General features: G+C 45.0%; 1 protein-coding gene across 5 annotated transcripts; it reads left to right on the top strand.

Annotated features, from left to right (window-relative positions):
- The first annotated feature begins 324 nt into the window (after positions 1-324).
- On the top strand, positions 325-112,044 carry PSD3 (pleckstrin and Sec7 domain containing 3). 5 transcript variants are annotated; one of them, XM_051641976.1, is made up of 16 exons: positions 325-507; positions 12,931-13,039; positions 26,187-27,255; positions 28,065-28,457; positions 41,403-41,609; positions 41,698-41,778; positions 45,388-45,500; positions 48,724-48,782; positions 52,499-52,588; positions 73,835-73,878; positions 83,711-83,904; positions 86,348-86,418; positions 92,451-92,608; positions 93,466-93,610; positions 96,800-96,943; positions 102,309-112,044. In XM_051641976.1, exons 1-16 carry the CDS (start codon positions 487-489, stop codon positions 102,519-102,521), a joined length of 3,111 nt encoding a protein of 1,036 aa, XP_051497936.1. In that variant the 5' UTR covers positions 325-486; the 3' UTR covers positions 102,522-112,044. The 5 variants fall into 5 exon arrangements, with proteins under 5 accessions (XP_051497936.1, XP_051497937.1, XP_051497939.1 ...); XM_051641977.1 differs by lacking the exon at positions 325-507 and adding an exon at positions 6,445-6,660; XM_051641979.1 differs by lacking the exons at positions 325-507; positions 12,931-13,039; positions 26,187-27,255; positions 28,065-28,457 and adding an exon at positions 31,682-31,748.
- The last annotated feature ends 9,852 nt before the right edge of the window (positions 112,045-121,896 follow it).

The raw sequence follows: 121,896 nt of genomic DNA, 5'->3' as shown, positions 1-121,896 counted from the left end.
GTGTCCCTTTCCAGTGCGTTTTGCTGCGGGCACGCAGCCTGGGTTGTGTTTTTCACTCTGCTGCTTTCGCTAGTCTTGAAACAATTCCTCTTTTTTTTTTTTTTTTTCCTAAAAAAACAAAACCAAAACGAACCAAAAACCAACAACAACACCCAAATGGAGTATCTTTTTCTTCAGGGGCACGTGCCGCACCCCCTCCTCCCCTTTTCGCTGCCCCAGCTCCCGCCTCCCGTGGCCGCCCCCCTCCCCTCCCGGGCACCCCCCCCGCCCCCCGCCCCGCCCCCGCCCCGCCCCCGCCGCTCCCGCCGCTCCCGCCCCGCTGGGCCCGCCCGCCGCCGCTGCCCGGCTCTGCCGCCGGCGCTGCGGGCCGGCCCGGCCCGGCGCGGCTCGGAACGGCTCGGCTCGGCACGGCACGGCTCGGCTCGGCACGGGCCGGCGCGGCGCGGCGGGAGGGCGGCTGCGATCCGCGGCGGCCGGCGATGGGAGATGGACGGAGCCGGCGGTGCGGTAAGGGGCGGTGTGTGCCCGTGCGGGGGTGCGCTCAGCCGGGGGCACTTCTTTGCATTTACTTTTACCTTCTTTGCACTTTTTGTTGTTGTTGTTGTTTTTCTTGCACCTTTTTCTTTCTTTTCCCCCTTTATCTTTCTTTTCTCTTTCTTCTTCCTTATTTCCATTTCTTTTTTTTTTTTTTTAATTTTCTTTCCCCTGTTCTTTCTTCCCTTTTCCTGTTTCCTTTTTCCTTCTCTTTTTTTTTTTTTTCTTTCCCCTTTTCGTCTTTTATTTCTTCCTATTTTCCCTGTCTTCCCCCCTTTCTTTCCTGTTCTTCCGTTTTTTCTCCTTCTTTTCACACTTCCTTGAGGAAAAAAAAAAAAAAGAGAAAGAAAAAGGCTGCACGCATTGCTGCTGGATCCCCAGAGACACCAGCTGCACCAGGGAGGCTGCACTCAGACCCCCACCCCAGGGCTAGGACCCCTGACCTGCATCCTGGAGTGTTGGCTTTGCTTCTGTCTCTACGTAACTTGGCTGTGTAACAAATCAGCAGTGTTGCTGCACTGAAAAGCTCTCTTAATCAAAACAAATTCTCCAATTAAACGAGTCGTGAAAAAGCCGGCGTCTTTTGGCAGAGTAGTAAGGCTGTGCTTTCTGGGCAGTGGTGGATTTGAGATTTAATTCACCGAAGGTGTAAAGTTTTAGAACATGACGTGTGTATAGGGACACTCCAGTGCAATCGTGGTGTTACCTTTATCCTTGCCCCTGGAGACCAGAGCTACGCTTGGCGATGGAAACATTAAAACACCGAGTTGCAGTGAGCTTGAACTTCACACAAGCTAACCGAAGATGCTGACTTCCCATATAGATGCAGTATTTCCGTGCCATAAACAACAATTACCAGGCTCCCACAGGGTTCCATTTAGTAATTTGTCAGGCAGAGCACATCTGTGTGTTACTGAAGTGATTTTGGGTGGGGGTGTAATAGGCGACTGCAATTACTACTGCTTTGCAGCTCCAGTCACACTTTAATTCTGTCTGTGCATAGGGCCATTAAAACAGAAAGTCAAATGCAGTATTTCTAATGAAACTGGTGGTTGCACACCCAGTTTTTGAAGCTATTGTAATAGGCTGCTGAGAACTATGCAAGCCTTTCTGATTTAGTTAGAAAGAAACCTGTTTCTGCTCCAAATGCTTTTTCATCAGTCATATCCTTAGTTGATATGTGTCAGCAGGTGTTACTAGTTTTAATGATAGCAGTGAATCTGACCTAGCTCTGTTGATTTACACAGGCCAGGAGTTTGGCTCGAGAAATGTTAGTTTTGGAGTTGGTGGGAGAGAAGGTGAAGTTAAGCTATGTAGAAGGCCTTCTGCAAATGCTCCCCTTCAGTTACAGCCTTGGCTTGTTGCAGGAAAGAGCACAAGAAAATCCTTTGCGGTAGTGGTGGTGATTCAAACAAAACAATTCCAAGAAACTTATACCCTGCTCTCTTCAAAACTTGATACACATTAACTCTTGCACAAGTTACCTGTGTGAAAGGGATCCTCTTGTACTATTGGTACTTGAGTAGATTATCTGATTTAGTGTTGTGAGGATCCTAATGAACGCAGTTGTTTTTTTTCCCCAGCAAGAATTGCTTTGCTGTTGTCAGGCTGCCTAGCTGAAAGACCTGGATGTCATTCAGAGTATTTTCCTTCCCTGACTCACCCCCCAAAAAAACCAGTCCTTTCTATTCTTGCCCATCTTGCCAGGAAAGTTTGGTGTTTGGTTTTGCATCTTTAAGAGAGGTTTGAAGTTTGACTCCTGTGGGATGAAGAGGCAGCCTGTCTGCGGGTGTACCATGGATCAGTGCCACAGAGCATCTCTGCAAGTGGTTGTTTCCATGGACATGCTCCGAGCCAAGTGCTGGGAACTTCAGTTTTCGGGCTGGTGGTTGAGGCAGCACAAGTCACACCCTGCACACAGCTGTTGGTAATACTTTGACCATGGCTGTTAGGTTGTCCTTGCAGCACAGCTGATTACTTGGATCCCTCTGTGCTCCATGGAGAGATGGCCTGGCAGACCTGAGAGCTGGGGTGTGTTTTTCTGTGGTGTCGCATGTGTTTCTTTTTGGAGTTCCTCTGTTTACTTGCAAGGGTCCTGAATGACAGCAAGAGCCTGGGATACTGCTGGATGCTGATTTGAAGATAATTTAGAGGCTGCACAATGTTGTGGCTTAGGGAAAGGAACACATGAGAAGGAGGGAATAGTGTCTGTAGAGTAAAGTTAGGCAGGCCCCCAAGGTACTGGAGAGGCATCTGCCAAGCTGCTGTGCTCCAGCTGAGATTGGGCAAACCTGTGTAATGCTGCCAAAACTCAAAGGTCAGGGAAGTCAGCCACCAGCCAGAGTATCCTGCTCCATGCCAGCTCTGCGATACGGGTGCTGGGGATCTCTGGGGTGTAGCTGCTCATAGAGTTGATGAGTGTGAGGTTTGTGGGCTCAGTCAGAAGAGGTGGGAGCAGTGTCCCTGGGCTTAGTGACACGTTCCACCCTTTCTCCATGAGGAGATATTTCCTTGCAGCTGGTTCTTGATGGAAAGCAGTGTCTGGGTTCTGGTGGAACAGGGATTTCACAGACTGGCTCTCTCACCCAGAACTGCTCCATGGCCTGGATGTTTGTTGCATCTTGGTGTTTTGTAAAGCTGTGTGTGGGTTCTCCATTTTGGAAGTATGGCTCAGAGGGTGGGGATGTGTGATAAGAGAGCTCCTTCAGAGAAGTGGGCCCAGATGGACAAACTTAGGTCTTGAAGAATTTGTGTCTTAAACATAAATATTGGAATCTCTTCCTGAAGGGATTCCTGTCCTCAAACACCCATGGTAACAGAGGCTGTTTCCAGTCCTTTTTTCCTGTTTGCACTGAAATGAGGGTGGAGGGTATGCTTCCGTGGGATGAAAAAGCTCTTTGAGACCAGCTCTAAGTGTCTGCCTGACACTTTCAATCTGGCTCTAAGTGTCCTGTTCCTCTTGGAATGGCGCTGTTTGAAGTATATGCTTCTGCAGTATATTTCCAGGTGCTTTTTCTGAGCACAGCCCCTCCTTGTTCTGAGATGCCTCTTGATGCCTTGCTGCCTCTCCTGTTGGAGACCAAAGGCTCCTGGGATGCTAATGCATTTATTCTCTGCATTACAGAGACAAGCAAGGCGGGTTGTGGATAGGTCTTAAAAGCAGGGTGAGGTGCTTGCTAGCCCTCTGGGTGTGGGCTAGGTTGCTACAGGGTTGAAACAGGAGTCAGAGGAGCTCAGGTATTATGTAGCCCTTGAAGCTTGAATTGCCCAGAACTGACTGTACTTTCTGGATGCTATAACTAAATAAATCTGCCGAGGCACCCTATCAAGCTGTCCAGCAGAGATGAAGCTGTCCATCAGAGCAGAAGATCTGCATTTCAACCTCCAGTGTCTCAGCCACCAGCTTTGGCTGCAGGAAGTACCATGGTGTTTGCCATGTCTTGCTTTGCTAACTGTACAAACGGATTTTCAGAGCTGTGACTACTAGGCTAGTCCTAAGGAGCCTAGGCCAGAGCTGGCTTTTGAGGATGGTCTGCGAAGGCAGAAGCACACTAAGTCACTGTCGCTCTTGCAGAGGACTTCAGCTTGCAACTGCAGCAATTTTTTGGACACCTGGTGAAAAAAAACAAGAAGATATCATCTTGAGTCTGTGTTGGTAGTTCGGAGCAGTAAGTAAACAACCCAAAAAGCACAGATTACGCAGATTACATCACTTTTTGCCAAAGGGATGAATGGGGCTTGCATTCTCTTTGTAGCATAGAATGGCATAGTGGAAGAGGTGGCTTATCTCCAGAGTGTACTCATTAATTTTTACAACAGTTTTCAAACAGGAAGTGTCATTGGGGTAATAACCACATCTCCCAGGCTGAACAAATGCCAAGTGTGATGGCAAGATTTGCTTAAGCCTCGGATGTGGCTGCATTTCAGCATTAACAGAAGAACCCTTACCAGAAAAGCCCTTTTCTCAAAATATAACAAATTCTGGTACTAGCGAGTTCTAGTTTTCATCAGCTTTCCCGTCTGTGGACTCTGTGGCCTAATGAGACAAAAAGAGGAAGTATACACTTCTTCACGGGTGGGACAGTAGTGCCAGCTGGCCTACACTGTGCTGCTTGTGGGAATGTGCCACCTCTGGTGTCTTCTGCTGCTGCCACAGCTGAAACTGCCTGGTGGCTCCTGACTGCGGGGCCACACACCTGCCAGAGAATGCTGGTGCTGCCACTTCTTAACTTGCTCTTTCTTAGCAAGGAAATAGTCTGGTTGTGTGACAACGTCTTTTCAGTCCCCCAATGCTTGCACAGCAGGAGGCTCCTGTGAAATTTCTTGGTGTGACTTCTAGCTTTTTCCTCAACTATGCCACGGAGAGGACAGCTCAGATCAAACTTCAGTCAAATATCTGATCTGAAAAAATTCTGTTAGAACTAGTTAAGACTCAGAAATAACAATTTAGGTTAAAGGTGGAAAAATATTTTAAATACATTACATGAAATAATCATGCAGGGTCAGTAAGCTATTTCAAGTTAGACTTTTTTGTGTACCCTTTTTTGTGTGCTCTGCTGCTGTGTTGAAGCTGTAGGTTGCTCTTGCCACAGAGGAAATGCAGGTTTTTACACCTTTGCAAATGTAAATTCTTCCAGTTGCTCATGTGTAGAGGGGCTTGAGTTTTGGGTATGGGGTGTTTGTTTTCTCTTTTTGTACTGTTCACTGAAACTGAAGTGCAAAGACTATTTTAATCACTTTGGCATACTACCTTAAACCATGTTTGTAATACTGATCTGAAAAAGAAATATAAGCTCTCCTGATATTCTGTCCTTCTTTACTTGCAGCCACAAAACCAGCACTTACTTAGCTGGACATAAAGAATGTGCATACAGCACATGGGAAAGGATGCACCCTACAAGTTCTCAAGGCTTGGCAGATGTTGACTTGGGTTTTGGAAAAAAATTAGTTGCTTAAAGGCTAACTTCTGGTAGGCTCATGAGGCACTTAAGAATATCAAAATTTTAGCTTCCATGTATTTGAAGTCCATGTGGGGCAGACCTGTAGCTTGTTTAAACATTGTTCTTCCATCAGAGATACCTAAGGATGATGGGAGCACACTACCTGCTGCAAAGAAGCAGTCTGTCAGTTTGCTAAATATACTCAGAACAGATTGTACCAAAAAAGTAAATGCAAGATGTCTCGTACATCTGCCACTGAATTATCTGAAGAAAAGATGCTCTTTGTGTAGTTTTTTGTAAATCAGGCCCCCATCCCAATGCTGTTTAGAATAGCTCAGGAAAAATGCTTGCCCTATGGCTTTATTAAAAGTTTTGGATCTTTGTTAAAATTTCTACACTTTATATCTAAGAATGTGGTGGTTTGTGCAGTCAGCTGAAGCCTACCTCTCAACAGACTTGCTTTGATTCTTGCACGTGTCTTGGAAATAATGCATAGACATTCAGAGATCTATACAGCACACAGGAAAACTCACTGACTTGGCAAATAGAAAGTGCTGAGTGACCTTTAATGGTAAAGTGTAATCATACAGGCTTTGAATTAATATGCTGTTCACATTTATGCATTTACAGCTCAGACAGTGTCAGGCTTTGCATAATAAAAAGCATCTAATTCAGTATAACAGCTGACTGCTTCCTAAGAACTTCAACCAAACAACAAATAAAACATTTAAGGGGAGAAAATATTAAGTGCAGGTGAAAAACAAATGGAAAACAAATTTTACCTGCAACTGCTTAATACTGCTGCTAAGGCATCCCTTTTTTGTCACTGTTCCCATGCCTTTTTCTAAGCAGGGACTGTTTTGCTTTGTTTCTGAATTGAGCCTCTCATCAGACACTGAACTTTTGTGGAGTCTGCCTTTGAGCGGGGAGAGCAGCTCTGATGGTATCTCTGCCCTTTCAGTTTTGATCTTTCCAGCCTGCCTGCCTCCCTGGAGGCTGCTCCTGGTAAACACATCCCGCAGAGCTGGGAGCAGCACAACGAGTCTCACTTTGGCACCTTTTGGCAACGCCCTTGGGTGAAAGTGTGGGGAAGATTGCAGTGACGGGCTGAGAAGTGGGGCTGGCTGGATGGTACTGAGCCTGAGGGCTGCCCCGTCCAGCACCATGCCAAAGACCTGGTGAGCAGGTAAGAGTGGCTGGCTGCACCAATTTGGACACAGGGTTGGTTTAGCTCAGAACATGGTTGTGGATGTCAGCAGATTCCTGGGAACAGTTCAACTTGGAGCTTCATGGGAAGGATGCGATTTCTACATATGTTGTGGATTTGTATCCCTTGAGCTTATTCACCTTCCTTTTCAGCTCCCATAGGATTTTGGTTTCCATGGCATTGCTTTGCACAGAGGTCTGTGGTTTTGACTATGAACTGGGCAAGAAACCATCTCTGTTTAGTGTTGAGTCCTCATGTGTACTTTTGGTGTCCTTTGGCTGTTGTATTAAAGAGGTGGCAAATCACCAATTCCTCTTTGCCTTTTTCGGAGTCCTTGTGACTTCCTGAATCTCAGCTGCCCCTTTTCTTCAGCTGAAAAATCCTAGCTGACTTTGGTTCTCCCTTTCTATGATCCAAACATTTTGCTGGTCAGTGGCTATAGGCAGTGCCCTCACACAAGCCCTTTTTTTCCTCCCCTACCTTCTGCCTCTCTGCACATCCGCCTGCAACTCCTCATACTTTGGACTCCTTTTCATCCAAAACCTGTGCTAGCTCTAACTTTTGGCAGCTCCAGCTGAGATATAGCCATGCAAAACTCCTATTCTTTTGAGTCTTAATCTGTTTTACTAATGATTTAAGTTATGGATTGCAAACTTGTATATTAGCATGTGTGGGTGAGGAAGACATAAACATGGTGTCACATAGGTCACATAGAATTAAAACCTACAAACCCTGCTAATTGTCTTTTTGTGAACATTAGCACTCTCTGTGCTTTCTCTGTGCTGTCCATGCATTGGCTTTCACCGGCTAGCAAGTTTATTTTAACTCCAGTTTTCTGCACTTCATCCTGTTGCTTTGCAAAGTGACTTAGAGAAAGCTGAACAGAAATAGTATTTCCAGAACAATTAGGAGGACCTGTCAAAAGCAGTGAGGCTTGTTAAGCTCAATTCCACCCACGAATTAAAACAGTGCTTAAAAGCAAGGTCTGGCCACTACTTGTCCCAGGCTGTTGAGGGGCTTCTCCATCTGTGACAACAGAGGCAGAGGTCTCAATGCATGACCCCGTAAAGAGTTGACTCTGGTGGTGCAGCTTGACTCACAAGATACTTTTGCTCTCCTGGGAACCTGCTGGTGAAGGTTATAAATCTGTGGAAGCCTTCCGTCCATCATCCTGCATTTCTTTTCTTTCTTTATTTTTAAGCTAGCTCCATTGCCAGTTACTGTATTTCTGTCAGTCTTGGGAAGCTCCTGGAACACAGAAGACACAATTAAGGCAGATGTTTAAACTCCTCCTGAGAGTGTAAACTCATTTTATCAGGATATATTGACTTTTTTCGCTGCTGGAGATGTTAGTGAAGCAATGAAAATGGAACAAACACAGCCTGGGATTAGAAGTGGCCCATGTGTAGCTCTGAATCCTCCAAAGTTAGTTGTGCTTCACAGGCATGTAGGGGCTTTTTCCTCCTCCCTTGTAGCAGCACTGATGGTTCCACTGTGGCACCTACATGTCAGCTGCTGTGACACCTCCAGAAGGTGCTGTGCCACCAGTGCAGGGGCTGTCACCTGCCAGTGCCCATCAGCTGCGTGGCCAAGGGAGAACAAGGTCAGCTCTGGGAAAAGGAGCTGTACGCCTGCAGATGTGTGAAACACCAGGGCTCTCTTCAGGCTGCCTCATGGCACGGCTTAGCTGTGGAAGCTATGTTCCCAACTAGCCAGTTCCCTCCAGGTTTTTCAGGAAGCCTAGAAGAATTGGAGAATATTTCTTTCTTGGGGTAGAGTGTCTGGGTTTTATTAAGAAAGTTTTGGGTGTCCCCCTGAGAATGTCTTGACCTCTCTGTCCCAGATCACAGCCCTTCATGAAAGATCCTTAGACACTTTCCTGCTGATGTTTTCCTTTAACATGACTGATCTCTTGCTGTCCAGCTTTTCAGCTGACTCTTGCTTTCTGACAGCTCAAGCTTGGGCACCCATCTCATTCTGCTTTTTCCCAAGCACTGTTTCCCAGGTCTCCTGTGAGGAGTCATTCTAACAGCATCCGTCCTCTCAGGGAGTCTGAGAAACTCAGACTGACATGTACCAGTTAATTTTCTGCTCCTTTGAGAGACACTGTCTCCTTATTAGATGTTTTCAAAGAAAACATATGCATGACCTTAAGTGTGAATGCTTCAGGAGGCATGGTTATATGCTGGCTCTTCATGCTCAGGCTTGAAGACCCATTCCCTGTCACAGCAGCCACGGACTATGTCCTCTCCTTCAACTGAAAGCCTGAGATGATGATGGATCCCAGCTCTTATGTTGGCTCAGCTGCAAATGGTGGTAAGAGGGTAAGACTTTGGTATTTCTCAGTTCATGCTGTCTGGGATGTAGGTGTTAAAAAACCAAAACAAAACCAAAAGCTAAGAAAAAACAGTGTGTCCCCAAAAAGGCCCCAACCAAAACCTCAGTGAAGTTTAAAAGAGGATGCTTTGATGCTCTCCTTAGAGAAAGGATGGAGAAAGGAGAAGTGTTTTCTTCAGGCTTGGATGAGTCACCATGCCTATCTAAAAACCACTGGAATTTTGAGGGGGGCAGTTTAAAGGGAGTTCCCAACTGGAGTCGAAATCAAACTTGTCCAGAGAGAGACATTGTCCTTCAGGAATGGTACCAGCCAACTCTCATTGCTGGGGAGAGGCTGCCTAAACCCACCTCTCAGGTGAACAGTGGCAATGGTTTCTCCTGGCAGCTACTGACCCATTGCTGCTGTTCACATGATCAGAGCAGAGCTGAGGCAGCACGCATGCTTCATGCTGTGCTCATTTACCTGTCCCTGGCAGCTTTTGCTGGAGGAGCAGCATCTCTGAGATCTTAGCATCCTACTGCCATTCAGTTCAGTGCTGAGAGATGGATTCAGCAGCTTTGCTTCCCATGCTAGCCTGAAACTACCACAAGCACTGCAGGCATATCCTAACCAATCTCTGCTCCATCAGCAAGGTGGGACCTTTGTTGACCCATGTCAATGCTTTGTGCAAGGTCAACAGAAACTGGTCCAATGTGTTGGCTGGAGATCTGAAGGGTGAGGACTGCCATGTCCAAGTTAATGCAGCCTCACAAATGTCATACAAAATTCGCTCAAGGCAAATCCAGCCTCCCCAGCTCCTGACCAAGAATCGTGATCCAGAGAAGTAGCGTGGATCAAATGTGTTCAAACAGGCAGAAAGCACTTCTAGAGTGGTGAACCAATGGGCAGGAACTTGCTTCTGCTCTGCCCAGAGAAAGATCAGACTGAAAGACTATGTACGTGGCTCATAAGAAATGTATGTACAGCTGGGCTGATTTAAGAGGATTGATGCCTTGAGCGAGCGTCACCCTCTCTGGCAGTGACAAACACCAGATGCATCAAAGTAGTGGTTAGAGCCCTCTGAGGGAAGCAATTATGAAATGAGCTGACCCGGATGCAGATTTCTTCGCCCTTGAGCTGAGGGAGAAAGCTTAAGGCAGGAGTTTTATATCCCTTCCAGTCTTGCTTGTATTTAATCCTGGCTAATGCATCTTGGAAAGCACCATGAACATTTGTCCAGCCTTTCTCTGTGCTGCTGGTTTAGGGGCATGATGACTTCAGCAAGGTTTGGGTCAGTGGCAGATTGAAAGAAGAAAAGGAGAGCGCGTGTTTTTTTCTTGACTTTCTGAGGCTGTTGTTTTTGTTTTTCCTCTGTCTCTAAGGAAGGACAACTGCAAAGCAATAGTTTTAAAAGCCAGGTCTGACCTCATAGCATCCTCATTCTCTCCCCCTCTTGCTTTCTCTTTTTAATATCTCTTGTTTGGAAGAAACATCATTAACTTATCCTTAAGCCAGGATCTGAAAGCTCTAAAATGCTTTACCTTTACATGTCCTTACAGTGCTCTGACAACCTAAATAGATACTAGGTTCAGCTGTTTCCACACACAAGCAAGTAACTGTAATTCTCATCAGCAGTGCTGAGCACTTCTGAAAATCAAGTTATCCTTTTCAGATGCCAAGACAAAGGTCTTGCAGCCTCTGCTTAGGCACCTAACTCAGTTAACTGCTGCCCTGTGCACTGAAAAAACATTAATTTAACCATTAATTTCTGACTGTTATTGGATGATGCGGAGAGTGTTGTGAACCATACTGTTCTTCATTGCTTTGCAGTAAGGTACAGACAAATACAGACCCTTGCAAGATGTGTTTGCTGGCAGGGAAGCTCAGTGGAGCAGATGTCTCTGAAGCCTTGAAGAACAGGGCTGAGGGACGGAGATGCTGTGTCCCAGAGGTGTATAGATCCTGACTGCTCAGGAACTGGACTGCTCCATCCATTTAATTTTCCATTTCAGTCATCTGTGAGTCGTATTTGGCACCAGAAAGTTTATCTGTCCTTTCCTTTAGCGTTATCTGGATAGGCTAAATTTTTGTCTGGCTCCCTAAGATAGTCCAGTCCAGGCTATTTGCAGACCAAGAGTCTCCTCCTGTGTGCTCTGGGTCCAGGTGTTATTTTTCTAGCCCTTCTTGCTTCCCTTCCAAATGAAGGCAGCCCAGCCCAGGGAGACATGGAGGCCTCTTCAAGCTTGTTTCATCATGCTTTTGATAGTTATTTTTGTGCTAGAAAGCCCTTCATCTATTTCATTTTTTTTCCCAAAGTATTCTGTAAGCTAGTGTTAGAAGGTCCATCAAAGTACCAGTTGGAGCCCTAGTGATGAGCAGTTGGACCAGTGAATGGTAAATAAATAAACCCAAGACCCTTGCATAAGGTCTACTGCCCACTTATTATAGAGGTGTGTTGGACTAAATCCTGGAGAACTGGTGCAATGCAGACAGGTAGGAGAATGGAAGTAAAAGGCCAGGAAAATGTGGAGAAAACAGTTCTAGGGCATGGGGCAAGATAGTTATTTTGTCAGTATGCTCTTGGAAGAAAACGTAATGGTTGGAGAGATGGCCTTGTAGGAGTGTATGGATTTGTGATTCCATCCATCTCTGATTAAAAAGCCTTGACTGTGTGTTTCTGTGAATTACGTGTCTCCTGTACTTTGAATTTCTGTACGTAGCTGATGCATATCCTAAGGTATTTGGTGGAAGTGCATAAAAGTTATTATTGTCCTGGGGAGCACAATGTTCCCATCTGAGTTCTTTTATTTTTTTAAAGATTATTTTTGTAAGCTAAGGCCTTTGCTAATGTGAACCACGCAATAACTTGCTGTGCTGTTAACAATTGGCTGCCTCAAGCATAGGGTATGAATATAAAGGTTACTGAAGAATTTATAGAGTTAATGGTTTATTTCATCTGTCACTTCAGATGGAAGAATTATGGGCTCCGTCTTGCCCAGCTGGGAAGAAACTTAAAGCCGATTGCGAGCAGTTTTTGCACTACAGTTTATTGCTTGTGTGTGCTTTATCTTGGAGATTTGATTTGTCCCCACCTGTTCAGAAAACTAATTTTAATCTTAGTCCAGCAGCCTTTCCCTCCTCTGAGAGACAGGAGCTTTACTATGCCAAATTGCTTCTGACAAGTAGGAAGCAGTGGGAATGTGCTGGTGGCACCAGGCCAGAGTGGCACTGGGATGCTTGATCTGTCCATCCAATGCCCCCAGCTGCCCCCCTCCTACTTGGGGAGAGCAGCCCATGTCCCTCTCCCCACCTCCTAGCCAGGGAAGCAGGTTTGACTTGTGCGGTATGGTCAAAAAACAGTTTGGGCTATAGTTCTGATCTCGATGGCATTGGTCAGGCCCAACAGGGACTCTCAGACAGCACTTAATACACATTTACATACCTTATTATCCTTTCCCCCAATTTTTATGATCCTTGTTTTAGTCCTTGCTCCTCCCTTTCTCTGCCCTAGTCTTCTCCCAAAGAAATAGCCTGCCCCATTTATGGCTTCCCCATGTGTCCCAGTTTTGCAACCTCCATACACAAATTTGCTATTTTTGATACCATTCCCTAGGCGTTTTTAACCCTAACTGGTATTGCTGGGGTGTTTACCCACTGCTGCTGGCCTTTCAGTGGGTAAGCTGGCTAAAGATATGATGGGTTGGGTGCTCTAACATCACTGCCTAATTCTCAAATGCTTGGGTTCAAAGGCAAGAAAGGTGAGCTCTTCAGAAGTACTCTGGGTTGGCCCATGTCTGCTTTGGTTGATCTTGGTAGTGATAAATGAACACTTTGAAAATTTTACCTCATGGCTCACCTGAAGGGATTTCATGTTCCTGCTGCTGTTTTTTTCATGGAAAGACAGATAAGCTGTGTTTATTTTGACTCTACAGGCAGAAGCACTTATGTGGGATAATGATGTATCAGCTCATGCCCAGACTGTTGCCAAGGCCAAATATGAATTTTTATTTGGCTTGGAAGAAGAGAAGCCGTCAGAAATGGGTAAGTGCCATTTATTACTATTGTGTGCAAAAAAACCCCTCAAAAACCAACTAAAAAAATATCTTAAGCCACTCAGGAAGTTTTGCAGAAGCTGCTCACTAATGACCCCATGAGGGCTCACTCACTGTGCTGTGCTGCCCTTTGCCAAACCACAGTGCAAGTACCAGACAAAGCAAAAGAGCCTGCTGGTTTGGCCCCAGAAAATGACAACAGTAACCTGTCTTATGCCCCTTCTTTTCTTTTTGGCTTGCCTGGGCCACCTCGATGTGACAGTGGAGACTCATAAGCCGGAGACATGGTGGTGGAGGGAGTCCCAGCACTTCTCTGCAGCAGAGTAATTTCTGCCACGTGTTCTGCAATTGCACTTGCTGAAACATGGCCATCTTTGCCTGGGGGTCCTTCCAGGAATGCCCTTTGTGGTCTGCACACAGCTCTTCCTCCAGCAAGAGGCAGATAAAATTTTAATTTAGATACTGGAGGTGGCACCTGAACTGCTCCATCCTCTGTAGTTAGTAATTCAAAAAATTCAGGTGCAGTATTATGCCTAAGGATCAATCTTGTTTCTGTTCTTTTCATGAAAATACAGGGCATTTTCTACCTTTTCGCAGCCCAAGCTTAGAAGAAAATAAATGTAGTTACTATATACCTATTTCTCTTGCCTTGTTGTAATTATAAAAAGTCCCTGCCCTCTTTGCAAAAGTATTTCTTTAGGCTGTTTTCTTTGCACCTTGATCCTTTCTAATTGCAAACTTTCTGGAATGTCGCTTTTAATTGAAGAAGACTCCCGTCTTGCCAGAGAAAGGCAGCACTTTGTAAAGAAATAAGCTGTGTAGGCTCTTCCACTTCAGTAATGAAAGAAAAAAAAAAAAAAGCAAGCAAAAAAAAAAGCAGAACTGAAGTCTGAGAAATGAATAAACAGTTTGTCCCTGAATTTTTGAAAGTTTGGTCTTCCCCTTGGGAAATCCTTATTGAAGAGTGGAGTGGAAAAAACCCGAAACAACCAGAATGTCCTCATTTTTGAATTTAAAAAACTTTTACAACTTGCCACAAAATGTGTACCAGATTATTACATGAATCATGGTGACCTCATTTCTTGTTTGGAGAGACACAGAGTGAGAGCACTGTCAGCAGGCATTAGTACATTTCCGGAGATTGGCATTAAATAAAGTATTCTGTGTCTAATAAATCCAAGTGAATCTATTGTTTTTACTAACCAAAGCACTTATCAAATGGGATGGATATTCTGACTACTGAGCCCTAAAATAAAGGGCAGCAAAGAATAAGCCAGATATACTAGCTTATGTGTGTATTTTCTGTATTTTTCCTGTGCTGCTTCTTGCCTTGTTTCTGGATCTCCTTCTGTATTCTGCAACTACCATTAGGGGCTAACAATTAGTGAAATGGGAGTGACTTCAAGGAAGTCTTTCATGATAGTTAACATGTAACATTTGTGAATTGTACCCAAAACCTGGGTAACATTGTGCTTACCTACTCTGGCTTCATGCTGTCACAGACCAAATGTATCCTCTTCCAGGAAGATGTTTGGCTGTAATGGATAAATAAGGATGGTGCTGCCCTTTCTACTTTTTTTTTTTTTTTTCTTCAAGTGAGCAGGTTTTAGCTGCTTATTAACTGGAGATGAAAGAGAATGGGGTGACTGAGGGCTAAGTAACACAAACCTAGGGCTCTGTGCACTGAATCCTGGCTTCCTTCGATTTGATGTATGTTGAATGTGTCATGATTACATGTTTTGAGAGGAATCAGCTACGCCTGAAAACGCCTCTGTCCTTTTCTGTATTAGATGGGGAGGGGAAAAAACACCACCAAAAGTCCAATCAGACCTACTACTTCCTAAAGTTGCTTTCAAAAGAAAGAAGATGTGCTTTTTGTGGGTCCAAGTATGAAAGATTTCAAGGACATGAGTTACAGGGCAGGGCCAGAAGTACTGGTGTTTAGACTTGATCAAGAGAACAGCTTGCCACTGTGAGAGTAAAACTGAACTTTAATTTATCTAACTCTATGCAGTTTCCTGTGTCTTGGCTGGCCTCAGAAACTGAGAACATAACACATAAGCTGCTGAACAGCTTAGTTACTTCAGCCTCCCAGTTTAGCCTTCCTGGCCACAATCATGTTACTGAAGCACTGCTGGATGCTGTTGAGGGTATACATAGTTTAATTGGATACCAATATTGGTACAAGCCAGTTTGCAAAAAAGGAATAATAATTGGGGGCAACTGAATCAAACACTTCTGTTTGCCTAGATGAGAGACAGCAGAGCTTGTTAATAAGATGCCATTCTTATTTTTACCTTCCAGGTTGAACCTTGTGATCATTTTCACAGCTAAGAGGAGGGGGAAAAAACTTAGTTGCCTGTAAAACTGGTGTTTGATTGATGATATTTAAATGCTAATAAAGCATTAGAAACAATTCCTCTGCATTTCTCTCCTTTGCTGCCCTCAGTCTAGTTTTATTTGGGTGTTTGTGATCCCTACTGTACTCATCTAGTCTGCTGCTCTCCTCTCTTGTCTGTCGACCATCCTCCTGTCCTGGGTGTATCACTTGGAGCAGAAGCAGGTCCAGGATCCCAGGAGCCGGATGACATCATGGGAGGGCTCAGGGCCACACACCTCTCTGCAGACCCCTGCTCATGGGGCTGCTCCTCACCATTGTGGGAGCGGGGAGGTTGCACCACGCGTGGCCACGCGCCGCCTGCCCTCCTTCCTTGGCAAAACCCCAGCCTTCTGCCTTCTAGCAAAAGAAAATGTTTTTTAAAAACTGAATTTGGCTGGGCTGGACAAGGCGGCTTCTCAGCCTCGTTGATATAAAGGGCACTTGTTGTGTATGGAAATAACATCCTTCTCTGGACCCAGCCGTGGAAACAGTGATCTCTATTGAGCGGCCTTATCTTGAGGCTTGGGCACACTACAGAGTGCTGATTTTTATGACTATGCAGTTCATGCATTTAAATATAAAAAAAAAAAAAAAAAAAAAAGAAGTCCTAACAGCATGACTTAGTCCTAGAAAGTGCTTCCTTAGGGAAAAAAGAGGGGGATACTAAAAAATAATTGCTTAAGAAAACATGAAAGCCAAGTACCCTGTAATTCCTCATATATGAGGAAATAAATCTGAGACATTTGTTAGGAAGAAAATAGCTTCTTAAGATGCATAAGCAGTCTTTCATCTGAGACTTCTAGGAGAAAGCTTTCACCCCTCCTGTTTAACAGAGGCTTTAATCTCATCCTTCACAAAAAAGTCCTGTACAAATAGTCCCTGGATTGCTATGCAAATCTGGTCTTTCCCAACAGCTGCTAGAAGAAGCTTGTTTTTTTAATTCCTGGTGAAACAAATAGCTTTTTGGAAAGCCTGTCACTTGCTGTTTTGTGTACAGTGAGGTGTCATGAGGCAACTGAGCTCATTTAGCAGCTTGCTTCTGCCAAAAGAAATGGTCCCAGCTGCATGCTGCTGCTGATTGTCTCATGCTAGTTCTTGTACTCAATGGTTTTCTTAGTAAGCTCAAGCCAGCAAAACCTAAGTAACAAAAAACTCCAGAACAACACCAAAAATCAACTCTAAAATAATAAGGTTTACTTTCTCCTGGCAATGTGTCCTGAATCATCTCTGCAAGGGGTCAAAAAATGCCAGGGCTGACACATAAAAAAAAAAAAGCATATTTTAACCCATGCATCATACCCATTCCTAAACCTGAATAATGGAAATGACTGCTTATGCTGTAGAATTTCTTTAGTTTGTTACAGGAGAAAAGGTAAAACACAATGTTGGTGTTTTTTTGTTGTTTTTGTTTTGTTTTGTTTTGTTTTTTGTACAAGCACAGCTTTTTGTGGTCCTGTGACGCTGATTCAAACGGCCTAAAGTGGCTTTTTGTGAAATGCTTATCACTTACTAGGTTGTCCTTTGTTCTTCTGCCTTGCTTGCTTTCTCTGTGTCACTCCAAGTCATGCATGTCCAGCTGCATCCTCCTTGCATTGCATGGATGTGGCATCTTCCTGATTCTCACTCTAAAAACTGCCCTTAGACCCACAATCACTCACATGTCTCACTGTTCTCACACTAGCAAAGATTGCTGACTGTAATCTAGCCCATTGCTTCATCTGCATCACTTGCCATTTCGATGCACCACCCTTTATCATCTTTCATTGCTTGCTCTTTCCATCTCCAGGCAATCCTGAAAGTCTGGGCTCCCCGATCTGGTATCTTCCTGACTGGAATCTGGAAAGCTCAGACCTGTGGTGCCTCCACATATTTAAATTGTCATCATCCTGTTGCATGTACTTGACTCTTTCAGCTTTCTTATTGTTGTTTCTAGTATCCTGCCGCATTTTCTGACACACTGAACACCTGCAGGAGTTTTTAAATAGTAGTGTGTAATCAGTATGTTTTCTCATACATATCCCTGATGTTTGGTGTTGCTTTTTGGCAGTTGTGCAAAGAGAATGTTAGCTTTTTAAATGTACATCTCCAGAGGTATTGCATTAAAAGCTACTTTTTAGGTTGAGTTCGTGCACTCTATGAAGTTATTACCTCTCCCTCACCAGCATGGTGACCAGCCATGTGCTGAGTGCTACTCTTTCACTCCAGTGCAGAGGAAACCAAGTGATTTTGAACTGCTTGGATGCTCTGAGGAGCAGCAAGCCCTTACAGTGCTGTCAGTTGTCATATGGAAAAATTAATGCTGGTTAAGAAACACAGGTTGCACTGTGCTCTACATCTTCACTGCAGGAGGTGGAGCTGTTATGCTGTCCCTCCCTTCGAATTTCTGAGTCCCACTTCTCTGGGAGGGACAAAGCCAGGGCATGCTCCAGAGCCATCAGGGGTGGTGTGATGGATGTCTGGTTTTCAGGCCCAGGAAGAGGAAAACTGAAGGGGTGTGAGGCGTTATGCTAAGTCCCTTGTTCTGAAGGAGGAAATTGGATGCCTTGTGACCTGCACTTGAAAGCTGAATAGTTCAAGTTATCATAACCTACAGCTGCAGGGAGGAGATCACCACAAACAACAGAGTTGTTTGAAGGCCAAGGGTTTAGTACAAATAATCATTACAACATGGGCTGTTTTTGTTTATTGTTTTTCAAAAGTGCAGGATTAAGCACTCAGAAGTTAGGAAATGCCAGTTAAGGCAGCAATTACTTCCCTGTCTCTGTGCTGTTGGCCAAAGCTGGGAGCTGTGCTGACCGGAGCACAGAAGTACTTGGGGGCCCGGTGATGCTGGCAGCCCATCAGTGGTGCCTGACTGCCTCAGGTGATCTGAGCACACGTGGCACAGGCTGAGCTGGCTGAAGCTGGCAGGGCTCAGAAACACTTTCCTGGAGGCAGTGAGGCCCTTCCCTTCCATCAAGCGGATGGAAAACGATGCATCCAGGTCAGTGGGCACAACAGGAGGGGGTCAATGAGATGACTTGGCCAACTGTAGGCCAACACGGTGGGGCACAGCTGCATTTTTGCTTGTTGTCACAGTGAGCTCCTCTCCTCAGCTGCCACCCCATCACCTGGTGAAAGAGCCAGTGCACCAACACAAGCCCTCCATCATGCTGAAGTCTTGATTAATCTCTGAAGTCTTCTGAAGGAAAAGGTGCCTGTTATCCTGCTGCTGGAAAAGGCTTGATAATTAACACGGAGAACATGTTTAATTAAAATTACCTGGGTAGATGCAGTTCTGGGCTGGTATTGTACTGTAAAAGTGTAGCACAGGGTACAGCAAAAATTTTTCCTGTTTGCAGGTCACTTACTTAACAATTCCCTTCTGCTTTAGACCCCTGTGTTGTTTATTTAACTCTGTCCAGCTTCCTGAGGAAGGGAATCTCATTCACTCTGTAAGCTTGCTGAAAAGTTCCAATGCAGTCTCCAGGGAGACACACCTGTCCCTCTATGCCCTATTCTTGTTTTAGCTGGGTGTGTAAGTTGATATCCAGATCCTGGGGTGCTTTGAGGACTACCTAAAAAGCCCTCTTTTAGCTTGGCTAATTGGTCTGAAACCCTTAAATGCAGTAGAGGACATCCTTTTCAGCAGATGTCCCTAGTTTCTTCAGTGGCTGCTGCAAAGATCCAGAATTCCTGAGACCTGTGAGTAGTTGTGTGGAGTTTTTTAGCCATTGTTGCTTGTGCAAAGTCTGGCAATATATTTTTTATCTGAAGGATAAAATTAAAAAAAAATAATTTATATTTTTGTTTTGTATATCCTTTTTGTTTGAAGGACTTATTGAAGGTTTTAAGAAGATTCTTTAAAAATATAGTATTTTAAATATGTAAGATTAAATACAAGTGGATTCAGAGAGGCTGTAAAGCCTTTGTAGACACTGCAAGTGTCAAAACAGCTGTGGGCTGTCACTGCTCTAGAAGTTTGCTAGTTCAGCTGAAGGCTCTTAGGGAGCTTTTAAAGTAATTCTTGCTATCACTGTGTATCTACACTTACAAAAATCACCTGTTAACTACTTTCTAAAACACAGCAGTGGAAAACCAGAAAATTTCATATTTGTTTTGGATGTCTTTTGAATTTTGGTTTTAAGACTTTCCCAAACATAAGGCTTAAACCAAAACTTGAGATTCTTGCAGCCACATCACTCCAGGGGACTTTAAGGAAGAAAACTGCATTAAATATAGCAAGACTCACCCACACTTTTATGTCAGGATAAGGAGCCCAGATACTCCCTTTGTGTTCCCTCCTGCTTGTGCTAGCAGCTGTTCCGCTCTACCCGTTTGCTTTCCAGGGTAACGACTCTTGGGACTGAGCTATCTCACTGACCATCTGCGGCCCATACAACAATTTGTAGTGGATAATCCCTCACAGTAAATCCTCCCATCACGTGCTGCATGGTAGTTTTGGACTTTGTCCTGTTCTGAGGTCAGTGTAGGCCTGTGAGTTGCTGCAGCAAGGTGCCATCCTTCCTGCAGCCAGGGGAAAGGTGCAGGGCTCCCTGAAGGTTCAGTGAGGCTAGGGCTATGCAAGTGGCTCCAAACCCTCTTTACCACTGGGAAACTGTTAAAATCTGTGGGGAAAAAAATTCTGCAACCGAGTCACAGCATTGCTTACTTAAGGCTTTCCATCAGGAGCAGGGTTAGAAGGTTTGCAATTGTAAAATTGCAAAAAAAAAAACAACCCCATACAAGGACTCAGACAGACAGTGACCTGGGTATTTTACAGGCTGTTTTGGTCACTGCTTTCATAATGGACAGCATTCACATTCTTGAGCTAGCAGCTTTTTTTGCTCTGTGTTTTTCATGCGGTGACAACTTGAGCATCCCATCACCACCCAACTCCAGGCACTGGGACTTGTCTAGCAGAGAAGTTCATGACAAATTTACATAGTGTGGGCATGGCTGTCCTGTGGCAGACTGAAGGTTCACCTAACACAGCCTCTGGTTGCCCTAAGCCCCTGGAATTTAGGGAGCTATGCAAGAGCAGTGATGAGCAGTCCTTCTCTGATAACCTGCCCTAGTGTGCAGCAAGCTGCAGTTGTGGGATTTCCTAAGCGGTGCTTGCAGAGGGATTATTTTCTTCCCTGACCTGGTCAGTTTAATTTCTGGGTAACCCTGAGCCCACTGCCACATGGCTCCCTGGCTTTTGGAGCACAGTGAGTGCAAGGCGCACAGTGTCCATGCATGCTGCTGGGTCTGTGTCAAACCTCCTGCTGACAATAGCAGGGACCCCCTCTGGTCTGGTCTGGAGATGAGGAATCCTGGACAATGCAGTTACTTTTTCTACATGGGCTCTGCCATATCTCAGGTCTCCTCCACCTTTCTTGCATATTTGGTAAGGCAGCAGAGGCGTTTAACCAGGGCTTATTTTTCTAGGCAACTCTCCCCTGCCTCTTCCCCTCTGCTCCTCCCTCACTTTAACTCAGGTTCCTTCTTTCCACCAACTTGTGGTTTTTGCATAACACTGGTGTAACTTCTTGGGGTTGAAGGCCTGGCTCTGCTTCCCTGGGCAAGGAAGCTGCCCAAAACCTTCAAGACTCTGTGCCCAGTCTGGCCTGGAGGTTTGCAGTCCACTTACAAAAGCACAGTGCTTACATTAGGCTGATCTTCTGGCTTCAGCTAATGAAGGACCTCCGCCAGCCTGGACCTATCATGGCAAGGAGAATGACATCATTGGGAAAAAGGGCTGCTGTGCAAGTTCTGCCAGTGATCGTGCAGGATCTCTCCCCTCTCGCGAGGCGGCCACTCTGTCTCGGCATGCGCAGACACTGCTTTATCCATCAGAATAGTTTTAGTTACCACAGAAGTTGTAACGTGAAGGAGTAGAGGATGCGGAGATACGTGTGACCTCCCTCTCTGGCCGGCTGCAATAATGATAGAATGCCATAAATCCTGTGATTTTTTTTCGTTAAGCTCTGTTGCCTAGAGATTCGTCCCCTCTTAATGCACGCATTGTTTTTGCTTGCCCTAGTTTGCCTTTTACAAACAGCAGCAAGAAATACTGGTACCAAGAGCACATAACTGTGTGATGCTGCATGCAGTCTCACCCACGTGCTGCTTCTGCTCGGCACAAGGAGCTGCAGAGAAATAAAACACAAGGTGACTGGGCTGCTTTGTGAGACCTTCCAGCCCAGTAATGCCGAAACGCCGCCAGGCGCCCCGTGCTCTGGGACCAGCACGCGGCTCTCGGCGTTGCCATCCTGCCCATTCCTTCCCTTATGGACGTGGCTATAACACACGGCAGCTAAGCACAGATGTCTCCCTGGCAGACCGTCAGGCTGCCTTGCTGGAGGAGATTTTTTCCCCCCCTGCAAACTGCCAAGGTGGACTCCTTAGCTCCTGCGAAAGACGGAATGAGACTGCAGTTCCCCCATCAGTTTCATAATACTCAGAAAGCATCCATTTACATCATTGTGTGCAGTGAAGGGCAGCAGCTGCCAGGAAATTTGAAACTATTTTGATTCCAGTTGACTAGAACAGCAGCAATTGAATTAGCTGGTATCGCTATAGATAAACTGATGATCTGTGCATTTTATTTCTTTGACCAATGGGTAACTGCTGGAGCTACAGTAACCTCTGTGAGTAAGGAGACTGTTCAAGCAAATATATCTAATTTCTCGAGCTAGCTTATATATATATATATACTGTATAGAGAGAGACACTCACACCATTCTTTTGTAAAATGTACCTTTAAACAAAATGTCTGTCTATGCTTGTAACTTGTGTTTTGCTTCTTAGAGTTTCCTTTTATTATGATGTAGACAAGCTTGCTTCCCATGGAATTGTTATTTATCTATGAAATATCGTATCTATGCCTGATTTAAGACGTGAATTCTTTCAACGTCTAGTCATCAGAAAGGCTGCCAACTGCTGTTAGGTTATATTTGCCCAGCATCAGTTTTCTAGCCACTCACCCCCTTTCTATTTTATATCATATCTCTCCTTTTAATATTTTTTCTTGCTTTGTTGAAAGAAGCCACCTTCAATGCAAAGTAGAAATTGGTGTTACCTGAGAGTGTGTGTCCTTTGTTTGTTTGGTGATGGGCATTTTTTTTCCCTGCTCATCTTCAGTGCAGTCCTTAAATTTTGTTGTTGCCTTTCTAGCCTTGTTTTTAATGCAGTCATATTGGGGGATGGGGCTGGACAGGATATGCTAGTAGCTGCAGCAAGACATGATGCTGTGGTGGTGGATGGGAATAAGGGAGGAGTTTCCCTTAAAGAGCTCAAGCTCCTCAAGGCTCTGCGACCCGATATAGCTCTCTGAGCAAATGGAAAAGCTTTGCACCTTTTAGGAGCCAGGGACAACTGGTGGTGGTTTACTGCTAGGATAGGAGACTTTGGCAGTCCTGTGCATGGTGGTACCTAATGTAATGGGGAGAGACTGCTGCTTTGGTGCCACATATGAGTATTTTAATCAGGCAGTGAATTAGGCAATGTTCCTGCAGTTCTTCCAGAGTGGGTCTGCTGATACCTCACTGTAGAAGAAGCCTTAAATTTCTGCAGTGAAAGTGCATCTCACTTGCCCAGGTGAAACATCCTCCCTCCTCTCTCCATGCCTATATATGCATATATGTGCTTTGTACGTCTGCCTCTTCTGGAGTCTGCTGGGCTTGCCAGAGGGTAAAGTTTGCTTGGGATGAAGTTCAGGAGGAGAAGTAAATCAGAAACTTGCTTGGGTTTGCTTATTGCCGTCGCAACAGTCGTCGTTGGCAGATGGTGAGATGCAGCAGTGCATTTAGCCTTCACTGACAGAAATAAGGCCGCCTCTGTTTCCCTCCCTGTCGGTTCAGAAGCTAAGATAGCAATTAGCTGAGACAAGCCTGGCCTCTTGGCAGGGTCTGTGTGCAGTGCCTTGTCAGGGCTTGGCCTCCAGTGCGTGTTGGCTACATCCCAGCACCATGGGGGGCTGAAGGGGCAATGCTCTGGGCTTCCTTCCAATGAGGTGGGGTATGTGGGTTGGAGGCAACTGGGGGGGGGGCAAGCTCCTCAGTCACTGTGCATTGTCTAACTTCAGGATGTGGCCAGAGTGTGTGGCCGAGGCGGTGGCATGGCCAAGTGCTGCCAGCATGAGCCAGCAATGTGTGCTTGCAGCACAGAAAGCCAACCATATCCTGGGCTGCATCAAAAGAAGTGTGGCCAGCAGGTCAAGGGGGGTGATTCTCCCCCTCTACCTAGCTCTCCTGAGACCCCACCTGGGTATTGTGTTCAGTTCTGGAGCCCGCAACACAAGAAGGACATGAAGCTGTTGGAGTGGGTCCAGAAGAGAGCCATGCTCAAAGGGCTGGAGCACCTCTCCTATGAAGACAGGCTGAGAGTTGGGAGTTACTCAGCTTAGAGAAGAGGAGACTCCAGGGAGACCTTATAGTGGCTTACCAGATCCTGAAGGGGGCCTACAGGAAAGCTGGGGAGGGGATTTTATGAGGGCAAGTAGCAACAGGACAAGGGTTAATGGCGTTAAACTGGAAGAGGGTATATTTAGATTAGACATTTGGAATAAATTCTTCACTGTGAGGGTGGTAAGACACTGGAACAGGTTGCCCAGAGAAGTTACAGATGCCCCCTCCCTGGAAGTATTCAAGGGCAGGTTGGATGGGGCTCTGAGTAACCTAGACCAGTGAGAGGTGTCCCTGCCCATGCCAGTGGGATTGGAACTCGATGATCTTTGAGGTCTCTTCCAGTCCAGACCATGCTATGATTCTGTAAGGCCTTGCCAAGTCTTTTTTTTTTTTTTTACTCAAGAATTTAATTCTATGTGATTAAGTAATTTTCAAGCTCCCACATGCTGAGGGAGCAACAAGCACAAATGCAGCTGCATTAGAGCATACCTGGGCTGCATGGTGGGGAACTGGGGCCCTTTGCTGGCTTGGCTGATCCCAGTGCAGGTGTTGGGACATTGTAGCCACATAACATCATTCTCATTCGTGAGTCTGTCCTGCTGGAAATGTGTTCCCGTGGCAACCTGGCGCCTGTGCCTTGGAATGGCAAGCACTGTATGCATGAGTTGTATGCAAAGGGGACTGTTGGGGGCCTCAGGCACTTAGAAAAAGCACCATGCCTGGAAATCCTCACATGAGGAGAGGGACCTCTCTCTCTTCTTCAGACTCTCTCAGTGCACCCACACCTGTGTGTTGGAAACCCTACTATGAAGGCAGGCTGGTGATGCAGAATTGGACAGGGCATCTATGGTCCTCACAACTCCCTGGGACCCTGCAGCAGAGAAAAGGTCACTATCCTCAACAGCAGCCAAGTCATCTCTGAAAAAACCTGACCCACTGAAGTTTTGCTATGGAGTGATTAAATGAACAGCATGGAGATATCTATGCAAGAGTCCCTGAGGGAAGAGACTGTGTCTTAGCATGGTCCAAATCTGCCACTTTGATCCTGCACCAACAGGGTGTGCAGAATTTACTTACCTTGTGGCTAGATATACTGGGTAGTGAGCTGGCAGGTGTGAGCTGCTGCTCATCTTAAACCACTGGCAGATAGATAGACACAGGAGTGTCATGCTGAGCTCGTGTTAAATTATCCTCTTGTTCACCTTGAACTCAGCCTAGTGTTAACCACAGTCACATGGCTTCCTCCTCAGAAATGGCTTGGGACAAGCCTGCTCAGAGTGGAGATGGGGATTGGTTTGCAACGCAGCATCTAGAGATGCACCTTGAGTGGGGAAAAGTGTCCAACTGCAAGTTGGTGTCTGGTTCCAGAGTTGTCACTCCTGGCATTTTTCAGAGTAGGTGTTTGGATCTGATCTTCATTTTTTCTTTTTAAAGCACTTTTATACTCTGGGCTGTGTTTTTTCAGAGGGGTGCAGTGAATACAACTGTTGCTGGCTTTTTTTTTTTTTTTTTTTCAAAAGCTCAGTTCCTCCTTGGGCCCTAATATAACGTTGCCAAGTATGCATCGTTGTGTCATCTATGAGGTTCCTCTGGGGACAGCTGGTTCCCTGTTACCCCTCAACAATGGGAGCCACTGAGTACTCAGCACTTGGAAAATGGGACCATCTATTTTCGCTCCTGCTTTGTTTACATCAGTTGGAAAACAGCATGAGGAGGGGAGGGTTAGGAAGCTTTTCGTGCAGCAGTGAATTTGCTGCAATAGAAGATGTGAGCTGCTTGGTACACCACTGCAGCAAGACCTTCAGTTACCTAAATTGTTGAAGGAAGAGGGTAGTTTTGGCAGAAAGTTGAATTGCTCATTAATTGCTTGGTAATTTAGCTAATTGCTTTTTTCAAGGCTGTGGAATATATGCGGTGTGGCTGATTATCTTCCCAGTGTTTGACCTCTAGAAGTGAAAATTACCTAAAACCTTTTTTTTTTTTTTTTTTTTTTTTTTTAATAAAACCAACAGGTATGGTACATCCTGCAGATGGGTGTCAGATCTCAGAATATCCTCTTTCTTCAGCCTTTGGAGCTGGCCTGTGACCTCAGACTGTTCATGGGCCACTGGGACCCTTTCTGAAGCGTAGCAGACATTGCTGGCATTCCTTCCTCAGCAGCACACGCTCCCAGAGTAGGGCTGCCCAAAAACTCCTATGTAAAAGGACCAGTGCTGGATATCTGCCGTGTGAGAGCGTGCAGAAGTGAGTTAAACTGAACGGTATTTTCCCTGCAGGGGAGAGAGAGTAGTTACTCTGTTTAGGAGAGGGCTGGGAAGGGTGGCCAAGCCTTCTGCCTATGCAGGGAGGTAGATAAACCCATGTTCTCTTTTTTTAACTTGCAGGTAGTGGCCGTGGAAGCAGCACTTTCCTCCCTCATACCATCATCAATGAATTCCCAGAGTACGGCACTGTAGAGCCAAGCGCAGACGGGCCGCAGGCTGCCCCGCTGCGCTGGGCCGAGCCTGTGACACGCAGTCCGGAAAGGCGGGACAGTCACCACTGGATACCTGCCCGGCCCCTTCCTCAGCACGCAGCTCCTGCAGACAGTTCGAGACCTGACACCGGGGCAGCGCAGCTGTGCACCCCAGAAGAAGGTTTGCAACCTGTGGGTAACCTGCCAGAGATGATGAAAATCTCTCGACAGCTGGAAGCAACAAAGGTGCAAGAGAGCGCAAATACTTCTCTTGATTCAGAGACACAAATGGAAAAAAAGAGCATTACTGGCAGCCAAAATGTGCAGGCAGCCAGAGAACCAGTTCCAGCAGGCCAAGAAAAACCCTCAGACATGCCTCTTCCATCTGAACGAACAGCTGAGGAAAAAATGCATTTGATCGTGGAGAAAGATCTGGCTGCAATATGGACTGGAGAAAAGCAGTCTGAGTCCTTGCAAGCCATCAGTAATAAAGCTGAGGAGGTCCACGTAGTGCAGGAGACAAGCTGTCATAGACCATCTGTGACAAACCTGGAAGCAGCCAGCAGAGTGGAGGGGTGGGCGAATTTTGAGTTTTCAGCTTACAGACAAGGCAAAATGCAAATGGGTCCTGAGAGGAGGCTCTCTAAAGAGGCAGCTGTGAGCAAACATGTAGAATTTCAGGGGGTGGAGATTTTATGGCTGCAAAAAGCCAAGGAGCAAAGAAAGAAGAACTCACTGCTGGAGACTGTGGCTGTGGAGAGGAAGGCGTTCCCCAAAACGTCTGCCCACCCTGTGCCACCGGTGGTCTCCCCAGGCTTGGTCTCCTCTCCAGATAGTGCTTGGAGCGAGGTCCATGAGGACCCAAGGCCAGGACCCACTGCCTCTGGAGCCACTCCTCTGGTGCTGCTAGATGAAAGCGAGGAGGATGAAGTTTTTATGAAGGACAAGGAAGACCACGGTGAGGAGGAGATGGCTGTGCTAGCGGGAGGACAGGGCAGGTAAGATGGTGCTTGGGGGGCTGCAGTGAGATCTGTAGGGTTTCTCTCATCCCAAGCACATGGCTTCTGCCTACCCCTTTCAAAGGTAATGAAAATGAGTGTTTGTCTGCTGCCTGTGGCGTGGTGGCAATGGTAGCAGTTCATGCTTGGTGGTGACTACTGCATGAAGTTGGGACTGAACCCCATCCACACCACCGTGTTGAAGTCTGTCTCAGGTTTAGAAACAAAGATGTCTTTTGCTCTTTGCAGAGTAATGGCTGTTTGATTAAGCATCTGTAGCAGCTGTGGTTTGGATGCAGACATGGCATATAATTACAGGCAGCATGCAGGCCTGGCCCTGTGCGCCTGGCCAGATTTTCTGGTTTTGGGCAGAGTTCATGCAAGAACAGTGTGAACATCACTGAGAGGTCCAATAATGAAGACATTGTACCCAGGGCCTTGTACGTTATGAGAGGGTAAACACTGTGATGTGCTTTCTTTGTTACCTATTAACTGTGTTTATATAATTTTCAGTCTATATTGCAAAAACATGTACAGCTTTTTACAAGAGCATCCTGATTTGCTCACTTCCCCCCCTGCCCCTTTCTTTTACCCAGGAGATTGTTAATTTTAATGTCCCCAGAGAGGGAAACAGTGTCAGTCAAGCACAGAGGTGGTGCAAGGAGAAACTAGGTTTTACCTGCAGTGTCCTCTTCTGCACAGATCCACATTGACCTTTCTGTTCTCAAAGGTGGAAGGCAAGGAAGGTTCACCCAGAGGTCTGAACTTTGCCCCTGAGCTGAAATGAGCAGTTTCTGATTGATTTCTAGGATGATGGAGGAGGGTGAAGCAGCCACAGGAGGATATGAAGATGTCTTTGCGCAGAGGCACTCCGACATCTCCACTGATGTGTACAGCTCACAGTTTGAAAACATCCTAGACAATGCATCTTTATACTACAGTGTGGAGTCGCTGGAGACATTGTACTCAGAGCCTGATAGCTTCTTCAGCTTCGAGATGCCACTCACTCCCATGATCCAGCAGCGCATGAAGGAGGGCGGCCAGTTTTTAGATCGGACGTCAGTCTTGGGGCAGCCAGATGTCCTGCAGCTTCCCCCTGACGGGGAGGTGAAGGGCGGTGGAGAAGGCATTGCCAATGGCTTGGGGGATGTAGGTGAAACACTCTTCAGAGGAGATGTCACAGAAGTCCCTCATCTGGAAAGGTAAAAGCAGTGGGTGAGCTCTCTGTGGGCCTGCTAATTTTTCACCAGTGTCTGTTAACTTTGGTGAACTGTTGCAGAGTGTAGTTTTGCCTCTTTCAACACTGCATTTTTTCTACAGAGTAATTTCCAGTGTAAGAGAGTGAGCTGCTGGAGAGAAGTGAGCCATCCAAACATGCTGTTAATTAGAAAAGTGCAAATTTACAAAGGTTTTGTAGGTGATACTCATGTCGATAAAAGGCAGGCTGGTATTGTTGCATCTCTGGGACCTGTTCTTGAGGAGTTCCCGATTACAGATTAACCTTGGTTCAGCTCCAGATATACCTGGACTTGTTAGCAGCAGTTTTAGGAACAATAACACCCTGTGCACATGGACATGTTGTCCAAATGCAGCTTGTGATGTGGGTGTCAAAGGTGCGTCTGTGGAAGCACCTTTTCCTCTCTCTTGAGGTCAGCAGGAGTTTTGCTGCTTACTTCAGCTGGGATGAAGTTTTGCTCCCACCATGTACACGGGATTGGAGACTGTTAGCTTCTTCCTTTATTTGGGCACTAGTTACTGATTGAGAGAGGAGGGAGCATTGGAAAAATGTTAATAATTTCTGTTACAGTAAAGGGAAACGTATTAAGATAAGAGCCACATAAGAAGCAAAAACTAGGCTAAGTGGTCAGACACTACTGTGTAATTGTAGAAACACCCTCTATGAACAAACTTTCCTCATTGTGTGTTGTCAAAAATATTGGGGAGAGTGAAAGACAACAACAGGGAGTGTGGGGGGTTGAACCAAAAGCAGTAGTCTGTGGAGGAGTAAGGGAACTTGTGAGTGACAGAGATACTTTGGGTCTCCTTCCTCCAGGGATGGGACTAAGTGTTATCTAAGAGTCCTTAGACCGTGGCCTGAGATAGGTCTACTCCAGTCTGATCTTTCCTGCGAGTGGGTGAGAGATCTTTTGTCTTTTTATTCCTTTTGTGCTAGTGTGAAAGAAGTCTTTTGAGCAGTGGTAGTTTTGCTAACTTTGTGGATTAAGGTACACTTTGCCCTTAAAAGAATAGCTAAAAGGATGTAGCAGTTTAGACTAGTCTTTCCATCAATCCTACTGGAAAAAAAAAAGATGTTTAAATATTTTATGACCTTGGTTCCTTGGTGCCAATTGGCAATAAGTGACTTCTAATCTGCTACAACCAGTACAGAGCCAGTGACTGAGGTCAGTCCTGACACTAGCATTTCCTTACTTTTACAGAAATCAGAGATTGTTGTGAGACTGAGCAGTGGAGGACAAGCAGCACATACAGATGCTGATTCTGTTACCTTGTGGTTGCAGTATTTAGTATCTAAAAAGTACTGTCAAGTAAGGCACACATCTGCTTATTAAGGCAGAAGTTACCATGAAGACAAGGTGTACTTAGATCATGCTTAAAGACGTTAGGTGCCTGCCTAGTGTGGATTTTGTTAGGAATTAAGTTAATTTTAGTTTAAATTTGCAGCTAGAGTGATAAAAAAAATGGAGGATTTTTAAATTCTTATTTTATCCCCCTTAATAAAAAAGTAGATAGGAGTGTCCCCGACAGCAGATTTGTTAGGAACTCTGCTGTAGTAGTCTGCATGACTATTAGTGATGAGTACCAAGGGTTTGTTCTGTTAGTCAAGGTGCTGAGACAGAGTACAGCTGCAGCTGCACAGCCAGCCACAGATGTGTCCAACAGGGTAATCCTTGGGACTATAACCTTATTAACCATCCCCTGCCATGATATTCTAATGTCATATTTTATCGCAGCAGGGTACAGGTGACTGGCTGACAGACTTTGTGTGCTGTATTATTAGATACAGCAATGAATCACGGTGTTGCAGAGTGTGGGTGAGGAGCACTGTGTGAATGCTGGAGGCTGCATGGGATTTACTCACAAAGGGGTCAAGGCTGTGTGTCACTGTGATGTTCAGGTAAACCAGAAATAGCTGTCTGAGCTGTGGGTACCATTTCTCAGAGTTTACATGCATGGCTGTGTTGCCTGAAGCAATCCCAGGCTTGTTTTTTCGAGTGAAAGTCCACATGTATGATAGTGAATGGTAGCCACTGTGGCAGCTTTGTGCCTTCTGCTGTATGTTTGTGTTTCCTGTGGTACCATGAGCCTGTGGTTGTGTAGGAGCTGGGGTTTTCTATGCATAGCACCTGCCGGGTGCTGCAGGACATTACGGGGCACCCGCTGAAGTGGTCCAGCTCTCCTGGAAGGCCAGGTGGGCAAGGGAAGTCCACCACCCTGCCAGATCCAGGCAGCATTCTCTGGCCCTGCATCCTGCAGCTCCCTGCTGGAGCTTGCATGCAGCAGGTTGTCTGCGATATATTGTGGAGCCACCGGAGGTCTCTGTGCCCTCTGCGGAGCTGTTGGCTCCCGTTGAAGCCAGGGGCTTCCTCTGCTCCCTCTGCCCACCCCGTGGCCTTGGGGGAGGGGAGGTGGCGGGTGGAGAACCTCATCTTGTGGGGATGAAGGCAGATGTGGGGTCTTTGCACGTGAATAGTGGCAAGTGCAAAGTGAAGTGGGAGAATTAGGTATGCGAGGGGCTTAGAAGCAAGGCGGTGGCACAAGAAGAAGCGTGACCCCCCCACTTCCAGAAACCTTGCTTACCAACACAGGCAAACAAAATCTGAAACCGAAACCTCAGCAGCTCCCTGTTCAGTGGTATTTCAGTGACATAAATAAATGCGTGGGAAACAGTGTGGGGAGCGAGTACAGTTCCCACTAACAGCGCTAATTTATGGGGGAACAGGGTGTGAAATACTGGCAGCTCTTCACGGTCCAGCGCAGAAGGGGAGGGTGGGTGTGAGAGCAAAGAGTTAATGCCTTACACCTGGAAATGGAAAGCTGTGTGCCAACGAGGAAAGGAGGAGCAGGTGCTCCCCATGGCCATGCGCTCCGGATAGCGGGTAGCTGAGCACCACAGCAGCTTTTGCATCCCTCTGGAGGGATCCTGAGCGTAGCTGACATGCCGACCCTAGATGGCGTGAGGTTTTAATACATAACGGCAAGGAAACCTAGTCTGGTAATGAATAAGCGGGAGGGTAACATCCTTCTCTGCTCTTAGGAAATCGCTAGCTCTGGGAGGGGTCAGCTCTGGTATGTGAAGGCCAGTCACATGCTTTCAGAATTGAAAAAAAAAAAAAAAAAAAAAGGAAAAAGAAAAGGAAAAAAAAAAAAAAAAGAGAGAGGCTTGCGGGCTGCAAGTTCCTATGGGCTCCTGGGTGTCTGGATGTTTCGCCCCTGCTGTGCTCCACACCAGCTGCTGGCCGCGGTTAAACGCAGTAAGTCCTGGCGAGGGCTGTGCAACGTGCCCACCCTAACAGCCTCTTGCTCTTCTCTCGGGCAGGGGGACATCAGCTGACCCCTGGCTTTTCCTGCAGGACAGGTGGGCTTGCTTTTGCAAGCAGTCCTTTCCTGGCACAGCTAAGGTGCCCTTCTTGGGCAAGTGGAGGAGGGATGCCTTGGGAGAGTGATGTGCAACTTGCCTTCCCTCGGTAGCAGTTGTAGTTCTTGGTGTCTTTTGGGGGTGTTAATCTCTTTTCTAGGTATGTAATGATTATTCCACTGGGAGAAGAACACATTTCTGCAGCTAACGTAGCCTGAAGTTTCTGCAGGTAAGGGTGGGAGAACTGAGAGAGGAGAGAAAGGGTGTGACTGGAGGGACAGCCTTGCTGTGTATGTAAAGATACGGCATTTGGGCTGTGTTTGGTGCCCTTGTCTCCAGTGTTATCCCTGCCGAGTCGTGCAGTCCCTGCCGTCGCACCCCTGCCCTGGGTACTGCGCTCCTCCCTTTGTGTGCCAGTGGGTTCTGCTGAGATCGAGCGAGGCTCAGCCTTGGTGTGGGAGTTCAGTGCAGAGACAGGAAGGAAAGGTGTTTGCAAGGTGCTACTCAGACGTCCAGCCTGAGTTTGCGTTGCCTGAACTAGGCGTAGTAATTTACACCAAATCAGAGGGGGAGGAAGGGGATGTATTTCTGAAGCAGTAAGATATATCTGAGGGAAAAGTGAGTTATCTTTGCTATGTATGCAGTGAGCAACAGGGCATCAGTGTGTCTAAAAGTAAAGTATGGTGTTCTCTTGGTGATGATCCCTGTTTTTCTTTTCTACTTTCAGACTTCAAAGACTCTTTTTAAAAATCTTTATTTTTTTTATGCATTCTTTGTAGCAGACTTCCGATTCCCTCATCCCATGTATGCTAGTCAGGACAAGAACTTAACAAACTGAAAAACTTCTAGCATTTCTTTTCCTGAGTTATCTTGGAAGGTGTGGTCTCTGCTGGTAGGACATCACTCAAGATTTTTCTAAATCCAGAGATTAAAAAAAATCTGTATTGCAGCTCCTAATCATTAAAAACACTTAAGTATTTGCCACCTGCCATCATCTTCAAAGAATTGCTGGTGCTCAGCAAATTCTGCCCATCCTGTTGTTCTGTGTGTTTGTTTGTTTTTCCCTAGAGATGGCAAAACCAAATTTAGTCACATAGATATTCTTTTGTAATTCAGGATGGGGGGAAGTAAGCAATATCCCTAAAGCAGTCTGGTGGTTCTCAGAATAAATGCACCAGAGTGTAGTATGTAGTTTCCGATGGCTGCCTGGCTGCCAGGTTACTCGTAATGGTTTGTGCCTCTCAAAGTAGTTAAAATAATTGTGTTCTTTTTTCTGTGTGTGGGTCATTTCCAGCAGTTTCCCAGTTGGCACTCTGCTTATTCCTTCTTTGAGAAAATAAACTTTGTTGACAGATAAACTCAGTTTTGTTCCCTGTCTCCAGGTTGATTCTCTGCATCTCCTCCCAGTTTATCAGCATCCTGCATGCTAGTTAAACTTCTGGTTTTCAGTTTGCACTCTGGTATTGTTGTCCAAAGTTGCTTGTGTTTGATTTTCAGTGATATGAGATTCAGTACTTACATATCTAACACATAACCTTTATTAATTCATTTCGTTAGTCTATCCAACAGCAATCTGTTAGAACTATTTTCCCCTTTAAAGACTTGCCTTGTGACCTGGTAGAATATTTTTATTTAGTGTGAAACTACCACTTAGTGAACAACTGCCCTTTTTCCTAAGCACATGTTTTTTGGCCTTCAGATGTGCCTCAGCTCATGACAGACTCTGGGGCCTAGGAGAGCTAGGGCTGCCAGGGGGTGGTACTTCATATTTGCTGCCAGCCATACACACAGGATAAGGAAAGTTATTCAGAGGGGTGACACTTGGTTACTGTCTTAAAACAGCAAATTTGTCAGCTGCATCTGCAGTGATTGAGCAAGCAAACATGCTGGAGCCCATTGGCTGCCTGCACATGGGCTACTGCATCTGTCAGGTTTTGAACCACTAGTAAGCATAATATCCTGGCATGGGCATGTTAAATCTAGGTAAAGATAAAGTGGCACAATCCACAAGGGTCAGTTTCTGAAACAGGTGGCATTTTGGCAGCAGAGGATTCACCCCTTTATCACTCAGCTTAGTAACTTTAATTTCACCATGGTATTCACTGCAGGAAGGTGGCATCACTTATGAAGTCTATGGAAATGCTGTGTGTGAGTTTGCCTTTGCACTGTGTAATGAGGTGCTTGCAACACCAGTTTATTGAAAGTTTGTAGAACTGCTTCTAGTTCCTAAATAAACTGTTGTTTTAGGGAAAAAAGGGCTGCTGAGTTTTTGCCTCTTCAGTTCCCAGCCTCCTCTGAAAATAAAACAAACAAAACAAAAATCCAGGAGCTGACAGAGACAGAAAAGAAAACAAAACAAGAAAGGAACAGCTGATCAGTTCACTGCACAGAGCACCTCAGTATAAAGCTGTCAGCAGCTTGCCTTCTAAGCTGGCATCTGTTGGCATATCTCAATTAAAGTCAAAGCCATTTAGATCAGGGAACCTTCATTCACTGAAACTGAGGCATCTCTGCCAGCTCTGGGTCAAAGTGCTCCCAAAGTGCATCGTGGCATCTCCTCTGTGAGCCACGACTGACTGCCCATCAAGACCCCTTGGCATTATTGCTGGTTAGCTCTTTTCTTTCTCTGTCCATCTGTCTGTTGGGATAGACAGGGGCAGAGCCTGGCAGCTGGCATGGCAGCCTAATACATGTATAGCTTTGGATGTGATGCGGGAGCACCGGTGGAGAAGAACAGGGCATGAAGCATGCAGACTCCTTGCTCGCACTGGATGGGTAAGCTGTGGGTTGGTTGTTTTTTTTCTCTTATTGCAGAACTCTGACTTTTATTGTTAGTATCTGCTCTTCTGAGGAGAGGTGGTTCATTTTGCTGCCTGGTTGCAATGAAAAGCTCCTGTGTGATACGACTGAAATGTTTCAGCTGTGCGTCTGCAGGGAAACCTTAACCAAAAGGCATAAACACTGTATTTTTATGTATCAGGTTTGCTCCCTCCTTGGGAGGACCAACTGGACCAGCTGCCTGTTAACATGTGCTCCCTGGGCTGGTCTCCAAACAGTTAAATTGAGCCCAAGTGAGAGGGGAATTGTACTCTGCTGGCTTCCCAGTTTTGCTTCTGTCCCGGAGGACCCTGCAGGAGCCCCATGGGGAAATGTCAGGGGACAACTCTTGGCAGCCGCAGCATGGGAGGGGTGGGTGGGCTCAGGAGAGAGTCTGAGGGCTCCCAAAACACTTGAGGGCTAAGTTTTTTTCTGAGCAAGGTTACTGGTTGTTCAGTACATTATTTGGGTCTGGTTTTTTCTCACATCTGGGGGCAAGTGGGCTGGATTCTGAGTGTGGTACTATCCTGATATATGCAAAAGACTGATCTACACATTGGTGCATCTGTCAGAAATACCTATTGCAGGGTGAGCCCTTGGATGCCCTCTGTGGCAAATGACAGGTTTTCATTTTCTGGACATGGGGATGTTAATGTGGTGACAATCCCTCTGAGATTGCTAACCCCTGCCATGGACATGTTAGGAGCCTGAGGTTGAAAGGGAATCAAATCTGAAGTATTTTTAGCAAAACATTTGTACTTCAGGTGGCAATGGGCCAGCATATCTGTGTAATAAAGGACATGCTGTCTCTCGGAAGGGCTGCAATCCTGTCCCTGCATGTGGTGGGACTTGTTGTCCTAAAGCTGTGATCCCACAATGATGGTGTTTGCATTTGCTGTAATGCAAGCCTGTCAGAAAGGGCATTTTCTGAACACTTTAGCTGTTAACTCCCTACTTACGAGGTAGGAATTCTTTTAATCAAAGAAAAAGGCAAGTGATTACAGGGATTGAGAGGTTATTTTTAAGCAGTGGCATGCATTTCAGCTCCTGAAATTGACTTTGCATATGCCTCTCCAACAGGAGATTACAGGGTGTCTGTTTATTTTTGCTTTGCTCATCTCTCTGCGAGGTGACAAGGCTGAAGTGGTTTTTAATGAAACCTTGGTGAGTACTCTGGGTTGTAGGAGCCATTCTCGCTTTGTGTGTCCTGACTGATGCTGTGCTTATGAGACACCCACTGAATTGAGTTGCAGAGAAGTGCAGCTGTGTCAGTCCTCAAAGAGGGATCCACTTCAAAGCGTGTCTCTGAAGAGAATCCATATGTAGGACTTCAAAACTGATTAAACCATTTGGAGTAAAACAGCACAGTGAGTCATCTGCTAGGAAAGGGCATTATTTTTATGATTTTTCTCCCCTTCCTAAAGTTGTATCTTGGAAGAACCCTGGACCTGGAAGTAACTGGCGAGGTAAAATGTTGCTTGGTGTGATCTTGTGCTTCCTGTCTTCTGGCCCCAAAGATGCTGGTTCAGAGCTGCTGCAGCAGAGCTGTTCCCAGCCTGTCAGTGTGGTCAGTTATCACAACCCACTGCTGCTGGGATTTCTTGTCTTTCTCTGGTGGGGCTACTCCTTCCAGTCCCAGGCTGTTTTAAGCATGGCTTTGCAGCTTCCTTGAAACAAAATTCAGCCTGTGTCACTAATGGTTTCTGTTCGGCCCTGAATTGTGGAAGGGTATCACAGACTGAGCATCCATGTCTCTCTGAGGGTTGTAGAGCAGGGATTTGTTCCCTCTAGGGCAGGACGTTTTACAGAGGGAAGTCTTTACCCTCCACAGTCCAGGCTGGTGTTGGGGCCATCTGAAGGCTTCTGCCTTTCTCATGTCCCTGCCATGCTCTGAGGGGAGAGCTGCTGCTGAAGGGCTGCTGAATTAGAAACAGAGCACATTTTGACAACCAGAGTTCATGGTTATGATTGAGAGGATGGTGTCCTCCATTTCGGAACCAGGAAGAGAGTAAGGCTTGGAGCGAAGGCATTAAAGCAACAGGGCCAGCACAGTGCTTCAGAGAGTGATTATCAGCCCTGGTGTGGCTCTCTGGTGGATGCTGTATTCCTGCTGAAAACAATATTTGTTCTGGCCCTAGCTTCAGCATGCCAGAATGCATCTCCACCCTTCCTTATTTTTAATCATTGCTGCATTTTGCTCTGATGGACTTTGCTGGCAAATGCCTGACTTAGCCTGCCTTGAAGTAAAGCTGATCTTAAAGGTGTACAGATTTATTTGAGAGATAAAATTGTTTTTCCTCGTCTCTCTCCAAAAAGACCTGGGAAGGTCCCAGTCCTGTCATCCAACTTCCACGAGAAGTTGTGCCTTCAGTGCACTCCCTGGAGACATGCACACTGGATGGATTAGCGTTTCTTACCGAAGGGCCACACCTGCATCCATGGGAAACCATGTGCTACAAAGTGTATGCAGTGGTTCAGTCTGCCAAGAGCTGCAGGCAGTGGCAAACTGGGATCAGGATTGAGGCTGGGCTGAGGACAGCACTTAAGCTGAGTTGTCACACCCTGCCACTCAGTGTCAGCTCCAAACATCTCGATGTTAGCAGCTGGGGCCGTTGCTCGGTGCTGGATCTAAGCTCTTCTTCCATGCTTGTCTTCCTTGAGACAAAATAGAGTTTTTTTACCCATGGATTTGCTAAAAAGTGAAGAGCATTCCAGGTCTTAAGACACCTGAAACTGCAGGTACTCATGCTGAGGATTGTAGTTGCAGCCTAGTAGACTGGGACAGTGGACAAGTGAGATATGAGGTGACTGTATCTCTACCATTATGTTACTGGCCTTGCTCTCTTTTTGTCTGGAAGTTGCAGCCATTCCCCAATCACATGTTGTTGTGGAAAATTTCAATTTTGGTGAAACCTAGGGTGGGGGAAATAACTGAATGTAGAAAATTCTTAAACAGAGCAAGTGTGCTACGTGCTGAGCACGACATGATTGAGATACCTTGGCATTGAGAGCTGAATCATTGTAGACCTGATTGATAATAAGTGAAGAAAACAGTATAAAATGCTTCAGAGACTGCCCACCTGTTATGGGTGTGTTACGGGAAACCAGCTTTACAGATGTTACAGTCTGCCCATGTTTTGTCTGTGAAAGTGGAAGGGCAGCTGCTGCTATTACAAGTTATTGAATTTACCATAGCAGCTGTTTATTGAATTGCACCATATCCACTGGATATGGTGGTCACAGCTTCTGTGCACTCACTGTGAACCTGGGGATGCTTTGAAAGAAGGAGGGAGGCTGCCTCAGGAGTGCATTAGTAGCAACAGAAAGAAGAAGGTTTAAGCACCTGGTTTCTGGCCACAGCTCATGCACTGTGAAACCAAAGGGATTTGTGTCAGTTGTGGGGTTTTATTGGTTGGTTTTTTGTATGTTTGTTTTGGTGGTGTTTTTTTTTGTTGTGTGTTTTTTTTTGTTGTTTTTTTGTTTGTTTTAGTTTTGTAGCTTGTGTTTTCTGATAGAGATTAATGTAGAAGTCTCTGGATGGAATCAGCAGCTGTTGCACTACAGGCAAATACCAGAGGTATCCTTAGAATTCATTTTACACTTGAATCCAGGATTAGGGGAAATATAAGCTAATAAAGTTTCAGTCTGTCTTTGTCAGTGGAGGTTTCTCATTTTTGTGTGATAAAGAGTAATGCTGTGTGAGAAATGCATGTCCAGACCTGCTCTGCATCACAGAGCCGTTCTGGGCTCTGTTTAGCTAGTAATGCTACTGTGGACTCTTTATTCAAAGAAACTGTAGACTGCAGAAGACAGACCTATTTGCAGCCTTGGTCACTCTTAGACCTTGATTGGAGTCCATGATAAGCACCTTGGAGAGGGAGGCAAGTAATGCTATCTGTCTTCAACAGCTGGGGAGACTGAGACATAGGGGGAAAGTGGTAGGCTCAGAGAGATTTGGAAGTAAGAAGAGATGTCAGCTTTTCCCCTGAGTAACACCCCCTGATCCCTGCCAAAGTGACCTGTCCAGAAAGCAGCTTGCAGCAGTCATGTACAGGACGTCTGTATTTCCTAAGCCTTCAGTGACACGGGCACTAAGTCTTCTCACCACTTAAAAAAATTGAAAACTGAAGTCTCACTTTAATGCTAACAACCTGGCATTTTCCCTGAATGAGAAGCTTCTGTTGCAGGCCACCAATACTGCTGATTTGATTGTCTTCTTGTATTTACTATGTAAAGTGAGGTACTCAGCTGAAGGAGTAATCCCTTATTCTTAGACTTGACACATGTGCAGAGACAGCCCCATCAGGATGAAGCTTTAAATCAGGTAGGTTGGAAGATTAAGTGGTAAGGTTTCCTAGGCAGCTCCATTGGCTAGTTTTGGTGAGCAGGGGAAGCAGCATGCTGTCCTTCCTGCTGGGTGTTCCTCCTTCTCATCCCAGCCACTGCTCTGAGAGGCAAAACAGAAGTTGGGAGCTGCCGTACTGTTTATTTCACTAAGTGACAGATGCTGGCACTTCCTTTCTTACTAAACTTAGAGTGGTTTGCAGTAACATTGACTCTCATAGTGCACTGGTTCATAGCAGGGTGCAGATGTTTCTTGTCAGCTTTGGCCATCTTTCAGGGCTATAAATATTGCCTTCAATAAAGAGCAGTGGTGAAACAGGGCTGTGATTTATGAGAGAGGCTCTACAAGTTGGCATGGCTTTCGAAGCATTATTTGTACATGGAGGGCTCTGTAGATGTGTTAACTCACCTGTTTATCCTTTGCTCTTGTCAATTGTTAGAGCTGGGAGTTTGGAACCAGTCATGCCTGATTTGAATCGACAAGGCGTGGTGTAGGCCATGTGCCAGGGAACGCTGGAACTTGCTTTCTTCACAAGTTTGGAGTAGACTGAATTTAGAGAATTTTGGACATTGCCTAGTGCTTTTGGAAAGGGCTGAGGAGACGTTTTCAACAACAATGGTATCAGGAGGGGCTTATTTTGTTTTCTAGGGTAGTTGGTGGTCAGTGATGTTAATGCTGTTGGAATTGTATTTACAGCATTCATCTACTATTAGAGCACTGAGACTGAGCCCCTTTTGTTGTAAAAACTTATCATTTACACTGAAATAAGTGCAAAATCAGATCCTGAGTATTTGTAGGAACAGGTTAGAAGTTTATTTCTCCCTGATACAGGCTAAAAAAAGTTGTACCCACAGTGTGGATGGTACTTTTGATGCTCTTGCAGCACTAGGAGGGTGGGAACAGAGGTGAAATGGGCAATTCTCCTTCCTGTAGGAACAGCGCACACCACCTTCTCTTAAACCACGCATGGGAAGAGAGATAGGGCACAGGTGATGGTTTGTGTGGACAGAGGCATGCAAAATATAAAATATTTTTATTTCAAGCTCACATATGAAAATCTCATGCTTAAAGGGATAATAAGTGGCTAGCAGACATTTCAGTAAATGGCTAGGTAGGTGTTACTGGAATGCAGCAATAGGTTGCTCTAACTGTGGCTTGTCAAGCCCAAAGATTGCTGTAGTGTATGAAAATGTGGTATATTGAATTGTGTTTAAAATCATCTTTAACTCATTCCACTTGGATCTGCCCTGCCCAGGACCCCTGCTGATTGTTCATTAGATGTGGTCAAATGAGGATTTAGTGGAAAGAATTTCAGTACAGTATTTTTTTAATAGAAGTGCTGTCTCACACACACAGAACTGAGATTTTGCAAGACTTTTTGTGCCAGTGTCAGAAAAGCTTTTATAGAGTTAAAAGCCTGCCTGTGTGCAGGGGTGTGTATGTGGGGGTGTGCTTCCTGGTGTGGAGGGCTCTTGCCTGTTTGAGGGGAGAAGCAGAGAAAGCACCCGGCTCCTCCAGAGCTTTCCTACTGTATTGGAGGTGGGAGGAATATATAAATGCATGATTTATGTAAAGTGCTCTGGGACTGCCATGCTGAGCATCCTGACTTTGAGCAACTGGCAAGGGAAATTATTGCCACCACGAGGAAGCAGGAGAAAAGCAACCAGTTCTTCACTTTGGCCTGGGTGGCTTGTGTCTCAGTCCTGTTCTCCAGACGGGGTTCCTTGCTCTGAGTCCTGTTTTTTCTGGCAGTGCCTCCCTGTGGGATGCATGGTTCTCATGGGTGGCATGGAAGCTGCCTAGACTTCTGCAGATAGATGTTATTTTAGGTTTGGGGAGTTTTATTGTTTCCAGGACAACTGGGGAAGAATAAGGAAGGGACTTGTGCCGAGTCAGCTTGGAGCTACTGAACACCCTGGCTTGCTCACTGCATTTTCCTCTGGAAAATGACTAATGGCCTACTTCTACAGGGACCCTTCAAGCCAAGCAAGTGATGGGGTTAAAAAATACTAGTGCAAGAAGGAAATGAGGAGGCAATGTTGCCAGGTGCAGCTGTAGACTGATGAGAACAAACTGTTCTCTGTGAAGTGAGCAAGTTTTGGACACTCAGCACACTCAAAAGGTGAGTGCAGAGCAGAGTGTGTTTCTGGGCTGGAAGACCCATATTTGGGTCTCCGAGTTTAACTTCCTTAACCTCTGATGACTTCTAAATAAATGTCCCTGTTTTGCACAGCTCCTATGATTAAGTAGAATTTGCTATATTGTATAATCTTGCCTCTGCACCATTAATTGCCTTCTATTCTAAGAGGAATTCTTTACAATTATTTTCTTCTTGAAATTGTAAAGTCATCGTATTTCTCTTCTTTGTGTATTCTTTCTGTCTTACAGCAATGCTGAACTGCAGAAGATGGTGTTAGACTCCAGTGCTGCCATGGGGAGCACTGAACTTCAGGAGAAAGCTGCCGGTGGAGCCCTGGGCCATGATCTCAGCAATGGCAGCAGCAGCAATTTGGAAGCAGCCAGGCGCCTGGCAAAGCGCCTATACCACCTGGACAGATTCAAACGCTCTGATGTGGCAAAGCATTTGGGTAAAAAGTACGTGCCTTTTGCCACATTTTTCTTCTAGCTGATTCTGATATCATCTTGAATGATAACCTTTACTCATTTATTTGTTTGATTAAAGCAATGAATTCAGCAAGCTTGTGGCCGAAGAATACCTTAAGTTTTTTGACTTCACAGGCATGACACTGGACTATTCGCTCAGGTATGTGTCTGTTTGCAGACCTTATGTTCCTCTTTTAGTAACTGTGCTGTTTTCTCTGTTGTCTTGATTGAAGCAGTTGGCTGGTGGGAGCTTAAAAGGGTGAAGATTGAGGATGTGATGCATTTTTGGGATAGCTTTTCTCTTCTGTTTGACTTGGCGTGCTGCAGCGCTCTAGAGTGCTACTGAAATGGTGGCATTTCCTGGAGAGGGAAATCTTTGGGTGGACTTGCTTAGAGGTGGTCCTTGATGCAGAGGAGATGGAGAAAAACTACCATTCACTTGGTAAACAGGGGACTTGTATTCTGCCAGGTACTGCTGGGCAAAGGGTATTACTCACAGCTGAGCCACACAGGCTTTTTGGCTGATGCCTTTTGTGGCTGGCTTTGCCCAGCTACAGTGCACAAAGTCAGGGCCTGGGTTTGCTGTAGCTGAGCAGCCCCCCTCGCCACATCCCTCTGAGGCACTCAAAAATGTGCAGAACAGCAAAAGCTTCCATGTGGAAAATGCTGTTGAGAGTTTGGTAGCTGCCAGCGTGGGTGTTTGAAAACCCAGCCCTTCAATTTTCTTTCCATTTTACACTGGAATTAGACTTTAGCAATGTTTGTTCTCAGTATTTTTTTTTTCTTAGGAGGTGAAACATCATAGCAGTGGCCTGTTAGCATGGTTGCTGGTGTTCTGATATTTAAAGGGATTTAAAGTGAGTTTAAATCATCTGGCTGAGGTTACTCCAGTGGGCCATTGATTATGTTTTTTTTTTTTAAATTTTTCTAATGATACAAAATCAGGAGGACTGCAGTCACTTGCCAGTCCCCTTGCAAATGCATTTCCAGGGGGCTAACTCGAGGAGAATATGACAGACCCCAAGAAAAGCCCAGAGTCCTGCCTGCTGAAGGTGGCAGAAAGGAAATGAGACTGCAGAAGAGTAAACTGCAACAGGGCAATCGGAGCCAAGGTGGAGCCACCCCTTCAGCACAAGGCAGGAGCAGCCAGAGCAGGCAGTGGGAGGTCTGCTGCTTGTTCCAGGTTTTAGCAGCCCTGAAGCACGATGCTAAATATATCCGTCTTTTAAATTGTGAAATCCAACACCTAATTGCTTTGTGGCACATATTTAGGAGGTCTCTGCTCCCAGTAGATCTCCTGTTAATATTAATAGTCATGACCTTTTCTAAAATATGCCCTGGGTCCTGTGGGATGTGGGCATGCCATGGTTTTGCCGAGGTTTTAGGAGTAGCTGCAGTGACTGCTGGTTGCATGCGCTGAGGAGGCAGCAGAGGCTGGGGGCAGAGCATTGTCCCTGGGGGAGCCAAGGCATGCTGCCTCACACTTGCAGAGAGTGAGAGGTAACCGCCCTGTTGCTGCTGGCTTGCTGACGAGCTGTGGTTTGCTCAGCGTTCTGGAGCCTGTGGCAACATCCCAGGCCTACGCTACCCCCAGGCTGTGGGACAGTTTTGCAGTGCATATTACCATTGCTGGCAAGTCTGGGACATGGGGAGGGTTGTTCCTTCCTTGTCCTGCTCTGCTTCCACACAGAATCACAGAATTACCAAGGCTGGAAAAGACCTTGAAGACCATCAAGACCAGCCTATGACCTAGCACCACCACACTGGCTAGACCATGGCACTAAGTGCCACATCCAGCCTTTCTGGATCACATCTAGTGCCTCCACCACTTCCCTGGAAAGTCCATTCCAATGTCTAATCACCCTCTCCATGAGGAAGTACTTCCTAATATGCAACCTAAACCTCCCCCAGCAAAGCTTTGGGCTATGACCTCTCATCCTGTCACTAGTTGCATGCGAGAAGAGCCCAGCCCCTACCTGACTACAACCTCCCTTCGGGTAGTTATAGAGAGTGATAAGGTTCCCCCGAGTCTCCTCTTCTCCAGACTAAACAACCCCAGCTCCCTCAGCCTATCCCTATAAGACTTTCCTGCTAGTCCCTTCAGGAGCTTTGTTGCTCTCCTCTGGACCTTCTCCAGCACCTCAATATCCACCCTGGACCTATGTCACCCATGTGTCTCCCAGGTGCATCTCTCACATTGTCTGCAGGACTACAGGAGTGGAGGAGGTGGGACTGCAGCTGCAGTCCCTCTCGGAGTCCATCCTGGTCCTCCTGGTGGACAGAAACTCTTCCCTGTGGCTCTCAGATGCAGCATCATGCTCTGAGAATGAGGAACCTGCCTTGTTTATTCACCAAATACTATTTCATCAGTTGCCTCTCTGAGGCAGCTTCCATGGGCCTGAGGGTGCTGAAGAGGAGAGGGTGTAGGTTGGAGGTGCCCAGTGTGGGCAGAGGGTCCTGCTGAAATTATTCCAAGCCAGAGGAAAGATGGCTAGTTGTCAAAATGTCCCATGGGAGCATGAGGAAGGAAGGGAAGAGAAACCCTATGAGGACTCATTTGCATCTACTTGTGAATTTAGTTATTTGCAATACATTACATGTGAAATTAAGTTATTGTCAGGCAGGTCACACTTTGTATGTGTGCGAGATCTTTGCAAGTACAGCCCACTTTACATCAAAGAGAAAAAAGATTAATTCTTGTTTGTCCAGGCTAGATAGATGTGAATGTTCCAGCAAGATATTTCATGCTTCTCAGCTCTGGTGTCAGTTTCAGTCTCATAGCTTATTTTAAATTGGCTGTTAGGCATTCATGTTGTGTACTGTCCTGCTTTGGATCCAGGTTTGTGTTTTCAGACTTTTCTTAGAAGCATCCTGACAAATGAGCCTAGGCTGATACTGCTGAGATCATCTCTTGGCTCCAGGATGTAGGGATTTTGGGAACGTTTTTTTTGGCTGCGAGGCAAGTCTTTCTATCAGGAAGAATAATAGCATGGTTAAGTGGTGGGGTGGGTGAGTGTTGCATGAAGAGCGGAAGAGATGTGTGTGTCCTACCTCTTCGCACAGGCTCACTGGCTGTCTACTTGAGTGTACTCAGGTGTGCACCAGCCCAGGACTGTCATGTGCTGGAACCCAGGAGCTACAGCTTGCTCCTCTTGCTGTTGAAGCTCAGTGGGAAATCTTGCGACTCTTCTGCCCTCTTCCCCAGATGTTTTTTGCAGGTCAGGTCTCTGCAAGGTGACTGGTTGGGTCCTGGCTGCTCTGAGAGGTGACCCTCCAGAAGGAAGAGTGCACATTTGGTGTGGGCTCTGGCTCTGCAGGGTACCTACTTGGCATTATGTCCTGAAGTAGCTTATCTGATTTGGGTGGGAATGCTAATGAGTGTAAAGTTAAAAGGTAGAGGGCTGGCAGTTAGAAAAGGACAGAAAACACCCTGGATGTGTGTCATGCATAAACAACACATGCTGCCATTCCTTCTCCAAGGGAAAGAAAAATACTTTAAATAAGGACAGCTCTCACAAATGATGTAGTTATTCATTAGTTAGTATATTCTGTGGCTGAGACCAGTGGTAGTTTAACTCCTGCTTAATTTACTGTCACGTTGGGATTAACTGCACACAGGGTAATAGCCTATTTTCCTAGAACAGCTTACTGGAACCAAATGTCTGTTGTGCTCTTACATACTTCTGTGAAGTGTGCTTTGCTCTGTGTGCTATGTGAGGCAAAAATAAATTTATTACTTGAATTTCACTTTCTTCTGCTCTTCTTTTAGGAGTTTCTTTAAAGCCTTTTCACTTATTGGAGAAACTCAGGAACGAGAAAGAGTTTTAATCCACTTCTCCAGCAGATACTACCAGTGCAACCCAAACACCATTTCTTCTCAAGGTAACTTTGTTTCTTTCTCTTTGGTTGTCTCCTTCCTTCAGTCTCACCTTCAATGGCATGTATGGTTGCATAATTGTGTCACACTTTAGGAACTGCCTGTGGTAAGCATTGAAACCCTCCACGTTCTCCACTCACGAATGTGGTGAGGCAGTGAAAAATCTATCTTTGTCCCTGATCAGGAAAGGTGTTTGGTCCTCCTCAATGTAAATCCTCAGTAGTAGCATCTCTAGATTTGAATGTCCTCAGTGTGTGTGGGTGCCTGTACTCTAGCTACACACATGTGGGTGAGAATAAGTCCCATCTCAGGTGGAAGAGAAGCTGTTTGCTTTCTGGGCTTCATTCAATGCGTATGTCTCTGCATGCACTGGCAGCAGGCATGCCACTTCTTTCCAGTTGTGGGGGTGAATTTTGGATGCTTTATCCAGACCCTGGAATGGTTTCAAATCAGCATCAGTCAGAGTGCTGCCTCTTTGCCAATGTTTGCAGTCATTGTGGAAATGGATGAGGGAAATAAACAAGCACCCGGGTCAAACTTGAGAATGCTGTCATTGGAGAAGAGAATGAACTGTCCACTGGCACAGCTGCTGCCTTCAGCAAGCTGTGCCAGCAGAGCTGTGCAGCCCTGTGACTGCAACACAGGCTAGTCACATGCTGAGAAAGGGAAGAGTGTGAGAAGGGTAATAAGCATGGGCTAAGTTGTGCCTTTGGTCTCAAGTGTGAGAAGGAGCTGCTACAGTTGGAGGTACTGCCACACTTCCTTACCCCTTGCTTTATGAGCTGCTCCTGTTGCAGTGAGGTTGTGTTTGTCCCTTTGCTCCAGTTCAGCTTTAGGGGCTGGCATGCCAGGGAGGGGAGCAGGTACCAGTAACGCAGGATCTGCTCCCATGCTATCTCTGTCCTCTTCTAATGCCTTTCTTGTTTCAAGACACTGCAGGTGGTCAGGTAGAATAAGTCTGTCATGTCTGGACTGAAATAATGGTTTGCAAGTTGATATGGCAGCCTTACTCTAGTCCGGAGTGCAGGAGGAATATTGCCACTTCTGAAGCTGAGTAAACATTTAAATTAAAATGACTCCTGCAGACTTTGCTCAGGATTCTACAAAATTTTGATGCTGTATTTGTGCAATCAGTAGTCAAGTGCTACACTGGAGAAGAGTGGGGTTGTGCCTTTCAATTGAAATCCAGGATTGCATTTGCCTTGATCTTTTCCCCTTTCCCTTTTCTATCTTCTGGGTGCATTCACAGTTTGGAAATGAGAGGGCAAACTCTAGAGAAATGCGTAGACATGAACTGGAGCACCACAGCCTGAGATTCAAGCTGCTTTGGACTGCTGTTAGTGATAACAGTTCTTCTCTCGTTTCATGCTCTGCTACAGTTCAACAACATTGCTTGGTGCTGTAACACATTTTAAGAAAACATGGTTTTTACCTTGGGGAACATCTTTCTGTAATGGCTTTCTCTTAGACAGATTGAAGCCTGTGGTATTTCACACTCAGTGTGACTGTATCTATCCTCACCCCCCATTCGTCTTCCTTCACAGCCCAAAGGGACCTGTGTGCATGGTCACCATCTGGACTTGGGTACAAAGGTTTTTATATACATCTGCCCACAGTGTGTTTGTGTCTCATAAATGACTCTGTCTATATGACACCGCTGTGAGAGAAGGGAAGGTGACACCATGTGTTCATGAACAAGAGAAGGGAAAAAAATATTTTTCCTAATGGGATCCTAATGTTTGGATACTGGCTAGAGGCGTTTGGATTTTCAGTGGTGGTAAATGGCACCATGGGCACTGTCACTTTTGTCTGGACTTGTGGACAGCCAATACATTTTGAATTTTTAAAGAAGTGCCTGGAAACGAGGAGCATTAAATTGGTGTCCACTTTTGCCAGTGACAGTCCACACTGACTTTCCCAAGTCCGCCACAGGGAGTCTGTGCTGATTTGGTTTGGTGGGGTCTTTTTGTAGCAGGGGAAGGGCCCCAGGAGTGGCTCCAGTAAGAAGCTGAGAAGCTCCCCCTGCCTCAAACCCAGCCAAGGAGCCATTAGAGAAACGAAAGAACTGAGATATCACCTGAGCAGAGGAGCACTTGACGGGGAAGAGCTGTGCTGGGGAAGGGAGAAGCAGCACGGTGCTGGTGGTTGGTGAGGAAGAAGGGCAAGAAGGTCCCCAAGCAGAAGTTTCCCTGCAGCCCATGGCGAGATGGCAGCTGTCCCCCTGCATTCATAGAGGAACGTGGTGGAGCATTCCCTGAAGGAGCCAGGAGGGGTGAACTTGACCTGTGGACTTGGATTTTGTGGCCAGAGGATTTGCTGCCAGTGGACTCTGATTACGCAGCTTTGGAAGACCCCGGACCCAGAGAAGGTGCCTGTTCCCTGAGCAGCCCGTGACTCTGTGGGAAGCCCAGGCTGGAGCAGCTCCAGACCTGGTGGGAAGGACTCATGAAGGAGAGGTTCGTGGAGGACAATCTCCCATGGGAGGGACCCCGTGGGGAAGCAGGGAAGGACTGTAAGGAAGCCCTTCTTCCTGAGGAGATAGAAGTGGCAGGAACCACCAGCCTGTGAACTGACTGAACTGGGAGTTGAGTGAGTGTCCCTGGGGCTGTTCCTTTGTTGTTGTGTTGGGCCCAAGCCATGACAGACTCCCAAGGACAGAGATGGAGATACCATCTGTCTCTTCTGTGTCATTGTTGAAGGCCTTTGCTGCAGGACCACCTTAGAAATTGCTGGAGCACTCTCTACCCAATATGGAGCCAAGACAGCATAAATAGCTGACAGAAGTTCTCCAAAATTCAGTCTAATTGAGTCCTAAATAAGGAGGGGGCCAGAGGGGGAGGAAGACAGGGTACCAAGTTTTATCCCTTTGCTCACAAGAATGGGTGCATTTTACTCCTCTCTTTCTGCCCTGGAAGAAATTAAGAAGAGGGAGATGCTTCAGGCTGAGGTATTGGTATTAGCAAGCAAAGGGTGACAGTGTGTAGGTTGCCTCATCCATGAGTGCTGCAAGGTAGTTTTGACAGTCATTAAAAGATGAAAGAAAGGCTGTTCAGGCTTGGCAGCTGTGGGATGACCTCACTGTTCATTTATTTAATTATGTGTATTTCTTGATAAAACAGATTCTCATTAAGGGAACAGATGCAATTAGGTTATGAGGCTCAGTTTCAGCTGTTCTTAAAGGTCCAGTTGTGCGTTTGCATGTGACTCTGGCTATGTCTCTTTCTACAGATGGAATTCACTGTCTCACGTGTGCCGTGATGCTGCTGAACACAGACCTGCATGGCCACGTGAGTATGCACAGCTTTGTGTAGACTGCTCGCATTGCCACTGTGCTTGGAGGGGGTGTTCTGGCAGCAGAGTCCCCTGGCTGGTGGCCTGCTCCTAAAACACCCCTTCAGACAGCAGACTATGAGAAAGCTGCACTCCCAGGCTGTTGTCCTGGGCAGGGCTTTCCAGGTTGCCTAGTTCAGCCATGTGTAAGCCTTGAATTGTTCCTGGTTTTACTATAATGTATAAGGATGTTCCTTGTCCTCAGGCTCCTGTCCTGTGGTGTTTCCTGTCCTTCCCTGGTTACAGCAGCTAGTCCTGGCTGGGAAGCTGGGGCTGGCATTGTCTTTCCCTTTTCAGTATGTAAAAACACTTGGGGAGGCAGAGGAAAGAAGGGAGGTGAAGAGGTGCTGGGCTGGTCACTAAGGGAAGGTGATGTTTGCAGGAGTACAGCTGAAGGTGGGAAATCTGGTGGAACCAGAGTTATGCTGAGCCAGAATGATGATGGGTGTGCCCTGATCTGAGAGAGCAGAGAGGGGTCGTGAATATCCTTATTAGGAACACTGTGTTCACCACTGAACACCTCTCTGCACTGCCTGCCCTGGAGGAAATAGTATTCCAGTTTGAGTCCTCTTAGTCACACTGGTACAGGGTGCCAGCAGCCCTAGGATGTGTATTTCAGCACCCATGGTGCAATATGCCTGCTGTACATGGTATTCCCAAGCTAGGGGAGGGTTTCCTCTGTCCTGGAGTCAGGGTAGAGAGGGAAAAACACAGGGAGCAGAGCATGATAGTATGCAGGTGGCTTTAGCTAGGTGGCTTTGGGGCTTCACTCTGGCTGAGACCCTCCCTGGCACTGGCACAGGCTCTTCCAGGAGAACCTCAGTTGGCAGCTCTTGCACAGCAAGGGTCAGGCAGTGGAGATGAGGACACCCTGGGTCTGTCTCAAAGGGCTGCTTGGCTTCTGTGGATGCAGCTCTGTGGTGGGTGCAGGTAGTGAAGCTGAGGCTTTTGTGTGCTCCCCCAGGGGTTTTGATGTCCACCTTCTGTTTGTCAAATGGCTTTGTCTGAAAACTGTAGAAGTTGGGGGGGGTGGAGGAGGGGAGTAGGGGGGGTGGAGAGGAGTTGTGAAGAATTTTCTCTGCCAGCTGAGTCTTCCTCAACTGAGGAGCACATCAGTTGCACATCAGGAGGGTGAGCAGAGGTACAGGAACATGCCCTGGTGTGCCTCTTTGCATACATGCTTCTCTTGAGCAAACCTGGGACTGCCTGTGCAGGTACTTTGCTCCCTGGAGCAGTGAGCAGCCTGGGGCACCTGCACTCCAGCCTGCCTCGCCTTGCACTCCCATGGAGGGAGATTAAATGGTTGTCCCGCCTGATAGTATTTCCTTTGGTGCTTTAGTGGGCCCTATTGTCCTCATTAGGTACTGGAGTAAGTTTTCTGGCTCTGACCCATCGTTGCTGCTGCTGATCTGCAGATGAAGCTAGGATGACTCTACTGCTGCAGTGTATAACTTTGGAGGCTTATTCTACTGACAGCTGTTGGTGTGTTGTTACATGTACACAGCTACAAAGTTTGCCAGACTCCTGCATGTCTCTTTCTCTCTCTCTCTGTGCTTTTCTGTAATTTTGGTCTTCCTCTAACTGCTTTGCATTTTTCCACATAGGTGGTAAGTTGAGCATTTTTTTACTTGGAATGCAGCCCCCTGCAGATATACACTGACTGCCTGTTTCCTAACAAAGATAATGCTTTAACCCATCCTTAGCATGATTCTGCTGGCACAGAAACGAAATGAGTCACATGGCTTGTCTACACTGAGCTCCAGTTGTTGCTGACATACTGATCGGAAGTGCGGACTCTCTGTTTCACAATAAGCTCAACTGCTTGTAGGGCTGTAGTGCTGCTGCTTTGTCTTCAGTTCACACTTTCCTTTAACTCTTGTAGACAAACTCCTACTTACATCTTTATTTATTCTTGTCTTGCCATATTTCATTCTCTTTGTAATGAAATAATTTTTGATAGGTGTGCCTTGGAGATGCATGCTGTGTTCTCTGCAGGGAGTTCATCCCCTAGACTGTGATGCTAGAGACTTAAGGTATTTCTAGACTGCCAGACAGGTCTTCTGGAACATGTGTAGCACTCTTTGGAGATGTTAGCTGAGGTCCTGGAGCAAAGCAGCCATTCCTCTGCAATGCCAGTTATGTCAGTGGGTGAAATGGACCACACTGCTGTTGTTTTGGTCTGTGTGGGGATGCTGAAGACTGCTGCGTGGAGGAAACAAACAGAAATATGTTGGAGGTCTGTCACAGGGAGGAAGAAAAGCATTTGCAAGTGTCTTAGAACAGCTCCAGCCTGCACCCAAAAACTGCAGTTATGGTATTCTGCAAGCTTAGCAACCAGAGAGCCAGGGTTACAGCCAGAGTGTGTTTTCAGGAGCCTTTATGATGTGGTAGCAGTGCATCATGTGCTCTCAAGTAATCTCCTCTCTTGTGTAAGACACTGTTCCTGCCTACCCTCTTCCTGCTGGTCTGTGCTCACCACAGGCTGTGGGATCTTCCTATGTGGGTAGATAATGGTCAGGGTTTGCTGTTTTTAACATCTCTTCCTGATCATGCATTATGGAAGGAAGCAGAGAATGTGTAGTGCAAGCTGTCATGTCACTGTAACATGGAATGACCTGTGTTACTGACTGGTGCCTTTCTTCAGGCTCCACTCCTGTTTTAATTTGGCCTCTTACTCGTAACCCAAGTCACTGTCTGAACACAAAGCTGCTCCACTGTATTTCTGCCTCTGTGGCATACCCTGACCATGGAAAAGTCATCTTCACTCCCTTCTCCTGACCAGCAGTAGCATCCCCAAAGACAGCCTGGTGATCACGGAGCCCTGTTGGCCCTCTGCCTTTACCATGTCTCACAGCTCATCCGAGGCTGCTTCCCTTTTCTTAGATCTCTCTGGGCTCCTTTTCACCAGCTTGTTGTTGTCATTGCTGCCCATTCACAAGGCGCCCTGCATGTCAAGTGTGGGACTTCTAGCATGCAGGGGACTGGGTAACAGACATCTTTTCTGAGGGGTGATGAAGAGTGTGATCCAAGAGCAGTTTAAGGCAGTCTCACACCTCTAAATGGAGCAGTTTATATCCTACATTAACATAGCCATTCCTTTTCTGTGTGTGGCTCAGTTGGGCAACTGGTATCAGACAGAAGAGAGATGAGAGAGCAATGCTATGGAAATGTCAAGGCAGCCTCAGCTTGTGAATCAGAAAAGTTACCAGATACTCCTTGGCATCTTACTCCAACTCAGGACAGTTATTACTGTAAGAGAGCATTGGAAATCATAAAAGAAAGGTCTGGAAATGGCCTCAGTCAACAGCTTCCTTATGCCCTACAGAAGGATCAAGTAGAGCTTCTTCCACCAGAGGCTAGTAGAGCCTCTGGAGATACAGGGGTGTAAGACACTGTGCAGATATCAGGGAGCTTCATCATCACCCTCCAGTCTTGAGATGTTTTTCTTTCTGGATGGATGTGTGGGACTTGGGGTCCAAATGCACTTTCCCTCTTCTAACTATATTCACGCAAGGATGCTTGTCTCTGAGTATTCTTGGGAATGCTTTCTTAGTGCTGCCTGCCTCAGGCTTACATGAGAGTGAGGAGATGCAGTTCATCTGATGTTGCTTGTTTATGTCATTTTGGAAAGCAGCATGTGTACAATGTTGTTTTTCACTATTATCCCTTCCAGAACATTGGGAAAAAGATGACCTGCCAGGAATTTGTTGCCAACCTCCAGGGGATGAACGATGGCAAAGACTTCCCAAAAGGACTGCTGAAGGTAAGGAATGAACTGCAGAATGTGTTTGTTTTCAGTGAAAAATGGTTCAAAATAGAACACTGCTTTCATTTTCTGAATCCTGATTGTAAAAGAGGACAAGCAATAGGCATGTTTCTCTTCACAGAACATATACAGTATGTTATTTATCTTTATAGCATTTATTCTGTTGTCTTCCCTTTTGCCTTCACTTGATTGTGATTGAGATTCTGCAGCATGGAGATATGAGACTGAACTCCAGCAGGGCCAGCTGCAGAGCTGTGTGTCTTGTGTCTTGTAACTCATGCAGTCGTGCCATCCCAGAGTGCTCTCTCCTGATTAAAGTGGACAGAACCAACTAGTTCCTTCTGACTATGGAATACCTGAGCTCTGGGTATCTCAAGATGTGGATTTTTTTTTTTTTTTTTTTTTTTTTTTTTTTTTTTTTTTTTTTTTTTTTTCCCAAAGGTGCTTTGGGGTTTTCACATTAGAGTAGGAGATGTAATTTCAGATTAGAATGTGTTGTCTGGCACAGGCTGCTTTGCTTCAGGTTTTGTTCATTAAGTTTGTGCCAGGAGTTAAATCTGAAGAACAGGAAGAGAAGCTGAGCAGGACGAATCTTGTTTCATTGTCAATAATAATAAGAATGTTTCATTTCTCTTTTGTCTGATTGCTGGCATGAGGCAGCAGTCAGTTTGAATGAAGAGAAGAGCACATATACAAGAGTTTCTAATTTATTTTTTTTTGTAATGGAAATAAAAATCAAAGGTTGATGCACCAGAGAGCTGGCCCAAAGCCTACTGAAGTACATCAAAAGAATTGCTGTCTCTTCTGTTGGTTTTGTCTCAGGCCTATTCAGAAATGCAGATGTACCTGCATAGTTATAAGCAGCAGATTTTGTTTTGTACTATTGGTAGTTTATTCGGTTTCTCCATCCTCTTCAGGGAGCTTTTTGTTGGGTGCTCCTGCTTCAGTTCTTTCTAAGAAGCTAGGAATATAAACTCAACCCCTTTGTTTTTAGATTTAGTGTCTTTATTTTTTTAAGTCTGGATACATAGTATTCATCTGTCAGCAGCAACACTTAATTTTGTTTTTTCCCCAAGGAATCTCATTTCTCAGTCTGCCAGAGAGAGATGTGTTGAGATTAATTTGTGGCTAATTACAGCCCTTATTGAATAAACAGGTCTCTAGGCTGTGTTTAAATAACCTTCTGAGTGTACTGATGAGAGACTTCCACTGGTGTTCACCTGCTGTTTATTTTTGGCTGACAGAATTATACAGTCAGAGCTGTCTTGCCATTTAGTGCTGACCTGCTAATGTTAAGGCTGCCTTTCTCTTTGCCAGCCCACCCAAAGCAAGGACTAGGGCTAGGGATTTTTTTAAATTTTTTTTTTAATGTAGCAGGATGAAAGAAACCTATTGTCAACATCCTGCCTTGTTTCAGGATTTCTGCCCCTTTTTTACATGCTTCCTTGAAATCTTGGGGACAGAGGTGACACCTAGCCTTGGTCTCTTATCTAGCTTGTCTGAAGATTTGCTGATGATCTGCCCCTTGTTACAATTTATCAGTGGAGGGGAATGGAGTGACAGTAACTCTGCATTTCAGTAGCTACATCACTGTGTCCACAGCAGCCACCTTGCCGCTAGTTACGTGATTGCAAAGACTTAGCAGAAATTAAATTTGCATTAGCCTCAATAAATTAAATTCACAGAGCCCTCCTGCAGCACAGTGCCAAAGTGCATACGGCTCGCTGGTGCGTTACCTGTGTAACTAATGAGCATCGGCGAGGCTGCGGAGCCGTCTCCCTGCATCCTTCCCCAGCCGCCTGGGAGAGGAAGGACCACAGGGTGGCAGTGTGCCCCTGTGGGAGGGAGGTCCTGAGCACCCACTGGTGAACACTGCAGACCCACAGGGATGCTCGTGGGCTTTTTTGCCTCTCCAGTCTTTCTGTGTTCTCCTCGTGGCTCTGCTGCACCCCTGTATGAGGCTCTGCAACTCTGCTGAGCTGTGGAGCAAAGCTGAGTTGTTCTGAAGGGGAAAGAAGAGGGGGGAGGTCTCAACAAGCACTTACATTTTTGCAGGTAGCATTCACCTGAAGCTTGGGAAGCTCTCTGATGTTGGTGCCTACCCTTACTTTATGATGAGTTGTGGTTCTCGGTGTTGCTGATCTTACTCTGGCTAGAAATGGAAATGCAAAATGCTAGTATGATCTTGCTCGCCTTGTGTCTTTCTGTCTGTTAATTAGCACTGAAAAGAGTTTCACTTCTGTACACCCATCTGCACAAAGATTAATCTCTTTTTCTTCTTCCTTGTTCCTTCTCTCAGATCTGAGGTTGCTTTTAAAGTTGGAACCCATAAAGGCAAATACACCAAACTGTGATTAAAAGTGTAGTTCTCCCCATGGGATCTGCTTGTAGGATCATATATTCAGTGCTTTGCCAGGCAGAGAGATATATGTACCTTTCCTTTTATTCCACTGTAGCTCCAATTTGACCATCAGAAATCCCATTAATCTGCCATTGCCTGCTAGTAAAGACTGGAGTAGCCTGATTTCCAGTCACATACTGTCAGTGCATGCTGACCTGAGAGTAGTAGTTTATACTGACTGTGGGGTTCCTGTATGCCTTCAAACTGGGGCAGATTCCTTATAAAGAAGAAGCAGTATCCCAAGCTGTGGTTCTCTTCTCTGGTGTAAATCAGGAGCATCTGTATCTCTTGCTTTGGTTGGTGTAGAAGGTGAGTCAGGCCTGTTAAATCCAGGCAGATTAAGGTTATTGCAGGTGAAAATCTTCAAAGGCAAGAAAACTTTCTGAGACTCCTGTCCTTTGACTCTGAGCTGTCACACTCTGGGCACACAAATAATTTTATATTGTATCAAGCTGTGATCAAGCAAGGTGATCATGAATTTCAGCTTTGATCTTGTACTTACCTCTAACAAAGGTCCCTTTGTCCTGACAAGTGGAAGCCCTGGAAGGACTACCAAACACCAAGAGTTGTAACTGCCCATGTTTCAGTTAATGCAGCACTACTCTGCTGTGGATGGGCTCAGTGCTCACTCCTAAGGCTGACGGTGAATCACACATCTACCAGCATTTACAGGTGGGGACAAGTGCCAGGTTTACCAGGACTCAGACAAAGGGACCCAGCTGCCGTGCTCATGTCAAAGCAGATGTACCTGATATCCTAGATTAGCTGTTGCAGATGCTGCTGTGGGTGGTGAGGGAAGCTGGAGGAGAGATGCAAGCACCACCATCAGAGAGAGAGAACTGAACAGACCTAGGGTCTCCCTGTTTGGAAGGGAAACAAAATCAGCCTGGGGCAATGTCAGGAACCTCATGACTATAGTGTAGGAGCAGTTTATGTGCAGACTGGTTCCTTCTGTGGCCATGCATACTTGCTTCATTTCCTGTAGGCAGATCGGTCCCCATGAACAAAGTGCTGGTACAGTGCTGGCCACTGTGTCTTCCTTCTGTCACCTTGTGATAAGGTCTGTGATACTCCTCTGGAGTAAGCTGGCAGTGCCACGGCCTTTCTTATGCAAGCAGAGAAAATATCTGCCCAGGCCACAGAGAGTCTGCAAGAAATCGCCTCTAAAGATATAGATCCCAGCTTTTGACAGGAAACTCTTGGAAAGTGTATTCTGCCATATTGTCCTGCATAAATAAATGTCCTCTGCATCTACAGTGTCTGAGTTACCTAATTCATGGAGTCAAGGGCATCACCCAACCTCTGATGTGGGCTGACTCTGGTGGCTGTTTTTCCCCAGAGTATGAACATGAGATGTAAGCTGGTTGTACCTGGCTGTGCATCTGCTAGTAGGAGGTGGTAGCTCTTTGTTGACCCATCATGCTGCCAAGGAACTTGTCCATCATGCTGAAGGACATGGATGGATGCTCTATGGGGACGTGGCTAGAGCCTCTCCAGCAGGGGCTGCTGATGGAGATCAGATGCTAGACCTGCATAAAAGATCTGCTTTTTCTCAAAGGCTGTTTTTTGGCTAGGCCTTATCTCCTGGAGAATCACTGTAATTAAGTGACCAAATTAAGCAGGAGTTACTGGTACTGAAGTCTTTGAAGAACCAATGCCTCCTAATTTCCTAAATGATGTGAATTCTTGATCAGGATTGCTGGGATATGCAGTTTCCTATAGAAGCTGCAAGGTAGGGTTTGTCTCATTTTTCTATCAGTTCCTTTCACTTCAACTAAGGATTTTAATTTTTTTTTGCCACTGTCTTTTTTAAAAAAAAAAAAAAAAGGCAAAAAAGCCCTCCCAACCAAACAATTAAGAGAATTACTGGCATCTTGCTTCATCCATCCATCTGAGTCATTTCAGGTATTTAGCAGAGAGTGAGCATCAGGTGTCCAACTCTCTAGCTTGCTCCACACCTCCCTTCTCCCCTTTACACAGAGAATATCACACAAATCAGACTGCTGTGTACACTTTAACTGCTCTCATCTGCAGTCTCCACACTTCCTCCATTTCATGGATGAGGCTCTTTGACAAGGAATTCCCACCTTCCTGCTGCTGTTGAATGGAAACAGGAGCCTGATGAGTTTGAGGGGACAGGAGCGGTTGGCAGCAGTGTTGGCTGCTGGGGTACCCTGTGGCTGCAGGCAGAGGAGGGGAGCAAAGGGAACTGAGTGTCCCTGTCCTACTAAAGAAGCCAGAGCTCTGCTCAGCAGGAACAGAGCTTGCTTCCTAGTTTCCCCCCTAGAATTAAGTTTTTCCTGTTGAAAATATTTCTGTTGGGATAATGTTTCTGGGGCAGCCACTTCTGATCTGTTTGAAATTAAAGATCTGTTACTGAAGGCCCCTTTCAGCTGCTAGGAGACAACAGACTAATCTGCCAGTATGGAAGTCAGGGAATGCAGGATAAAACCATTAATCCTTGTCTTAAACAGTTGTTTGCAAAAGCATACTTCCTTTCACTCTCTGAAGAGCCACAGAGCCATAGTGACTAAAGGGAACACCCAGCTTGTCTTAGCTTTTCTCCATCCTCAGCAAGGACCTCTTGCTCTGATAACCTTTGTTCCTTCTGGCTTACAATTTTTTGAGTGGTGTTGTTTGTCCTGTCTAAGAGTAATAATCAGATAAAGCATGCAGAACTGTGAATTAAACCAGGTTATGATGTTGCATGCCATGCCTTGGGTCCCTGGAGTAAGGGGGATCCTGTCGTCCCCCTGCCCTATTGAAATGCAAATGTATTTTATTTTTGTGTTCCAGGAACTTGCTTCAGTGCATGTAAAGAGAAAAATCTGAAATCTCTGCACTTCTTTCAAGCTAAATAAGCCCATGTATTGTGTTGAGGAAAGCAACATAAGATAATAGCAAAATTCTAATTCTCCCCACAAACTCTTATGTCCCTGAGCAAGGAAAGTAGAACTGTAGAAAAAGCTTAAAGCATAGTATTTTGTAATAGTGATTCATGAATAATGATTCCTCTGCATGGTCTAGAGGTGGTACTAGGAATTGCTTTCTCACTAGGAAACAGCCATTACAGGACAGGCCTGTTTCTGCTTTCATGATCTGCATTTCTTTTGAGTTATTTTTGCTCTTCCAACCTTTCATCTCTTTGCTTTCCAGTTGTTATTCAAAAGATCTCACCTAGTCCACCAGGCTTTTGTGTCAGCAAAGACTGAAACCCAAGTAGAGTCAGCTAAGAATTTCCATTGCTACTAGCTGCAATTACCTGGCTCAATACCAGGCTCCTAATGAATGATTGGGGGTTTAATTTTCATCTGTGGAGGCAAGGTCTCTGTACTGTCTCGTCCAGGTTGAGCAGGCAAGTGAATATTTTGATGTTTACTTTCTTCAGCCTTTTAGATAGCCAAGGCTGTCAGTAGCACCCTTGTTTAACTGAAATGCTTAGCAGCTCCTGAGGATGAATGTCACTGTTCAGCTCTTCCCATTTCTTGTGCTGTCAGTGTGGAGGATATAGACTGGTAGTCTCTAGGAATGATGCACTCTGTCACTTTAAAGGAGGAATTTTGGGCTTTTTTTTGAGCTGGGAAATCTCTAATACAATGTCACACATACATTTTGGTCCCTATGACATATTACTCCCACTTCCATGTAGGTAGAAAACAAATTCTGAAAAACATTCTTTGATCTTCCACCCACTCATCTGCTTGAAATTTAAGTTCTGTGCTGCAACTTGAGGGAAGGAGGAGTAGGAATATAATTTATACCATATTTAAAAAAAAAAAAAAAAAAAAAGAAGAAAACACTACTTCCACCAGCTTTAGAATTATTGCTGCTCTATCAATCTTTAGTTTTCCTCCCTTCTGTTTGTCACCACACTTTTCAAATGATACTGAACTGTTCTCTGTCTGACCCAGTTACACTCTTTTCTTTCAAGCAAGAGCTCTAGGTTGCTTCTTAGATTTTGATTTCTTTTTTTTCCTCCTTTTCTATGGTGTTAAGTGGAACTTAATAGTTTCCTTCTGAGGTCATGCTTCCTTGGGTGATGAAGTATTCATAAAATCCTGGTACAAGCATGGGGCAAATGCAAGGCACCTATTTTCTGCCTTGCTGACAGATGGGTTCTGGCAGGAGCCATTGAGGATTAGGAAGAATTTCTCCTGCTTTTTGGGGCAAGACAGCTGGCCATCGCTTCATAGGTACATGCATTTGTAGAGGACAGGGATAATAAAGGTGATGCCTATATCCCCCTGGAGCTGCTGCTTCCATAGTTTAACGCTTGCAAGTGCAGCTGACACTCACATTAAACTTGTGTCGTTCTGAGAGTGGCCTGGATTATCTTTTTTGCCTCTTTCCATTTTCCTCTTTCCTTTTTCTTGTTACTGTGTTTGCTGTCTGAATCAGAGGGAAGTATTAAAGGGTGGTTGTTTTTCTTCTTTCATGCATATCTCCGGGGCAGTGCTGGGTGGTGAGGGGTTTATTTTGGTGGTGTTGACTCTAAGCATGCTTGCTGCAGGGACAAGGGCAGGGGTTGTTTGCAGCTGATCTAAGAGAGTTGGTAGGCTTTGCACCCGTGCTTGGTTCACCTCCCTGTGGATTTCTGTCACAGCAGTGCAGAACTATAGATTTTTAGTACTTTTACAGCTTTGTTCAAGGTGCTGCTGTTTTCTGTAGCTACATTTGGCAGCTTTAACTTAAGGATCTTGGTGGTCTATATTAGTTGGTGCCTACTATGTGGCTCATGTAATTTCTATGAGCCCTGTTGGCAGGGGACAATAGTTCCTAAAAGGAGACATGCAAAAGGAGAAACATTTTCCCCTGGCTGCGATAGTGCTTTGCCAGGAAATGTAACAGCTGGTCTGTGACATGAAGCTGTGTCCAGATACACTGTGAGGAAAGTGAAGATGAGTAATGGCATCTCTTCACTTGCAATGCTAATCAGGATAAAGGAGACATAGTTTCTTTGCATCCCTGTTGTTATCAGAGAGCTCATTTTCCTTAAAGCTGTGGTCTCCCACTGTTCTCAGCAGGGCACTTACCTTACGAGTGGTTTCTTTTGGCTCAGGATGCAGTGTGGATCCCAAAGAGGTACTGTGATACCAGGATTGACTTGGTATTCCACCAGCCAATATGGTTTGTCACCTTGCTCACTTTTAGGGCCTTACTGATGTAAAAACTCAGTAGTGAAAACTTGTGTCTGTGACCACAAACCAGCTGTTTGTGGATGTGTTTTCAGCCTTCTTGTCATGTAAAATAAAACATACAGACTTCAGTCGCCCTCATGGGGTTGTAGAAGCAATGCTTGTTTTTTTGTGGTGCTATGAGTTGATGTGCTGTGCTTCATAGTTGAGGTGCGTTTCTGAAAGCACGTGCTTATGCAGCTACAATAGCCTTGTTGACATGGGATAGCTTTCGGGGCTGTAGTAATTTGACCACTTTCCATTGTAAGGATTACATTCTATATTGCAAGAGAAGTCAGTCATCCCCAGGGGTTCCTCCAGAACCTGTAGCACAGGTGTATGTACTACACTATAAACCATAAGCAAATGAAAGATTCCTTCTTGAAGACATAAACAGATGGGGTTTTTTTGCTGGTAAATTCATATTGGGATAAAAACCAGCATCTCTGCAATAATCTGCTAATAATGTACTGTGCTTGGTGGAGAATAGGAGTCTCTCATTGGGGAAAACTAGGTGGATAATTTTGACTAATGATTTTGAAATTTTCTGTCAATATCTGTCATTCTCCCACCATACGTGCTGTTGTCATGTTGTTCTGTAGTCATTGTGTATGAGTAGCTTATCTGGTAGAATTAGCTTTCCCCTCCCTGTCAGTTTTGAGGGGAAGAAAAAAACAAGGATGAAGAAAGGCAATCTTAAGGAAGGTTTACTGTTCTTTATTTAACAGTGTTTAATAGCAGCATTAAATATTGTCACTTTTATGTGTTACACAAATATGTTACTGGCTCTTGAGAGTATATTTCAAGTGATCGATGTGTGTGTGTTCATGTGTTTTGTTGGCTTTTGTTGGTATTTTATGTCACTGGGATCAGGCTTGAATGATGCTAATGGATTCTTGTGGTTTTGTGTGAGGACATTGCAATTCTTCCTACACAATAGTGTGGTCCTTGGGTTTGGTCCTTAAAAGCTGGTATTGATTTAACTTTGAATTCCACATCTTTTATTCTTGTGTAGTTTATTTGCTGAGTGACCTTAGGAGGACCAAGCAAGGACTGAGTATGTTTTGCCTCCTAGGGAAATTTGAGTGGTGGGAGGGGGAGATGGGACAGAGCTTATTGCACATTAAGTTGGAACAGCTGCCTGTTTCCTCTCTGAGTGATGTTGTCAGCCATAGTGTCCATGACAGGTGAAAAGCTTTTGGGTTGCTTTAAAAGGGTGAGGTGGAAGTGAATAATAGAGACTGTTTTTTCCCTCTTCCCATCTGTTCTGGCCCAAGGTTTCAAATTCTCATCTGCTGGTTTATGGTTTGCTCCTTAGAGGTACTGGTAGTGAAGGTCCTTTAGGTCACCATCCTTCTAGTCATCCCAGTGGTGTCACTGGACTGTTCAAACTAAATACTGAGTATCTGCCTTCTACCTCTTCCCTGCCAGCTCTTTACTGGCCTCTGGTCAAGGAGAAGATAGTGGCTTCTCAGCACACCTGGAGGGTCCCCTGTGTGTGTGGACAGCTTTAATTTTTCTGATATTACACAGCCATATCAGCCCCTCTTTAAAAAATGCCTTGCTATCTCTTTATTCATTTTAACAACCCACTTCTCTCTCAGAAGTCCCTGCTGCTCAGTTACAGACAGAAATCAATCTCATGTGCATGCTAATTTTTAAAATGGTAGGACTTGTCTCATGTTGAAGAGTGGCCTTTTCCCAGAAGAAGGCAGTCACTCTGTACCCAGGGCTGCTGGCTAAGTCGATAGTACAAGATTGTGTTATCACTTGCAGATGATAATCAGGGGCACTAAACAGAAGACACTGAAGGCTTCAAAAACATAATCTCAGGAGGCTCTGTCTTTTGAAGAGTGTCAGCTGTGTTTTCCATAGTCCTTTGGGGGAAAAAAATAAATTGAACAAGATGCAGCCTGTCACCCTTTGCATTTTGGACTGCTGCTTGGTTGCAGGTGAACCAGACCTGTTCCCCTATGAATTAAGGTTCCTGTCCTGCCTGAGGATCTGCCAGTCTTGGCTCAGAGGATGCTAGGTAGAGGACTGCTGCACTCAGGCTGTAGTGGTGGTGCGATGCTGTGGACAACAAAAGAGAAATGTTGCTGTGATTCAGTTTAACTTGTTTTTAATACTGAAATTGCTTTGCATAATTCACATTTGCCTAGGTCTGCATATGATATTTAAAAAATACAATTATTTCGGATGTGTTGAGGGTGCTTAAGGAGGTGGCCTTATAAATCCAAGAGCAAGAATAATCTGCTAGACAGGGCTGGTAGGATAGGGAGTGATTTGTGGCCATTTACGTAGCACCTGTTAGGACCTGCTGCTTAGCTCATCTGGAGCTGTTTGATTGCAGTGAAAATTTCCTCTAAGAAGAGATTTTCTTTGAAAAGCTTTTCCACTAGCAGTGGGTAATTTCAGAGGGGTTGAGTAACATAAAACCTTTTCCGGGAAGCAGCACAAGTAACTTAGAGCATGCAGTTGCTTGTTGCTAGAGAAGAAGGGTCTCTTTTCCTTCAGGTAGCCCCTAGCAATGACAGATTTGTGTAAAAAGCCTGGAGCACATCTGGGATTTCATCTTAATGTGTGAGGTTGTGGTGGCTGTCTAGACCTGATTTTTGTGGAAGTAAGAATGCCTTTTGCTTGTTTGCAAGGTGGGAAAAAGTCTGTACCTCAAGTCTGACAGAGGCAGGATCTGTGGGGAATCAGAAGTTTGTTAACCCAGGAACAGTTCTTATGTTGATATATAGGTCCCTTGTTCCCTGTTCCACTGACTATTGTCCTTCACCATGGTCCACACCAATTGCAGTCTGTGGGTGCAATTTGTATCTGTAGCATCCTTGGGGAAAACACAAGCAAAGGGTGGCTGCTGATCAAAGGGTTGCTGCATGCTGGGGAGGTGGCAATGTGCTTTATGAGTAAAAATGCACCTAGGGTGATAGTGTGGCTCTCCAGCCATTTACCAACTAAGGACATAAATCCCTGAATGCAAAAGAGGCTGGGAAAGTGGAATGAGGGGAAAAGCCCACTCAATTAATCTGCTTCTTACCTACTGCCAGGAGCTGTCATGCATGTGATCTAGGGTGAGCAAACTCTCACTCTGCCTTAACGTGGCTCGATCAACAATGAAAGGGACTGTGTGAATGTGGAGATGTCTGGAGCCCTTTCACCCTGCCTGCAGCTGCCTGGTGTGTTTCAGAGTGGGATGTTAAAGTCAGTGTGCCAGGGCAGCAATCACTTGTCCCTGGCACATGTGCAAGACTTTCAAGTCCTTGTATGTCATGATGAGAGTGGGATGAGAGGCTCTGGTGTCCTCCCAGACCGTGACCCTGTGGCTGCTGGCTGTCCTTGCCCTGTCTGGTGGGCTGGCGGCACGGGGCAGGTTGCTGTACCTGGTGTTAGCTCCTGGTGAGGTCTCCAGGCTCTGCAGTCTTCCAGTTCCTTGTGCTCCCTCAGCACAAACTGTTCACTTCTTCAGAGTTTGGGATGATGACCCCATTGTCCACTTCTGCCTTGGTGTTTGCACGAGCTGCTCCACCTGCCCTGGCATGTGCCAGCAGTTGCCATGACCCAGTGCCAAGCAGAGCAGAGATCACTCTCTCTCACTGGAACAGGTTGCCATGGCAATGCACAGTCTGCTGCGCTCTGGGTCTCCTGGAGCCAGATAGGATGGTGCTTTTGCAACACTGAGGTAAACATCTCTTCTTTTGTTTTATAGCACATCCACCCCTGGTAAGAGCAGCTGCCATTGGCGCTGGGCTCCCCTCACCCCCTGCGTGTGGGAGAGCAGCTCCAGGCATCGGGAGCGTGCTCAGCCCACGGGACCGGGCTCTTGTGGGCTGGAGCAGTGTCTTGGGCACTTGTGGTCCCTGGCAGTGGCTCTCACTCCTGTGGCTGGGCAGTGTCGGTATCCCTCTGCAGAGCTACAGGGTACAGCTCGGGAACAGCATTGCTCATGTGGTCAGCTGCTTGCTCACACCTTTGCCCCTGCTTTGCACTGGTCACCTTGTGAAAGTCACCTTTTTTTCCTCCAAGCCCCTCATAGAGCACGAAAGTGGTCTCACTCTCCCTTGCCTTCTGGGAAGGCACCCCAAGGACTCTGCCTAATGAGTACAAATGCTTAGAGTTGTGGAAATTTGCTGGGGCATCTCTGGGGCTTGCCAGAACATCGTTGTGGTGCTGTGGGCTTTCACTCATTTCTCCAGTGCTTTGAGAATCCATTGGTATTTCTCGCATCCAGAAGCATGTATCTGGCAGGTGACTGAGGACTCTGTTTTACGGTGTCTTTTGTTATTGCAGGCAGTAATGAGCATGGCAGGCTGTTGCAGGCAGGGGAGTGTGGCTGTGTGAACTGAAAATTAATCTCTTGCTTGATCTGCTGGCATTTGTTCCAGCATCTTTTTCTCCACCTCGCTGTTGGTGTGTGTATGGAGGGGGAGTCAGTGCTGGAGAGAGGAGTGGAGCAGGGGAGGAGTTTCTGTCAGCCTCTTTCTTTTTTTTTTTTTTTTCCCTGGTTTTTTTGTGTGTGTGTGTTTTTTTTTTTCTTCCCTGTTCAGTGACGTGAGCAATGCTTGGAACAATCAGGCTGGCTCCAAACATTGTGCCTGAAGATGCTGGAGAAAGCAGCCTAGTGTGCTTTAAGCAAACACAGATTGCTTGAGCCTGGGCTCTCCAGACATAACCATTTCCAGATCCTCTGCAGAGGATTGGGAAGTGCCATTAGCTTTCTTCTCCCCTGTCCCATACGCTCACTTTTGGAAATGATTGGAGTTAACAGTGTTCAGAGCACCAGCAAAGTCCGGGTGAGAGCCACAGGTTCGGTGAAATACTCCCGAGAAGAATCTCTCTGGCGGCAGTCCCATCGGTCAAAATCTATGAAAATCTCGAATTCCTCTGAGTTTTCCACTAAAGAAAGCAAGGTAAATAACTAAATATTTGTAGCGTTTCTCTCTTCTAGGAGTGGAGGTGGTCAAAAGGTTATGCTTTGCAGAAATTAAGGGCTCTGGATGATCAGGAGTGATCACGGAATTGCTGTCAGGTCAGAAAAAAAATATATCTCTAGGCTTGAGGAGAGACTTGAATGGTGAAAAGGTCTGGTGTGTGATAGAGGAATGCCCTGTCACTGAGCTTGGTGCAATAGTAAACAGTGAAAACTTGCTAGTGAGAATGCTAATTTGAGCTCTGCTCTTGGGAAAGGTGCTGGAGTTGGCAAGTGATGTCCTTGGGTTATGGGAATGATTTTCCATAGAAAAACGATTGTTATCCTTTCTCTATAGCTCTGTGGTTTACTAGGTGTGGGCACTAGGTACAAATATTGTCTCACTTGCATGCATGATTAAATATTGCTATCAGCAATTTATTAGGAAGGCATTGCTTTTGCTTTTATAGGAATGTATTAGTGTCTTGTAGTGTGCAGTAGCTCAGACTGTGCCCAGCTTCTACAGTGGCTGTGTGCAGCATCTCCTCACCCAGCCCAGTTGTTTGGTTCCTAGGCAAACAACCCCTGCTTCATGCAGTATCACTTCTTCCCTCATTCCTCATTCTCAGTTGGTAATGGAGAAGCACCTGGGAACCCCTGGCAAGAGCTTTATTAGCTATCCCCCTCCCAAAGGTGCTCGGTGTCTCCCAAGGGCTGGATGAACTTTATACAGTGACTGAATATGCCTCTAATGTAATTTTTGCTGCAAATGGATTCTGCCTTGGGATTAGAAGATATAACCATTTGCAAAGGTGTGTTGAATGAGGCTGAAATATTTCAGAGCATCAGCCGAAGGCATTTAACCATGTCTTGCGTCCATGTGCATGCAGACAAGCAGGCACATGCATGGATCTTGCTGTACTGTCCATTCCCTAAATCTCTGTATCTGTCCTGAGAGAAAGCTCCTTTGCTATGGTGAAAAGATCCAAATGCTGCACAATAGTTCCTAGCAGATTACTGCTGACTTACAGGTTGCATGACATTTCAGAGCCTCAGCTGCAGAGCTTTCATCACGGAGTAATTCAAATAGAAATAAATGAAGAATTTTAGTCAATGCAGTTTCAGGAACCTCTGTTTTGAGAGCTTTATTTACCATGACTAAGAAATAGTGTACTGTTACAGTTGTGGCAGAGAAATAGCATGGCCATCATTCTCGGGCGGTTGCTGATGCAGTATCTGCTACTCCAGCAAATGCCAAAGTAAAGGCTGCATCTTGCAGGTGCTCTGGGACTCTGCTCTTCTGATCATTTTCACTCCAGGCATGAGAATAATTGCATGGTGTTCAGTTGGAGGATTTATGTACAAAAAGTCTCTGCATATGGTGGGAACTGGGTTCTTTTGACATTGCATGAAACACTTAAATCTCTGTTCCCCCTCCCGGGCTTTGTGTCCACTGTGTAATCATGGTGTAATGTCCTCAGGGCAGGGACTTTCTCCCAGGGATGGCATCTAACAGTTAGCTACTGCAGTAATAAATGCTCTGTGTTCATCCCTCTTTGGGATTCACATTTTTTGCCTCCTGAGTGCTGTAGATAGTTGCGTGAGAGATACCCGCTTCTCCTCCTGCCTAGCTCGCTATGTTGGGAAGCATACTGCAGCTTTTTTTTTGTTGTTTGTAGTGCTGTTTCCTTATTTCATGCAAAGGTATTTCTATCTGTGAAGTGTCTAAGATCTGTAAAAGCTGTGTTACAGAGGGCTGAGAAGATACCTGAGTGTCCATCAGTGATGCCTACCCAGTTGACAAGACGACAAGCAGCTCTGCCACTGATTGGTTGTGTGATTTTGGGCAGCCCTGTTCTTCCATATGTTTATTCCCCTTCTGTTCTTTGTCTGCCCATCTATTTTGCTAAGATGTCGTTGATTTAGGGAACCAATTTATATTTGAGCTTTAGCTCCCCTGTTGTGTTGGTGGAAAAGACCTGGAAGTTGTTGCCAATGTGCAGTGTTGCAAAGGAGGTCTTTTTATTAGTGCAAGTGTCTGTGTATGTGCTTGTACCTCACCTCTCACAGAATGCGTTCAGTTCTGGGCTGGGTTTTCTGGACAGTGGTGCCATGAAGCTCCTCTCAATGTCAAGCTGGGCTTTATTTGTAGACTTGTCTTCTGTATTTCTGTTTGTGTGAATGTCCCTTTGTGCCTGGACTGTCTTATATTTTATCTGCTCCCTGTACAAAATAACTGGGATGCTCAAGACCTGTTTCTGTGGCTACTTCAGCTGACATAGAGCTAGGGTCAGATTTAACCCATTTTTTGCCTCAAAACATACTCCTCCAATAGTTTGCACTTACGTGACTCAGCCTATTTCGCTGAGCTAGAGAGTATATATCCTCATGCTCTAGCCAGTATGAAAGGGGCACCAACATCGTGCCTTCTGCCAATGTCCAAGCAGCTAGGTAGCCCGAGAACCCGTCATCTCCTTGAAAAACATCAAGTGGTGCTTCTGTGCACCCATGCCTACACAAATGCACCTGTATGCATACATGCTCTGGTAGCTGATGCATTCCAGGTGTGTATTATAGGCAGGTATCACAGCCTCAGGCCAGCAGGAGAACCTGTGAAAAGTATACTGTGAGCTGATGTACTATTGTTCTCAGGAGAGTAGGCTGAAGCCCGGGCTGCATGCAAGGTGAGACAGAGGACCTTAAGATGGTCTGTGTGACCCAGTGTGCTCAGCAGGCTCTCCTCCTGACAGACTGTTTTCCCGCAGCAGTGAACTGAATTCCTGAGTGCCTGTGCATGTCCCGCTTGCAAATGCACAGGGTCAATAAAACGATTTCTGAAATGGGCTGTGTAGGTGCTCTACCAGTGAGAAGCACTTCTCTAGACTTCTCTCTGATCATCCATAATGGTTCAGTATGCTGCCTTTACCAGTAACATTGATGAAACACTCCAGCAAGTAAAGAACAAATATTTTCTAGCAACCCCATGTATCAATTTTACAGAAGATGTGTTTCTTGTGTGGCATTAATTTACTTGCTCTCATGAGCCCCAGCTAACCACCCTTCTGTGTTTTATGATGATATAGCTGGCACAATCTTTCCTTCCTTTTTAATTTCTCCCCCTCCCCCCCTTCTCCATACAAACCATATTTTTAACAGAGGAGTTTCTCTTAGAAATGTTCTCCTCCAGTTGGTGACGCACTTGAAATTCCCTGGGTGAAATGATCTCCTTTCCTTCCCCCTAAAACATTCCTATCAACCTTATCTCCACCCACACCGAAACAACATTCATCAGTTCCATATGCTGCTGAACAGCTATGTGCTGTTTTATGAATAATGTATGCCGGCTTGTTAGAAGAACGTTTGTTGTACAAACCAGTGGAATTTAAAATTGAGAGTGATATCAGCAGACACCCCATGCTGTGCACTAACCCATGGGCTTCTTTGGGTACTACTCTGGCATCCTTGCTTCATCCTTGTTAGAAGGGGGGAAAACGTGTATGACAATTGAGGGTGTGTAGGCTTTGTGCCTGGCAAGGAGCTGCAGGCACTCAGTGACCATCTCACTTTGTTAGGTGTTACAGATGCATGTATGAGGAGAGGAGAAAATTTCAAGAATGAATTTTGAGGGAGGGTGGCAAATAGGAGATGGTGAAGAAGTGTAGATCTGTGTACAAGCAAAAGTTCTGAGGCAGGGTCAACCTTCCTGTTCACCTAGACAGCAAACTCTGAATGCTCTTCCAGAACGGGAAGAAGGCAGTGACACAGGGACATACCTGGATCCAGAGAACAGGCATATTAACACATATCAGGACTGCATGCAGATACCTGTGATGTCTGGTATCTGTTGCCTCTGTAACCTGTTTTTATTTTTGTAGGGTTCTGTTACTTTTGTTGTTTTTCCTGCCTCCAATAAACCATCTAGGGTGGGAGCTGAGGCTGGTGCCTGGCTGACTGCAGTGGTCCCAGGGGTGGAGCTGATGGATCAGTGCTGAGTGACAGGAGAGATGCTGAACTTCTGACTGCAAAGACTGAGCATGTCTTTGCCCTGAGATGTGACTGGGGTCTCCTTGGCTGCCTGGAATCAACCTGTGCCACTGCAAGCTGGAGGGGCTGCTTCTGAAGGTGGCTGCAGGGGAGCATGGCAGGGGTCTGAGTCAGAGAGCACAAATGCAGCACTGTTATGGGGGCTGCAAAAGCCACACGGAGTCTCCTGTAGTGGTCAGGTGGTCATTCCCCCAACAACTACTCCAGAAATCAGGGTGGAGCTGAGTGTGAGCAAAGAGCCTAGGAAACAAAAACTGGAGAAGACAGTCTGGGTCATCCCTGCTGACTCTCTGAACTCAGTTTTGATTTTGCCTGTTTATCTGCTCATGACAGTCATTTCTGGCTCTTTCTGTTTTTTTGCACAGAGCAGGTAGGAGCAATACCTGTGGTGTACTCCTTTCCCTCTTGGCAGGCTTTTCTAGATGGACTAGGGTGCACAGGAATTCAGTAGTCTGCTTCAGGAGCCAGCCTACAAGTTGCCTTTCTAGGGAAGGGCTTGTGCAGTGGCTGAAAAGTCTTGCACCCTGCTGGCCAGGCTTTGGGGACCCTGTGTCTACTTGTTACCTAGATGATCTGCTGAGATGAGTATCTGGGTAATTTGTATGTGGGACATCTTTGTCCCTGTGTACACACCTGATTGTGCCTTTCTTTTGTTCACTGCTTCTGCATGCAGAGGCTGAGTCACAGCACAGCCAGCAGGTGCCGAGAGCAGCCTGTTTAAATGGGTCCAGTGGTTTGTGCATGTGACAAGGTTTTGAGAGAAGTGAGGGTGGTGAGTGACCTTTTTTTCTTGGCAGCTTTGTAAAGCAAACAGTTTTCAGAAGCACACCCCGCATAGTTTTGCTTTGCTTTCCAGTTGGAATAGAAGTACAGACTGGTAAGAGCTTGTGAAAATCTGGATTTTTAGTTGACCTACCTGTTTGCCAAAGGGAAAATGGAGATGAAATCAGCAGCTCCTTACAGAGTTACAGGCTTCCACTTAAAAATGAAAGTGTAAATTTCTTGCCCAGTTTATGAACAAATACAAACAAATCCCATGAATATGTAACAATGCCACAGATTAATTTTTTTAATACTGCAGTCTGCTAAGGGTGAAATTAAAGCTGTAGAGACAGCACTGGAATTAAAATAAAGAAGGTGTCAAGGATGTTGCCTGCTATTCTCTTTCATGCAGCAGTTAATTTAATCTCCCTTCAAAACTGCAATTGTTTCTCCCAGGAGCTTAGAGCAGTGCTGGGCCTCACACGTGGTGGGCCCAGAGACCAGCAGTTCTCAGAACAGGGAAAGCTCTTAGGAGTAGATTTTTGTGGTTTGGGTAACAGAGCTCAAGATTTGAAGCCATGAAGTTGGGTACTGCTGAGTAGTCAGTAGCTGGAGTTTGGATACTGCCTACAGTAGTCTTGGGTGCCAAAGGAGTTAGAAAGTCTCTCCCCTTTCCAAGTGTTATTGGTCCAGCTTGGAAGATGAGATGTGTGCAGTATTCATTCTGGCATTCCCTACTGTGATCCAGCCTCCAGTTTTCGGGCTTAGCTAGCACGTTTGCCAAGTGCTTCCCTGGCTAGCAGGTAAGAAGCTGTGATTGTTGTCAGACTGTAAGAGTGCTTTAATTCAGAGCTTTTTATTTTTTTCCTTCGCCCAGAGAGAAAACAGAAGTTAATAAAACCTATCCTTGCAGCTAGTTATGCACAGTGAAAATCATGCCCCTGCCGTAATCTCTGTTCAGCTTTGTTGCAATTTAGTGAAGCGTTTAGGTACTTGTCTCCAAGTTGGTTTGATTTAATGATACTCTGAAGAAGTGTCTGCTGTCTGAATCAGGGTCTTGGGAAACAGAAGGTGCTGGGTTATATATTTCTGCTACTGGTTGCAAAATATGGAAGGAGGAAATTTTTCTTCTCTGATAACATGAGCGCCCAGTAGACATCAGGAAAACGTTAAATTGCTTTTGAGAAGGAACATTAAGCATCTCTAAAAGGCTGGTGAGTACAGTGGTGAGCGTGCAGCCCAGCAGCTGTCTCCGCCAGGGAGGTGGATTGGCAGGCGTAAGAATTCATGTATCTTCATCCCTTGAGAGGTCTGCTCACTGAGGTCTCACCAAACACACTCAGTAGACACAGTGAACATGCCCTGTATGTAGATGCTCAGGCTGTGGGAACTCTCTAGGTTTTTCTCTTCCATTTTTGTAAACAGCAGAGACTTTCTGAGAGGTCAGATGCTGGGGAGCAGGTGGGGGGGCTGTGTCTTTTGTCAGATGTGTGCCATATCAGGGGGTTGGTGTCTGTTACTCCCTACAGAAGAAAGAAGATGGAGTCTGGCTCATTAGTTAAGCTCAGGACAAACACATGCCATTTTTGCACAAGGCATAAAGCCTGAGGCATTTGTTGTTCCTGCATCAATCTGGAGTGCTGCTTTTGTACGTCCTGCTCTTTGGTTGTAGTGATTCCTAGAGACTTCCTTAGAGCAAAAACCCCATAAAAAAGCTCTGACGCACCAGGAGGGGTGTTTTTTTCTGGGTTGTGACCCAATCTTGTGTAGGCATTTGGGACAGAGAGCAGCAAAAGGCATTTCTTGATACCCTAGCCCAGGCTTATTCTAGATTTCAAAAGCTCACTGAACTAGTTGGGGGAAAAAAATACTGTTTCTGAAAAAATGGGGAGGCAACTGCAAAAAACATAGTCTCTTTGTCTTATTTGTGGAAGTAGTTTTCTGGCTCAAAATGTAAAAGTGTATTTTAATCGTAGTAGGAAGCAAAGGACAAGTCAAAGAATAAGAGGGGAGTTTGGTCACATTATTAGAAACATGGTGGCTTCTAACAGAAAATACTGGGTGATCACAGGGAGTCAGTATCAACATTGGCTTATGCCAAAAAATGGAGGTGTATCTGATTCTGCTGGGCTGCTGGCAGCATAATAGTAGAAATATTAGCCCCTTCTTTTGCTTTCTTCCTGCAGGGTAGCCTTAAAATTTCTTGGTAGGTCTTACCTGAAAAGCATACAAAGTGCCTACAAAATACCTGCAGCGCCCTTTCCTTCATCTTTGTCTGGCTGTTTGCCTTTGGATCAGAGCTCCTTATACAAGTTTGGAGAAGAGAGAATAAATAGAAACAAACAGTGGAAACTCCAAATTTGAAAACAGTTCATCGTGTTGATTTGAGTAGCACAGCAAAGCCCTGTTAGCAGTGGGGACCTCTCTCTGCTAGCTCAGTGTTAAGTAGGATGGGGGATTATTCCTTCTGGTGGTCCTATCTGTTCTGTTGCTCTGATAAACTTATTTTTATGGTAAACTCTGACTAAAAGTTGCTGCATGTGTAGCAACAGCTTGAAGTGAGTTGTACTAGTATGTTTGACCTGCTTGTGTATGGTTCAATCAGCCCAGATTTTCACAGAGCTGAATATTAAGGATCTTCAAATAGACCATGCAAGATTTGGAAAGGAGCCAGTGGATCACAGGATGAGCAGTGGGGTATGGTAGTGGGATTCTTGTTGCAAGGTGGGCTGTGGCATATGCACAAGACTAGTTTCAACTCTTTATTTTCCAAATTACTTTTGTTTTGGGTCATAGTTAAGGCTATTTTAACACTAATGTTTCTGTTGAGTGTGTCATAGCTATTATAGTATGTGATTTTCAAGCTTGTTCATACTTAATGTGCTACTTCATGGTAATCATGTGCATCAACAGTTCTTCGACACGTTAAAATATTTTGAGGCTGTGTAGGAGTTATGTGCCAGAGGGAGTAAATCTAGCTATGTATATAAGGTAAATTACAAATGTGGATTATAAGTGCAAGAATCAGGGACATTCCATACCAAAATACTTCACTTGAGTCAAGTGGCCTATTTGAAGAGCTCCATTTGCTTGTAGTAATAGCAGTCATTTTTCCATTGTATATATCAGATACTGGAGGGCTGAAGACAGACACACTTGTATATTCAAGTGTAATGTACCTACTCCCTCTCAAAAGAAATCCATCCCAGGCTGAGATCCTCACAGGCTTAAGTCAACCTCCAGACTCTTTTCTTTGCAGGCTGGTATCAACAAAAGAATTGTGACCTTTGGTGTCAAACCATCTAGCACCTTTCCTGTTAATTGAAAGAGTAATGATGTTAGCAGGCAGCAGTCCAAGACATTGATATTCAAGCAGGAAAGCTGCATATCAGTCATTTTCTGTTTTGTGCTTAGAAAAGGAACACGTTTATGTTTGGATGTGTGACTGGGAGAGCATTCAGCTGTCTGTGAGGCTCAGGGGCTTTGGGTAGCTATTCTGGTGTAGGTTTGGCAGGTAAGCTTGTATGTTGAAATCTTGGCACAATTAAAGCCAGTGACAAAAAAGCTCACTGACTATCAGGAATTAAATTTGCCCTTGACTTTCAAGGCTGTAATCTTGTGTCTTTTGCAAACTTAACAGGGCTATTAAAAAGAAAACAAACAAACAAACAAACCCTAACAAACAAGCCAAAGAACCCTAAAACAACCCAAACCACAAAATCTAAAAACCTGCTTGACAAAATTACTGTGATCTCAGACCTGGTGTTCTGGTATGTTTTACTTAGATGAGATTTCTGCTCCAGACTTTTGTGTTACCATGAGCAGCTATGGTACTTCTTTGATCAGAGATGGCTCACTTGCTGATGTTAGGTAATTTTCTTCAGCATATTAATGCATGTGTAGCAGGGGTCAAACAATAATCCCATCTCATTTCTCTCCCTTTGCAGGCTCTCTACAATTCAATCAAGAATGAGAAGCTGGAATGGGCAGTGTAAGTATACTGCATAGAAATTAGGAGTTTAAAAATAGTTCCTGTGTTTCTGCATCCTATGTCACCATCTGAATGGGCTCCAAAGCCTGCAGAAGATAGCCAGTGTACATAATGAGTTTGCTTTTCTGTTAATTAATGACCTGGCAATACTGCCTCATCTGTTTCTCCAGCAAATGGAGTTGTTAATGATAGAATCCAAGTGCATTTGTAAGGAAAGAGGACATTTCATTTAGAATGAAACTTCAGCCTGAAAAGACAGAAATTAAATCCTCTGTTGTTCTATGACTGCATAAATAAAACAGAAGTTGACGTCTTCCTTTATCTTTTGGTACATTGTGTCAGAACTACTGAATAGAAACACATCTTGGATTGAGTTTCCTGCTGTTGGTTTATTGTCTTGGTTTGTCTCCTGATTAACTATGGATAGCTTGACAACAACCTAATATGAAAGATGATAAATTGGACAAAGTCTGCTATCTCCCCATCCTTAGATGCTTTCAACAGACTAACACTTGCTAACTACAGCAATATTGCAGGCAAGAAAGAGCTTCAGTTTCTGGTTGTGTTAAATTGACATTTCTCTGTGCTTAGGTTTTATGTAGTCTAGGTGTGCCAGCAGAGAGTATCGGGGTCTACTCTAGATTTTGCTGCTTGCAGAACAATGGATTTTGGTGTAAAATGAAAGAAGTCTGTCTTTTTTATATTATGGCTGTACAAGATGTTTACCTGTGTGGATTTACATATCTGAAACCTCACCTTCTTGGAAGCAATGTATGTCTATGATGCATGCTCCTGCGCCTTTTGTGCTAGAAGCCCTAACAATTGCTGTAGGTCTTGCAGGCCCACAGGGTTCTGACCTTCCTTGTTTTAAGTTCATTATCTGCAAATTAATTTATTGTGAGGGTGTGCATTCTCACTAAAAGGTCTGTGGTCATAGTTGAGATTACAGCCCCTGTTCAGTATTGTTTTAGATAGTGTCAGAGTAGTGAGGAAGGCGTGCTGGAGAGGGACTAAGTGGTGCCATCTCTGTTGAGCCTCATAAGCATCACAGTGGGAGACACTTCCCCAGACCATATATTGGACCTGTAACGTGCTGTGTGAATCTTACATGTCACAACACCAGAGCTGTTGTGACCGTATCTCATAAGTACTTCAGACCCAGCAGAATCCGTCGTGTGACTTTCGCATTGTCAGAATTTTCCTCCAGCTCTTGGCAAGAGACCACACAAAGTGTCTAAGACACCTGAGCAGCCTCCAGGTGGGAACTGGCTCATGCCTGGCTCTGCTCCCATGACCTTTAGTCAAGGTGATTTACAAGATAGCTTGCTCCTGCATGGGTAGTAACTCTTTGGCATTTACATAGTCCAGTCCCTATCATTTGCTAAGGAATATTTCCGGAAAAATTGCAAGCATGCTGGAAAAGTGGGAAATCAGAATCCTCCTAAAATAAGGCAGTGGGATGTGGGTGTCAAAGAACCTTCTTCCAGCAGAATGCTCAAAGTGGTCAATTGTCAATTCCAACCTGAGGCTCATCTGGAACTAATTTGACAATTACTTTCCATACTGTGAAACAAAGCTTATTCTTAGCATAGCCAAAGAGGCTGTGCCTCTTTAGGGCTGAGAGTGTTGGCTGGAAGAGGGGGTGTGGAGATGTCTCCTCACTTTTACAGAGATCTGTGGTTGGTGAAAAGTAATTACACCGAGGAGCCCCAGGACTGCCTGAACTAGAGGGAGGAGACACATCATTGTCTTGCTCTACTGCAGAGAAAGGTGGATAGGAAGGGGACATGACCATTTTTGCTGTGATGTGACTGAGGAAGATCCTCTCTCCTTTCCAAAGAGTATCCCTTTTCTTCCCTAGTGCAGTAGGCAAGGGAAGAAGTGGGAGGTAAGGCAAAGGTAGAAATAGGGCTGCAAAACCTCCCTCACAATGCTGGTGTGTTGAAGGAATGTCCTTTATCCAGGCAGAGTCTCTTTGAGGATCTAAGAGTCTCTTTTACAAGCTAAGCAACAGTTTAATAGCTTGTCTAGCAGTACGTTATTTGATGAGTTAATGACTGCTACTAAGTCAATAGGCAGGGGAGGGTACAGCAGTACATAAGATGGGGAAAGACTGCTGCATGATCATTATATTACTAGTCGCGAGCTACTTGTGTCATCATCCCAAATGGTTTGCTGTCCATTTCCAGTGGAATTAGTCTGATGCAAGGCGCACAGAAAGAAAAGTCTACCACTGATTCCAGTTTTGTAGTCAAGTGGCACCTTAATCAGCAGATGTGCTTCAGAGACCTTCAGTAAGAGTATTAATTTATCCTTTATGGACAGGGAAGCACGAGTACAGCTCTTGGCAGAGAGAATTGTATTACAGTTCTTACCATAGAATCACAGAATTGCCAGAGTTGGAAGGGACCTCTAGAGATCACCTAGTCCAACTCCCCTGATAAAGCAGGATCTCCTAGAGCACTTTACACAGGACTGCATCCAGGTGGGTCTTAAATATCTCCAGAGAAGGGGACTCCACAATCTCCCTGGGCAGCCTGTTCCAGTGCTCTGTCACCCTCACTGTAAAGAAGCTTTTCCTTATATTTCAGTGGAACTTCCTATGTTCCTTGTGCCTGTTGCCCCTTGTCCTGTCACTGGCAACTACTGAAAAGAGTCTGGCTCCATCCTCCGTGCTCCTACCCTTTAGATATTTATAGGCATTAATAAGGTCTCCTCATAGCCTTCTCTTCTCCAGGCTAAAGAGCCCCAGCTCTCTCAGCCTTCCCTTGTAAGAGAGATGCTTCAGAGCCCCATCATCTTTGTTGCCGTCTGCTGGACTCTCTCCCTTGAACTGGGGAGCCCAGAACTGGATGCAGAATTCCAGATGTGGCCTCACCAGAGCAGAGTAAATGGGCAGAATGACCTCTCTTTACCTACTGGCCACACTCTTCCTTATGCATCCCAGGATTCCAGGGGCCTTCTTGGTGACAAGAGCCCATTGCTGGCTCATGGATAATTTACTGTCTACCAGGATTCCCAGATCCTTCTCCTCAGAACTGGTTTCCAGCAGGCCCACCCCTAAACCTATATTGGTGCAAGGAGTTCTTTCTCCCCAGGTGCAGGACCCTACACTTGTCCCTGTTGAACCTCACTAGGTTCTTCTCTGCCCAGCTCTTCAGCCTGTCTAGGTCACACTGGATGGCAGCACAGCCCTCTGGAGTGTCACCACCCCTCCCAGTTTTGTATAATCAGCAAACTTGCTGACGATACACTCTGTACCCTCATCCAGGTCATTGATTAATATGTTGAACAAGTCCGGACTGAGTATTGACCCCCAGGGGACACCACTGGTTACAGGCTTCTTACTTAACCCTGCTCCATTGATTACAACCCTGTAAGTTTTGTCACACAACCAGCTCTCAATCCACCTCACTGTCCGCTCATCTAGCTACACTCCCTCAGCATCCTAATGAGGATGTTATGGGAGACAGTGTCAGAAGCCTTGCTGAAGTCAAGGTAGATAACATCCACTGCTCTCCCCTCATCTAACCAGCCAGTTACAACATAATAGAAGGTAATCAGATTGGTCAAACAAGATTGCTCCTTGGTGGCTCCACAATGACCTCTCCCAATAACTTCTTTTTGCTTCTGAATGTTTTGAGGTAGTGTCCAGAATTATTTGGTTCAAAACCTTACTGGGGATGGAGGTGAAACTAACTGGCCTGTAGTTCCCTGCCTCCTCTTTCTTGCCCTTTTTGAAGACTGGAGCGATATTGGCCTTCCTCCAGTCCTCAGGCACCTCTCCTGTTCTCCATGACCTCTCAAAAACAATGGAGAGTGGCTTAGCAATAACATCTGCCAGCTCTCAGAATTTGTGGATGCATACCATCAAGGCCCATTAATTTAAGGATGTCCTTTTTCTGCAGTAGTTCCAGGTTCAAGTTCTCCAAGAATTTAAAAGCAAATCACATACCATGATCTGTAAAATAAATATATCTAACCTTGGATTTATCTGGACCTGGTGAATGTGAGAACCTGAATGCACACTCCTACTCTCCATTGCAACCCCCAAATTTTTTGGTTGCTGTGCACAACAGAGCTGCCAGAAAACGTTCTGCCACTTTCTTGGTGTGCCATTTTGCTTGCTCTTTCCTCTTACCTGCTTTGTTGTTCGGTGTCCTGGAAGAAAAAAGAAAAGCAGTATGGCAAAAGTAAACATCAGAAATATGATTATTTTGTCTTTTGTCTCATTCCATATTTACTCTGTGCTGCTTAAGTTCTCAAACTCTCCTAGCTCTTGCACTGTGGCTCATGTCTTTGAACAGCAAGTGAAGCACTAAGTGGTGACTGGACCTCACTAAAATAGCAGGCAGAAGCTCCTGCTGACTGGGGTGGAGGCATGTTACTGTTTCATCCAGTTAGTCAGTGCATCATGTTTTCAGCATGCCAAGATCACTGAAGGCATCCCAAGAGTGCATGTAGCCCAAATAATTGTCTTGTAATTTTTCACACTGCTTAAATGTCCCTGAGGGACTCTATATTTCCATGGGATTTTTCATATTTTAATGGTAAACTCTTGTTCTTAAACTCTGACATCACCCATAAGATTAAATGAATTCAAAATCCTGTGAATGTGAGTGGTGAGATTAGAAGAGTTGGGTTTGTTTAGGTGAAAAAGGGAGCACTGAGGAGAGGGACCTTAGTGTGGGTTTTTTAATGTGTAGAAGCTACCACAGAGGGAAAAAGTGATGAATTATTCTTCACAGCTGTTGTGGACGGGCTTAAATTTGAAATTTTGGGTTAAACTTTAAATAAACTTTCTAGCAATCAACCTTTTCAATAAGAGCATAGGTTTGCCAAAATATGGAAGTACGTTCGCTGGAGGTTTTTTGTGAACTCATTGTTCGGTCCAGAATGGATTAGGAAGAGTGGATCTAGCCTTAGAGGTAAAGAGAGGATTTAGCTGACCTCTTAACACCCTAAGTTTTGCAAATATTTCTTATCTTTTGGCTTTTACACTGGTCATCAGCTTTAAAACTAGTATGATTTCAAAGGCACCAGCACTGAATATACTTTGTTTCCACGATGTCTGTTTAGAAATGTGCTGGTGAATATTATTGTAATAATATGTCTACTTCCTGTTGAAGTTGATAGGAATGATAAAATCATAATCTTAAAGCTGGTTGAATGGTGATCTATAATTAATATATGAAATCCTAAACTACTGCTTACAAAATTACAAAAAGCAAATGGCTGTATTTGAGCCAGTTGTATCCTGAAAGCTTTCTCTCAGTGGACAGTCTAGTTTTCAGGAGAATTGTTGGTTTTTTGACTAGTTAATAATACAATTTTCTTTCCAGAGAAGTTTAGATGTCAACAGAGTATATACTTTTGTTTGGTTGGTTTTTTTGGACTGCTTTGAAAAATCCTTTCCTTCCACCGAAACCAAACTAGGTCTTTAAGACAGTGATGGTGGAAAATGGTCATTGCCAAATCCTTTCTTTGTTTCCTGCAGCAAACTGAGACCCCAGTGATTATAAAGACACCTGTGCTGAAGCTCACCTTTTTCTAGGTCAGACCGAGAAATCTCTCGCTATTACAATTAACTCATCATCTCCCAAGTTCTAGGTTGATTCCTGTTTGCAACTTTGTGACTGGTTTTAGAGAGAGATCAGGTAGTAATCACCTGGCTCTCCTTTCTTCTCTCCTCCTTTTGGGAACGATGCCAGAAATTCTCTCCACCGGTTTCTCCACAACTCAATTTACTGATACAGGTGCTATCAGTTGCACAGATTCATGTAATTACATGCTACAGATCTGTTTTTTTAAATTGCCAATGTTTAAATGGATAAAACAATAATTTTGCCATATCATTTAAGTTTTCTATTTGAACAAATGCAGAGTTGAAGCAGACTTTGAAAATAAGGGCTTGACTCTGTCTTTCCAGCTTAGTGATTTAGAAGTTTTCCAAGGCAGAGCCTCAAATCAGACCATAGAGCATACAGAAATGTTTTTGTTACTGAGAGAACCAAATGGTGGTTCTCCCCTAGAAGACAAAGATAAGATTTTGCTATAAAGGATCAGAAGTACATTTTTCTTCACCAAAACGGCAACCTCTGCATTTTTGCTTGTGTTTCAAATTGGTTGTCAGTGATCATGTATTTGAGAAGGAAAAACACTGCCGTTTCAATGCTCTGTCTTCAGTTGATGTAGCAAGCAGATTCTGCCTTTGCTGTGCTGGTTCTCATGGGCAGACAGCGCTCTGGTTACTGCTCGGTGTGCAGGTCCTTTTCCAAAGAAATAAGCTACCAGAAGCAGAACTGAAGCTCCTTGTTTTGGGAAACCTTGTGAATGCCACGTGCCATAAGCAGAGTCTTGGAGAACCTCTACAGGTGTTTTTTTTTTCTGTCACCTGCAGATCAGAGGCTCTTGTAGGTCACACTTTCTGTGGATAAAAAGTGGGACTTACAAGAGGGTTCGAAGCCACCAGCCCCTTTCACTTTTCAGAGAGGGATCATCAGAGAATTCAATTCCAGGCCGAGAGCCAGGAAGTTATCTCCCTCTACTGATTGGAGACAGAAAAATCTCTAAAGACTTCTGCAAACCTAAGTGGACCTTCATGATCATGTTTTGCTGCTGAAATATGTGTTGGAACCAATGTGGGTTTTTTTTTCCCTAAAGACAAAGAGATTGTGCTATCTCTTGTAGCAAAAGGGAAGGAGAGGCACCAAGCCTGCCCATGACAAGGACCTGAGCTCTGCCTGTATGACACTAGATCCATTACTCTGAACATAGCTGCACACCTACTGACTCTTGCACCTGCATCACTGGAGGCTTTCATGCTGGGAATGTTGCAGTACTTGAATAATCTGTGAGAGACATCAAAAGATGAGGAAGGATTTGCACCTCCCAAAAGCTAGATTTTCAAACAAAGATCAGTTTTCAAGTGTATGTATCCAAAGCCCAGCTGAATTTTCTGCAAACATACCCTAAAGGCTGATGAGCAGTAAGCTCAAATTGTTACATCCTTTATAAAGTCTATCCAGGACCTATCTATTCAGCCAGTTTGGAGGTACTTAAAGGCTGATACGTGACCTGTTTTGATACTTTGAAGCTCCTCCTATTCATCCTGCTTTCTTATGCTTGACCACTGAAGCAGCATGGAGTATTTGAATAAGTGAGTCCCACATCCCTTAATTTCCACTGGTGTTTCATATTCTAGATCAGAGGGAGATACAGACTTCTTTTAGTTCTATTTTAGTTCTATTCTAGCTGTTCATCTATTTCTTGTTCTCTGTAATGAGTCCCCCTTGCTTCTCTAGTTCATTGCATCATGCGTCCTGGCTTGTGCATCTTGACCTCATGCATGTTGTCAGAGCATTCAACTCTCACAAGTGCTTGAGGCTTGGATGTCCCATTTTCAATGACAGATTGAAGGACCAATTAAAAGTTTGTTCAATGCCACCAGTAGTCATGACAGCAGATGTCATTTTGTCCTTGTCTGCCCTGTCTGCATTTGTCTTTTGAAGAATTTCTGTTCAACAGCTGCCCTAGAGATGCTGAGTTTGAGAGCATTTTCCCCAGCACTAGTGGTGTCCAGGATCCCCAGGACTGCTCATCATAACATCTGTGACTCCTTGGACAGGGGCACTGGTACATTCTCAGAGGACAGTTGGTCAGTGTAAGAAAATTCTCTCCCATAACTCCAAAGGAGACAGCTTATTTAAAAAAAAATGCTAAGCTACTTACTGCAGTAGGTCTTTGCTGACAAGGAGAAATCCACTGTGTCCTTGGCAGAGATCCCAGAATTCACAAGGCACTTCTGTGTGACAAATCAGCCCAAATGCTTGTGCCTTATGTGAGATTTTAGTCTGGATTGGATAGCACAGACCTGTGTTCAGAGAATTTGCTTCTGGAATGGACACGTATCTAAGAAACACTATGGTACAGACTTACCAGCAGCTAGTAAGCATGGTAGATGCAGGAAAGGTGGGGACAGTCAAAACTGTCAGAAATTCCTACACTTTTTCAATAGGGGGAGGGCTTCAACCAAAGAGTGCATGAAGAAATCCTTATTTCTTTGACCAACAAAAAGTTTTTTGCAGATCTCTCTGTTCTGGAGTGGGAAAACACGTATCAATAGGCTGAAAGATGCAAGGACTGCTCTCCCTTGTAGGAATCAGGTCTTCAGGTAAAAGTTGTTCCTCTTAATCAGGATACCTTGCGGGACAACACCATGATGGTATGGTGCACCACCTTGGCTATATTTCTACAACTAAATCAAATGTCTGGCACTTTGTGTGAGTCTTAGGCTGAATGTTGATGTGTAGCATCCCTATCCATAATGTTGCAAAGTCTTACCCTTCAAAAGAAGATGCTTGCCTCTGTGCTGCCTGTTGGGGAGGTCCTTGACTGCACTGTTTCCTAAATGGTGTCTGGAAAGTGGTTGGGAGTGTGCTGGGCTGAGACTGTAATATGAGAAGGTCAGTCAAATGGCTGGGAACATTCCATGGCTCTGCTGAGTTCACTAGTGCATCCCTGTGTTTGTTTTCCTTGTTGTCAAACCAGTCTGTTATCCTTGTATATCCTCAGACCAAGTTATTGCCCAGAAAACCATTTCAGCAGAGATCGGAGTAACGCAGGTTGTCACTCTAGCCTGTAGTTCTTGGAGAACGTTTATTTGGATGGTCATTTCCATAAGCAGACATGGTTGCAGTGTGCCCCAAAAGGAGCTTTTGGACTAACATTTGCCTTGCTAATCATCATCTGATACCTGCCTTTGAATGTATGTGTGTGATTGGAAGGTCTGCCTGAGCTTGCTCTCTCTCTGCTAATCATCTGGGTCCAGTGAGATGCAGCAGCTTAAAGTCCACTCTCTTGTTAGCTATGATTACACTCAAGTTATAATGATACTTTTAAAAATCAGATTCTGGTCTTAGGAGAAGCATAGCTGCCATGACTTTCCTTTGACAGCCTTTGTTCTTGCTGACACACCTTTCCCAGTCACCTGGAGAGGAATGTGTGGGGACTTCAAAGGACATGGGACTGCTCTGTAATCTGACACTAGCTGTGGTTCCTTCAGATACACCATCCACCCAGATTCAGTGGCCTGTTCTGTGAAAACTCTTATGATGGACACTCTTTGTTTTCTAGGTTGCCTGGTCCTTTTTGATTTGATGAGCAAAAAGGCATTTATTAGTCAGGCAATACTTGAGACTTGCTAAAATGGGTTGCATTGTTGTCCCCAAGAGCTATGTTGAATACATAGCCCTAATAAGTAACATTTTGTGCAGCATTTGGTTTCTAAAATACATATAACATAATTCAGCTACTGCATTGTTATTTTTAAATTACTACTTTTATGCTAGTCTGCAGAGGAAAATGAAGAAAAAGAGGTAGAGCCTGTGTTTCATATGCTAAGATAAGGGCTAAGCCACAGTTTTCTGCAGTAATCTAATTCTTTTTATCTACGTGTGAACTCATGAAGAAATTGGATATTTTTGGTGAGAGGCCAGGGAGCAAGTATTTTACATTTTAGCACTGAAATAAGTGGAATTAAATATAGGTAAGGACAGAGGACATGAAAGTTTCTTGAAATCCTGCCTTTTGATGCTGTAAAAGGGAATCTTGGGCTTTTTTGAAACTCTGTCTCCTAGGTCTTGTGCTGGTGAATTAGGTGAACTGATGCTTTGCTGTAATCTGGCTATGTTTTGGTACATGTCTAGATTTCTCTCTAAATAGGACTTCTATAAAGACAGAGGTATTTTGACAAGGAGTGTGCAAGAATTACTGAAATGAAACTTTACTTGTCAGTCCCTTGTTCATGCTCCTTTTTTCACTGCTTTTCAAGGGATGATGAAGAGAAAAAAAAGTCTCACTCAGACAGTACAGATGAAAAGGATAATGGGAGCCAGACGAAGGCTGTCAGTCGAATTGGCAACTCAAATAACCCGTTCCTGGACATCCCTCATGACCCCAATGCTGCTGTGTATAAAACTGGATTTCTGGCTCGGAAAAGCCATGCAGATATGGACGGAAAAAAAAGTGAGTATTTTTCACTCTTAACATCTCATTTTCTTGTTATCTCTGCACAACACTACTTACAATGAGCCCATGTGATTCTCAAGGCAAATAGTGCTGCTTCATTAGGGGAAACTGCAGCAATAACAAACAACACAGCAATTGGATTATCACACTTGCACTATTAGGCTAGGATTTACAACGTTCAGTCCCATTTGCAACAGCTCTAATGCATGAGCATACTGAGTAATGGGATACAGCAAAGCAATGTGAATCTTTTCTGCTAAGAGAAAATGAATCTCATGGTTTACAGAAGAGAGAACAATTTCAAGTGAATTACAGTAGCTGTTGTGTAGTAGTTCGGTAATTCTCCTTTATGTGACACCAGGTTGTTTCAAATCTCCCCTCCCCTCTGCATCTGTCTTTAAAGAAAGGCTGTTCTTTATCTCTACCTGGAAGATGCTGTAACCGTTCCCTGTCATACTTTCCCAGTCTTGGGTCACATACACAATGAAGTTCAGCAGATTTTCCTAATAGCCAGATTTATGCCATGCGGTTCCTCCCTGCCCCTTATTTGTAATAATCCTGCTGTCTCTCTTACTATAATTATCCTCACTACTTCTTGTCCTACTTCCATTTGTGGTACACTAATTATTGAAGGCTTCTTATTCACCTGTGTATGTTTGGCTGCTTGGACATTTTCATTTGTTTGTTTTCTATTGATGTTCTTGGAAGCAGCAGAGTCTACTCAGAGCATCTGTATTTTCCATGATCATTGTTGATGATCACCTACCCATGGTTCATGCTGTTGGGTTTAATCCTGAAGGCAAAGTCTAACATTGTGATGGGTGTCCCATAGCTGAGCTAAGCTCTTTGGTATTCACATGTCTTGTTAGTATATTTTAGAAGGTACAATTGGAGGTTGGTGTTTTCAAGCTGGAGGCTGACAGCTCAGTAAAAAATCCAAACAGATGTCGAAATCAAACTGACCTCATTCTTTGTGATGGCTGGATTCTCTGAATAGATTCCTCTCTATTAAACTTCTGCTTATTTAACCTTAATAAATTATTGTATCTAGTTGCCTTTAGTAAGTTATTTCTTTAATTATAAGTAATCTGAATTGCTCATTATTCAGCACACTGAACGTTGTCATTTTAAAAAGTTACATTCTGACTTTCCAGTTGCAAGTAAAGTAAACCTCATCTTTTAAAAGTTAGTTAGACCTTTTCATTTTCAATTTCTTAGTGGAACTGTTGCAGAGCAGAGATCAGGTTGTATGAGATTGCTAATGAAGTGGTGTGCTAGCCTGCTATATGTATTTTCTCAGTAAAAGAGTATTGAGTGCTAAAGCACATAGGCAGACTAGGGGAGAGGACGTAACAGGGGCCAATGACTAGAAGCTGAAATGAACAAATGCCAATTAGAAAGAAGGTCCATTGTTTGAGATGAGAATGATTAACCTCTGGAGCAAGGCACGAATAGCCTCTTCACCATCACTTGCTGCCTTCAGATCAGAATGGGATGCCTTTCTGAGGGTGATGCTTTAGTTGTGCATGGGTTATTAATTTCAATGTAGAGGCAAGTGGATGCTGGTCAGTGATGCATGCTCAGTGAATGAGCTTCAATGCAGGCTTCTGATCTCTGGCACTGGGACTGTACAGTCTGTGCCTTCTCTCTCTGTTGTAGCTGAATATCAAACTGGAAACTTCATGCTTAATTCCCCTCTCTTTTTTCCTTTTTTTTTTAATTTTTTTTTTTTTCTTTTTCCTTTTTTTTTTTTTTTTTTTTTTTTTTTTTACATTTTTATCTTTTTTTTTTCTCCATTGCTTGTTTCTAGGAATTTGTGGGCTGGGTATGTTGTCTTTGTTATGCTCTGCAGTGTCTAACTGCTTCTTGAGGGCTGATTTTTTTCTTTATTTAGAATTTGGCTCCCCTCTCCTTTCTCTTCTTCAGCTTCCCTGCATCTGCAGGAATAGGGGAAGGGACCAAGAAGCCATCTGACTACTCAGTGCCAAATTGGGTGTGCAGCAGCAGCCAAGGGAAAGGATGCTTTTGAGAGGCACTGCTTTCTGAGCAGTGCTCCACTGGTCCTAAGCAGTGCCTGCCAGCCTGCTGTGACATGGACAAAGAGTGTTCCCTTCTGAAAACTCTGCCATGGTGTAGAGCTCAGAGCCAGCTTTGTAGGGTCAGTGTCCATCTACCTGCAAGAGCACAAAGACTGGATCTCTTTGGCCTGCTTTCTGCATTGCTGCAGTTCCCTTCTGATCCAGTCCAGGGCTGTTGTCAGGGTTGTTTTATTACTCTCTTGCACAGCAGGTACGTGCAGGCACTATGCTGAGTTGCCTTGTCCTTTGAAAAGGAGAGTACAAAGAAGGTTTAACACAGAACTGATGTAGCTCTCCTGTTGCCTAGACAAAGTGTAAAAATGGATCTGAGTTAAATGGGTCTTCATTTGTTTTCTTTGCAGCTCCCCGGGGAAAGCGAGGCTGGAAAACCTTTTATGCTGTGCTGAAGGGAACAGTCCTGTACTTGCAGAAGGTAGGGGAAATCACTGTCTTTTGGAAACTAATTAAAGGGGGATAAAGCAGTATGCATCCTCGTGCTCTCACAGCCCACCTCCAGGCTCCTTTCCGTCCTACACACTGTGTAGCTGCACTCTCTGCCCCCCACCCTGTTTGTACACACATTCACGCATGAATCCTTTCATTGACACACTCCCCCTTTTCACACTTTCACGTCCAGTTCCCATCCCATTGTTCCCATCCACATGTGCACCCTAGCAATTCCAGTTTATACTATTGCTGTCACTCATGGCTGAAAAAATAACCACCTTCATCAGCAAAGACAGCATAATCTGTGTCTTGCAGACATTCCTCTAGGCTGCTTTTAACATTGCATTTCATACATATGACTTCCCCTCCTGTAAGGCTGTCCTCATTTTCCATCTTTTGATAGTACACTTTTCTGCAATGCCTACAAGACCAGCTGCAAAACAATTGAACAGCAGCTTCGTCTTGGTAGGAATCTGCAGCTTCTGCTCCATAGCAAAATTAAGGGATAATTATTTTTTTTTCCCCAATGCAGGATGAGACACTGGTTTCTAACAAGCTTTACTCCCTGACATAAAAAAGTCTAAAAAAATGTCAGCTGAAACTCTTCAAGTGTTCTGGCATAAGCTTAAATATATTGTACTATAGCACAGTTTTAACTATTCTCTTGGGAGGTGAAGTGGAGCATATGAGTGAGAACTGTCAAAATCAAATAAATGGTGACAGGTGGGTAGATTAATGCTTTTTACCCCCCAGCATAGGTGAACTATTAGTAAAATAGGTGATGTTTGTCCACACTGCCCTGTACTGTAGAAATAATGCTCCTTTGAAAGCCTTTTTACATTTCCACTGTGTTTTGCAACCATTAGGTGTGCAAGTTCAAGTGCCTGGTGTGCAAGTTCCCTCCTCCCCTGCGGGGGCTGTCTGAAATTGGTGTAATTGGAGCCAACGTGGATAATCTCTGAGAGGAGAGAGTGGTTTGGATCAAATTGTTGCAGCATGAGGTTTACAAGGTGGATGCTCTGGGGGCAGTACCATTTAGATAGGGCTGAAATCCTGAAACAGCCAAAACCATTTGCAGTCAGGAGGGAAGATTAGGGCTGAAAGTTGATGTGAAATGCTAAAAGAGTGCAAGAGACTAGAATCAAGTCTACTGAATCACAGATGATCTTCCCCTTTGGTCCTTTTGCTGGCTGCAAGTTCACTTTTACTGATGTGGCCTTCATAGAAGGTTTGTATTTGCCCTTTTCTGGGTGAAATGGAGTCACCTGCTTGTATATCTGAAGTAAGTCACGTTTAGTGGTCACTTGGAAAGACAGCATGGTTCCCTAAGAAATAACAAGGCTCCTTGTCCCTAAGAAATAACAAGGCTCCTTGTCCATAACACATGAATTAATTTCTTATTTTATTTCTGAGGAAGGATTAATAAGCTTTCAAAGGGAAGAAATTGAGATGCGATCCATTTTAGAGTCTTACTTAAATACTCTTATTACTATCACTGGCATATTAGTTTAAAGCACTTTGTGTGTGACAAAATGTGGAGACACTGGTATAGCATGCAAATTTTCTACAGCATGTTGCTCTCCCCACTCTCACCTTCCATCCTTTGGAGAGCAAAAGAGTAATTTCACATCTGACTGCATCTTTGCAGAAAGGAGTGCATTGCTGGAGTTCTTTCTCTTATTTGTTTGTTATTTGCATGTCTTGCACTTTTCACAGCACTTGAATTACTGAGTGTTTACAGGGTGGTTACTCCATAAAGTTGCACTCTCCTGCTTGGTCCTTAAGACACTTGCAGGGAAGCCATCTTAACATAGGGCAGTGACAAGCAACTTTTGTACTTCAGTGCCTTAAAAGGTTGGCAAAGGGTCCTGTGGGAAGTGACTCATTTGCAGAGTAATGGGGCAGCTGTGAGTCTTCCCAGGCTGCCTCTGGCCCTTCTCAATCACAATGTCTTGTGCTGCTGCTGTGAAACATCCTCAGATTTATCTTCAGCTCCAGAAGGTCCAGCAGGGCTTGACTTCAGCCCTGTGATAAACTTTGCTCTGTTAGGGATGTGGCATAGCAGAAGTTGAGGGTGCCAGGCTCTTCAAATACAGCTAGTTCAAGATGTCATAGTAAAAGTTGCTGGGCTCTTGTTTCCTTTTCCAGTATACCAGGAGACCATAATTTCAGAAAGTTCAGGAAAATTTTGGAACAGCTTGATTTCTTTGTAGAAATGCATAGGTCTGGCCACAGATGTGGGCAAAGGATTTCCTTGCCTCTGTTTGCCTTCTGTCCTGATTACGGGGTACTGTAGAGCAGGGTGCACTCAGGTATGAACACACACCTTTTCCCTCCTTCTCTCATCATCTGTATATTACTATATATCTGTGGAGATAACATCTGTGACTATGGTTTCATTGCACCAGGTGCTATCCAAGCAGGGGAGAGAGAAATCTCACTGTTGTAGGTGCTGTATACACACAAATACATGTACAGACCTCTGCACGGTTGCTTTTTCCTTTGTTGATCTGTAACTCAGCTATTCCCTCAAGACACTACTGTAATATGAACATTAATTGATTGTAGCAGCTGCGATTCCCCCAGTGGGCAGTGTGATCCCAATTCTGCTGTCATTCTGTTTGCACACCAGTCCAGTTCTCCCTGTTTTAATGTTAAAGTCCATGTATGAGCATGGTTTGTAAATGGTGGTCACTTGAGACTTACTGGGGAGTTTATCTAAACAGTCTTGTCTCTGTGCCCACATTTATTTTTTTTTCCATTGAAACTGTTCCAGTGCTAGTTCTTGTGCTGCATATGGTTTTATTTTTAAATGGGTGATTTAAGAGAGAGCTGGTTGCTGCATTAGTGAGCCCAGAGGCCACTGGAGGGGCGTTCAGAGTTAGCCAACTAAACATGCCTGCACAGCATTATATACAATGAGAGGTTTGACATGTTTGGGATGTTGGCCCTGTCTCTGGGCACCCTCAGTCCAAGATTAATTTCCCGTCCTCTGTTCATAGCAAAAGGAGATTGGAAAGTAGGAGCTTGACAGAATGTCTGTTCACTAGACTGACATGGGATGTGATGTGTGTGCAGAAGAGGGGTTTATAAGGAGAGGATGTAAGGCTGACCTCACTTCCTCACTAGAAACTGCTTCTGTGTGCAGGACATGGACCTTGGTGTTTTGTTTGGACTCTTCTGTGAGATTTGCAACATCTTCTCAGTTTAGTCTTGCACACTTTCAGGTATTCTTCTGTAAGTTTTTTCAGTTGTGTTTCCTCTGTTAAAATGTAAAAGAGTGAAAGGCCAGGATGATGTAAAGTGTTTGGTAATGAGACTCTCTGAAAGATAATTTTGCAGCCGTCACATGCAGCTGAGCAGAGATACCCACCCACGGTGCACTGACTGATTAAAAGCCAAATGCCATTCTCTGGTCTATCAAAACCAGATTTAGAAACATGCTGACTCCCGGTGAGCAGGATGTGGGAAAGTCATTCTCCAGGAGCCTGAGATGAATTCAGCATGTCATTGTGTTGTGTGCAGCACTCACATCAGCCTTCAGTTGATAGAAAGGTCACAGTTCCTTTCTGGCTCGTCATATATTTCTTGCCACTGTCTTGGTCCAACTTGAGTGAGCTGTCTTCCATTTCAGTTCAACCTCCACACATGCGCTCAAGCGCATCAGAGCACATTCTGTTCTTGATGTCATAGGATATATGGAAGTTCCTGCTCCCCTAGCATTGCCAGCCTGTTGAAAGGAGTCAGAGGCCTTAAAGTAGGAATTTTGACAGCACATCCACTTCCTTCCAGCTTTCTCTGAAGCTGGCCAACTATGCGGAGGCATTTCCGGTATGCTGATCCGTGCCTTTGGAGAAGCTGGCAGAGCCCCAGCTGTCCAGGTAGGTTGCTGCCAGCTGATCTGGTGGGATTAGCAAGGATTATTGTGAATGCTCTCTCTTGGTAAATTAGAAGTTCACAGCCAGGACTGCTTCTGGGACTGCCCAAATGTGGAGTTCTTCTGGAACAGGCTTAGACACCAGAGAGGGTTGTGGACATTGGATGCCTCTTACAGAGGAAGTTGGGAGGCAACAGGCAAGGTGGTAGCTGGCAGTGTCTCCAGCACTACCTTGGGGAAAGCTAGAATATCATATTTCTGAGGCCTAAGTTTGTTTCCTGGCGCCGAGGTCTTCCCAGTCTCCCTGGACAGTGGAGCCAGTCATTTCCCCCAAAATACTACCACCAAATAAAAGAGCTTTCGAACCTTTGAACTAAAGGACTTGACCTGTGGGCTTGCTTTCTCCATCTTCAAGATGAGATTGGGCCAGATGTTGGACAGCTTCCTCCACTTCTTGTCCTTTGGCTAGGCACTTTCCCAAATCTTTCTTAAAGAAGGCTTAGAGAGTGCCCTAAGCAGGAGTAGGCAAAACCTGTCAAGATATGGGAGATCCCTCCAAAGCTAGCTGGGATTTAAGCTATGAGAGAGGAAGGACATATGGCTTCACTCAGTACCAGACCCTGAAAACCCCCAATTTCAGGTTGGAGGCTACCCTTTGGTCATCTGGGCAGCAGTGCTCTGTCTTTCTCCTAGACCTTCCAGATCTGTGCTGGGTTGTGCCCTGGTCTTACCCCAAGTGGAGGTGGTGCTGCGATTAGCTGTATTGCTGGTCTGTACTGCTGGTTAGCTGCATCTCTTCTGGTTAAGTGTCTGAGCAGCAGGAAGTTCTGGACCTGCACTAGCTGAACCTCTGTGAGAAAGGATGAGATATGGTAGAGGAGCAGGATGCTTTGTCCTCCCTTCTGAGAGGTGTTCACTGCTGCTGGTAACTCCCCATCCTGTGAAAATCATCCTGTAGAGCCCTGACCGAACCGAGCCAGGCCAAGAGCACAGATGCCTCAGCTGAGGTGTAATTGCCTCTGGTTGCAACCTTGGTCTGTGTGCTGCCAGATGAGCTCTGTAAACCAGTTCATACATGTTAAGCAGCTCTTCTCCAGTGTGGGTGCTTCTCTGGTTCTTTAAGCTCGTGCTGTCCCTGCACTGCTGTGCATCTTGCACTCTGTTGCCTGCTAAACCCCATCTCCTAACTCTTGTGTTCAAGTGGAGGGATCAACAGTTGTCACACCTGCAGGGAATTATTCCTCTGTTTTGCAGCCATTATACCCCCTCCCTTGGTGGGTGTCTCAGATGAGACTGATTACTGTGATGTACTAAAGGGGAGAAATGGAGTCAGTTGCAGACTGCTTTGACCTCTCATTCAGAAATGTTGCATATGCAGGTTTACTGGTGAGTGACTTTTCCTTGAAAAAGCTCCTCGCTTTCCCAAGACATTTATAGTCAGGTGGGCTTTAAACTGAACTTGTGGGTACACCGTGATTGTGCCTTCATCCAGCTTCTGTCACTCAGAAGATCAGAGACTGCTTCCAGGCTTACGCTTGCAACGCAGAGGAGTCTGACTCACTACTTTTGTCATTTGGTGTCTTGAGTGGTACTGTTGTGTCAAAAACCTGGATGGTGCTGTGCTTGCCATTTGCAGACCCTGAGCAGGCAGATTTAAAGGAGGTTGCTATATTTGCTTTATGGAGACTGGTAAGGAGGCTTCTCCACTGTGTGAAGGCCTGCCTTGGAGGACATAGAGAGGTGGTTGTTTGAGGAAATTAAAAATGGAGTAATGGAGGCTGAGAGCCCAAGCAGGAACCAGCAGCTGAGCAGTGAGGGTGGGGAACTGGCAATGAAAGATTCCTGAAATTAAGACAAATAGCCCACAGCTGTTGTGATAGTAAAATACTCCGTTTACCCCTCTTGTCAAGCAAGTAGTGGAACTACTTCTTGTCCTTGTGAAGACGTTAAAAAAAAGAGAATGAAAGAGAAAGGATAAGATGCTAAAAGCAGTTGAAACTGCAGTTGCTCCAGTCAGGTTGCTTTCAGTTCATACACTTTAATACTATTCTTGACTATGAACAAAGTTTTCCCTTGGTTAGGGAAACAGGAGTAGCACATGCAAGAAGTAAGGTGCCATTTTCCTCTGTTAAATCCTGCAGGATGAATATAAGCCAGAAAAGGCTTTGTCAGAGGAAGATCTGAAGAATGCAGTTAGTGTGCATCATGCGCTGGCATCCAAGGCAACAGACTATGAGAAGAAACCCAATGTCCTCAAGCTTAAAACAGCAGATTGGAGGGTCCTGCTTTTCCAAGCCCAGTAAGTGCTTTCTTCTGATTCGTGCCAATCATTGAGGAAAGAAAACAGTGCAGAAGGAGGGATAAATTTATGCCTGGACAGGTTAAAGCAGAAGCTTGAGGGGTTCAATCTGTTTATTTGATCAGTAATAAGATTAAGTAGTGATTTGATTAGTGTGCACAAGTAGAGAAAGAAACACCAGGTTTTAAGAGGCTTTTTAATCTAACCAAGAAAGGCATAACAAGATGCAGCAGCTGGAAGCTGAAGCTGCAGGAAATTCAATTTGGAAACAAGATACAAACTTTTAACAGTCAGTGTGATTAATCACTGAAACAAATGACCAAAGACAGTTTTGGATTCTCTGTCTCCTGATGTCATCAGGTCCCAGCTGGATGTCTTTCAAGAAGATATGCTTTGGTCAGAAACAAAGTTACTACTTAATACAAGAATAATTTTATTAAGTTCTTCAGGCTGTGATATCCAGACAGAACAGATGACCTGTCTTTTGCTTCTGACATTAAAAACCTGTGCATCAGTCTTTTGCATAAGCCCTTTTCTACTCAGATCCATGTGAAAATTCCTTGAGATTGGTGGTGTCCAGCACAGCTGAGACTTTAGGACATATGTCTGAATCAAGGCATTGGTTTGCTCTGTTGCCTGTGTTATTTGGATTGGATTAGGAAAAGATACTTGCTTGGGTGAGTTATGGACCTAATAAAAAATCAGCCTGTAACTGAGATACCGTACACTACCTGCTTGCAAAGATAGACCAGAAGACTTGCCCAGTTCTGGTTATTGCTTTTAAAATGCATTGGAAGGGTGGGAAAGAAGTAGAGGAGTCCAAGTCAACAGTTGCTAAATATGTGTTTCTTCCCCAGGAACCAAGAAGAAATGCAGACCTGGATCAACAAGATTAACTGTGTGGCTGCAGTCTTCTCTGCACCACCATTTCCAGCAGCCATTGGGTCTCAGAAGAAGTTCAGTCGACCACTTCTGCCAGCCACCACAACGAAGCTATCTCAGGTAAGCTGTTTTTATAGAGAGGATAGGTGTTGTCAATTTCTCTGGTTGGCTGGAGACTGGACAGTGGTCCTTGGCATTATTTTGTGGCTGTTGCCACTGACATTTCTAGGAGAAGGGGACTTGTGTAGTAAATCTCTGCTCATTTTCTGGTGCAAGATTTGAAGTAGGAGGAGAGAGAAGGAGCAGACAATATAATTGCTCTGTATTTTTGAAGAAAAGAAGCAATCACCAGTGTTTCTAGTACCATATACAGAATTTTCATCCTGTGGTTATGGTTCTACACAGCACATTTCAAAAACTGACTGGTGTTTTTTTGAATTTGAGTGTTTATTGCCACTCATTTTAGAAGAAATGGACATACTCCTGGTATTTGGCTTATTGGGGTAATAAAAGGTGGAAGCTGATGCATCAGGCAAGCATCAATTATATTTCTCCCACAGTATTTCCTCAGACTCCAGTCCTTGTCAGCTCAGGGATTTTTTTCTTTAATGTATATTTATAAACTGTTTCTCACTTAAATGTTTTTGGTATCCCCCGGTGACCACATGAGCTTTGAGCTTCCACAATATCCCATGTTGTGGGGGCAGGGAGTTTCCCAGCTCTACTGCTTCATGCATGAAAAAACATCAATTTCTGCTTGTTTCAGACTGGCAGTGTCTGATGCTTGTGCCCGTGGCTCTGTGTACTTTGAGAGCTGTGATGCATCCCTGCAATACCTCCTGCACTGTCAGGAACACTATATTTATTGCATTGATCAAGTTGACAGAATAGCAGAGGTGACAGGTCCTAATCTGAGGTGTATACAGTACAATTAACCTTCTGTAGGTTTTAAAGTAATCTGCCCATGCTGGATTGCTTCTTAAATGCTTTTTTTTTTTTTTTTCTCCCCATCTTCATAGCTTAGCAACACTCCTTAGAAACCACTATCTCACAATCTGCATTTCTCTAAGGATGTGGGGTTTTTTATGTCGCCCCTGCATTTTTCCCTATCTGTGTCAGTAGCCTTTCTTCTTACAATGTGGTGACCGACTTTCTGTCTTCTATTCTCGGTTGAAGTTTAAAACACGTTTCCTACAGAATACAGTAACTTGTCTCATCCTTAAGGTTTTACCCTTTGCTCATGCATAACTTTTTAAAAATACTGTAATATTACTTTGATAATTTATGCCCAGTCATTAAAAAAAAAAAAAAAATCTTTTCTATCATCACTGCTCTGTGTGATTGTCCCCCTTAGCACCTTGTCTTCTAGTCTCATTGTTTCAGTTTAATCTGGAAAGGAAAAAATAGAATAAAGCCCTGTGGTTTGTATCTTGAAGAAGGGGAGACACGAAAAGTGGAATAAGATAAGCTGTTTTAGCTAAAGGCAGAAGAATGTTAAGTGTTCAAAGCAGATAAATTCAAAGACAAGCAGAAACATGTCTGCTTTTATCTGTCAGTGTGGAAAAGCTACCAGCAGGCTGCCTCTTGTTTGGCAGACAAAAAAATACAAATTGTCAAATCCCTGTAGTTGCTGGTTAGGATTTTGTGGGCTGAATCATGATGGACAGTACTTCTTCAAAGGGGCTGTTCTTGGTCAAGCGGAATTCAGGATGCAGTGAGAACCTAGCCTGTGCAATGGAGAGAGGTTGGACATGACAGGTTGTTCAAGATCATTATACCAACTTCACTTTCAAAAGCAGATAATTGTTTAATCTTGATTGGTCCAACCAAGGAGGGATGTGACAAAACTAAATATATAAAGGAACAACGAGTCTAGGAAAGATCTGGTAGGGTATTTTTTTTTCTCTTTTTCTGAGCATGCACATGCACATACAAAAGCTCCAAAGGGCTGCTGCCCTGGAAGTTATAGGTGCCAAATTAATAGCAGCTCAAAGACCTCCTGTCATCAGGTGGTAGAACTCATGCAGCAGGATGTCACTGGGATGGGGGATTCAAGACAATGTAAAGGGTGATTGGGCACTAGTAGAGAGAGCAGGCAGATCTATTGTAGTTACTAACAGCAACAAGAATTTTTGGTAGCCAGTAGCACGTGGCTTGAGACCTACCATGTATATAGATCCATATGTCTTCAGTTCTCTTGAAAAAGAGTTGAAACACAAAATTAGCTGCGGCTCAGTTGTCTTTCTCTGTAGAAATTTTACCCATTTCTGCTCTTTTCTGCAGCTCCAGCTCAGTGAGCTGAGGAGCACAGTGCCTGGTGTGACTCGGTGCAGTGCCGGCATGTCTGGGCTAGGCTTGAAGCTACAAGCTGCACAGCCACACACCACTTGGGGACAGCTCCTGGCAGCTATCCCCTCTGCTGAGGCTGGGTACTACCTGCTGTTATGTCTCTGGCTAAGTCACTGAGATCTGCATGGTCATGTCGATATTTTTTACTGACCTAATTCAAACCTAATTTCAGATCCAAGCCTAGAAATGGCCAGAAGGCCATGCTGCAGGAGCTGGAAACCTTCTGAGCTGAGGGAAAGTTAGCTGACAGATGGGCTGGAGGAAGTGAGTGGGCCTGAGATTATGATAAAGGAAATTGCCTAGAAAGGGGGAGTAGTAGCTCCTCACTCTCTCCAGCTGTACAGTGGGATAAAAGATGGTAGCATCTTAGCAAAATGAGACACTTTTTGGGGATTGCACAGCCCTTCCTCTTCTGGATGCATTGTATTATTCTGAACAAATGGAATCTGCAGACTAGAGGGTGTTTGGTGGTACAGAAATGTAAGGAGGGCTTCCCAAGTTCTTTCTGTCCTCAATGGAGCTATCTTTACATTGCAAAGGCCTGAGGCAGGGTCTTTGCATGTCTCATTCTGCCCTTGCTCTGACTGCATCCAACAGCCTTAATTAATTTGCCAAAAAATGTATTGGAGCAGAACTGTCATGTTGTCATTAGTGCTCTGCAGCAAGCTGCTTCCATTGCTCTCAGCAAGGCAAGGCAAGGGATGACAGGTTTGCTATCCTTCCCAGTGGCATCTGCTGGATGCTGTTTTTTTCTGCAAACTTGGACACTTTGCTTGGGTGCCTTTGAAAGAGCTGCTGGGGTCAGAGCTCTGGGATAACAGACATAAATCTAATTAAAATTAAAGGAAATAAAACAGAGAAAGAAAAATAATCTACTTGGTATTATTGTACAGGGACATTTCTTGATTTTCCTTTGCTTATCAAGTATTTTAGATTCTGTAACATAATGTGTTTCTGAAGGATGAACAGCTAAAGTCCCATGAAGCTAAGCTGAAGCAGATCTCTACTGAGCTTGCTGAACATCGCTCCTATCCTCCTGACAAGAAGCTCAAAGGCAAGGAAGTAGATGATTACAAACTGAAGGACCACTATCTGGAGTTTGAGGTATGTATGGGACACGTTATGATTTCAGTTTGGGTGTGGATGGGGCAGCTGGTCTTCAGGTACAGTCCTGAAGTTCTGCGTTTTTCACCTTACTTCACCAAGGAGTATGTTCTTGTTAGATATGTCACAGCAATTCCAGAAGCTGGGATGGGGCTCCTTTTGCTGAAGAGGATTTCCTGTGACCATAGCCATGAATTGAGCTTCTCATCTGTAAAATGGAGAATAAAAATGTAACCCTTTGTTCTTCCCAGGTCTATCTATTTGAAGAGATAAAGAGGCTTTCAGGCAGGAAAGCTGTTGTAAGACTATGTGTTGCCTAGTGTCTTTACAAAATCATAGCATCACAGAATGTTAGGGGTTGGAAGTGACCTCCAGAGATCATCTAGTCCAACCCTCCTGTCAGAGCAGGACCATCTAGGGCAGGTCACACAGAAATGCATATGGGTCTTGAAAGTCTCCAGAGAAGTAGACTCCACCGCCTCTCTGGGCAGCCTGTTCCAGTGCTCTGTCACCCTCACAGTAAAGTTTCTCCTCATGTTGAGGTGGAGTTTCCTGTGCTGTAATTTGGTGCTGTTTCCCCTTGTTCTATCACAGGGCACCACTGAAAAGAGACTGGCCCCTTCCTCTTGACACCCACCCCTCAGATATTTATAGACATGAATAAGACCCCGTCTCAGCCTTCTCTTCTTAAGGCTAAACAGCCCCCGTTCTCTCAGCCTTTCTTCACAGGAGAGATGTTAAAAGTCCCGTAATCATTCTTTTTGCTCTCCATTGGACTCTCTGCAGTAGATCTCTGTCTCTCTTGAACTGGGAAGCTGAAAACTGGATACAATATTCCAGGTGTGGTCTCACCAGGGCAGAGTAGAAGGGGAGGAGAGCCTCCCTAGATTGCATTTTGCGGTAATGTGTATCGGGATAATTGTCTTCTATTGGTATGCTCTGAAGGAAATACTCCTCTAAAAGACAGGGATGGCAGGGAGGAGGACTCACCCTTTATATGAGTCAGTAACAGGCACACATGAAACTTTGCCTAAGGAAGGGTAATGAGCCAGCTGAGACCTTGTGGGTCAGGATTAGAAGGCACACCAAGATGGGTATTGCTGTGGTGGCTTTCTGCTAGTCCTTTTAAAAAAAAACTGGAAGAAAACTTGTATTTGCACACCCTAGTCCTTATGAGGAACTTGAAACCCCTTGTATTTGAAGGAGAGACAGAACAGCAGGGCAGAGGCAATTCAGAATACTTCTGAAGTGCATTGACCACAACTTCCTAACACAGATGACAGAGGAGCAGACCAGGAATGGCTTATAAACCAGGAAGAACTGGATGGGGGTATGAGTGTCAGGGCAACCGTGGCAGCAGTGACCATGAGACATTGGACTTCATGATCCTGAAAAGAGAATCACAACACAGGGCTTCAGGAGAACTGGCTTTGGCCTATTTGGGGAACTGCTTGGAAGAATCCCATTAGATATGGCGTTGGGAGGAAGGGGGCTTTGGGAGAGTTGGTAACTCTTCAAGGACCATGTCCTTTAAGGTCAGAAATTGTTCACCCTGACACGCAAGAAACCGAGCAAAGGTGGCTGAGGGCCTTAATGGATCAACAAGATGCTTCTGGTCAAACTCTACCATAAAAAGAAAGAGTTCAGGAAGTGGAGGCAGTGGCAGGTTACACTGTCCAAGCATGTAGCATCATGTTTAGGAAAGCCAAAGCCCGTGTGGAGTTGAATCTGACAAAAGATGTAAAGGTCAAGAAGAAAGGTTTCTATGGGTATGTTACCAGCAGAACAGCTGAGGAAAAGATGGAAAAGGCCAAGGCACTCAGTGTCTTTTTTGTTTGGGTCTCTTCTGGTAAATCCAACCTTCAACAGTCACAAAAACACAAGCCCAGTGAGAAAATCTGGAGCAAAGGAGACATGCCCTGGGATGAAAGATGATAAAGTCAGGGAATATTTAAACTGGACATATGCAAGTCTGTGGGTTCTGATGGGATGCACTAATGAGTGCTGAGGGAGCTGGATAATATCACTGCAAGACCACTCTTTATTACTGTTGAAAGGTCATGGTGATCAGAGGAGGTCCCTGAGGACTAAAGGAAAGCAAATGTCATTCTTCTCTTCAGGAAAGGCAAGGAGGAAGGTCTAGGGTACTACAGGCTGGTCACTTGCTTCTCTCTCCGTGGGAAGGTGACAGAGCAAATACTCCTGGAAATCACTTCCAAATACATTAAATATAAGGTGATTGTGAGTAATCAGCATGGCTTTGTGAAGAAGAAATCACACCTGACCAACATGATAGCCTGTGCAATGTCTGGTGTGATGGATGAGGGGAGAGCAGTGGATGTTGTTTGGTTTTGACTTGAACAAGGATTTTGACTTTGTGTCCTCTAACATTCTCATAGACAAGCTGATAAAGTGTGGACTAGGAAGTCAATAGGTGGTTTTCAAACAGGCTAAGCAATTGAGATCAAGGGGTTATGATCAACAGCACAACATCAGTTTTGAATACAGGATGTACAGAGCAAGCCACAGACTTGAGTTCTGTAGGGGTCTTGTGCAGCTTGGGAAAGTAAAGATTTTCTTGGCTTTGGGTCTGTGACACAAAGTTTATTTTCTGTCACTTCTAGCAGTATGATGAGATGGGATGAAACATCGGCTGGAGTTTTAGTTGAGTATCTAGTTGATATTAGAAAGACTGATGGAGAGGGAGACCGTAGTGGGTTTTTTCTGTTTTCCGTCAATTTTATCATGCACGTCTTTAGCGAAATATTAGTCAAGTACCTCAGCCTGAAGCAGAACCAGTGCAGCCCAGGAAACAAGATGTCATCTTCTCTAATGAGAGCCTTGAACAGCAGCTGAACTGTGTGGTTCAGCTATGTGATCAGCACTACAGGAATTCCTGCCTAGGCAGGCAGGTGTTGGCACCAGCTTCAGTAGTATGTGAGAGACAGTGATTCAAGGTGCTGTGTAATGCTGTGTTACCTTCACAATGGGCACAGATTTTGTAGGCCATGTTGAACTATATAGGCAGTAAACAGAAAATAATAATAATAATAATAATAATAATAATAATAATAATAATAATAATAATAATAATAATAATAATAATAATAATAATAATATCAGTTATATGAAAATACTGAATGGAAACTGGAGACTTTCCCCCAGTGTTGGAGTTTCCTCACCTTCTCTTCAGAACAAAGTTCTGTCAGGGTCAGTCAGGCTCAGGAGCTGGTGATGGACTTTGCTGCATGGGGTCAAAACAAAAGGGCAAGAGGCAGGTGAGGCAGAATTTTGCACTTGGCTCCTTCAGGCTGAGCCTGGAGATCAGACCTTGTATCTGTGTACAAAGGGCCATGCTGATACATCTCCAGAAGCACACTCCAAGTCCCAAAGAAAGCAGCACAGTCTCAGTAATAGTCTCATTAAGAAGAAGCCAGATTCCTTTTCTGTAGGTCCTTGTAGTGGCTTTTGTTCACCCACTGGCATTCGGTTCATTCTTGCTCCTGCTGAAAGACAAGTGAGTTGGCATTTCCTTCTGAGGGGAGGTGGACCAGGAGATGCCTGGTTGTTCAGTTCATTCAGGGATGCAACCAGGAGCATTTCTTTTTGCTAGCATCTTTGCTTGTAGACACCAAGAAGGAACATTTTCTCTTTGATAGCTGTCTGAGGAGTAGCTGTCTGCTTGAGGTGATGTTTGCTCATTGCAGCAAATTTTTGGTTAAAGAGTGCTGTCAGGTGGGAGGTGAAGCCAGAAATTTGTCAGATGTACCTCGTCTCCTCTTTATTGTGGGCATTCAGTCTTCAGAGATAATGTTGCAAAAGTTTTTGAATGGTTTTAACTTCTGCATTTTCAGTTTCTGGACAGAATTTTCCAGATTATTTTAAGAAAAAAAATTCCACCAGCTTTAATACCTAGCTTCAGATGTCAGATTACTAAAAGAGGAAGTTTGTTGCAGTTGAAATCAAAATAGAAACTCCCAAGCACATTGCTTAATAGCAGTAGAAATTGGGACCATAAAGTCCAGGGGAAAATAGTCATTGACAGGCAAGCAAGGCAGAAACTGGTCCTGGGTTTCCATTCTGTTTGACAGGTCTTGCCTGGTGGTGTTTACTGGACCAACAAAAAGCAGAAGTCCATATGGCAATTAAGTCCTGTTCTCCCTGGATGAATATTATGCTGATCCCAGGCCTAGAGCACTGGCTTGACTTTTGTTTTGCAGAGGTGTCCCGTTCATTGTGTGATGAATCACTTATCAGCCCAGTGCACCATCATCAGGGTTCTGCTTGCTGTTTCTCCTTTTCATTTTTTACTGAATAACACATCTTATCTGCTTCGTGTATTTGTCCTTGCATTGTGGATCTGGAGCTCCAGATATGGAATGGATAAAAATGCATTTTACTTCAGTTTTAGGTGGATTCTTTCATGATCCTCCTCTTTGAGGAAGTTTTGTTTATTCATAGGACTCTTTGGAAACCCAGTCACCTTCTCACTTCGCCCCCCCTTTATATTCTAGACTTCAAAGCTTTTTGGCTTCCTGCCCTCGAATAAGAGTTATTATCACAACTTCATTATTTGATTAAAAATTGGAATAATTTTCCTTCAATACCTTTTCCTCTATCAGGAACATAATAGTTTGGCAACCGTTTTGCCACTTTGAAATCTAAATTAACAGTCAGTATGGATGTTTATGTCTTCCTTTCCTGGTCCCCAGCCCACTCTGATCACCTTAATTACAATGCCTGCACCATGTCTTCAGTGGCTGTGTGAGGGGCAGGTTATTAAACAAATCCTGGGAACTGGCTCTGGCCTTGCAGAACATCCTCTTATGGGCTTAGTGGTGGCCAAGCTGCTGCAGTCCCAGCTTAGCAGGACCCAACTTTGGTTTCTCCCCCTGTGGGCAAAGGAACCAGGGCCTGCTGGTGGGAGTGGAGGGACACAGGGTTTTTGTTCTCCCTTCATGCCTGCATAGGGCACAGAACATCTCAATATGTGTGAGCACAGAATGTGACTCTGGGTGACAAAGGTCAGCAAGCTCTTGCTTGGTGTTGTTACTCAGGAATCACCATTTGCTTCAACTCTCTGCGAGCCACCACTCAGCAGACCCACTGGGATCTGTGTGCTGCAGAGCAGAGTGCCTCTCATTGCTCAGCACCCCGGGCTCAGCCTGCCTGAAGTCCTTTTTTATACAGTCTAATTTCCATTAGCTACCATTGTTCATGTCCATATCAGGCACCATTGTTCGCATCCATATTAGGCTCTTGGCTTTCCAGGCCGACAGAAGCCGCTAAGTTACCCAGATGGTCTCTCAAATGCTTCTGCAGAATTTATTTCAGACTGATTCAGGTCTTTCTTTTCATTTCCCAGAAAAATCGCTATGAGATTTACGTTGGCCTTCTGAAAGAAGGGGTGAAGGACCTGCTGAGCAGCGGAGAGAACGATGCACCAGGACTGAAGAAATCTCACTCGAGTCCCTCATTGAATCAGGAGTCTCCAGTTAGTGCCAAGGTGAAACGCAATGTCTCGGAGAGGAAGGACTACAGGCCAGAAACACCCAGCATCAAGCAGAAGGTCACTTAGTGTGGAAATGACAACTAGGGGAACAGCCATGCAGCAAAGTACCGGTGGTCAAAATGTTTTCATTTAATAACCTGTCATTCACAAAAAATAAGTGCATCTGCCTGAATGGGGTGTTAGTGACATTTTCTATTGTATATTTTGCTGTTTCTGTGCAGATTGTGGGAGATGTCTTTGCTCCTGCTTTGCTTTGCTTTGTTAATTTGTCATTTAGCAATTGAAGCATCGGGACTTTTTGTGTTGTTCTGTTTCTAAAGGAGCTGGGGGAGGGGTAGAGCGCTGTGACGTATTTTCTGTCTCTTCCCTGTTTATCTCCTCCCATCAGCACGTGGCTTTCATCTCTCAAGTCACTTGTCACTTTATTTACGCGATGGGCAGGAAACGTAACTGGACAAATGCTGCAGTGCTGTGGATGCAAGCTGTGGCTGTGAGAGGAGCTGTGCAAACCGGCAGCTGCAGAAGGATGGCTGGAGCCTGGGGTGCTGGGAACACTGGTTTCCTGACAATGCAAAGCATGTTGGTACTGGTACTTCATAGCAGGGGCTACAGTAAATAGTCACTGTTGCTAAACGTTATTGCATTGACCCTGGACCGACAAGCGTGAAAGGATGAAACCTGGAAACCTCTGGCAAATGCTGGGATGACAGCTTTGGAGTACTTCCTTTGCTTCCTTCCAAGCAAAGAGTCTTCTCCTGAATGAGCAGGCTGGGGGTGTCCAAGCCCGTGCTATCTCTGTGGTCAGGGAGATTAGGAATTACCCAGTCAGAATGACTACCTGGGCTTTACATTTATTTGCAGAGGAGGCTGCTGTAGATATCACCCTTTAGCATTAAAGACAGAGGGCCTCTGTGTAGTTTTTAACTATATGCTCTCCATTAGCTGCTATTTAGAGCCTTACAATATATTGTACCCTTATTCTCCCCGTTCCAGGAGTTTCCTTGTTGGTGTACACAGATAGGTGTTTGCCATTTCTCTGCTAGTGACAAAGCACTTTGCCTTTTTTCTTCGGGAAGGGATTCTCCTGAGCTCTCCATATTCCTGCTTTAGCTCACGTATAGATGAAAAAGGCTGGTGCAGACTGAGTAAAGGGACAGACATGTCCTCACTGCAGGCCAGGGTTTGATGCTGTCCTGGCTACTCTGTACCAGGAGGCCAGCACAGGACAGCCTCAGCCTTGGCAGATCCTACCCTCCACCCACCTTGCAGCTCCTGTATGCCCTGCACCAGGCTATCAGAGGGGGAAGTGCAGAATAGTGAGAGAGCACTATGAGTAGAGCTTTCCTTACCTGAAAGACCCCTTTTTGTGACACAGACCCTTGTTGTGGCCAGCAGTCTTCAGGCACAGGGAGTAGAAAGATGAGGTAGGAATAATTTTCCTGCTTCCCAGTCCCTCTTGCCTGGGGCAACATCATTGCTCTGCAGTGAATGCCGGCTCACCTGTTACTGAACACCCTGAGTTTTAATCTCAGGTTTGATACTGGCTTACTGGGTGAGCTCAGACAGGTCTCTCCCGTTTCACCTCAGTTTTCCCCTGTATCAAGTAGTACAACCAAACTGACCATTCCCACAGAGCACCTTGGGAGGTAATGTTGAGGGCCAGTTGAAAATTGTTTGTTGCTGTTATTTTTGTTGTGCTGGGCACAGGGCAGACTTCCTGATGGATGTAATTCTTAATGCATAAAGAAACATCAAGATCAATGCAAGGACTGTTTAAAAAGGTGCTGGTGTTTCTAGCCAAGTAGTTGATGGGCCACACATCAAAAAAATCACCACCTGAGTGGATTTGTGCTCTGCCAGACTTCCCAAAGAGTCCAAGTCAATTAATCTAGTTTATTGAACTGCCAGTTCAGTGGGCAGGACAGGGAGTGATCAAAGAGAAAAGAACCTTAGCAAGCACCACATGACTTGCCTCCCACACTGAGGACCACTGTGCCACAGCTTTCCCAGTGGTGAGCTCATCATTGGCTGTAGCAAAGATGTCGTGTGCTCAGATGCCAGGAGGTGTTAGAGCAAATCAATCCTTGCTGTTGCAGCTTGGCAGCAAGACCAGATGGGGACTGCTTCTACGTGTGACGTCGGGACACCCATAGAGTCATGGAATCATAGAATGGTTTGACTTGGACCTTCTGAAGGGACATTAAAGATTATCTGCTTTCACACCCCCCACCCCCCCCCCCCCACTTCATCAGCAGGGACACCTCCCACTAGACAGTGTTGCTCAAGAGATCTGTCATCTGTCACTGAGAGTGGCTGGTCTGTGCTAGAAGTTAGGAGGTTATCCCCTAATCCTGACTACAATGCTAAAAACTGCAGTCCTAAATAGGAACTGCCAGTGCTTCCTGAGCACTGGGGCTTTACAAGTTCTGTCTGCTTGCTACAGTGGAACAAATGTTCAGTTCTCTTCCTGAAGAGGAGAGATGCCTTATGCTGCTGGAGCCAAAGTGATGTCATGTGTCATGCTGTGTTAGGAGACTCTGTGTAAACAGGTGAAAGATAGTCCTCATTGAGAGGGATTGTTTAAGTGAATCAAGTGTGGTAGATCAACAGGTCTTGGAGGGGAAACAAAACCAGGCGATTCCTGCAGCTGTTCATCATGCTCTGGAGTTTTAAAACAAACAAGCTGAACAGAGAAAAGCAGAAACTTGGGCAGTGCCAAATGCGTATTTCAGAGGAAAATTTGTCCCGTCTTAGATGAAGGTGTTAGCATGCAACAAAAACAGAAAAAATGTGCAGATTTGTGAGAGGGCCCTGCTTGGCTGTCAGGGCAGGGTTACCTAGGTGAACTTCTGGAAGACGAGCTGGAACACGCCCAGCAAACCTCTTGTGATTATGGAGTGTAATGGCTTAAAAGGCAAGGAGATGACATTTACATTTTTATTCCTGGCTTTCAAAATACTCTGGTTGCTGTAGACTGCAGGTAAATTGCTGAGCTCAAAAAGAAATCATTCCTGCAAAATGCTTTCCCCAGCTTTGACACAGAAACTGGATAATTCCTCTTCAAAGTCATTGCAGAGGATATGATTTGAAGCAATAGGAAAAGTGAAAAAGTGAACTGCAAAAATGATACTTTTTTGTCATTATTTATTCTCTATTTCCATGTATACTTGTAAACAGATTAGAGTATATTTTTGAAGTCTCATCTAGGCTTAGCAAATGCAGTTTTTCACTGCTGTTTTCAGTCATTAAACATTTGTTGAGCTTGCAGTGCTCTTGGTGAAACTGCTGAGACGTGCAGATTAGTTTACCAAAAATTTGTCAGGTTCTGCTCAAGTTTTAATTCATGTCATTTTACTCTATTGCTTTACCAATTCTAGGCATTGCAGGTGCTCATGAAAATGCACGTTTTGGAGGCCGAGGGAGAAAGGTGATCCTGTTGTCTAAGGCTCTTGGACTCCCTTGGGAATAGGTTTATTCACTAAGCAGTACCATAGTTTGCTTTTTTCCCCACTGCTGATGCTACTGTAAAGGGTGGGGGCAGGTTCTCAGGAGGTCTCAATGGTGCGTCTTCTTGCGTGGCACCACTGAGAGTTTGGGCAGATAGTTTTGCATGGTACCTAGTACTGTGCCTTTCTTTGCTGAAATGTTTGCCTTTAGCAGGGATCAGTGCTTGACCCCAGTAACTCAGGAGCTCCTGTTGTAATATATAAGGATATTCTGCTGGTTTCGAGCCCTCACCTTGGACCCACTGTGTACCTGAATGTGGTACTGGCAGAGAAGCCTGCAGTTTTATAGGGGTGCCCAGTGCAAGCAGGAGTTACTGGCAGACCACCCCGAGTGTGTGTGTGTGTGTGTGCAAGCCATCCTTTGCATTGGTGATGCAGGGAGATACCATCCTCCCTTGTCATCCTTCCTGCTGCAGTGTGCAGCAGTCTTTCAGGCAAAGCCCCTGCCTGCGTGTGGAGACTGTGGGTGCAAGGAGGGGAGAGCAGGATGGGGCTAACAGCTCCTCACATCTCTGCTCTCAAGATGCAGAGAGAGGTCCTGGAGGAACCTGTTCTGATCTGAAGCATTGGTGGTTGCTGACCCTCTGGGGGCTACATCATCTCCTCTGCCTGGGAGGAGAAGCAGGAGAGGACTTCACTGGGTGTGCACCTGACAGCAGAGAGGCATGGGAGAAGGGCAAAATTGTCTTGCCCTCTCCCTGCTCAGTAACCAAAGCAGGTGAGATACTCTCCCAGAGCCAAAACTGTCCTCTCCATGATTCAGCTGGATGCAGTGGTTTGGTTGTGATGGTTTTCGTTCAGCAGCAACTGCAAAGGAGACTGTCTGGGCTGGCTTTGTGTTTGTGTGTGTTCTGCAGATAAATCACGCATGGACTAGTGAACATGACTACAGCTTTTAAATCCAGTATTTATGTTGTGTCTTTAATTGATGTAGAGATAAGTCAGCCAGCAGCGTGATTAATGCAGCGGAGCTGTGGGGGAACACTGTTCAGCTGCAACACCGACTCAGACAGTTTTTCATCTGTAGCCAGCCACTTGTAAGTGGTTACCAGCAGCTTTCTAGGGGCTTGTAACAGCTCATCCCTTAAATGCTTTCACTCTGATCCTGCCTACTCTTAGGGTGTGGTCTGTCCATCTTTGAGGACTGTCCCGTAGAGCAGTGTTCAGTGCAGCCCTGCTTTGAGCAGGAGTTTGGACTAGCAGGCCTCCAGAGACTGGAGTTGTTTGGTGACATTCCACAGCTCCAGTGCCTTCTGGTAACAAGGCTGGTTGTTCTTCTGGCTTGAAATAGTTGATTTTTTTGCCTTTCTCTATGGAGGAGTGGGGTTCTTGCTTGATTAGGGTAGCCCTTTCACTGAAGAGGTGGTTATGGCAGTGGAAAAAGTCAGTGGTGGTAGGGTTATCATCACTGGGCTTCCACAGGCATTGCATGGTAATCTTCTTGAAAGCAGGGAAGGCTTTTCTCTACGCAGGGAAGTGGCACTGCTTACCATGTCTGCATTCTCCATCCCTAAATCAATTTTGGCCTTGTCGCACTATGGTCTGACAGCTCCTCCTCCTTTTCTGTCAAGCTGCTCCTGTCTGTCATATTAGCACCTCAGCTGCTTCTGTATAACAGGTCTCTTTCCTTCCATGCTTGCAGAAATCCAGAAAATTTGACTGTCCCGTCTTGCCTTGGGAAAGCCTGCTCAGACGCAGTGCTGCGTCAAGTGGATAACCCTGTGAACAGCTTTTTCATTTTCCTTGTTGGTAGCCGGTGTTTCCAGCCACAGTTGTAGCTGGGAGGTGTGAGACAAAGTTTCAGACTGCTGTGATCCTCCAGCATTATGCTGCAGGGATGCAAGATCCCCTCTCCAGCACTCAGACCAGACACTTCTGACATTCCTAGTTTCCTTTCCAAAGGTGTCAGGGGCAGAGGCAACCCATGCCATGGGTAAACTTGGAAACATTGTTTTGAGAGGAGTTGGGTACTTTCCAAATCAGGCCATACATTTTGCAGCCTTCTGTGGGGCTGTATAAAAAAAAATAAAAATTAAAAAATGACATTTCCAACCATCAATCCCTGGCCCAGTTGTCAGAAACACCATCTCCTTTTGCAGAGACGAAAGCTGGGTACACCACACCTCATCTAAAGCAATCTTCCAGCTTGCTGTTTGTTTAAACTCTCCCCATTGTTGCTTTCCCCAGGCTCTGGCAAATCACATCTGCTCTGAGAGGGCCGTTTTTCCGCATTTCTCCCCAAAGCACAAACAGAGCTCCCCAGTGTGTGTTCCCAGCATCCAGTATCTAGGCTGCCTAGAGGGGTGAGCCAAAGAAGCTGTCTCAGAAATTTCTTTGAAAGAGGTAGTCTCCATCTTCTGCTTTTTAGAGGATATTTTTAGTGCATATAGAATCAGTAAGCCTGGCCTTTCCTGTCTCCCAGAGCTCTCCTAGCAGCATATAGTACAGTCAGCTGCTTTGCTGTGTGGGACCTGAACATTTGCTCCAGCAAGAAGAGGCTTTGTTAGCCTCCAGAAAAATTGTATCACCTAAGCTGAGCACCAGTGCACAGGGCAACAACACTGTAGGAAAATGGTAAGAAAGCCAGTGCCACCATCCTCGTTGCCCTCAGTCCTGGGGGTAATTAGAAATGCTGAGTTCCTTTTCCACCTACACTGTGCTGCTGGAGGCACTGTCCCTACCACCTGCTGCTTTTCTCCCTTGTGACAGCAGCACCCTCACCCGGGGTGCCACAGTCACATCGTTAGGAGGCTGGTTAAAATAAGAGCAAGGAGGACAGATCCCAGGAAAGTGTGTCTGCGTGCCATCTGGGAGTATCAGTTGGCAACATCTAGTTGAACAGTGAAAGGAGGCAGGGTCAGCCCTGCCTGAGAAAAGGTACCTTGCTTGTCTTTTCTGTGAGCTGCAATGAATTGTATTGTAATTATTTATTTATAGCACTTGCCTTAGCAAATGCAAACAACAGCTTTCCCAAAGGCCACACCATTGACCTGGCTTTGCTCATGTGGTCAGAAGGAAGAAATTTAGGCCAGCCCAAAGCATTCTTTGTCCTCCTCTGTGAACAATGAACTAAACCATAAAAGTCATGAATGTTTAAACAATGAGGGACTTCCCATGGCATCTGATGATAAATCTGTGCCAGAAATCAGCTGGGGAACAGGTCAGAGGTTTATTTGGACCAAGGAGAAGTACATCACTTACCACTTTCAGTCCTTGCATTCCTGCAGACTACAAGAGCAGGATTTTTCTCTGATGTGAACTACTGTCATTAGTAGCCACCCTAAAGCAGTGGCCCTGAATATAGCTCACCTAAATGAGACCAGCACAACTTTTTGTCTAAGCAGGCAAGGTTTCAACTTTGCCTTGGAGACTTGTTAGGCACAAAATCCTCTGACTCCCCTGAACCTCTGGCTGGGAGAAGGGAGAACAGTAATGTCCATTTGGTGTCACTGCACAGGGCAAATTCTGTCAGTGATACAAGTCTTGCATCACTTGCACACTTATGAAAATTATGCTCAGTGCTGTCACATTCTGAAAGACTGTAGGATGAGAACAGGGGTGGGTTGTGTGGGGTTTTTTTTATTTCTACATATTCATGACAACTGTGTCCTCTTACTCAAGGCTGGGATTATAACTTGGCTAAAGGAACAGAGTTTTTTTGGCAGTTTGAAAACTTCAAAATAACTGCACTTTGTCTGAGGTACAATCTGAGGCTTATGTTACTCAATGAACATGTTTAAGTGATGCCTATAGATGTGTGTATGTATTTCATAGGTATAGTATGGCTTCTGTGACTCAGCACTCCAAAGCCTGCTGTTCTTTTCTGGGATTTATTTTGGTCAAAGCACTTCAGCAGCTGCAAACTTTCTTAGGATGCTTGTCGTTGTAGTTTTTCTTGAATTAGGTTAAACAGTCATCAGAGCTTTCACAGGTTTAGGGTATTCCTGGAGCTGCCTTGATCCCCATGGGTTTGTCCACCAGGAGCTGCCTGTTCAGCACGTCAAATGCAAAGTCATGTATTTGGGAGTCTAAGCAAGGATTCTGGGTGGGATTTTCTGCCAGCTCAACACTGAGCTAACTCTTGTTGTTCTCAGCTGATGCCTGCATTGGGAGCATCTGTGCTGATGACTTCTGAAAGTCATGCTCTGGGGATCTAATGCGCAGCTTTACTTCTGAAAATGTTGTTCTGAAAATGCTCTGTGAAATCTCGGCAAGAGGACATCATGGCCAAAAGTGTCCAAACAGGACAGATACCTGTGATGTCTCCTGCAGATACAGGTGTACAGAAGTAGTGAGGGTTTCTTTCTGCAACTGTACCGATTTCCAGAAGAATATCTGGCTCATCAGCAGAGAAAAAAAGAGCAGCAGGGCTGAAATATCTGTCTTGGGTATCTCGTACGCCTCCCAGAGGTGTCCCTTGGAAGTTTTAAACAACCTTTTAACAAGTTGCTTATCTAAGTAAAAAGACTTAAGGAAACACGATGTGTTTTCCTGTTGCACTCTTGTCAGGGCAACATTGGCATTATCTGCATTATCTCTGGAAAGGGGGAGCAAAACCTGAGGTTGGTATTCCTACCTGGAGTTACAGAATCCTTACGAAGCAGTTACCCTGAAGCACTTGAGCAAGCTCAGTGAAGCCAATCCTTTATGCTTCTCTGGACCATGGCCAGAGTGATCATGTCTTGCAGAACTGAGATGCAAGGAGACTGCAGCTCAGGGCTGTGTGAAGAGGGACATCACCATCGCCTTGCTCTGGGTGAGCTGTATTCCTTTTCCAGGAGCTGAGTTCCCTCCCTTGGGTTACCTGCCTCCCATGGTGATGCAGTGGGAAGATGAGGTTGAGCACTGTTGCACTCAGAGTTGCAGCTAGGAAGGGTCATTTTTCCTTCACCTGAGCTGTTGCAGAGTTGTTTTCCCTTAGGCCAAGGGACTGAATTACCAGATACTGTTGCATGGTACTCGTATGGGAAGAGTAACTCTTTGTAGTTGTAGTGCAGGAAAAACATTTTGCACATGTGGGTACACGCACCCTGTGCATCTCTTGTGTGCAGGCATAGCCTGGCAGGGCAGCAGTCCTTGCTAGATGTTTCCTCTGGGTGGCCTCCAATCCATTTTGCCAAGTGTAGGAACCTTCTTTCTGATAACCTTCAATTCAGTTTTCTCTAATCACTGAATTGCTGGAGTGTTTTTCCTGCAACACACTAGAGACACAGTCCCTGTCTCACTGCTTTGTGGTGACTCCTTGGTTTGCTATGAAGCAGCATTGAGGTAATCACTAAATCTTTTCAGCAGCATGAAGCTGCTCTGACTCTTGGGGCAGTCACTGTCTCAGGTTTGAGGCTGTCCTACCACCAGGGCACCCCATTTTGTCCCTGGGAACATGCATGACCAGAAAAGCATACTCCTCAGTGGTCAGAGTCAGAGCTGTGCAGACTAAGTCAAGCCCTGGTTCATGGGACATGTTTCCACGTGCTGCTGATGTCCATAAGGACTCAGAAATATACTTGCTTGCACAGAGATGCTAACCTGAAGCAGAGTTGTCGCTCTTTTCTACAGGTACCACAGGATGCCCTCCCTTATTCTGCTTCATGTAACTGGTACTAGAATGATCATTTCCTGATAAATGAAGGCACTTAATCAGTCCTCTTCCCCTTGGAGGAAGGACTTTTGGGGATATTGTTATATCATTTAAAATAATATTTTGGAATTTAAGTTTACATTGCTTTATTTTTCACTTGAGGTGACTGTATATAAATATTTTCCTCTATTTTATCATTGCTGATAAAGTAAGCCTACGGTATACAGACAAATAATTTGCCTTTGATGTATTGGAACTGTAAGATATAAAGTAGACTTCTCTCTTGTGTCCATGTTCCTGATATAACTCTGTTTCTCTGTGTTTTTATAAGTTGGAATAAATGTTGCTTACGGGCAACAGAGAGCCTGCAAGCTTCCCAATAATTTTTATGTAATTGAAATCAAGCAACCCTAGTGAAGGATCTCACATATGTATAATGATATATGTATATGTACAAACTTTAGAAAGAAATAAACCAAATGTATTTCATCTTCTGAATACTGAATGTTTGTTGTTGTGGTTTTTTTATTTGAGCCCTTACTGTTGCTTGCTATGGGTGAGAACATGAAGGTGGCTTTATCTCCAGCTGTCCTGCTTAGGGAAGGTACAGGCCACTTAGCTGGTGCAGCCTTTTCCCCAGACTACCCTTCTGGCTGTCAGCACTTCCAAGGTTTCCTGAGCTGAGGGTGCATGTTCTGTCTGCCTTACAGAAACACGGGCTGGACCTGAGTACCTCTGCCAGGGCAGAAGCCAGTGTGGCCCCACACAAATATACAGGATGTGCTCCTTACCAAAGGACGCACAAGGAGGCATGTAGTGGAGGTAACCAATGAGCCAGTGGTACTGCATGCACACAAGTCCTGTGTGAGGGAAGCTGAGGCATGTGTCTCTTCCTTTTGCACCTCTGAAAGAGGTGACTTCCCCTCTGGGCCATTACAAGGTCTGCAGAGCTTCCACCGCTTAGCTGTGAAGAGGTGCCGAGATGAAAATTGAGTGATTAAAAATGGGTTTTTCAGCACATGGGTTGGAAGGAAGAGGCTGCAGCAAACAGCTATTGAGAAATAATCAGGAGTTGAACTCAGGATTTTTATGAGGTGGTTTGTTTAAAGTCAAGCTTGTAGTTGCTGTTGGCCTGGTGGATGGGTAGCAATGACCCATAAGAGGCAAAAGAGTCAGAAACTGAAGAAGAGGGAGAAGTGGGCAAGAAATTATGGCTATTCAAGGTGAGAGGAAGCAGGCTGTCCAACACAAAGAAAGCAAACAGCCTTATGCTTGCAGTTCTTGGTTGGACATGGCTCAACATACAAAGATAGGGTACTGTGTGGAGAGTAACAGGGCATATGAAGAGTATGTCCCTGCTAGCAGGTGTGGCATGGAGAAGTTTTGCAACAGGACTGGGAGCTTGTATTTGGAGACAGTAGTAGTGAAGACATGTTTTTTCTTGTCAAGATTTCAGTGAATGTTTAACCATGTGGAGATTTTTGGTTTTTTTGTATTTTTCCTCCAAGAGATTCAGCATGTTAACTTTGTATTAATGGCAAGACCTCCAGTACTTTAGATATGCAATTTTTTTCTTTTCCCAACACTGTGCCATGGGATGTCAGAGTCTTTCATTGCTGTTCCATCCTGGTTACTTCTAACAGCTCAGGTTTTTTTTTGTTCAAGTGCATGCTCCTGGTTTAGTGCATCTTTCATGAAAAGACTAATCAAAGTGGTGGTGAGGATGGGTGGGAGTGTTTTACAAAGATGTATTAAATGCCTCTTCTAAATCCAAGTGAATGTTTTAACCATGTCTGAATACTAATGTCAGTGCTGCTCACCACATCTTTTCCTATTTTATTTTCCTTGCTGACAAAGTCAATGCTGAGCATTTTCTGCTGATCCCTTTCTGCCTAGAATCATTACTCACGTCACGTTGCTCACAATACATTACACTAGAACAAAATGACAGAACAGGTGCAGAGTGAAAGACAGATGTATTTATATTCCCCTCATTGTCCATTTTCAGTCCAAGTTCCAAGTACAGAATATAATTATCAAGGGAGCCTTGAAAGGGCTGGCTTGTGTATCCAGGTGAAACCTCCACAGTACATAGAAGCTACACTTCTCTGGCTGTTTACAAATAATGTAGCATGAGAGAGTGACTTAGCCTGTAAGTAATGCACAACTTGGTCTGAAATTGTCATGAGTACCTCTAGATTAGAAATAGGAAGAAAGTTCTTACCCAGCAGAGCAATGATGTACTGCAGTGGCTGCCTAAACCACAAGGAAAAGGCAAAATACCCAGTAGCTTTTAAGGTGGAACTTGAAAGGAAATTATATGGTGATGACCCAGGTTCTTGTCTGCCAGGCCATCGCATGCTTCAGCTTTTTTTCTGTGTTTGCTGCTAAATCGATGTTTCGCAAAAGAAATCATGCCAGCTGCTGTAGTAGTAATTTCTCTCAGGAAAAGGGCCATGATAGAAGACATTAACTACTGCCCAACAGCTAGCCACCATGCCAGATTTGCTGTTATGGTCGTGTTCCTTTTATGGCATCTCTTCTGGTCCCATTTCACAGCTTGGTTTTGGGTGCATCAGGTACCTAAGTGATGCAGGTCTTTATTTTGGGGGTGTGCTCTTGACAAGAAGACACAAAGACCAGGAGCTTAACTGAGATGATGTGGAGGAATCAAGGGCAAGTAGACTGATGTGCCTCAGAGAATGTATAAAGTAATGTGTTGCTGGAATGAACTGGAAATCTGTGGGGAGGTTTTGGCCCTCTGTATGCTGCATCAGTAATACTGTATAAGGCTGAGATTGCTCCAATAACAACTTAGTAAATACCAGGCTTTGGTACAGATGATGTTGAATTGGGCCAGCAAAGAAAAAGTAATGAGGGAGACGTCATGTCTTAGGAGCTTGCGTAGAGAAAGGGAGATAGAAGGGTGGCAAAAAAGATGTTCTAGAAATAGAAATTATGAATAAGGAAGAAAATCAGGTAAAGAAGAAGGACAGGGGGAGTCTTCTAAAAGGTGGCTTGCAGGTGCCTACAGACAACAGTGATACTGGCTTAGAAACCCAAGCTAGTGGGACTCCCCATTGGGCTATTTAACAGGTCTGTGTCTGAAAAACTCAATGTGAGAGGGTGGGCTGCAGAGGGATAGACTGCCAGCCTGATGACAGGTCATATGGGGAGGGAAGGGTGGTGGATTTGTAAGTGAATGGTACATGTGAGTCATAATATTTAAGAGTGTTAGATTAACAGCTTTATAATTGTGTGTAACAGGTTGGGAAATAGTGTAATTGCAGATTAGCAACAGTGATGTGTTTGTTTGATAATCAAGATATTGATTATTTCATAGATTGAACAATTTCTTAAGTAATGTGTTGCTTAATCACCAAACACTGTAGCTTCCAAAATCAGTTACATCCTGATCGTGTAATTTAAATGGAGGGAGCTGCTTCCTGAAAGAACAGTTAGATGGGGAGAAAGGCTCCCAGAGAGCTCCTGCCTAGTCTTAACTTGCTCCAGCCATAACAAATTTAATTACTTAGACAATTGCAAGGATTTTTGTAGGAATATTTGAAAATATTTGAATTATGCAGGAGCTGTGCCAGTGACCACAAGCTAAAAGGATGAGTCTTTATAATGCAAAAATAAGTGCAAAAAGGACATACTGGGAATGCAAGGTCTGTGAATTAAAATCTCAGGGACAGACTTTTATAGTGCACAACCATTGTGTTTTCTGAAAGAACAAACACTACTTTTCTGCACGTGTAAAGGCACTGGTGAGCGTTTAGCTGTGCAGTCTGGAAATGTAGGTGAAATGTACTGTACAGATGGCTAGAAGACTGCAGAAGAAAGCAGAATATAGCACCAGCGACTGAAAACTCTGTGCAAAAGAAGATGGTAAGGAGGGATTGCCCAAGCGGGGAGCAACTGGGAACTGTTTGAAAGCTGGAGGCAAGAAGAAGACTGCACAAGACTGTAAAGAGGCATGGGAGCATCTGAGCAGTAGCAGATTGAGTTACCACTTGGAAAAGGCAATCCATTAATAAGAAAGGAGCAGCCACCTGTGAAGGTTGCCTAACACCTCCCTTTGTCCAACTCCTCTTTTGGTGAAAAGTTCTCATTCACACATTGTTTGCAGAGGCACTTTGAACACTGTTAGGACTACCCTGGGGTCAAGAGAGTGGAGTGAGCTGTGTGCTAGCAGGGAAAACTGCTCAGAGTTAGCCAAGTGAAATACTCCTTCCTGTGTTTTGTAGCTTGGAAGACAGTAGCATCCCTGGGTCTTTGCACTGTCTGCTGGATGCCTTTGCTGGAAAGAGCAGAAAAAAACCCTCAAGACCAAGTTGAAGCACCTTTCCCATCTCCACTATACAATATGGGTGGAGTGGGATAGGCGGTGGTTGTTTGGTTTATTCCCCCTCAAGAAAATGTTCAGCCAGAATTCATCTTTCTGGTCTGCCTCACCTTTTGATGCTGAGCTCAGAAGCAGACAGTAGAGATGCTCTGTCACCTCTTTGGGAAGGTGAATTCCGTTAGTCAGATTGAGCAACCTGCTCCTCTCTACCTGGGTGTCCAGTGTAAAAAAGCACTCTTTCTATTTTCAGGGTAGTTCCAACCAGGACTTGTTAACAAAGATGAGTGTCTCTAGACACTTACTGTGGGTACAGTCTTCTCCACAGACACATCATTTGAGAAGTGGTTTTTATCAGTGTGATGATGGGGATGCTATTATGAGGATGGGTATGGAGAACGTTCCCATCACACCAGAAGCACGTGTGGTACCCAGCTCTTGGTGCACACTGCTGCTCTTCTGACCCCATCTGGGGCTGAACTGTGCTGGGCACCCATAAGTACAAGTACTGAGACAGGTGGATGGAGCCAGGGCCATTACCAGCATAATCACCACAGTAATAATGACACTGATCACTGCATCCTTGGCTTCTCCCAGAGAGATGCTCATCGTGGCAAGAGCTCACAGTGGGCTATGCGTGAGGCAGAAGCACTCTCCATGTCTGGGCTAAAACATCCTGCTGGGATGCTTTTGTGGGGGCCTTGCAGCCAGCCAATGGTAGCAAGCACGGTGTAAAACCAGAGTCCCTGTTACCACGGCCGTACCCACGCTGCGTTTCTCAGGCAACTGAGGTGTGGGCGTCAGTTAGAGGTTGTAATTGTTTCAGGAGGGGGGAAAAAAGCCCATACACACACACACACAAAACCAAAAAACCCAATGAAAAAAGAAAAAAAAGTGCTCTTTCTGTTTAGCTGCAATTTATGACTGCACTTTAGACAAATTGTCAGGATCTGCATTCCTGTTGGCAGGGAGCCAGGCTCCCTGGCACGCTGATTAAACTGTGTGTGGGCAAAATGTAGGCAGATGATGACGACCCCGTACATTGAAACCATGGAGAGCTTTTGTTTTCTTTTGCTGCTGCTTTCTTTTTTCTCTTCAAACCCCTTGTAGGCTAGTTTTTTGACCATCCCCCACTGGGTCTCTGTTGGGGCCTGAATGTACAACTTTGGAAGCTGAGAAGAACCGTGAAGCCACCAAGGCAGCTGTTGATGGTACGTATCCCCTGGTTGCTGCTGGTTGATCTGCAGGTGGGCAAATAACTCTCCCAGTGCAGCGAAGGTGCTGCAGAGACCAAAACTCTTGGGCTACAGCAATATGATGGGATTTTTTCCAGGTGGATGGGAAATCCTCTTCTGTGCAGGGCTCACCCAGTCAGCAAGGGACTTGCTCCTGATCCAGCTTCAGCCTCCAAGGGAGCTCCATCTGCGATGGCTCCTCTGATGAGCCTGGCTGCATTTCAATGCGCTGCCTTGCTCTTCTCCAGCCTGTGGCACTGGGCTCCCTCTGGCTGACACCACAACCACAGGCAACTGCCTGGGAAGCACTGGAGCTGGGGAGGCTGAGACATCAGCTTTCTGGTCAATATGCTGCTTAAATTGTGCAGCCATAGCATTTCCACTGCCTTGTGTGTGAAGACTGGAGACTGTTCATTGCGTCATTCCCAGGATATGTGTCTGTCTGTCATGGTGGGCACCCTTGAATTATACTGACTTGTTTGTTCACTGCTGATTTGGTCTCATAATTTTTCTTAGGGCTTGTCAGCACAGTCAGGAAGCCTTTGGAGCCACAGCATGTATTGGGTGAAGACACTTCAGGAACATAATGGCTGAGCTCCACTGTGACTCAAGGTCACTCTGTTTCCACATGGCAGCTGATGCCACCACAAAGGGCTTGACTGGATAGCTACACCTCAAGTGAGGTAACTCTGTTTAAAAATGAATGAGCTGCACTGCACTGAACACTTGTGTGGGCATCCTGATACAGAGTGGCTTCCATGCAGCCTGTCTTCTGGACCGAGGCAAGCTGAATGCCTGTTTTAAATCTGAACATGCAAGTTGAATCCCTTTTTAAAATCCCACAGCAATTTTATTCACATCTTTAGCTAACTCCTCTTGAACTTACTAAGAGATCTGGCACAAACAAGTCCCTAGGGGTGTTTTACAGCCCTGTGGACTCTTGTTGAGCTTGTGATTCATCAGATGTGTCTTGATGTTTAGCTCGGTATGCAGTCTGATTGATGGAGCCTCCTTGCTAAGTGTTAGGAACTGCAGAAGTCCTGCAGGAGCTTGCATGTGCTGACTGTGCAATCTATGTCTCAGGCCCTCATGATTACAAAAAGGTGTCCTGTCCTCCAGGTAGGAGCTACCTGGAAGCTGAGGTGCCAGCCCCAGGACACTCTCTCCCATGATCTGTCTCTGTGTCCAGGAGCCAGGGAGGTTTCACCCTCAGCTTCCCCAGGAACAGACTAAGGTCAGAGCTGTGTGTGAGCACATCAGTTCTGCCTGTACTATTTAAACTGCACACTCTCTAGGGCAGGGGCTTTGGCTGTGTACCTCCAATAGTAATGAATACGAATCCTTAAGATTTGCATAGTGCTTGGCTTTCAGAGACTGGTATGACTTCAACACAAAACACAAAGGCCTGGCATGATGTTTATGAGCCCTGGCGACAGTTTAACTTTTTTGGATGTGTACTTGGCTTTGAGTCACAGATGTGATCAATCAAAAGAGCAGCCTTTTCCCTCTGACTCACCAAGGCTGATTCCTTGAATCTGAAGTTTGAATATCCACTTGAGTCAAGCATTAAGGATTTTGACTTGAAAAATTCTGGGTACTGAAACTCTGGTGGTGGCAACTGACCCAAGCCCTGGCAAGGTCAAGGAAAGATCACTCAAGTGAAAAAGGCAGAGGACATCTCCTGCTTTTCATCACCTGAGCACTGAGATTTGTGGGCAATGAACTGTAGGTTCACTGGAGTGCCAAACCTAGAAAACCTCTCCTGTAAATTTGCTTTGATCCATCTCTTATCTAAATGGCTTTAAAAAATGAAGAAAAACAAATCCATCCCCATTTAATGGGATTTTCATGTTTGTCATTCTACTCCTGGGAACTCTGATTTGGCCAAAGGACATTAAAATGAGAAGGGAGAAAACCTCCATGCCACTCCTAGTACATTCAGATACCTCCTGCTGAAGTACAGTTTTTATTCACAATTCTTATTTAACATGTATGCCTTGAGGCCTGATGAGTTTCTGCAGTCCTTGCACTGTGCCAACTTGGAGGCTGAAATACTACTACGGTTATTGTTGTTTCTCTTTTGGCTGTGGTAGGTGTGAGAAAATAAATTTGATTACCTACTGGTACTGTAGCATTGTCTTATCAGAGTATGTCATCTCTTGCTTATCTGTTCTCAGTGTTTTTATCATGCTAACTGGGCATATCATATTGTATCTTCTCCTGGTACTCTTGTCCTCTAGGTGGAAAATGAAGCACAAAAACCCCCAAGTAACTCAGTCACCCAGGAGTTTGTGAGCATCTATGGAAGGTGAATTCCCCTCTCCCAGAAAAGGCAGTGTATCACTTAGTGCCATGTGCCTTTTTTAGTTGCCTTGAGTACTTTTGTCAGCTTCACCTCCTTTATGAAGATCATCCTTGTTTAGTTCTGAATTGCCGTTAGAGAAAACTTTGCAACTGGCTGAATCTCTGCAATTAGTCATGACTAACTCCTCTAACATACGTGCTGCTCTCTTAGCTCAGTGCAGAACCCCAGATTCAGATGAAGCAGTAGAACTGGACAGAATTATCTGTTGTCACTTGTGCTACAGCCATCACCTGCATTCAGAGCACTGCTGTGCTGAGCAATGTGTAAACCAAACCTCCCACGCTGCCAGACTGCGGCTTTGACCCCAAATTTTATACCCTATCTGAAATTCCGAGGTAAGAGGTTTGTTGGGCTTTTTGCTGTTACATGCTAATAGAGTCAGGACGCACTGGCTGGCTGCAGAGTATGGAGGTTAGCAGACAAAATAGTTAGGAAAGCCAGATAAACAAAGACAAAGAAAAGCACACTGTGGCCGTTTTCCCATGGTCAGAACATTGTTACTGTTAAGTGTTCTTAAACACCCACAGTTAGCACAAATAGGGGCTGCTTGGGTTGAAGGTGGAGGTTAATTCTGCTCTGGCAGTGCCTTCCATCTTGCCAGGTGAGAAAAGGAAAACACAACTTCAAACACATCTAAGCACTAGCCTCTGTTTTCCTGCTAAAGCACAGCACAAATTGCACAGCATTGGCCAAGTCTCATTTTTAATTTCACTCTGTAAGCAATCATGAAACATTTAGTTTTAATATGAAATATTCAAGTTGTTCTCTGATTGGTTTTGGATTCTTTATGTATAATTTAAAGAATTCCCTAACACAGAATTTATTAAACGTGAGTATGTCAGATTACAACCAAGCTAAATGGGAGGGACAAGTATACTGAAAACCAAAGGACTTACCAAAGCTGTAACAAAGTATTTTGAGTGCAAGATTTTTCCTTGGGTAATGAAAACAAGAAGTAGCCCCCAGTTTTCAGGCTAGAAAGTGCAATGTGCTACAGCCAGCACTTCTGAGACTGCAAAGCACTGGATGGACTTATTATTACTGGCACTAAGCTATCATCACACCAGATGATTTGCCTGACTTTGGTGTGTGCTTTAGTGCTGTGGGTCCCAGCATTTGCAAAGGGTGCTCCAGAAAACATCACCCTGTGGTTCCCACACATTTGAGCTAGGAAAGGCCTGATGGAAAGATTTCAAGGGATCCACCTTGTGACTGGATAAACTGTTTTTCAGTTGAAAAAAGCGTGCTATGCTTGCTGTGACATTGCATCCCCAACATGTGCTATGTAGCCATAAGGTATTTATTTGTACCTTTGTCAAAAACAATGCAAGAAATCCCAACAGGATGAAAGTGTATTATTCTTCTGATCTCTCTCACTGCTTATACACTTGCTGGTTTTCTACATGCATCCCCAGAGTGCCTCCTTTGAAAGTACAGTGGCAAGGTGGGGTCCAGAGGAGAGGTTTCAAGCTGAACACCCCCTTGCTCCTTCATGGAGCTGAGCTATGTCTGAAACCCACCAACTTTTTAAAATCATGGAATCACAGTGTGGTTTGGGTTGGAAGGGGCCATAAAGATCATCTAGTCCCAACCCCCTCCATGGGTAGGGACACCTCCCACTACACCAAAGTGCACTAAGCCCCATCCAACCTGGCCTAGAACACTTCCAGGGAGAGGGCATCCACAACTTCTCTGGACAAGCTGTGCCAGTGTCTCACCACCCTCACAGTAAATAATTTCTTCCTAATAGCTAATCTAAACCTACCCTCTTTCAGTTTGGAACTGTTCCCCTTGTCCTATCTCTACAAATCAGATTTCCTCTGACTCTTTCTAAAATGCCACTGCACCCATTTCTGTGCATGCATGCCCCTAAGAACAGCCAGGTCCTGTGTGCTCCTGCTGCCCCACAGCATGCCATTGCCCTCTTTTCTGCCACGCTTCTCACCATTTACCTGCTGCCTTCTCTGCATATCTGCACCCTCTCTGCTGGTGCGTGGCTGCAATCAGTGCTCTTGCCAAGATTTTGTCGGGTCTCACCTGAGCCCAGATTATCATGATACATCCTTCTTGATTCTCCAGCTGTTGATCTCCAAATCATTCCCTGTTAGCTCTCTCACTGGTGGCACCCTCCAGGCTCCCCTGAATGGTGTGAGGCTGTTGTGAAATCTCTCCCCAGACTCAGCTGCTGGGTAGGGAAGGGATGCCTGACACATTCTGCCTGTGCTTCTCTGCTGGTGCTGCTGGAGGAGCCAGAAGGGTCACAGCAGCAGTGAGCAATGCTCCCCAGAGGCACAGGACAGGCTCACGACCAGTCTGGGCAGCTGTACGAGTCTGCCTGGCACAGCAAGGATGAGGGATTGGTGTTGTGGCCATGGATGCCCTCGGGGAGGGAGGAGAAAAGGCAGAACCCCA

The sequence above is a fragment of the Apus apus genome, chromosome Z (genome assembly GCF_020740795.1).
Source record: "Apus apus isolate bApuApu2 chromosome Z, bApuApu2.pri.cur, whole genome shotgun sequence".
In the NCBI taxonomy this organism is placed as follows: domain Eukaryota; kingdom Metazoa; phylum Chordata; class Aves; order Apodiformes; family Apodidae; genus Apus; species Apus apus.
Note: the sequence above shows the minus strand (reverse complement) of the source record. Positions and strands in the feature narration are given on the sequence as shown.

What these genes read in the sequence shown, in the direction of transcription:
- PSD3 (XM_051641976.1), top strand. Translation starts at nt 487, where the DNA reads ATGGACGGAGCCGGCGGTGCG. An exon ending in ACACTGGACTATTCGCTCAG is followed by an intron (nt 41,779 to 45,387) that starts GTATGTGTCTGT and finishes CTCTTCTTTTAG; the next exon opens with GAGTTTCTTTAAAGCCTTTT. An exon ending in GTCCTGCTTTTCCAAGCCCA is followed by an intron (nt 92,609 to 93,465) that starts GTAAGTGCTTTC and finishes TTTCTTCCCCAG; the next exon opens with GAACCAAGAAGAAATGCAGA.